General features: G+C 33.9%; 16 protein-coding genes and 2 long non-coding RNA genes across 24 annotated transcripts in view; 8 read left to right on the forward strand and 10 right to left on the reverse strand.

Moving 5' to 3' along the window:
• LOC109181116 (F-box protein At3g08750-like) overlaps window positions 1–248 on the reverse strand; it is a 3,373-nt gene extending 3,125 nt beyond the window's left edge. Inside the window, exon 1 of the mRNA XM_019330870.1 lies at window positions 1–248. This exon is cut by the window's left edge and continues 559 nt beyond it. Coding sequence (XP_019186415.1) covers window positions 1–248 — 248 coding nt within the window.
• A 976-nt stretch (window positions 249–1,224) lies between these two features.
• Window positions 1,225–6,013, reverse strand: LOC109181483. The gene is made up of 3 exons (XR_002054206.1): window positions 5,946–6,013; window positions 4,557–4,559; window positions 1,225–1,263 (listed from the first exon to the last, which is right to left on the reverse strand). It is a non-coding gene; the product is annotated as an uncharacterized LOC109181483 (long non-coding RNA).
• Window positions 6,014–8,037: 2,024 nt separating this feature from the next.
• Window positions 8,038–11,937, reverse strand: LOC109181480 (ribonuclease S-4-like). The gene is made up of 3 exons (XM_019331268.1): window positions 11,647–11,937; window positions 11,483–11,557; window positions 8,038–8,381 (listed from the first exon to the last, which is right to left on the reverse strand). The coding sequence occupies exons 1-3, from the start codon at window positions 11,926–11,928 to the stop codon at window positions 8,070–8,072; spliced, it is 669 nt and encodes a 222-aa protein (XP_019186813.1). The 5' UTR covers window positions 11,929–11,937; the 3' UTR covers window positions 8,038–8,069.
• LOC109181482 lies at window positions 8,751–10,369 on the forward strand. The gene is made up of 3 exons (XR_002054205.1): window positions 8,751–9,074; window positions 9,726–9,881; window positions 10,267–10,369. It is a non-coding gene; the product is annotated as an uncharacterized LOC109181482 (long non-coding RNA).
• Window positions 11,938–26,043: 14,106 nt separating the features above from the next.
• On the reverse strand, window positions 26,044–34,265 carry LOC109181475. The gene is made up of 8 exons (XM_019331259.1): window positions 33,788–34,265; window positions 32,965–33,303; window positions 32,624–32,883; window positions 30,201–30,342; window positions 29,584–29,955; window positions 29,383–29,514; window positions 28,707–28,835; window positions 26,044–28,609 (listed from the first exon to the last, which is right to left on the reverse strand). Exons 1-8 carry the CDS (start codon window positions 33,917–33,919, stop codon window positions 26,351–26,353), a joined length of 3,765 nt encoding a protein of 1,254 aa, XP_019186804.1. The 5' UTR covers window positions 33,920–34,265; the 3' UTR covers window positions 26,044–26,350.
• A 1,440-nt stretch (window positions 34,266–35,705) lies between these two features.
• LOC109181476 (kinesin-like protein KIN-7K, chloroplastic) lies at window positions 35,706–46,940 on the reverse strand. 3 transcript variants are annotated; one of them, XM_019331262.1, is made up of 24 exons: window positions 46,474–46,940; window positions 45,885–46,128; window positions 45,698–45,795; window positions 45,147–45,236; window positions 43,722–43,774; window positions 43,121–43,186; window positions 42,978–43,031; window positions 42,619–42,678; window positions 41,978–42,056; window positions 41,052–41,119; window positions 40,868–40,927; window positions 40,582–40,686; window positions 40,053–40,157; window positions 39,795–39,902; window positions 39,565–39,711; window positions 39,073–39,240; window positions 38,753–38,911; window positions 38,353–38,568; window positions 37,646–37,786; window positions 37,437–37,562; window positions 37,307–37,357; window positions 37,154–37,201; window positions 36,857–37,060; window positions 35,706–36,575 (listed from the first exon to the last, which is right to left on the reverse strand). In XM_019331262.1, exons 2-24 carry the CDS (start codon window positions 46,121–46,123, stop codon window positions 35,985–35,987), a joined length of 3,036 nt encoding a protein of 1,011 aa, XP_019186807.1. In that variant the 5' UTR covers window positions 46,124–46,128; window positions 46,474–46,940; the 3' UTR covers window positions 35,706–35,984. The 3 variants fall into 3 exon arrangements, with proteins under 3 accessions (XP_019186807.1, XP_019186808.1, XP_019186806.1); XM_019331261.1 differs by having other exon boundaries at window positions 35,737–36,575; window positions 39,073–39,255; XM_019331263.1 differs by lacking the exon at window positions 42,978–43,031 and having other exon boundaries at window positions 39,073–39,255.
• Window positions 46,941–61,130: 14,190 nt separating this feature from the next.
• LOC109182208 (uncharacterized protein C18orf8) lies at window positions 61,131–68,216 on the reverse strand. 2 transcript variants are annotated; one of them, XM_019332313.1, is made up of 15 exons: window positions 68,128–68,216; window positions 67,898–67,979; window positions 67,496–67,597; window positions 67,245–67,337; window positions 66,907–67,148; window positions 66,504–66,763; window positions 65,540–65,693; window positions 64,826–64,935; window positions 64,640–64,727; window positions 63,599–63,934; window positions 63,454–63,528; window positions 62,555–63,102; window positions 62,084–62,192; window positions 61,817–61,996; window positions 61,131–61,610 (listed from the first exon to the last, which is right to left on the reverse strand). In XM_019332313.1, the coding sequence occupies exons 5-15, from the start codon at window positions 67,069–67,071 to the stop codon at window positions 61,413–61,415; spliced, it is 2,223 nt and encodes a 740-aa protein (XP_019187858.1). In that variant the 5' UTR covers window positions 67,072–67,148; window positions 67,245–67,337; window positions 67,496–67,597; window positions 67,898–67,979; window positions 68,128–68,216; the 3' UTR covers window positions 61,131–61,412. The 2 variants fall into 2 exon arrangements, with proteins under 2 accessions (XP_019187858.1, XP_019187857.1); XM_019332312.1 differs by having other exon boundaries at window positions 67,898–68,000.
• Window positions 68,217–72,525: 4,309 nt separating this feature from the next.
• Window positions 72,526–73,577, forward strand: LOC109181348 (zinc finger protein GIS-like). 2 transcript variants are annotated; one of them, XM_019331098.1, is made up of 2 exons: window positions 72,526–72,942; window positions 72,976–73,577. In XM_019331098.1, exons 1-2 carry the CDS (start codon window positions 72,817–72,819, stop codon window positions 73,510–73,512), a joined length of 663 nt encoding a protein of 220 aa, XP_019186643.1. In that variant the 5' UTR covers window positions 72,526–72,816; the 3' UTR covers window positions 73,513–73,577. The 2 variants fall into 2 exon arrangements, with proteins under 2 accessions (XP_019186643.1, XP_019186642.1); XM_019331097.1 differs by having other exon boundaries at window positions 72,527–73,577.
• A 2,761-nt stretch (window positions 73,578–76,338) lies between these two features.
• Window positions 76,339–78,140, forward strand: LOC109182365 (60S ribosomal protein L21-2-like). The gene is made up of 2 exons (XM_019332528.1): window positions 76,339–76,660; window positions 77,726–78,140. The coding sequence occupies exons 1-2, from the start codon at window positions 76,424–76,426 to the stop codon at window positions 77,981–77,983; spliced, it is 495 nt and encodes a 164-aa protein (XP_019188073.1). The 5' UTR covers window positions 76,339–76,423; the 3' UTR covers window positions 77,984–78,140.
• Window positions 78,141–78,997: 857 nt separating this feature from the next.
• LOC109181033 (protein YLS3-like) lies at window positions 78,998–80,501 on the forward strand. The gene is made up of 3 exons (XM_019330785.1): window positions 78,998–79,360; window positions 80,110–80,202; window positions 80,304–80,501. The coding sequence occupies exons 1-3, from the start codon at window positions 79,039–79,041 to the stop codon at window positions 80,417–80,419; spliced, it is 531 nt and encodes a 176-aa protein (XP_019186330.1). The 5' UTR covers window positions 78,998–79,038; the 3' UTR covers window positions 80,420–80,501.
• Window positions 80,502–80,619: 118 nt separating this feature from the next.
• Window positions 80,620–83,468, reverse strand: LOC109181032 (probable protein kinase At2g41970). Its single transcript, XM_019330784.1, has 8 exons — window positions 83,195–83,468; window positions 82,913–83,115; window positions 82,143–82,399; window positions 81,934–82,060; window positions 81,542–81,815; window positions 81,300–81,432; window positions 81,108–81,194; window positions 80,620–80,970 (listed from the first exon to the last, which is right to left on the reverse strand). Exons 2-8 carry the CDS (start codon window positions 83,016–83,018, stop codon window positions 80,839–80,841), a joined length of 1,116 nt encoding a protein of 371 aa, XP_019186329.1. The 5' UTR covers window positions 83,019–83,115; window positions 83,195–83,468; the 3' UTR covers window positions 80,620–80,838.
• A 1,953-nt stretch (window positions 83,469–85,421) lies between these two features.
• LOC109181972 lies at window positions 85,422–88,243 on the forward strand. Of its 3 annotated transcripts, none has more exons than XM_019331962.1 (3): window positions 85,422–85,702; window positions 86,463–86,549; window positions 86,636–88,243. In XM_019331962.1, the coding sequence occupies exon 3, from the start codon at window positions 86,807–86,809 to the stop codon at window positions 87,953–87,955; it is 1,149 nt and encodes a 382-aa protein (XP_019187507.1). In that variant the 5' UTR covers window positions 85,422–85,702; window positions 86,463–86,549; window positions 86,636–86,806; the 3' UTR covers window positions 87,956–88,243. The 3 variants fall into 3 exon arrangements, with proteins under 3 accessions (XP_019187507.1, XP_019187505.1, XP_019187508.1); XM_019331960.1 differs by having other exon boundaries at window positions 86,479–86,549; XM_019331963.1 differs by lacking the exon at window positions 86,463–86,549.
• Window positions 88,244–88,751: 508 nt separating this feature from the next.
• On the forward strand, window positions 88,752–91,305 carry LOC109181973 (activator of 90 kDa heat shock protein ATPase homolog). The gene is made up of 3 exons (XM_019331964.1): window positions 88,752–89,819; window positions 90,780–90,859; window positions 90,960–91,305. The coding sequence occupies exons 1-3, from the start codon at window positions 88,929–88,931 to the stop codon at window positions 91,051–91,053; spliced, it is 1,065 nt and encodes a 354-aa protein (XP_019187509.1). The 5' UTR covers window positions 88,752–88,928; the 3' UTR covers window positions 91,054–91,305.
• A 729-nt stretch (window positions 91,306–92,034) lies between these two features.
• Window positions 92,035–93,978, forward strand: LOC109181975. The gene is made up of 5 exons (XM_019331966.1): window positions 92,035–92,148; window positions 92,365–92,437; window positions 92,538–92,582; window positions 93,301–93,398; window positions 93,692–93,978. Exons 2-5 carry the CDS (start codon window positions 92,384–92,386, stop codon window positions 93,768–93,770), a joined length of 276 nt encoding a protein of 91 aa, XP_019187511.1. The 5' UTR covers window positions 92,035–92,148; window positions 92,365–92,383; the 3' UTR covers window positions 93,771–93,978.
• A 4,342-nt stretch (window positions 93,979–98,320) lies between these two features.
• On the reverse strand, window positions 98,321–99,478 carry LOC109181974 (thioredoxin-like 3-1, chloroplastic). The gene is made up of 5 exons (XM_019331965.1): window positions 99,075–99,478; window positions 98,887–98,961; window positions 98,744–98,810; window positions 98,637–98,654; window positions 98,321–98,495 (listed from the first exon to the last, which is right to left on the reverse strand). Exons 1-5 carry the CDS (start codon window positions 99,374–99,376, stop codon window positions 98,397–98,399), a joined length of 561 nt encoding a protein of 186 aa, XP_019187510.1. The 5' UTR covers window positions 99,377–99,478; the 3' UTR covers window positions 98,321–98,396.
• Window positions 99,479–102,139: 2,661 nt separating this feature from the next.
• Window positions 102,140–102,894, reverse strand: LOC109181430 (ribonuclease-like storage protein). Its single transcript, XM_019331195.1, has 2 exons — window positions 102,655–102,894; window positions 102,140–102,553 (listed from the first exon to the last, which is right to left on the reverse strand). Exons 1-2 carry the CDS (start codon window positions 102,889–102,891, stop codon window positions 102,149–102,151), a joined length of 642 nt encoding a protein of 213 aa, XP_019186740.1. The 5' UTR covers window positions 102,892–102,894; the 3' UTR covers window positions 102,140–102,148.
• Window positions 102,895–114,089: 11,195 nt separating this feature from the next.
• On the forward strand, window positions 114,090–117,039 carry LOC109182312 (protein trichome birefringence-like). The gene is made up of 5 exons (XM_019332451.1): window positions 114,090–115,105; window positions 115,282–115,474; window positions 115,770–115,963; window positions 116,056–116,214; window positions 116,467–117,039. Exons 1-5 carry the CDS (start codon window positions 114,321–114,323, stop codon window positions 116,816–116,818), a joined length of 1,683 nt encoding a protein of 560 aa, XP_019187996.1. The 5' UTR covers window positions 114,090–114,320; the 3' UTR covers window positions 116,819–117,039.
• Window positions 117,040–126,901: 9,862 nt separating this feature from the next.
• LOC109180998 (homeobox-leucine zipper protein HOX11) lies at window positions 126,902–128,471 on the reverse strand. The gene is made up of 4 exons (XM_019330740.1): window positions 128,096–128,471; window positions 127,687–128,009; window positions 127,503–127,582; window positions 126,902–127,288 (listed from the first exon to the last, which is right to left on the reverse strand). Exons 1-4 carry the CDS (start codon window positions 128,340–128,342, stop codon window positions 126,988–126,990), a joined length of 951 nt encoding a protein of 316 aa, XP_019186285.1. The 5' UTR covers window positions 128,343–128,471; the 3' UTR covers window positions 126,902–126,987.
• Window positions 128,472–136,484: the final 8,013 nt, after the last annotated feature.

The following is a 136,484-nucleotide window of genomic DNA, read 5'->3' on the forward strand; positions in this document are numbered from 1 at the left end:
TCAGAGTCTGATTCTTTGTAAACTAAACCAAATCCTCGATCCTCGTAAAAAGTCGGCTTATTATGCTGGAAAACCACATAATCTCTTTTGGCTCGACTAATTTCAAAGTGCTTGTGCTTAAAATGATTATCACTCTTTATCAAAGAATAAAAGAATTTACAGACGCACTTAAATCGAATGAGTGACTTTACCGGTAACCGCGCCAGAATTTCGATCACAACATCCCTCAAAATTATGCAGTTTTCCATTGGTGATTGATAGATATTTCAAATTGTGGAAGTGGAGCTTTTATTTGGGCGGCTTCGTATGGAATGGCTAAACAACAATACGTATTAGGGTTTCTGGCGTGGTTATGAATGGTGGGGATAGGTATATATACAAGACAATTGGCAGATTGTAGTCTCCTATAGTAGGTGGGTTTTGTTTTTATTTACTCCGTATATCGATATCTTTTTACGGCACATTTGGTTCACATAATGAATTTAAAGGGAATAGGAATACTATTCTTTAGGGAATAGGAATATTATTCCTCAGGGAATGGAATAGGTAAGAAATAGAATATGAATTGTATTATGTTGTTTGGTTGACTGAAGGAATAGACTTTAGTAATTGTATTCCAGTGTTTTGTTGGTTAAAAAAAATAGAAATGAAATAGGTTTTAAAGACATAAATACCTTTATACAAAATAATAATAATAATAATAATAATAATAATAATAATAATAATAATAATAATCTTAACTATAATAAAGCTATATGGTTTGGGAAATAATTAATGTTACAATTAATGTCACAACATCGTTTATTAAAAAAAAATCACAACATTTGAAAAATAAAATAGCTATATATATTATATAATCATATAAAAATGTACTTTTAAAAAATAAAATAGCTATATATTATATAATCATATAAAAAAATATGTTCAATTAGAGTTTAAATTTACTCATACAAAATTTGAAATTTGCTTTCCAAATGTAATTATCTTAGTTATTATTCGTATTGTGAAAATTATAATATAGAACGAAATACAATTAAGAATAAATCAATGTTATTATGTAAAATCTCTCTATAAGTTTATTTAAATATGCACATAATTAGAGATTATATTAACCATACAAAACAACATAATCTCTTTTGGCTCGACTAATTTCAAAATGGTTTTGTTTGAAGCCATGATCACTCTTTATTAAAGAATAAAAAATTTACAAATGCACTTAAATCACATAAGTGACCTTACTGATAACCTCGCTAGAATCTCAATCTGCACATCCCTTGAATTTATGCAGTTTTCCATTGTTGACTGATAGATGTTTGAAATGGTGGAAGTGGAGCTTTTATTTGGGTGGTTTCGTATGGAATGGCTAAACAACAGTAGGGTTTCTGGCCTGGCGTGGTTATCGAATCGTGGGGATAGGTATACTCCATATATTTATATTGCTTATATGATTTTATTTTGATGATTTAGACTATCCTTATCGGGACTTAAGATTCCTGCGTTTTTGCCTACAAGATTGTAAAAGAGTAAATAATGGTGATTCAACAGCTTACTAGGTGATCGAAATGAAAGAATTTGTGCTTAGTCAAGTTCTTACAAAGAGCTACTTCACAAGAGGGTGAAATTCTTGCGCTATAATAATCATGTCTGATAAAGAAGTGTATTTAGCGTGGTAGAGTTTGAAGTTGTCTTTCAGCATCCACGAACCTTTAATTTCCTACGTAGATGTTTTGAAGATTAATTAAGTTGGTGTATTTGGCTGCGGCCTTTTTGTGTATGTAATTATGTCATACCAATCCCTGTAATCTTGGTGAACATTTAGTGGCTGAATTGAACTGACGTGAGTTGCTCTGCAGACGTAGCAGTTTATGTTCTGAATTGCGGGCGTTACCAATTGCTGTCCCTGGTTCCTTTATATACATGCATGTCTTTTATTTTGTCCGTTCATTGTATTAAAATCAAACCTAATTTAAGATAAGTAATTGATTTTTTTTTAAAAATTAAATAGAAACTATTTAGAAGCCACTTACATTCAAGATCCACGATTCTTTTACAAACCTCAAAGTTAGCCTAATCACCTTCAAACTATCTTGCAAAAAGTGTGTTGGTAACAATTTACAATTTTCCCATGCATTTACTTAACAATATGAAATCGCTTTAAGACTAGTTAGTTCAAATTTTTATCTATCACTAAAATATACCATTGAGAGAATTACTTACTAAGTACAGTCTTTATTCTAATTGTTATAAAAAAAAATCTTTAAAAATCTATTCATTAAAAAAACAAAACAAAAATTGAGGGTATTAATTGAATTAACACTGAAAATAATTAGTGAATAACGAATGTAAAGACAATAATGAAGAATTTTATGAAAATGTAATTGCATAGAACAAATATTGTATTGAGTAATTGAAATCAATACAAGTGAAATTAAAATTAATTAACATGCCTACATGTTCATTACATTACTCTAGTTATTTATACAATCTCTATAACGGACACAATCGCTGCTCTATGTGTTCCAATTGCTTCCTCATTAAGTAGGTTGAATATCTCTGGTCTAGTGTTGTATAAATCGCGCCTAGACGTCAGTCGGCTTTCTAGCGTATCACCATAATCGGTGGTCTAGGCGATTGATTAGGCCGCCAAGGCACTGACTGCCTAAGCCAACTAGGCTACCTAGTCAGCCAATTAGTTATTGTTCCATTTTGTTGATTTTTGTAATTTTGAGTGAAATAATGTTAAATCATTTTTTTTTAAAGTCAACCATTGAGTTGTATTTATAGATGAATCAAAATAGAGTCAGGAGGGACATTGTCCCAGTACATCGGTAATGTATAATTAAAAGCAGTTGCTGCTAAAGTATGAGCTAAAGTATTATGCGATCTAGAAATAAAATTAACCGAACAATAATCAAACATATTTAAATAGGTTCTGCAGTCTTCCAGGACGTAACCAAGATAGGATCGTGTCTTAATAGTAGCTGACGACAAATAAGAGAGTAGTGTCTGACAATCTGTAAAGAGGTTAACTAATTGTTCCCCCCGGGGTCCTTGAGCCACGATAATACCTATTTGCATGCCATAGCCTCCGCCATAAGCGGTGAAAAGCAACTTTGCGGAGGTGCACAAAAAGCTGATATATAGTTGCCAGTGTGGGTGAACAATACTGCTCCAGCGGTGGCCGTCATGGACGACGGGTGATATCCGGCATCGATGTGACACCGTCTTGGTTAGGGTAGATGATCTTCGGCATGTTGAGGTGGCGGCTGTTGTTGCATCAATACGGCAGCGCTGGCTGGTAACGTAACTTGTGGCGGTACCGTGGGATGTTGGTGGACGACATTCAGCTGCTCCCTCTCGGCAGTAGCATGTAGGCGCTGCCACGCCTTCATAACAGCTAAAGTCGTGGTTAACACTTTCTTGGGCATTGGTAGATAAGCATTCCACACCGCTTCGTTCCGGGCCCTCCAAATATTGTATAGTATCGCAGCTGCAAACAATATTGCATCAGAATCTAGAACATCTAACAATGTTCCAAACCATTCATAAAAAAACATTTGTCACAATTTGGGGGATTGGAAGGCTAGATTGGCTCCATATGGCTTTTGCATAGTCACACAACACTAATGAGTGCATTATATCCTCATGCATTAAACCACACATTGTGCATGTTGGATCAAATTCCACCCTCTTTATAAGCAAGTTAGTAGTAGTGGGTAAGATATTACTCATAGCTCTCCATATGAACATTTTTCCATTTTGGTGGTATCTTGAGGTGCCATAGGGTGTTCCATTTATCAAAACCCATGTTAGTATTATAGGTGTCCACTATAAGCCTGTATCCATTCTTAACCGAGTAGCATCCATTTGGATCTCCATACCAATACCAAGTGTCCTCATAATCCGGGGAGATGGGGATCTTTAAGATTCTAGGTATATCATTTGGGTGAAAAATATTTGCTAAAATGTGGGGATCCCATGTTCCAGTTGTTTGGTCAATCAACCCTGCAACCTTACTATCTACTAACTGTAATGGCATCTCAGTTTGGACCATAGGATCCAACTCATCCTGGAGCCAAAGATCCTTCCATATTAAAGTCGATTCACCATTCCCAATACGTCGTCGCACCCCACTGGTAATTAATTTTTTAGCAGCCATAATACTCCTCCAGCAGTAGCTAGGATTATTCCCTATACTTGCCTCAGAGAAAGTTAGTTTAGGGTAATACCTAGCTTTATACACACGGGACACCAATGAGTCAGTATTTGTTAGGAAACGCCAAGCCTGCTTCCCCAACATAGCCAAATTAAATGCCTTCACATCCTTGAAACCTAGGCCTCCATATTTCTTGGGTACACACAATTTATCCCTTGGCCTCCAATGTTAAATCGTTTAAACCCTAGATTTTTTAAGTTAATATTTAATATTTTAGTATTAAATATTAAATTAAATTATTAAATAATTTATAATTATTATTATTATTTTAACAATAAAAAAATATTTAAACAATTTTTTTAAAAATAAAAAATATTAGGCGCCTAGGAATTTTTTCAACCATCTAGTTCGGGGGAGGAATGCCATCTTTTACTGCTTTGCCCAGTGTCGCTTTCATTGTCCCACCAAGCTAACGTTACAAGCCTTAGCATTTTCATTTGAACATTTTGGCAGCTGATTGTAACACATTCATAGTTTGCTCATCAATTTAAATTTATGTGTATGCAGTGCATATATGGTGTAGAGAGGGGTATATGCAACTTACTATCCAATTTTATTATCAACATTCACGGATACATGCGGTAGGGAAAAATAACAAATAAAACATAGTGAATTTAACTGATTGAGTGTACATATACATGTAATATTGTTTTTAAAATGATTTGAGACTTTCACTATAAATAAAAACAGGATAAAAATAATTCCAACTAGCGTTATAAATGATCTTCTTTTCTTGAGTTACCAAATCAAACGAGGTGAAGTGTTTCAAATTACGAACCTCATCGGTACCAGGAAGTTGAATCGTCTGATGATATACCAACAAATGTGCACCCAAGTTCCAAATTGTCATTGGGTGGGAATACGCAATGCTCTCCATGCTTGCATATTTAATCCACCTAATAATATTATTATGTTCATTCATTGTCCAAATTCTAATCATGTTTTGATTCCCCTCAATATAATAACTTATCAAAGCAATTGTATCTTTCATAGCCGAAATGGCTGCCAATGAATGTTTTTCTGGTAACTCAATCTTTTTGAAAGTCTCATCATCAAAGTCAAAACAAAGCAATTTATTTTGGTCTTCGATCATGCAACTCCAATAATGCTTTTCTTTTAAATACAAATCACCACAACTATTATCAACATAAGAAATGTCCAAACTATGATTAAATTTTTTCCAACCACGTGAATTATTACCGTCTTAACTACAACAAACCGTTACGATTGGATTGGGAGTAGTCCAAATCATGACAACCTTTCCTGTCATGTTGGAAGAAAGTCCAAATCCAATTGCTGTATAGCCTTGATCGGATCCGTCTAGTTCCTTGGGTGCGTTGACATTTGGCAATTTATAAATTTCTCTAGTGGATGGATTCCATATAGAAATATCCAAAACATAATTGTCAAGACTAATTTTAAGGTCGGTAACCAAACAAAACATACCATCAGCATACCTTACATCACATATGGGTGAAGTTGGGAAGGTCAGGTCTGTACATCCAATCTCATCACAATCTGATTCTTTGTAAACTAAACCAAATCCTCGATGTTGGCCCCAACGTGGCATACGACGCTTGAAAACCACATAATCTCTTTTGACTCGACTAATTTCAAAGTGCTTGTGTTTGAAATGATTATCACTTTTTATCAAAGAATAAAAGAATTTACAAAAACATTTAAATCGCATGAGTGACCTTACTGGTAGCCGCACCAAAATCTCGATCACAACATCCCTCGAAATTATGCAGTTTTCCATTGTTGATTGATAGATGTTTGAAATGGTTGAAGTGGAGCTTTTATTTGGGCAGTTTCGTATGGAATGGTTACAACAGTATGGTTTCTGGCGTGGTTATCGAATGGAGAGGATAGGTATATATACCACACAATGGGCTGATTGTAGTCTCCTATAGTAGGTGTATTTTTTTTTTTTTACTCCGTATATTTATATCTTTTTTTATATTTTAAATAACTATGATAAAAGATTTTTGAACAAATATCAATTTTGGTACTCCGTATATTTATATTTTGAACAAAAACGTTTTTAAAATTAAATTGACTTAAAATATTAGCGGCGGAAATAAGCAACCGCCACGAATTAATCGTCCTTATATGTCATTAATTAAGTGCAAGCTAAGGCTTTTGCATCATATCATATGGCTGGTTTGTCAAACAAACCTAATGAAATGAATGCATAATAATCCAAAGGTGGTTGGTTAGAGTGTTTCTCTCTCTAGAAAGAATTCTCTCTAGAGTGCCAACGTTCCTCTGATTTGTTTGTCCGGTGACCTTCGAAATTAATTTTTGTTTGTTCACTGGAAATCGTCTTTTGGTTTCAATGATTTTGATATAATATGGATTTTCAGATTTTTTTATTTGCTTTGCGAATTTCTATACTGCTTTGTCGTTAGTCCTTGGAGTCTTCGAACAAGACAACTTTGGTTTTTTTATTTTTTGTTTCTTCTTGGATTTTATGCTATAGACGAACGGCCAAGTCAGAATCTCTTTTGTGCATGGGCGTTGACTTTTCAAACGACGTGGATTTATGGATTTTCCGGTGATGTATGCGACGGCGATGACTACCCGGAACCCGATGGCGACTGCTTCCAGCGGTGGTCTCATTCCGGTCGTCCTGCTTCGATTTACGGTGGTTCATGGGATGTGGTCGCCGATGGTTTATGTTCCGGTGGTAGCCTCCTCCGGCTGTTCAGAAGCATGGTGAAGGCCGCAAGATTCATTCGTTGGGTATCCATCTTGGTGTTTCCGGCCATGGTGGGGTGGTCTATGTCCGTTTTGGTAGTGTTCTTGGTCTATATCTCCGGTGAGTTCATGAGATTTCCGGTGAACGTCATGGTGGACGGCGGAGCTCCGATGGTTGATCGTCGCTGGCTTGGTATGGTAGGTTAATAAGGAATAACCGATGATTGGACTTGTTTGGCTGTTTTTAGTTTTAATGGATTGTGTAATCAGGGGTATGCCCATATTTACATCTCCTATTTGATGAATGCATAATACTCATAATTAAAATCTAAACAAAAAATGTGACAATCACAATAAGTTTCATTTAAAAGGAATAGTCATTAACGAAAGAGAGGTAAGTTTTGAGGCATTAATACCGATATCCATCTTCTATTACCTCAACTCCCAATCTTCAATAATTGCACCGTACCCATCAAACATTTTACACATATTTCAATTATTACAACTCAAGAATTATCTTCTATTACTTCAACTCGATCACAATCTTCAATAATTGCACCCATCAAACATTTTACACATATTTCAATTATTACAGCTCAAGAATTTTCTTATCTATGTAGAAGCTAAGAGAGTGTTATCAAGTTATAATTTTGACTAGTATTAGTTCGATCAGTTTGTTTAAAAAAAAAAAAAATATTCACTATATATAGAGTCTGCACAAAGTAAATTCCGTCTTATGTAAACCAACCTAATTTAAGTTACCCATGTCATAATAGATTGATTCAAATCAAGAAGCTAAGAATGGTAATTAAGATTCGAACTCATGATCTTAATTATAATGCATGACACGTTTGGAAGGTGATGATGTGTTAATTGTTGATAACCCAAATGACCATCTAAACACTGCGTGCCAATAATATTTGTGAACCTTTTGGAAATGTGCATCCACTCCGATCCGATGGATACAAGTAGCCATATTGAATATCCGTGTGGGCAGATTTCTAAGTCTCCGATCGCCGATTGAAAATGCTTCATTTGATTATATTATTAGTATTCACCGTCCATATTATATTAAAAAAATATTCTTTAAAATAAATATAAGAAAATGAGAATGCAAACCATAAATAATACTTTTATTTATTTATTTGACTTATCACAAATAAATAATATTACCGATACACTTGTCTTCAGAAGTATTACAACGCACTATATTCATCCCTAATTGGTCATAACAAATTCTTATCTCAATAAGATAAGTATTAAGGCATATGAGTATGATATCTTTATTACCTAATGCTGTTTTAAGTGCATTCCGGATGGTTGCAGCAGGTTGAGGCTTTGCGCCAGGAACTACCTTGGCAGTTGCTAAAATAGTTTTCAGGTTATGTGCACCGTGTAGGGCGAGTCCCTTTCGCAGGTAAGCGTTTTGATCCAAGAATCCTCCATGTTTTGTCCGCTCATGAGCACTACTGGAAATCTCGCTATTTCCGTCCAACATTTCCGTCCAACCGTAAGTTGGTCGGTATTTTAATAAAAAATTCAACTTTCTATCGCAAAAGAAGGGTGGACGGAAAGTTGGTCGGAAGTTCCGTCCAACATTCACGCGTTGGACGGAAAATCCGTTCAACATCCGGTGTTGGAAGGAAATTCTGTCCAACCTGTAGTGTTGGTTGGTAAACTCAAATTGATTAATAGGTAGAAATTAAAAATGGTAAGAATTTTAATTTCCGTCCAACATATTATTGAACGGAAATTTAGGAAATAAATAAAAATAAAACCCTAGACGTATAGTACCCTCCAAACATAGATCTAAGCTCTTCTCTATCTCTATAAGCTCTGGCGATTGACGACTATTATTAGGGTTTCAAATTACCCTTCGTCTTCAGCAGTTCATATCGTTGCGAATTCACCACTCCAAAACCCTCGCTCCACCTTCTCCAGCCCACGCGAAAACAACCCCAGCACCCCACTACCGCAGCTCTCCATTCTCCCTCGCTGTCATTCCCACAGCGCCGCCGTCGGTCGTTGTCCCCACAGTAGTCGTCGTCGCTCGTCGTCATCCTCTTCTCGTCGCACAACCGGTCCAGACGGAGGACCGAAGCTCACGCTCTATCCAAACCTTCCTTTGTCTGTTTCATTGGCGGCCTCTACTGCTAAGGTGAGACTTTTTCTCTTTTTTTTTTTTTTTTTTTTTTTTTTTTTTTTTTTGTTCTGCTTTTCTAGGGTTTCTGTTTCAGTTTTATTTATCTTTTTATTTTTGAGTTTTGTTATTACTGTTTTATTTTATTTTATTTTTGCTCTTTAGTTTAATTCGATGTTGCCGATATATTTGATTTTGGTGTCGCTTATTGATATCAAATTTGATGTTGCTGATTTATATTAGTTTTGGTGTTGCTGATCGATTTTATTGTTGATGTTGCTGATCTATTTTGTGTTTTTTTTTTCTGATGTTCAGATCTAATCGTTAAAGTCTGCTATCACCATTCTGATTGAATATAAACCAACCTAGAGTTTACCTTAGATAAACCAGCTTGATTCCTGAATTGGGGATTTAGAATTTTACAAATAATTTTCCATGCTTCCTTTATGAAATCTGTTCTAATGCGTCGAATCCGTATCCTCCACTCTTTCTCTGTTGTATTTCTTTACTGGTTCTATGTGTTTTCATGAATTGCCTCCTCATTAGTGTTCCTGCCTTCCATTCTGCTATCTGCAAAATCCTAATTCCCATTCTTAAACTTATTGGTTAGACTTCTGAGCCAGGCTTCATAATTTTTCTCAAACCTTTAATTAATGGGGTTGGGTGCAGTTGTGACAGTGAAAGACCCCAGGGAAGCACAGATTATTCTTGGTGGGGTGGAAGAAGGTGGGTTTGATGTTGTTATTGCAGATGTGCACATGCCTGAGATGAATGGATTTCAATTGCAGCAGCAAATCACCACTCACTTTCAACTGCCTGTTATTTGTGAGCTAGTTTTTAATAACTCTCTTTTATTTATATATATATATATATATATATATATATATATATATACTTTAAGATTTGGACTAGCTATTGCTATTTGAACACTGTTAAACCAAAATATGTTTCATTGATCAATACTTTATGCTCAAAACAAATATGTTGAATTTGTAATTCTTTAAAGATGAAATTTCTACTCGTATCCAGCTTCTGTCCTCTTAACTTTTTATATAATTTTGCATGCTACATACTGTGAAAAGGAGGCCAAATTATTACATGACTACTATTCTTTCTTTCTTTTTTTTGGTGAGAACATGACTACTATTCTATTTCTATGCATTTTGAGATGGAGGTCTTTTAACACTTCATATTTGCTCATCACCCACAGACTCTAGCTTTGCTATTAAGTGTGGTGGTCAAGAAATAACATCGTTTAACCAGATAGTGTATGAGAGGGATAATGAGACTCTTGGTTCGGCAACATATTACATGACAAGCACTGGCAGGTGGGCTGTTAGTAATGTTGGACTGCCCTTTGATAGCAGTTGGGCTGTTAGTAATGTTGGACTCACCTTTATTTATCTCTATTTTTAACAACCCTTTTGTTTTACTGAGAAATGGGAATTAAGCAGATAAAAAGAAAGAATGTTGTTGCAGTAATTTGTTTAGGTCCTTATTCAAGTTTAAAATTTCTCCCATTTTCATGGCGGTGTGCTTGTGTAAGTTAGTTCTCTTATGCTGATGTTGTGTCCATTAGTTCTCTTATCATTGCAAATAATACTTGATGAAATGTTTATCTCAGGTTGCTTATGATGATTTTGTTGATGTTGGATCATTTGCAGTTGCAAGAGAGAAAATACTTCTAAGTTTGTTTTTCCAAGTGTTGTTTATGTTTTCTGTATGATTTTTGCATTTTGAAATCTATCACGGTCTAATTTTGGTGAAGGTCTACATTTGATCAAAGTCATTGAAGAAGAAGGTTGTGGATGCTGCATTGATCAAAGCCATTGAAGTAGTGTCGGATTTGAAGGCTTATTTAGGTGCAGCATACTTAAGTAGTATCAATTAAGTAGTATATATTTTCATGACTTTTTTTTTATGAACATGACAATAATTTTTGTTGTAAAGAATTTTGATGTTTAAATATATTTTCAATTTGAAATTTAGTGTGTTCAATAATTTGTTGATGACATATAATTTATTTACAATAGATATAAATAAAATTTTGGTAATATAAAAATAATAAAAACATTACATATGATTTAAGATTTTCCTACCAACCGTTGGAAGGAAAATTACAAAATATAATAAGATTTCTGACCAACGCACATAATTGGACGGAATTTCCGACCAACGCACAAGGTTGGACGGAAATTCCCACGTTTTAAAAATGGTGGGGTACTTGCCGGAATTTCCGTCCAATTGTTGTTCGTTGGACGCTATTTCCGACCAAAAGTCGTAGTTGGACGGAATTTCCCACGGAGGTTTTTCCGAACGTTCATTTTGGTCGGTATATTGGACAGAAACATCGTTTCCGACCAATATATCGCGTTTTCCGTCCAATATTTGTTGGACGGAAAACGCGAGATTTCCAGCAGTGGAGCCCAGAAGAGGCTATCATCTTGCTGCTCCAAACCCGGCCAATCCTTCACCAATTGGCTCCGCAATTTTGCATCAATCTATACAAACAAAGCAAGCTAAGCAATTACTAAAATAAAATAAAATAAAAAAAGTTTAATTATTTCATATATTATATATATAAACTCACAATTTTATCATTCAACGGCGGGAGCCCTTTAACCGGTGGTAGGCTGGTCCATGATTGATCGTGCGGCCAAAGGCCGTGAATGGTGAAGTGTTGAACAATTTTATTAGGTATACAGGCCTTCGTTTGACAGTAGCCATTAGGCCAGGTCAATGCGAATTTGAGGCCTGTCAAAGTGGGTGTGGGTGGCGGTGGCGGTGGAGCTTGTGGATTGGCATCTATGGCAGTTTGAAATGCATAGACGGGAGTGCCTAGGAGGCACAATGTCATCAATGCTTGTAACATTATATTATATTGCTTCTACGTTACAATCCTCTTGGAACTGATGAGCGGGCCTTTATATAGTGTGAGAGTGTTTGTTTTGAGTCGATTTCCAACCAATAGTGCTGGTTTGTTTTGAGTCGATTTCCAACCAATAGTGCTTTTTTGTTTTGAGTCCATTTCAACAACAGTGCTACTCGTTTGTTTTGAGCCGCTCTCCCAAAAACAGTGTTTAATTTGTTGCTTCCTATTCGCACACCTCAAATTTCTTCGTTTCTTTTCTACTACTTTTGTCACATTGTCTACCCTCAAAACTCAAAACACAACATGCTCATAGATTCACGTCTTATTATGAATTAACGATGAGGTACAAACTTTAATTTATACACCTACTAAGGTATTATAAAATTTCATAACACAAACACATACAAATTTTTATATACTTAATTACTTATTTTTCAAACGTACAAAATTTATCACAAGAGTATTTCTATCATTTTTTTTTTTTTTTTTTTTTTTTTTTTTTTTTTTGTTCAAGTTGAAGGGGTTAATGGAATTGGTACGTTTTACTTCATTTTCAAATTACTTCAAAGTGTTAGTGGTTAACGATTTAAAATTTTGTAGAGCCTCCTAAAATGTCCATGTATCTGGACGTTATTATATTCTTTTTAGTGCATAAGTTGTTGTGTAACACCTTACCTTCAATTCAAATGCACATACAACAATTATATTATTAGTGCTTTTTAATTTGTAATTTGGCTAGCTATTAATTGATTATAAATTATTGGAATTGGTTTGGCGTTGTTTTCATAAGGTAATTTGGCTATTATAAATTATTGGAATTGGTTTGGCGTTGTTTTCATAAGGTAACTGTTTATTGTTTATGTAGAGGAAATAATTTAAGGTTGACTTGTGTACGTAATACAAAGGAGTGAGTCGGGGTTTATTTAGTGCACACCATCGGGTAATGATTATTGATTTTTCTTATCATCCAAAAATGGTACATCCCTACAACCCAAAGTCATCCCAAGAGCACGTATATAATTTTTTGTTACAAATAAAAATTAAAATAAAATAGAAAAACAAAACCCTTAAAAATTTTAGTTAAGTAGTTTTTCTTTAATTTAATGTGATGGACAATGCTATGTTTAATTCTCATCTAGTGCGTGCCTATTCCCACCAAAGGATTTGATCTGAATTTGTTACCTGTCATTGTTTTACTTCGGTAGTGCCAATAGGTTGAAAACTCAAATTTTTCCCAAAGAGGTGTGTGGACTTTATTTTAACATAGTATGGAGTGTAAAATGGAAGTTGTTATTATATTAAAATTGGTTTTACATTTTTTTTTTTATAAAATAACTATTTATTGTTCATATAGAAAAAATATATTTTAAGGTTTGAATTGTGTAATACATACTAGTCTTTGGATTTGCCTTGTGCATCGACTTAGATATTGATTACGTTATACGTGGACCTATCAACAAGCTCGCATAAATTAAATAAGAAAAATAGTAATAATATTGAGTGGCCTAATGTAAGAGTCCCAAAATGTTAGGAATATATTGTAATAGATTTTGATATGCCAAATTGTATTTTAGAATCCCCAATTTTATTTGTTAAGTCTAGGCGTGTCATAGACCATGAAAGGAAAATTAACAAATATGAAGAAAGAGAAAAATACGAAGATGAAGATGTATGCGTATGATATGTATACTAAATAAGCCCACACGGCCAAGTCAAAGAAGAAGTCATACTGATGAATCTCATACGAAGGAACGAGAAGCAAACCAAAATTCATGAAGTTATCTTGAAGATCAAGCATCTATTGAAAGAAAGAAGTAGATCAAGGAGAATGCTATAATGACTAATAATATATATAGTCGAGATGGATGAAAGCTTGATGTATAAACCGCAAGGTCTCAGGTTCGAAACGCACTCCCAAGACTGAAGAAAATTTCATTGTCAAATGTGACTACTTTGGAAAATTCTTTAATCTCGATCATGGAGGTCAATTATACATTTATACTGAAGCCTTTTTCAGGTGGTCTTTCTAGTATAAAACTTGTTATGCAACTTATACAACTATACAGCACAAGGCAGGTTGGAAGTAGCTAGGATCAATAGGTGTAATCAACAGGTTGGAAAAACAATAATGATCATTGAATTTTATATACTTTATTTCTAATAGCAGAGATTTATGATCTTTACCAAAGCTTTTTTTTATGTTGTAATTATAAAATGGCCAAAATTTCTGCACTACACATTAATTATGAAAACTAGCAATGCTTTCTTGTTACTAGTTACATCAGGTTCAAAATTTTTTAGAACTTTTCGTTGAAGTTTGTCCTCATTGAAGATATTTCTTGTTAGATATATTATGCATGTGGTGATTGAATTGTCCATGTATCTATTGATTTATAACTTTTGTGGGGTTACAATAATTATTGTAGCACTTCCTAGCCTTGTATCTATTGATTTATAGCTTGTTGAACAGCTTGCAATTCCTATCCTTCAAAATCATTTAGCACACTATTGGGACATGCTTAGCACTCGAGAAACAAAATATATATGCTGTCTCTGCCATTAACTTGGTGTTTAGATATGTCCCCTTGTCTAGATGCTGTGGCTAAGATCCTAATTTGAGCATAAATAGAGGGTTAAGCTTTAAGATCGATCTCAATTCGCAATTATCCTCCTCAAATTAAGTTAGGATGAGGAGGAGAATTTGCAAATTGGGAACGATCTTAGGGCTTAAATCCATTTATTCATGCTCAAATTGGGATCTTAAGTTGAAAATGACGAAAATACGCTTAAAAAGTTTTAGGAGTGACTGACGTGATGAATTTTGACACTAAAACAATAGTCGTGGATGAAAATTGGTAGTAAAACAACAGTCGTGGATGTAAATGGGAGGAATTAAACATGTGGATCAAAATTGTCATTTTGCTAATACTCATGGGACTAAAATTGGTATTTGCTCATTTGTTAGCATTACAGTTAAGAATTTTTTTTTTTTTTAAAAGAATACTATTGACTCTATTACAATGTAGATAGTACTTTCTCAACCTATATATTGAAGCACAGATTAAAGAGTCAATATCGTCTTCACTAAGGCTCGAATCCACAACCTCTCATATGAGAGAGGAACTTGGTGTCATTGGACCATAAAGTCCTTGGTCAACTAAAGAATATAATAGTTAAATTATCTAAAATGCATGGTAAGTTTTAAATTTTATTATTATTTATAATTTAATATAAAGTAAATTGTTATGTCTTATTATTACAATCAAAATCTATTTCAATTATCAAGTATCTAATTTCTATTCCGATTTCCATGTTTAAATGTTATATAAAAGAAAGGAATACAAGATGACATTACATCTTGTATGACATTATGCACCTCTAATATTAATGGCAAATATAAAACACTCAGAGTATCAGGTAATTAATGTGCTACCTGGCTCGTCTCTATTAAAATTTGGTTTCTTTCTTAAACAAAAAACTGCAAAAGCAAAACAATAGCACCATACTGAGTTATAATAGCTGTACAATGAAGGAAAGTACAATACAGTTTGATTTGGTGATGCACAGACATATTTTGGCTCAGCAATATAATGCCATCTTATACTGCTTTCATTGTCCCACTAACCTAAGGTTACAACCCTTACCATTTTCATTTGAACTAATTAACAGTACACCTTATGATTTAATTTGGGCAGCTGATTGTAACACTACATGCACACATTCAAAGTTTGCTCAATTTCGACTTATATATGTGTATGCAGTAGAAAAAAAAAATAAATAAAACATAGTGAATTTAACTCATCTGAGTGTACATATACATGTAATATTGTTTTTAAAATGATTTGAGACTTTCACTATAAACAAAAACAGGATGAAGACAACCATCCCAACTAGCGTTACAAATGATGATCTTCTTTTCTTGAGTTATCAAATCATACGAGCTGAAGTAATCACGATCAACATCGATAACAGCCCCATGACGATCATATACCAACAAATGTGCACCCAAATTCCAAATTCTCAATGGGCAGGAGTACTCATTGCACTGCACGCTAGCATATTTATTCCAACTAATAATATTATTATGTTCATTTATTGTCCAAATTTCGATTTGATTCCAGTTATTACGATAACTTATCAAAGTAATAGTATCTTTAATAGCCGAAACGATTGGCGGAGCCGAAATGATGGGCGGCCATTGAAGAGGAGAATGTATTTCTGGTAACTCAATCTTCCCCAAAGTCTCATCATCAAAGTCGAACCAAAGCAAATTTTTTTGACCGTTGATCTCGCAACTCCAATAATACTTTCCTTTTAAATACAAATTACAACCCTCATTATCCACACTAGAAATGTCCAAACTATGACTAAATCTTTTCCAACCACATGAGTTATTACCGTCTTGGCTACAAACCATTACGATTGGACCAGGAGTAGTACAAATCATGACAACCTTTCCCATCATGTTAGAAGAAAACCCAAATCCAATTGTTTTATAGCTTAAATCAAATCCGATTAGTGCCTTGATATTTTGTAATTTCTTAATTTCTCTAGTGGACGGATTCCATAACAAAATATCAAAAACATCATAGTTTTTAACCAAACAAAACATACCATCAGCATACCTTATATCACTTATGTTTGAAATTGGGAAGGTTAGATCTGCACATCCAATCTCATCAGAGTCTGATTCTTTGTAAAGTAAACCAAATCCTCGATCATCGTAATAAGTCGGCATCCTATGCAGGAAAACTACATAATCTCTTTTCGCTCGACTAATTTCAAAGTGCTTGTGTTTGAAATGATTCTCACTTTTTATCAAAGAATAAAAGAATTTACAAACACACTTAAATCGCATGAGTGACCTTACCGGTAACCGCGCCAGAATCTCGATCACAACATCCCTCGAAATTATGCAGTTTTCCATTGTTGATTGACAGACGTTTGAAATGGTGGAAGTGGAGCTTTTATTTGGGCGATTTCGTATGGAATGGCTAAACAACAGTATTAGGGTTTCTGGCGTGTTTATCGAATGGTGGGGGTATATATACAAGTAGGTGGTTTGTAGTCTCCTATAGTAGGTGGTTTTGTTTTTTATTTACTCCGTATATTTATATCTTTTCATATTTTAAAATAACTATGAAAAATGATTTTTGAATAAATATCAATTTAGGTATCGTATGAGTATTAATTTCAATCAATTTTTATCCACGATTATTGTTTAGTACCAATTAGTATATTCATTCGTGCGTTGTACGGGAATGATTTGTTATAATATTTTAAGAATATTTAGATTAATATATAAATAAATTATAACGAATATTATATAGTGTAATTGATGAAATGGGTTTGAGCATTTATGTTTTTTGATGTTATCATTTCTTGAATTAGAGCAAATAATTGTCCAATTACATATTATTATAGAAAAGAAAACGAAGACGGATTCCTAATTGACTGAAAATAGAAAAAAAGAAAATATTATTTATTATTAATTATTATTTCTTAATATGTATTACTGATTATTATTATTCGTTTTGTATTGAATGATTATTGTTATTCCTTAATAAATTAAGTGTTATTATTCCTTAATTGACTATTTATTATTATTTCTTAATAAGGATTACTAATTATTATATAAAAGGAAACAAAAATTACTTAATAAGTATTACTTATTATTATTATTTTTCTATTGTTTGGGTGGGAATGCAATAAAGGGGGATTTTATTTTACTAGTATAGATAGTAGATTATTATTTCTTAATTGACTGATTATTATTATTTCTTAATAAGTATTACTGATTATTATAGAAAGGAAAAGGATCATAATTGACTGAAAATGGAAAAATAAAATATTTCTGATTATTATTCCTTAATAAATATTACGGATTATTATTTATTTTTTAATGACTAATTATTATTATTTCTTAATAAGTATTATTATTCCCAAATTAACTAATTATTATTATTTATTAATAAGTTTAGATAATAAAACTAAAGATAAATTTATAAACAAATCAAATATATTAATTGGAGATTCTGTAATATAATAAGTAAAATTGTATTATGGATAAGAAAGTATTTGTACTGTAATTTTAATTTAAATTATTAATAACCGATTAATTTAGAATTGTATTAAATGTTTGAGCGGAAAGTTAAAAAGAAAGATTTTATTTTTAATAAGTATTATTATTCTTTAATTGACTGATTATTATTTTTTCCTTAATAAGTATTTTTTTTTTTTTGAATACACTTAATAAGTATTAGGTCAAAGTACCTATGAGACCCTTGTACTATAGCGTTTTGTTCAATTTATTCCTTCTATCTTAATTTTGTTCAATTTAGTCCCTATACTTTAAAAAGTGAAACAATTAAGGACAGCAATTGATATTTATGTGTTTATTTTGGACATATTATGTAATATATTGGTGGTAAAAATAAATAATTTTAAATATTTATAAAATAATATATGAGTTGACATGTAAGTATGATGACGCGATAGATAAGATGTCAACGCCACATCAGTTATTGTCCTTAATTGTTTCACTTTTTAAAGTACAGGGACTAAATTAAACAAAATTAAGGTACAAGGACTAAAATGAACAAAACGCTTCAGTACAGAGACCTAGCAGGTACTTTGACCTAAGTATTACTTATTATTATTTCTTTTCTATTGTTTGGACGAGAATGCAATAAAGAATGATTATGCTTTTAATAATAGTATAGAATCTCATCAACGACTATTGTTTTGCCAAAATTCATCACATTGGTCACTCATTCGTTTAAGACATGTGGAAATACAAAATTATTAAGAATATTTTCATCATTTTCAAGTTAAGATCCCAATTTGAGCATTAATAAAAAGATTTAAGCCTTCTATCTCAATTCACAGTTCTCCTCTTCAAATTAATGTAGGATTAAGAGGAGAAATGCGAATTGAGAAAGATATTATGACTTAAATTCCTTTATTCATGTTCAAATTGGGACATTAAGTTGAAAAGGACAAAAATACCATTAAAATTTTTAAATTTCGGCATGTCTTAAAGTGAGGCTGGGGTGACTAGCGTGATGAATTTTGACACTAAAATAATAATCGTGGATGAAAATTGGTACTAAAACAATAGTCATAAATAAAAATTTATACGAATTAAACATTTGAACCAAAATTGTCATTTTACTAATACTCATCAGACCAGAAATAGTATTTTAAAGTGTCAAATTGACCCTCTAAGTCGAGTGGATAGTGCAATTGGGTATCCTAAGTGAAAAAAACTACATTCAAGTCCCCTAAGTCCCTAACCCTGTAAAATTGTTCAATTAAGTCCAGGTTGACTTGTTTTTTTTTTTTTTTTTTTTTAATTACATTTTAAATTATTATTATAGTTAATTATTATTATTATTATTTTAATTAATTTATAATAAATAATATTTTTAATAAAAAAATAAAATAAGAACACGTGTCAACACCGTATGCATTTAACTTAATAAACAAGTCAAATATTATTTAATTGAACAATTTTACCGATTTAGGGGACCTGAATGAAACTTTTTTCACTTAGGACACCCAATTGTACTATTCACTCGACTTCGGAGGGCCAATTTGACACTTTTTCTTTTATTCAATGATTTTTTTAAATTGGGATTTAGGGTGTAGTATAGGCTTTTTTTCTTTTTTCTTTTTTCTTTTTAATTATTGTCAAGCACTAGTTAATTATTAGAGTGTTGCTTATATGATTTTATTTTAATGATTTAGACTGCCTTCACTTCAACATTCTCGCCTTCACTTCATCGGGAATTGTACATTCTGATTGTGAACTGGCGGTGGAAACACAGCTTGGGGTTGAATTCCCAGGGTAACATTCAATCTCGCACTATTAGAATTTGGAGCTAACATTGGAGGAAGGTTTACCAAAGATTCAGTTCCTAGGGCCCGGATTTTTACATCCTGCACTCTTTCAACACACTCAATTTTTTGTGGTCTAACTTCGTCCTGACATTCATTGAAGCCATTATGAAGACACAGATTCGTTTCCCTTCCTTCTGGATTTAGAAGATTTGAAGAGGATGTATTGCTGTCACCTTCACTGAGGCAGGATGAGCAATTAGAAGAGCTGCTTGTTGATAAATTTGAAGTCCCTCGTATAGAAGATAAGTTTCTCTGACACAAATCATTTCCCTCATTTCTCTCTGAAACAGCAAACTGCCGCCTATCTGACCATTTCAAGCCTGAATCTAGTTCAAATTCTTTTGGATACTTCAGCTTCTGACAAGAATGTTTCAAATGATCAAGTTCAGAAGACTCGCTTTCATCTTTCATGTTGGCAACATCCCCATCATTACAGCCATCAGTGCAAACTAGCATATCTGAAGGACTATACTCGTTTTGAACTGTGTTATCTTGGATGTCTAGACAATAAGGGCTAGATTGATTTGGCTCCTCCATCTCACTCACACGGTGCCCGCTATCAATAACATTAGACTCTTCATTAGTGCAATGTGTCAATTCCTCCTTCGATACTTCATGATTTTGGTTTGTTACATGACTCTTTTTCTCCCTATCCTTCTCCTTTTCTCTTAACCTCTCCTTCCTTCGAAGCTTTTTCTCCTTTTCTTTTAATCTCCTTCTCTCTTTGCGCTCTTCTTCTTCAAGAAGTTTCTTCTGTAGAAAAAGATCAAAGGCAACTCAGAATCCTTTCCTACAGTTGCCTGACCAGGCCAAGAATGAGATACAGTTCTTTTTCAAAATTAACAGTCTTTATACCTGTTTTTCCTAAGGTGATAATCTCCTTGCATGCCACGTGGACCTGTTCTTCCAGTAGTTTTAATGCAAGACTGACAAATATACTATATGCATTTTGGCCAGCTGTTCCTTCTCTGAAAGCTTTTTCAACCTGAAGAAAATGTGATAATGGTAAATAATAAGCTGGCAAAGGGTGTGGTTTATCTTGAGAAATGGAAACGGTTCAAATCTTTCAACACATGCTTGGCTTTTCCATTCACTATTTTTAGTTTTTTTTTCTCACTATTATTATTGTTTACACACCGTTTCTTTATGATTTTTTTATAAGAATTTTTTTATGATTTTTAAATATTAATTAATTGTGAGATTTTTTATACACACATATAACCTTTTCTTCTTTTTTTTTTTTAATTGATAATGAGATGTGCGATTTATAATGTATTTTTTATTCAAATTATTTTATCAAATTAATTATGTTTCATATTTTGTTATTAATATTTTTATAAAGTTTTGATGTGTTTTATTTTTCATTCATATCTAACAATATTTATAAATATACTTTTAAGTGTTTCATTTTTTTTTCTTCAAACTATCTGTTTTATTTTACAGGGTGTTTGGTTGGAGGGATTTTAAATTCCTCTCCCACTTAATTCCCACCTAATTCCAAAGACTATTAAATTCCGTAGTTTGGTTGGAGGGAATTGTAATTCCATGGAATTGCAATTCCCCAATTTTCATGGAATTAAAATCTCATGCCCCTCTACTATTTTAATTCCTGGGATTTTAGGAAGAAAAAAAGATAGTGATGGGTCAAAATTACCCCTCCCTTTTTTAATCTAAAATTAATGTTTGACAACAACAATGGACATTTTGGACTTTATACTACTTATTCCCTTTCAATTCCCATGTATATCAAACATTGGAATTGAAATTTCCAGTAATTATATTCCTGTCAACCAAACATTGGAATTTAAATTCCACTTTATTCCCAGTAATTCATCTCCCATGAAATTGCAAATCATTTCCCACGTAATTACCCATCTCCAACCAAACGCCCTGTTAACGCTATTGCGAGGATCATCATTGCCGCCTTCCTTGCATTTCAGAACAAACTCAACCACAAAGCAACCATCAAGCACCAACATTTCTATCAACTCTTCATCATGATGGGGGTACGTAATTCCAATTTCCTAAGATGCAAGGTAAGTTTTAAATTTTATTATTATTTATAATTTAATATAAAGTAAATTGTTATGTCTTATTATTTGCTTGATTACAATCAAAATCTATTTCAATTATCAAGTATTTAATTTCTATTCCAATTTCCATGTTCAAATGTTATATAAAAGAAAGGAATACAAGATGGCATTACATCTTTTTTGACATTATGCACCTCTAATATTAATGCCAAATATAAAACACTCAGACTATCAGGTAATGTGCTACTTGGCTCGTCTCTAGTAAAATTTGGTTTCTTTCTTGAACAAAAAACTGCAAAAGCAAAACAATAGCACCATACTGAGTTATAATAGCTGTACAATGAAGGAAAGTACAATACAGTTTGATTTGGTGATGCACAGACATATTTTGGCTCAGCAATATAATGCCATCTTATACTGCTTTCATTGTCCCACCAACCTAAGGTTACAACCCTTACCATTTTCATTTGAACTAATTAACAGTACACCTTATGATTTAATTTGGGCAGCTGATTGTAACACTACATGCACATATACATGTAATATTATTTTTAAAATGATTTGAGACTTTCACTATAAACAAAAACAGGATGAATAAAACTATCCCAACTATCATTACAAATGATCTTCTTTTCTTGAGTTATCAAATCATACGAGCTGAAGTAATCACGATCAACATGCCCATGACGAACATATACCAACAAATGTGCACCCAAATTCCAAATTCTCATTGGGCTGGAATACTCATTGCCCGGCACGCTTGCATATTTATTCCAACTAATAATATTATTACGTTCATTCATTGTCCAAATCTCGATTTGATTCCAGTTATTACAATAACTTATCAAAGCAATAGTATCTTTCATAGCCGAAACGATTGGCGGCGATTGAAGAGGAGGATGTATTTCTGGTAACTCAATCTTCCCCAAAGTCTCATCATCAAAGTCGAACCAAAGCAAATTTTTTTGGCCGTTGATCTCACAACTCCAATAATACTTTCCTTTTAAATACAAATTACCATCCTGAGTATACAAATTAGAAATGTCCAAACTATGACTAAATCTTTTCCAACCACATGAATTATTACCGTCTTGGCTACAAACCATTACGAGAGTAGTACAAATCATGACAACCTTTCCCATCATGTTAGAAGAAAACCCAAATCCAATTGTTTTATAGCTTAAATCAAATCCGTCTAGTGCCTTGATATTTTGTAATTTCTTAATTTCTCTAGTGGACGGATTCCATAACAAAATATCAAAAACAGCATAGTGTTTAACCAAACAAAACATACCATCAGCATACCTTATATCACTTATGTTTGAAATTGGGAAGGTTAGATCTGCACATCCAATCTCATCAGAGTCTGATTCTTTGTAAACCAAATCCTCGATCCTCGTAATAAGTCGGCTTCCTATGCTGGAAAACTACATAATCTCTTTTGGCTCGACTAATTTCAAAGTGCTTGTGTTTGAAATGATTCTCACTTTTTATCAAAGAATAAAAGAATTTACAAACACACTTAAATCGCATGAGTGACCTTACCGGTAACCGCGCCAGAATCTCGATCACAACATCCCTCGAAATTATGCAGTTTTCCATTGTTGATTGATAGACGTTTGAAATGGTGGAAGTGGAGCTTTTATTTGGGCGGTTTCGTATGGAATGGCTAAACAACAGTATTAGGGTTTCTGGCGTGTTTATCGAATGGTGGGGGTATATATATATATATATATATACAAGACAACTGGCGGATTGTAGTCTCCTATAGTAGGTGGTTTTGTTTTTTATTTACTCAGTATATTTATATCTTTTCATATTTTAAAATAACTATGAAAAATGATTTTTGAACAAATATCAATTTTGGTCGTAAGAGTATTAATTTCAATCAATTTTCATCCACGATTATTGTTTAGTAACAATTAGTATATTCATTCATGCGTTGTACGTAAATGATTTGTTATAATATTTTAAGAATATTTGGATTAATATATAAATAAATTATAACGAATATTATATAGTGTAATTGATGAAATGGGTTTGAGCATTTATGTTTTTTGATGTTATCATTTCTTGAATTAGAGCAAATAATTGTCCAATTACATATTTTATTATAGAAAAGAAAACGAAGACGGATTCCTAGTTGACTGAAAATGGAAAAAAAAAATTATATTATTGATTATTATTTCTTAATACGTATTATTGATTATTATTATTCGATTATTGTTATTCCTTAGTAAGCTAAGTATTATTATTCCTTAATTGACTATATATTATTATTTCTTAATAAGGATTATTAATTATTATATAAAAGGAAATAGAAATTACTTAATAAGTATTAATTACTTATTATTATTTATTTTCTATTGTTTGGGAGGGAATGCAATAAAGGAGGATTTTGTTTTTTTACTAGTATAGATAGTAGATTATTATTTCTTAATTGACTAATTATTATTATTCCTTAAAAAGTATTACTGATTATTATAGAAAGGAAAAGGATCCTAATTGACTGAAAATGAAAAAATAAAATATTTCTGATTATTATTCCTTAATAAGTATTACGGATTATTATTTATTTTTTAATGACTGATTATTATTATTTCTTAATAAGTATTATTATTCTCAAATTAACTAATTATTATTATTCCTTAAATAAGTTTAGATAATAAATTTAAAGATAAAATTATAAACAAATCTAATATATTAATTAGAGATTCTACAAGGACTATGTGGTCTAATGGTATTTGGGTTGGACTTTTATTTGGAAGGTTTTGAGTTCAAGCCTTAGTGGAGGTGTTATTGGCTCTAGTAAAAATTATGGAGATTTTGTAATATAATAAGTAGAATTGTATTATAGATAGGAAAGTATTTGTACTGTAATTTTAATTTAAATTATTAGTAACCGATTAATTTAGAATTGTATTAAATGTTTGAGCGGAAAGTTTTTAATACACTTAATAAGTATTACTTATTATTATTTCTTTTCTATTGTTTGGGCGAGAATGCAATAAAGAATGATTATGTTTTTAATAATAGTATAGAATCTCATCAACGACTATTGTTTTGCCAAAATTCATCACACCTTCGTTTAAGACATGCGAAAATATAAAATTATTAAGGATATTTTTTGTCCTTTTGAAGTTAAGATCCCAACTTGAGCATTAATAAAAAGATTTAAGCCTTCTATCTCAATTCACAGTTCTATGCCTTCTATCTCAATTCACAGTTCTCCTCTTCAAATTTAGGATTAAGAGGAGAAATGCAAATTGAGAAAGATATTAGGACTTAAATCCCTTTATTCATGTTCAAATTGGGACATTAAAGTGAAAAGGACAAAAATACCATTACAATTTTTAAATTTTGGAAAGTCTTAAAGTGAGGCCGGGGTGACTAGCGTGATAAACTTTGACACTAAAATAATAATCGTGGATGAAAATTGGTACTAAAACAATAGTCATAAATAAAAATTGATACGAATTAAACATTGAAACCAAAACTGTCATTTACTAATACTCATCAGACCAGAAGTAGTATTTATTCAATAATTTTTTAATTGGGATTTAGGGTGTAGTATAGGCTTTTTTTTTCTTTTTCTTTTTTCTTTTTACTTTTTAAATATTGTCAAGCACTATAATTAGAGTGTTGCTTATATGATTTTATTTTAATGATTTAGACTGCCTTCACTTCAACATTCTCGCACTCTAATCTGAGAAGATTGATTGATTTAACAGCGTACTAGATGAGATGGAAGAACATGTGCCTAATCTAGGTGTCTAGAAAGAACTACCTCACAACTTCACAAGAGGATAAAATTCTTGACTTGCCTATAATCAATTACGTATCCTTGTCCTAGGTGGTTGACCGCCTAGTGTCTAGGCGCCGATTAATCGACACCTAGTCTCGATTTTTGCATCACTGAATTCTGTCATAGAAAACATAATCAGTTATTGAGTCCAAATGCATTAAAATGACAAGTTAGAAGTGTTAATTGCAACTTTTAACAGTCAATGAATGTAATTGCTTCTTCGTGTAAAGTTCAATGACGTATTTGACCATTTCCTCTTTATAATTTAAAGAGTAAATTATTTGATCGACAAAGAATAGACTTTTACAAAATTTATACCAAGTATTATTAAAAAATTAAAATTTAATAGCTAAAAGGTATTGAAATTTAGAAAAATAAAACAAGATGAAAGTTTTTCATTACTAAAACCTGAGAAATCAAGCCAATCAAATGCTCCATTAACCTATATAATATATATAAGAAAGAAAACCTTAAAAAGCTTTTATGAAACCTCTATCTATCTTTAGCTCACTATATCAGGAAAAAAAATACAATGAAAAGGCCAAAACAAAATATACCAATCATGGAGAGAGCCCTTTTCAGAGGTGGATTATTGGGTACTGAATTACAAGTACTCGAGCTTCCATCACTCACTGGAGAATGGAAAATGAAAACTTTAGATAGCATAGCCACCTCACTTTCCCTACATAACTATATCTGCAAATGAGAACTTAATGCCATTCGCGAATGGGTTGTATTCTTCAACAGGAGGAGCCACCTTCTTGTTGCAGTCATGATCACCCTTTGTGTGGTGCATCGACAAATTTTGACTGAAATTTCCAGCAATGCCCTCTTTTACAGCGGCGGGATCAGAGAAGGCGAAAAGAGAGAAGCCCGGGTTTCCCACATCAGCTCTGTCAAACTTACTGCTTTGCCCAGTGGTTCCGCTAGTAGGTGCTTCTGTTGCCTGCAGCCCAGTAGGAGTCGTCCTCTCAACACTGTCTTCATGATGGTTTTCTTTTGTCCCACCAAGGTTACAAACCTTGGCATGTTCACTTGAATTAATGCCTTTGGTTTGGGCAGTTGATTGAAACACAGGCAAACACCCAGAATTATACAGCGGTTGAGACGTATGTTGTAAGGCACCAAAATGCATGAATGGCGTGCTCCCATTTAGGCCAAATCCATAAGGATTCCCGAATAGATATTGACCAGAATGGGGAAACGACATTAAACCATTTGCAGGAGCTGCAGCCAAGGAAACTGGACTCTGATAATAGTAACCCATTGTAGGATGTTGAAACATCGGGAATTGTACATTCTGATTGTGAACTGGCGGTGGAAGCACAGCTTGGGGTTGAATTCCCAGGGTAACATTCAATCTCGCACTATTAGAACTTGGAGCTAACATTGGAGGCAGGTTTACCAAAGATTCAGTTCCTACAGACACTGGGGCCAGGATTTTTACATCCTGCACTCTTTCAACACACTCAATTTTTTGTGATCTAACTTCGTCCTGACATTCGTTGAAGCCATTATGAAGACACAGATTCGTTTCCCTTCCTTCTGAATTTTGACTCGACTCTTCTGAATCCGATGTGGATGAAGATTCTGGATTTAGAAGATTTGAAGAGGATGTATTGCTGTCACCTTCACTGAGGCAGGATGAGCAATTATCAGAATTAGAAGAGCTGCTTGTTGATAAATTCGAAGTCCCTCGTATAGAAGATAAGTTTCTCTGACACAAATCATTTCCCTCATCAGCTACTTCCTTCATGCATAGCAGGGATTTTGCTTCCAAATCGAAACTGGTATGGCATTTATTGTCAGTTTCAGAGCTAGACTTAATCAACTCTTGTGCAACCTTCTCTTCAGCAATCAATTGAACAGAAATCTCATATACTTCATCAGAGCTATTGGTAGCAGAAGATTCCAGATGCTTATAAGTGTCACTAGCGCCAGTCTGAAGTGTAGATCTTAATGTCAAATTGGAATCCGAGTTGCTTCGTGGATACTTCTGTGAGTCCGTTGGTTCCCATACTTTCTTGGTAACAGGTGAATCCCTGTTAGAAGCGTTACTCCATATAGTAATTTTGTTTTTAGGTCTTGCAAAATTCTCACGCACGTACTCAGGTCGAGTACACTTGCTAACACGGTAATAAGGCTTGGATATATCAGATGCAGATTCTGACTTATTCACTGCTTTAGTCTCCCGGGTCCATCTGGGAATGCAAGGATCTGCCTTCACTCTGTATTCAGTGTGTGTATTACAATTGCAAGCATGGGAGTCATATCTGCCATTCAATCGATTGACGGGACAATAAAATTTCTCAGCAAACTTGGGACTACCAACTCTGACATTGGACTTTGCTGAGTTATTTCTTAACTGCTTATTTAATCGATTGTTACTCCTTGACATTTCAGAACCATCACCCTGATGTCTTCCTTCATATTTGCCAACCATACCCTCATTCTCTGAAACAGCATACTGCCGCCTATCTGACCATTTCAAGCCTGAATCTAGTTCAAATTCTTTTGGATACTTCAGCTTCTGACAAGAATGTTTCAAATGATCAAGTTCAGAAGACTCGCTTTCATCTTTCATGTTGGCAACATCCCCATCAGTGCAAACTAGCATATCTGAAGGACTATACCCGTTTTGAACTGTGTTATCTTGGATGTCTAGACAAGAAGGGCTAGATGGATTTGGCTCCTCCATCTCACTCAGACGGTGCCCGCTATCAATAACATTAGACTCTTCATTAGTGCAATGTGTCAATTCCTCCTTCGATACTTCTTCATGATTTTGGTTTGTTACATGACTCTTTTTCTCCCTATCCTTCTCCTTTTCTCTTAACCTCTCCTTCCTTCGAAGCTTTTTCTCCTTTTCTTTTAATCTCCTTCTCTCTTTGCGCTCTTCTTCTTCACGTTTTTCCTTCTCTTCTTCTTCAAGAAGTTTCTTCTGTAGAAAAAGATCAAAGGCAACTCAGAATCCTTTCCTACAGTTGCCTGACCAAGAATGAGATACAGTTCTTTTTCAAAATTAACAGTCTTTATACCTGTTTTTCTAAGGTGATAATCTCCTTGCATGCCACGTGGACCTGTTCTTCCAGTAGTTTTAATGCAAGACTGACAAATATACTATGTGCATTTTGGCGAGCTGTTCCTTCTCTGAAAGCTTTTTCAACCTGAAGAAAATGTGATAGGAGTTAGAATAATTGAAGCATGTTCTCCATCTCAACTAAAAGCCTAAGCTGATAGTTGGATTGCACATTAATGGCTCAACAAGAATGACAAATTTATACGCATTTATGCAACATCACTACACCAGGACAAAATGAATGACTCATCCTGTTCTCTAATTTACTTGATCAATTGTAAGAGCGAACAATCATCATATCATCATATCATAAAATATATAATGAAGTAGAGTCCATTGATAAAACCTAAAAGGCAGTCAAAGTCTTAATAACAATGCCCTTTTTGTGACAACTCTTCAATTACAAGGAATCCTCTTAGAGAATCAATAAGAATCCTTATCCAAAACAGTCGACTTTACTGATGAGTGCATATGTATTCGACAATTGTACACTTATATCCCACTTCATATTTTCTATGAAGGGTTTCTTTATAGAGAAGAAGAAAAACATAAGCCTTTAATTATCTAATAAATACGTGATGGTGTGTAGTACAAAATATACAAAAACAATTGATGGTAAACAAGAAGAGACTTGCCTGTTCCTTGAACATTACAGTTGCGGCATCAAGAAGAAACTCTCGAGCAAGTTCAGGACTCTTAGCATGTTTTTGAGGACGGGTGCATTCACCATCAAGATCATTTCCATCCTTGTCCATACCATCATCATCCTGAAAATAAGATATGTAAGAATCAATTTTTTTTTAATTAGTATAAACTAGTGTTACAAACATGATTACCTCTTCTTCCTCAGCCTCTTCAGCATGCTCAAAAAACCTTCGGATGTTTTCCCCTCGCGTAATTGTAACAAAACCATCACCAACCACAAGCCTGCAATGTACACATTGTTGCCCCTTCAGTGCATGAGCTTTAACAGAAAGTTCGGAACATCGGCCATCCATTTTCCATGCCCGAAGAGTGATATAGCATGCACTCAAACTGCTGAGGTCTAAACCATTCACTTGAACTCTTTCATTCAAACCAACATTTTCAAACTCCAATATATCAGATTTTCCCTCTCCAGTTCCAACAGCCCATTCAAAATGATGATATGTTCCTGAGGTGTCAATGAAGGTATGATGCCAATCTGCTTGGATTGAATTTTGAGAGACCTGAAAGTAGAAAATATGGTGGCATCATGTGGGGTGCAAAAGTAACAGAATACGAAATAAGGCACAGTATCTCCATCAGGTAATCAGGCAACTTCGACAACTTTCCTTTTTCAACTTTCATTACGCACAAAAAATTAAAACTAAGGTTAACATATAGCTGTTTACCGTTAAGAATGTGTAAAACATTAACCCTACCCCAAGAAGAAATTTAAAATAAAATTAAAAAAAATAAAAATGATGAATACCTCATATTGAATTGTTGTATCTGCCACACAAAACCAATTGGTGCAGTGAGTTTCTCTTTTCATTCGCTTCAGTTCCTTTAGCTCCTTGAACTCGCGGATAACATTCCTTCTGCAGTCTCTACAAAACCTCTTGCTATCAAACCTGCAATGCACAAGAAATTTCTCAAAATGAGCAAAAATATCTGGCACAGTTTTTAAAACTCAAAGTTGGAGAATCCAAAGGTAACCTGCAAAAGCACAGATATAAGATGCCTTCCCTTCCAGAGTGAGAATAACAAATGCTTCACATTTTTAGTGTTTATTTGAATAATAACAATGACATCTGGACTTTGGGCTCACTATCACCAATAAAAGTACTAGCCATGGGAGAAATAGTGATGATGTCCATTTGGTTCCTAGATGCCAAGGGCAAAACCCACTTATCCACAGATTTTAGAACACACAGAAGGGAAACTGAAGAGAGGAGAAAAGGGGTTTTCATTTTATTCATTTCAGTCTGGTTTTAAAATAAAAAAATAATAATAATAATAAACAAAAAAGTGTCGAATAGGCCAATTTGTACAGTTCGTGCAATTGAATCATTTAACTCTATAAATTTGTGCAATTAACATTTATAGCAGGTTGCTTCAAGGTAGAACCGGTCAACAGTACAATCATCAGTTTTTATTTTATTTTAAAATACTTTAATGCTTACTGAGGACTCCTCCGTCTGCGACGGACAGAGGAGGCGGCAGCTTTGCCTCCAGTGTTGTAAAAATCCTAGAGGCCGATTAGACATTAGGCACCACTAGACCGAAGGGATTTCACTCATAGGCGCTATTTAGGTGGCCTACCAAATAGTAGGCCAATTGGCCAAGGTTTTTTTTTTTTTTTTTTTTTTTTGGGGGGGGGAGGGGGGGGGGGGGGTGCGTTTATTTTGCTCAAAACGACATCGTTTGAGCAAAATAAACCAAATTAAAAAAATCCCAATGTGCTAAAATCCCTAAACCCCCAAAAAAGGTAAACAAATTGCAAAAAATCGTGCACAGCCAGCCTCGCCGTCCCTTCTCGCTTCCCTTTTGAGTTCCGTCGCCTCACACACAGCCTCGCCGTCGCAAAGCCACCCCACACTCCACAGTGTCATCGGCTTGTCGCACAGCCAGCTTCACCGTCTCAGCACTGCAGCACAGCGCCACAGCCAAGCTCCTCGTTCATCGCAGACAGCCTCGCCGGAGTGTTTTTAGCAAAGGTACACTGCCTGCCTTTTTTTTTATTAGTCGCCTGCCTAGGCGCTAGGGCGCCCGACCAGCGCCTAGCGCCTTCTACAACATTGTTTGCCTCCTCCTCCACCCCGATCTACGGAGGAGGCAACCATGCCTCCTCCTTTGAGGAAGGAGGAGGTGGCTGCCGCCTGTGATTTGAGGAGGAGGCAGCATCCTCTTTTTTCTTTTCTTTTCTTTTTTTTTTTTTTAATATTTTTAATATGATATATTTGTTAATAAATTAAAGAAAAATGTTATAATTTTTTCCAAGTGGCAGTTATAACAAAAGGTTACCGGAGACTTGTTGTTTACCTGCAAAAAACGCCAATTGCAAAATTTTTGTATTGTTAAACGGTCTAATTGCACACTTCTTTTATTCAGTGGTCCAATTGTACAAATAGAAAAAGTTTGATGGCCTATTTGATGCTTTTTCCTAAACAAAATTCTGCTTAGGTCTATATTCAAAATAAGCATGTTGATTGTTGCATGTGATAACAACTTAGTAATAGGCATGACACTTTGATCAAATTTAAAGAAACCCTAAACTAAAGCCCAATGAGTGTTCAGTTAATATAACTAAATAAGTCAAAGTAACAACTGACAATTCCTTTCCTAAAGTATTTTAGGCAGCAAAAAAATCCTAATTAATAAAAGGGTGATAATTCCTTTTACTTGTATCAACCACTTTCTTGGAGGAATATGCTTTTCATTAGTAGATCTTCTTTTGAGGTCAATATTCCTTTATTTTTTAGTTAATACTAAGCATTGCAATGTTCTCTACATGCTTTGTTTGTGTGCCTCCATATTGCATTGCACTTAAAGCCCTAGAGCACCATTGCATTATATTCCACCTTACACTTCAAACTACAATTCTATAATCATGATATCAACGCATTCACGCCAAGAAGTGGGTATACTAGTAGTTAAACTACAGCCCCTCAGTTGAAGTGAATCTCGAGACTAAACATCAGAAGTGAACTGTTAAGCCAAATTTGCAATCTATCTTATCTGATGGGGCAAAGGGTCACTATCCTCAAGGAGCATCAAGTAAATAGTTTAATACATACAATATCTATATCACTCTTGTACAACAAATTAAATAACTGGGCAAGAAGAAAAGATCTTTTATTTGGAAAATAAGTGACAATTTTTACTTCAAACAAAATGATGCATGAGACACACCTGTACATCAGCCTTTCAATAAAATCCTCTTCTTTCATTCTTAAAAGTGACTGCCGAGTCTCTTCTCCAAGGGCTGACCAGAAATCCACCAATGTGTCAACAGAGAGTCTGGCAGTGTGGAGAGCACATGTTTCTCTCGTTCCATGCCCTCTTCCATAACCTGACATAGCTTGACTTATCCACCCTCTGCCACCTCCACCACAGGCATCAGGATAAAGCAATTCTCTTTCCCGCTCCCTTGCACGTGCGCTGTCGAAAACCTACAAAAGGAATGGATAGAAAACTAAAACGATTATTTATGTTTTTTAAAGACGTTGATAGCAGACTAAAATAATATTTACATTTTGCAGCCCCTTCATAGATTTTGTGTATATATAACAGTCTAGCAAGGTAAGAGCCCCGTCTCGAGTTGTGATTAGACCTCCCCAAGGATGTACAGACGGAGCTTGTACATCATCTTCACCTTGATTTTTCAAAGTCCCTAGGCTATTGCATGGATGGGGTATGCCCACTCCCTCCTCTTGCAACGACTTTCCATACATGACAATTTGATAAAAACCTTCCAGCAGTAACCCGTTGCATCTAGAACAATACATGTTCTTACGAGCTTGCTCAAAAAGGGTTTGCTTATCAATCCTCAAAAGTTCATGACGAGCTTGCGATGACAGCTCACTCCAAAACTAAACACAAACCAAAAAGAAAATCCCCATTACTGAAACGCTAATAAACTAGTAATCACAAAGCATATATCCGTTACTACCAACAGCCAATTTGAATTCCTTGAGTACCGATTTATGTCTATTCAGTATTTTAGATACCAAGTAAGCATGTAAGTTATAAGTTCACCAATACTCATTAATCACTGCCCTCCTCTTCAGTCATCCACAGTTCAAAATTTAAAAACAGAAAAAACTTATTACTTTACATCCTATTTCTTCTTTATAGCAAAGGGCATAAATTACTGTCAGAGTAGCAGATATGCATCAAATCTTCATAGTTCAACCCAATAACCAACCAGCTCTAGTACACTAAGACCCAAATTAACACACTCTGCCAATAAAAAACTCACCACAAATACAAATCCATCGAGTGCCCCAAACATGAATTCAATAAAATTAACAACACAAAAACTAGCAAATCCATTCATCCCTCGAAACCCACTACCTTCTGGAGCTGATTGTAGCTGACATCGTCACAATGTTTTGACCAGAACCCAGTGCTGGAAACGGATCCATTAAACAACACCGCCGCGCCGTCGGCGTATTCATGATCATTTCTCTGCGCTATTCCAGGCATTTTTTATTCTATTCTATTGGTGCACAAATCATGTCATCTCCTCCACCAATACTCAATCAAATTCAAATTATCAATCCCTTAACACAAATCCAATTAAAACAAAAACGATTGCCCCCTAACAAGAGTATATCTATAACAAATTCCTAGATCCAGAAGTGAAATTAACAGAAACAAATTAAAATAAAAAAAACATAAATATGCATCAATCCATTTTTATCAGCGAAGCGCATAGCAAAAGCGGTGAATTGGAAATAAGATGTGTTGTGTGAGTAGCGCCGTGGCGGGGGAAAGAAAAGATGGATAGGGGTTTGCGCTGATGAGATTTCTGCATCTATTTATTATGTGTGAGAAAATTATGACAATAAATTTATATATTTAAATATTAAAAAAATAAAAAATAAATAATGCGTCGCATACTGGCATCGCACGGGTTAACTGTTTCTCCACTGTTACTACACTATTTGCCCATAGTGACGCCATTTATGAGCTTTCTATTTTTCTTCGTTATACATATATAAATATAAATTATTTATATATTATTTCCAAAAAGTCAAATCATTATAACTCAGTGTTGCTCTTATATTGACATATGTGACCAACTGAGCTATCTATACACGTCATAAATTGTCTATACATGATTATATGTGAGGGTGCGAATTTTTCCTTGGTTATGAAATAGGAAAATTATAATTTGCATGACTAAATATATGTATTTTTATTAGTTTTAGATAATTGTTAAATTACATCATTGAAATTCACAAACACCACTTTTAGAATAGTAGTGATATGCTCCTACCAAGCCAATGAAACTAAATACATTCGTTGAGACACGTTTATTGTTTCTTAGATGTTAATTCACCATAATTTCTTTTCCATATCTATTTTGGTATTTGTTAGGCCTTGTTATTTTTTGATTTGTTGATTGGATCCTTTTTATCCAAAAATTAAATCACCATTACAAAAAACATTGTAGGGAATTTTGTTTTTAAAGGCTTAATGTCATTCGTGATCCTCTAAATATTTTGACGATAAAACATATGGTCTTCAACTTTAAAATCAATCAATTTTGGTATTTCAAATTGATTTGTTGCCTTTTTGGTACTTTTGTTGCATTTTCTGTCTCAACGCCAATTTACAACCTTGCACATATTGGCATTACTCATTTAATTAATTCTTGATGGAATTTATCAACTAATAAGTAGTTAAAAAAGATTACGAATGGTAAAATTACTTCTTTTTTGAATGCTACAAGCTCTATTACATTGAGATAATCTGTTCTGTTCATATACTTTCTCAACCTATTGAGGAATTTATCAACTAATAAGTAGTTAAAAAAGATTACGAATGGTAAAATTACTTCTTTTTTGAATGCTACTAGCTCTATTACATTGAGATAATCTGTTCTGTTCATATACTTTCTCAACTTACTGAAACACAACTGAGGCTCGAAGTCACAACCTTTCAAATGAAAGTCCAACCCGGGTACCATTGGACTACATAGTCCTAGTGAATGGTAAAATTACTTCAGTTTATGTAACTTTACATATAAAACTTGGTGTAAATTACATTTTCTTTTCTATTTAAAGATTCATTTATAAAATTTTGTGCGCATATAACATTATCAATTTATCTATTATAGTCCCCTTAATAAGAAGCAAACTTAATTATGCAATCGTCCGTTTCAGCGGTGAAGGATAACGTGAAAATTTCAAGGCTATGATTTGCACTAAAAAAAATGCAAAATCCTGAAAGTATGAAACCCACTCAAATTACTCCATCCAAGCAGTTAAAAATTCATGTAAAAATTATTCCAACAGTTGGAGCTACTTCGTGGTGTCAATTATACCGAAAAAACTTTGTACAGAGCAATCCATTTATCCATTCGATACATACAACTTGAAAGGCCCCTTACATCAATATTATGGTTATCTTCCCTACATCACAAAACTGAAATAAGAAAACGCAAGGCCAAAAAAAAAAAAAAGAAGAAAAACCTGGCAATACACAACCAACCCCAATAGTGGAATAGACTGAAGCAATATTCTTACTTCCAAGGAGAAACTTGCTAAAATCCCATTTTCTGTGCAGGATTGTTCCAAATATCAAACCCATCAATTATCTGACTGTCTCTTGTTGCTTCAGAAGCATCAGTTTCAGCGCTTTGAGATTTCTTTAATTTTGCAACAGTAATGTACATATTTGCTAGTTCATTCTCAAGATAAGCTTCTCTTTCCTTGGATTCCTCAATCTTTCGCTGTAATTCAGCCTCTTTTTGTTCCTTTTCGGTTAGTGCAGCTTCATATGAAAGCTCCCTTTCACGGCTCAAAGCCAGTTCTCTCTTCATATCTGTTGTTAACACACTTTGATCGTTTCGCCTAATATGGCCATCTCTCCGTCCATTGCGCGAGGGGATACTGGTTCTTCGCTGTGCAGGGGAGCTTTTTTGTGGTGCTGCTAGTTCAGCAGCTAGTCTTTCATTTTGGTTCATGAGCTTTGCCACTTCTTCTGACAGTGCCTTTAACTCGACAGCAGCAGCCGATGCTAACCCCTTGGCGTATGAACTCTCCTCTGCCAGTTTCTGGTTCCGAAGCTCCAGTTGCTCTTTTGATTCAGTTAGCTCAACTACTTTTCGTTGGAGTTCTTCAAGCTGACTTGCCTATTGAAATAAAGAACAGGAAATCAATTGTGGGTACAGGAAATCAATTGTGGGTGGCCCACTTCAATATCACTTGCCTAAATTGTATTTGGCATATATTTGGGGTGAATGAAAGGATGCACTTCTATAGTAATAATTTCCTACCCTAGTTTTCCCGACAAGAAATTACAGGATTGTATAAGATGACAACCCGGGACTGAAGAAGTAAGGAGAGTCATAGGCAGGTTGAGGAAATATGCATCATTTCATCAAAATCTACTACAAATAACAAAGATGAAAACCTGTGATCGAAGAAGTATGGCTTCCTTAGTGGCCTTGGATGATGCGTTTTCCTTCTCATTTCGAAGTTCTCCCAGCCAACGTTTTGTATCTGACAACTGCTGTGAATTACCAAGTGACGGACTAGAATTTCTCCGCTCCAGGGCATCCGAAAGCTGTTGTTTCAAGGAGGCAATTGTTTCTTGCAGTTGTTCACATTCATGGGTCTGTTTGAAAGAGATTATTTTTCTCTTAACTTGAGTCATGTGAACTTATCAAAAAGGTTGTATGGGGAAAATTAGCTAGAAAATATCTTTTACCTTTTCATTCAACTGCTCCTGAATTATTCGATTGTCTGCAGCTTTAACCTGCAAACAGTAGCAAACATGTAACCTTAAGAGTTCAAGTTCAGCTAAAATTAAAAATATGCCCTTGTTTCCCTAATGTGGTTGGGGGAAATAATTTCTCATTACCTCAAGTTCAAAAGATTTCTCATTCAATTGTGCCATAAGTTCCGAAACAGACTGCAGGCATGAAACAACAATTAGTACAACATGTCAACACATACTAGTCCTCAACAAGAAGCTTCCAAACTAAGCTTACTTGTGAATCCTCCAAGTTGCTGATTTTTTCATGAGAACCCATGAAGGAATCAGTAATTTGCTTTTCCAATGAAGATATTTGGTCATTCTTCCTTCTGATATCATCTTTCAATTTTCTTATCTCCACCTTAAATGTTAGAAATGTCAGTTTTCAAAAGATGCACTGCTGAAGGAATTAAATAAAATATTGGGCAGTATTAAGGTATATACTTGTATCTGTTCCTTCTCAGGGCTCCGAGATGCCTCTTCAGATAACCTCTTTAAGGCACTAGTATGGAGTGCCACTTCATCAGACAAAATCTTTTGCTGCTCCCTCAGCAGGTCAAGTTGATCAATTGTCTTTATGCTAGTCTATATCACATGATACAATTAAAATAACTACATTGAGCATGAAGAAAAACATTGGACAAACAGCACATATAAGATGTATTTATGCTTGGAGTCTTTATCCTGAACCTAAATGGAAATAGTAAAAGATTCATTCTTGAATATTCCATGAAATATTTCCAGCATTTCCATACTTTTAAAAGTGAATTGTATCATAAATGTCACTCAACAAAACTAATCCGTAATAAACACATGCATCTTGAATTCCTTGTTTTTCAGGAAATAGAATTCCAAATTCCAAATTCCTTCCATTTCTGTGGAAGGGTGAGGGTTAGTAACCATTGACAATTTGATATAACAATTCTATATAAATTTTATATCCTTGATGCCCAAAACATTGCATGAGACGCATTAGAGTCAAGACAAGAATTTTTTCAAGTTAACCCAGAAGATATTTTTCGTACCTCTTTTAGAGGATGGTTTATAACAATGAAAGGAGATTGTCTTTCACATTCATTTTTTATATAGTTTCTTTTATTTACTTTTCCATGTGTATTAACCATCTCATAAAGGAAATTAAATTGCCCTACCAGGGGAGTCTCTTGTCCCAAAAAGTTATCCCCAGGAAGTTCTCTATCTGGTCTGGCCTCTGATAAATGGTCTGCAGAATTAGTGCTTTCTGTAGGTAAGGATTCCATGTGAGCATTAACACTTTCTGCTTGTGGAGTGGAGGGAGTACTATTTGACTTGAGACCACTAGATTTGTCACTAGTGCTTGCCAATGTCCCACTGCCACCTTCCCGTTTCTGCTAGATACAAATATTATATATTAGCATATAAAAATGTAGTTCTTTAAGATCACTACCGTTACAAGAGTAAACTTCAATAACAGATATGCTGCCAAAATATCATTTTGAAGCCAGGAAATATCTACATTTTACAACAATAGTAATTGGCAAGGCTAAATATGTCCCAACATATTCTACATACCCGCAGCTTTAACCAGTTGAGCAATCCATTTTTCCTCGCCTTTTTCTCTTCCTTTACTGTGTCATCCACAGATTCAACATTGCAATCAGGGGAAACATACATATCATTGTTTTCCTCATCCAAGATTAGATCTCGTCTTCGATGTGGCAGATATGCAAGCTACAAATATGTTAAAGAAATCAGACTAATCATCACATTACAGGAAAAAGTTTTTACTTTAGGTTGATATCATGAGAATTTTAGAACAGTGTAATGTCACATGTGACATGCCCCATCACTGCAAAAGAATGCAAAATAAAAGGTGGCAAATAAACACAGACCTCTTCTTCTCCAAAGGAATGCCTTCTTCTAGGACCTGGGCGATGAGGCAATCTTGATGACTGCGAAGCTTTAGATGATACTAGAATTAGTTTCGTCAAACGCTGAATTCTGCCAAGTAAAGCAGCTTTGGCTTCCTCTTCCTGTTCCAATCTTGACTGCAGTCTGACCTGACCATCTTCTAGCTTTATAAGCAAGAAAAAGTACAAGATTTCCACAAGTCAATGCAAGAACTATAGACAGGAAAATAAAACAATTGTATTTGGGGCAAACAAAAGAATTTTTGACTGCCACCATAAACAATACTTTAAAAAGATGACAAAAGGCAAGCTTTTAATGTAGCAGGGAAAGTATAATCAAAAGACCCTTGCAAAGTTGCAGTTCAGGACTTGATTTTAATCTGACCATCAAATTATACAAAATGTACCTGATTTTCCTAAAAGAGAGAAAAAGAGTCAAATAAACAAGAATGCTAAAACCAACTCCTGATGTACCTTTTGTTTTAGAAGCGTAATATCTTCTCCCCCATTATCTTTCACTTGTGGGATTGTAACAATGCCTTTCTTTAGTTGCTCTAATTCCTCTTTCAGACGGCGAATTTCATTTTGGTATTTCTTGATAAGTGATTTCTCATCAATTATCTGCACATTTCACCAGTTTACTTTAAGTACTAGATTGGTCGAAGAATTACACTGCATATTATGGATATCTGGGGTGCAAAGACCTTGTTTTGTGATGCCTGAATCTCAATGTGTTTTGCACGGTGCGCAAACTTTAATGTATTATGGGTTTCTTCTGAGTTGCTAGATGAGGGAGTGACTGTGCAGATAAGCTGTTAAACACGAACAATAAAATTAAATACAGTTATTTCAAGCACACAACTCCACCTTTTAGAGTCAATCCCAGTAATATATATAACTGCTGCAATGGAAGGTTCAGACAGTTTCTGAGAAAGATGCAGTTAAGAGTAAGAAACCCTTACAGATACACGTCCATGACCACTTAGTGAGGATTGAAGAAGCCTGGTCAATTTTGAATCCCTGTATGGTATATGAGTAGCCTTTTCATCTGTTAACTTTGATATAACCTGTAAAACTGGAGTTAGCACACTATATAAATTTTTTTAAGAAAAATTAAATGAAGAAAATAAAAAGGAACTTGATCAGGTTCACATGGCTTACTACTTTGTCAACTGAACCAGCAGTGTATTTTCCATTGCTTTTAATAATAGCAGTCATAAAATTTAAATACACATCTTTACAGCTTACTACAGTAGTACAGTTAAGTTCTCATGTTTTAACCTTATTATCAAATTTGTCTAAATGTGGAAATTATCAGATTTTTTATCAGATCCCATCTGTATGATTGAGGTATGTAATACTATTTACCCTTTACCAAAACCTATTACAATCAACAATGACAGTAATTTGCTTATATTGATTTACTTTTCAGGACAAAATTGAGAGTAATTTGTAACGGGAAAGGCCTATTTAAGATGATTGAGGCCTCACAGTTCCAAGAGTTAGCAGACTTTTGTTGATATAGGATCCCTCTTTCCGGCGGACACCAGTAGTTTCAGCTCTAGAGCTTTCAGAACCCGCCAAGTCAATGAGATGCTGCAAGAATAAGTTCATTTGCAAGAGCTAAAGTCAGTCAAAAATCAATTTCACTATAAGTATTAAATGTCAATATCCATATGGCCATGGACACATTTAAATAGAAGAGGACAAATTAGGCACTAAAATAAATGACATAAAAATGACACAATATATACAAGTCTACGGTGAGTTTATTTACCAGTTGTGATAAGCTAACAGCCTCGCCTTCAGTATTTTCACAAGGGCTACTCTCTATTGTCTGTTATGAGGAAAATAAGTACAAGTTACTTTGGAAGACATTTCAGGGCGATATGAATGTATCAGTAAGTACTGTGAAAAAGAATAAAGGTTGTATTGAAATCCATCAATAAGATGTAAGATACCAGCGTAAATATTGTGTGACTTCTGCTGCTCAGTAGATTGAAGTTTGTAGAACCAACATGCCTATGCTCTGAAAAAAGAAACCAAATTTTATCAAAGCAGCTCAAAAGAAAGTGAAATGAAATTACAAAGGAATATCGATTGTATTCAGATTGCAAGTAAAAAATAAAAAGACAATCAATTCTCAAGCAAATATGTTGCAAACCAGTAACTCTAACAACCTCTTACTTGAAAAGGTTGTAAACTATTTTGCCACTATTCTAATTGCAAACCAGAGCTAAAAGTTAATTCTAGTTCGGCTTAGTTTCTTGAATCAAGATTCTGTTGTCGGCAAGTTAAGGAATATTTATAAACATTCAGGTGAACTAAACAAAACCAATAGGGAAAATCACATTCTATACTTCATTCAGCCAATAACAATATTTACCAATTTAGTTATCTTTACATTGAATCCTATACAGAAGAACAACGAGGTCAGTCTTGGCACAACACTGAGATTGCTCCATTTTTAATAGGAGATCAGAGGTGCACTGAAGCAACCTCTGAGTGATTGGCAGCCAGTATGCAATACATTCCACATTCCCTGAAATAGACATGATTGCCCTCTGATAGGATTTTGTATTCAAATTCTATAATATAAACAGCACTCTTCAGCATCCAATACTATGAAATGGCTTTAGGATTCAACACTCAGATGTCAACTTCTCAAAATTTGAAAATCTTGAATGAATAACAGTTCAAAACATCTGATCAAAATATTTGCTTCAAGTGCAGATTGCTATTGCTAAATAAGACTTAAAACTTGTCTCTGGACAAGAATGTATGAAATAAATTAAGTAAATGTTTAAATGAAAAACACACACAATTTTTATTTCTCAACACACTATTGACTAGAGAGTATAAGAAAAGATCAGGCAGAAGTACTTACCTTCCCCTGCTGCAATAAGGGATAAGGCATGAGCAGGGGATAGAACAACTTCTTCCTTGACTCCTTCCACAAAGGTCCCCTGTAAAACATTACAGTCTAATACTTCTGTAAAAGCGGCTAGATCTAAATCATCAGACATTTAATAAATAAATAAAGAGTAAAAAACCCACTTACATGTGTTTTGTTATAACAAATTCTGATAAAACGATGTGGCAAAATCAACATGAATAAAATGGTGAAGAAAATTAACATACATCCAAAGGGGTCAATCTATGAGAACTAGACACATGGAAGCGAGAAATTATGAAATTTAATGTTTAACAAAGATTTAAGGATAAACTTCATAAAAATGACCAAACAATAACTAGGTGGCATTCCAATAGCTGAATGATATAGGTGCTTTGACAGGATAACATTCACTATTTGCTGTAAAGTAAAGAATTAATTTGAATATTTCGAAGTAGTTATTACCAGTTGATTTATATTCATTAACTTATTGTGCCAAGAAGCAAAGCAGGCATTGGTGATTTGGTGTGTCAATCAAAGTTGTAAAACAGCACAGAGCCAACAAAATTGCTAAAAATATTTGTTTTGGTGGTGGGAAGAGACAAAAATGAGTTATAAGCACTCAAGTCAAGTACCTGAGCATCCTCTCTTATTCTTAGATTTTGTCCAGCTGGATTCAGCAAGTCATTAACAACCTGTTACAAAAGCAGAACCTAAATAAAGACTTTGTCCAGATCAACGTGACATGAAATTGTATTTTTCAAAAAAAAAAAAAAAAGTTCAGTAATTAATGCCTAATAATAAACAGAACTTCGTATGCTGAAAAAAATCACATAATTAGAACTGGCAGTAGCAGATGGATATGAAAATAAAGTATTGAATAATTGAACAAAGTTTCTTCTAGCATTAGGCATGAGGGAAGTTTCCAGATATGAGTATATGACACACGAGGAAAAGTAAACCAGGACTAATCTGATTAACCATAAAAGCGTACCTCATTATAGATTTCCAGATAGGACACGCGAAGCAGAAATTCTCGGCTAGGAGTCTAAAACATCAAGAAACTACAGTTTAGCATCTATCTCAGAGTATAATACTTGACATAGTATAAGCAGTATGGCAAGTGCAGTGAAGTACCTCTTGAATAATACTGAAGGCATCCTTCACAGCCAATGGTATAATACCAGGGGACCTTTGATCTCCCTATACACAATTAAAGCATAAAAGCTTGTCAGATGTTTCATTGATCTGACAGATAATGTAGTTATTATTTACCTTAAACACCTAGCATATCAGTAGTCATGTGTGGCATCAAGGCAAAAAGGATCTCTTTTCAAGTCTTTGAAGTTAAAAAGTGATCAAATCTGTCCTAACTCCTAAGTCCTAACCAAGTAAACAAGACAAAAGAAAGCCTAATATGAAATATTTCATTGGAGAAACCTTATGAACACTCTAAGTTCACATTTGCATGGCCTCCTTAGAGGGGTAGTGGGCCCCCACTCTATCCCTGCAAACTAAAAAAAAAAAAAATCTTCTAACTCCTTAAAGTTTAGTAAAATTTGAATGAAATTAGTCAAATGTAGTAAGGTCCATCTATAGACAAATTTGGTTCCCCATCTCATAATTCTGGCTCCATTACTAGTAGGCACTCATGATTGACACAAGAATGTTACCATGGTCTTGTAGCACTCATGATACTGAATTTGAAGAATTAGATTCAGAGATGGCATTCTCTTACATGCATGGTGTGAGTTTTCCCACTGCTTGTAACCCCATATGCAAAGATTGTACCTGTGGTTGAATGAAAACAAAAAAGAATTACTCAGTAACTCAGCTTTAGCAATAATACTCAAAAAGGAAATTTTTTCATAATGATTGAAAGAAAAATCAACTGTGCAAAAATTATGCAACATAATGAGAGGACAGCTAGTGAGCTAGGTAATATGAATTAAATGGTTTCATAGGAAATTCTTGGTCGAGGATCCAATACTTTACAGAACTCTAAGAATTTCAAAGCAAAAACACATGTCGGTGTAATGGAGAATTGGAGAGTATAACCATATATGGTTTTCAAAGCAAATGACTCCGCATATCACTATTTATAATGTCTTGCATAATTTAGAATCATTTTGACTGCTGATAACACAGATTAGTCAGATCCTAGCCATTAAATTTTCTTATCCCCAAATTACTTAAGTGTAAACCAATCCATACAAGATAGTATCGCTATCATTGCAAACTGCATCAGAGTATCAAATTTGTGGACTAAAGATAAGTTTGCAGTTCAATACTTCATCCGGGATGTGCATTTGCACAATTTCACGAATTTCCAGCATCTGTCTCGTATTTGTATAGTCGCACCATATCACACAAGGATACAGCAAAATTCACCATCCCAGTAAGATTGCACCAGAAGATAGAAACCACTTAAAATCCTAATTACAAAAGCAATTCTGAAATTCAACTCAACCAGCTTCTTGCGTTGACAGGCTACCTAGGCCAAATTTTGTTTACCCTAACTATTTCTGACTAACAAGACCATTCAATCTTTGCTTCCAGTTTCCAAGCTCGCTAGGTATGGACTTCAACTCTCTGATTTTTCACTAACACACTGCACTTCAGCTTAGTCAAACTCCACAAATCGTTATTCATGAAACTGCATTTGATCCCAGAAAAGCATCTTCTATGAGGAAACTCCACAGAATTTCTAAAACAAAAACGTGGTATTTCCAATTCGCTGTAGATAAACCAATTATATACTCCGTATTTTATACTATAATCCAACTCCAATTTCATTCCATTTGACCTTAAAATGTGACTGCTATAGAAAATGAGTTTCAAAAACAACCCAGGACAAATTTAGGTACTCAAGAGAACCAACCTACAGCCTTTTTAACCCAGTTAGTATCAATACCACTTTTCAGCAAAGGATCTCAAGAAACCACATATCTCTTGCATAATATGGAACTAGCAATCTTGTGATTCATTATTATCTCTCCTTTGTTTGAGGCATTTTGGACTTAGTACAGCAACAGTGCATCAGCTCACTGATTAGAGGTATAGTATTCTCTAGCCAATCATCTTCAGCATGCCAGAACTCGTACATATTTGCTAATTTGCTTGAAGAATCAACAGAATAGTTTGAATTTACTGAATTATTTACCATTGATCCCTTCCATGGAACCACTAACAACATGCTGAGCAGCAACATCATAGACATGGCGCGTTGTTGTTGTAGGGCCAAAAACTCTATCTGAAAAACAACCAAACATATTTACAGGTAAGATTTAGATAGAAATTGAGCAATAGCTCAACAAGAAAATTGTATAGTTATATAACCAAAGAAATGAGCAAAAAGGTTTATTTAAGGGATTTTATTTTTTGTTTTCTATCCCAAGTCATAATTTCAAACTATTGACACAAACCGCCTTATGCAAATTCTTTTCTTTACCTGACCATTTAACAGGTTCACCAGCTCAACTAACAACTGATTTTTATTTTGCAGCTGATGACATCAGCCCATACATATTTTGGCAAAGTCATCAGAAATACATTACTAACTGCACAGTTTTTTTTTAGTTTTTTTTTTTACAAATAAGCTAAAAATAATTCAAAAACAATAAGACAATGTTTTTTATTTTCTTATTAAGTTGGCAAAATAAAGGAAATATATGGAATACATGAATAACAATAAATCAACATAATAGAAAATACCATATGGATAAGCTATTGATGGATTATGCTCATTCCTCACAATAGTATCACCATCTGCATACCATGCAATTTCCTCCCCTTGTCGAATCTCTCTTGGGCTGCTCCAACAATCAACCAGATTAAATACTCATAAGTAGACAGGCAACAGCTAAGCATTACAGAGTAACTTCAGAAATTATAGCTGTACCTTAGAGGCCTAAACCGCACTGTCACCGTAACATTTTCCTTGGACCTTTCCGCATTCAGAGGTAAATTTTCAGTGTAATAGTACTGAGGCTTACTCCTGGCGGATGATGACGCCGGCGAACTCACGCCGTCAATAAAATTTTCCGGGAACTGTTTTGATGATGAAGTAGTTGATGACGTTGGGGAATTCGCCACTCTTGAGCTCGATTTTTGAGATTTTGTTCCTTGTCTTGTAGTCATTTTAGCTACCGAAAAATTCAATGGAGTATGTTTATCAACATTAGCAGAAATTGACAAAATCGTTCCTAAACATTCAATTATTATTACATCAGTCTTCCAGCTTATTTTTAAAAATAAAAATCCACGCGGTCAACTGCATTCTAAAATGTAAATTATCGGTCCTATAAAAAAGCAATAAATAAAACTAGCCGCAAAATAAAAATAAAAATTACTGCTGTATTCGACAATTTCTAGCTCAAAAAAGTTTAACTAGCAATCGCTCCGGAAGTCCAAATTACTGGAGTAAAATAAAATATACAACTCTCCGGAAAAAGTAAAAACACACAGGAAATAGAATGGAATTTCAGTACCTTCAATCAGTCAGATTAGCATCAAATCATCCACGCGAGCCGAGAAATCTATGTGCTTTGCGTATGAATTGAACAACAACAAAAATAAAAATAAAAAAATACAGATACAGGGAGAAGCAAACGAATCTTCGGAATGAGGGAGGGATGAAGATCTAACAAGTGACGAAAAACATCATCATTCCCCCATCATAATTAGCTGCGCCAATCTCTCACGCACATTCACACTCACTGCGTGTTTTCGTGTGGTATGGATAGAGCGGAAGAAGAATAAGAGAGTGTTTGGATATTATTTTCCTAAGCTTTTCCCCTTTAAGCTTGCCTTGGAAGCGATGCCTGATGCCTTTTCTCTCTCTCTTGTTCTCTCTCTAAAGCATTCATGGAGCCCAACTGAACCGCACACAACGTCAATACATACAGACTTTTCAGAGAGAGAAATGGAGAAAGATAGAGAGAGATAGAATGTGGAGGAAAAAAAGAAAAAAAAAAAAAAAAAGGACACACAGTCCCCTACTAGTGTGTGTGTGTACGTACAGAGAGTAGACAAGGAAAAGGTAGAGAGAGAAACGGGGCGTCTTAGCGTGGACCCGAGAGCGAGAGAGACGGTGAAATCTGTAATACTGTAGTGTGTATATTGTGTATATATACCAATGGAGTTTTATTCCAATGGAGTTTTATTATACTCGGTTAGAGCTGTTAACGAACCGAACATAAACAAATAAGGTTGTTCATGTTCATTTGTTAAGGATTTTGGAGTGTTTGTGTTCATTTGTTAAAGATTTTTAAAAATTTTGTTTGTGTTCATTTGTTAACGTTCGCGAACATATTCGTTAATATTAACAAAAACGTTCACGAACATATTCGTTCACGTTCATAAACCTTAATAACCAAACATATGAACATGTTCATGACCACAATTCGTTTGTGAACAAGAAATACTATATATTCATGAAAAATAACTAAACAAGTAACACAACTACAAAGAGAATACAAACAAATATTAAACGAACACAAACGAGCTTGTTCACGAACATTATAAACGAACACTAAACGAGCTTGTTCACAAACATTATTAAACGAACACAAACGAGTTTGTTCACGATCTCTTAGCAAACGAGCTTACAACTGTTTAGACTCTGTTCGTTTATAAACCGAGCTCTAATTTTGATTATCAATGTTCATTTACCTTAATAAACGAACATAAACGAACGCTCACCGAACACGAACACGAGTAGTTTACCGAAAGCTCTGTTCGCTAACATCCTTATATAGTACTTTAAAAAAATTATACTCAGTATATGTAATACTCCGTATCTAATCTGTGTCAACTGCTAATCCTGGTATTTAGTGTGATAACACTTTTATAGCATTTCAGTGGTCATAGTATTGAACTGCGGTTATGAGACATTGAATCTTTGGGTTGAAATATTAGAGAAAGTATAAAACAGACATTCCGATAATACAAAAGTGCAAAAAGGGATAATATTCTACTCATTGCCCCATTTTTTGTTTAAACCAATTCTTTCTTAACCTGAAGCATAAAAAGTCAATAACGCCACATATGAGGCTTAAACTCACAACCACCCCTCCCATATGGAAGTTCAACACAGATGCCATCTGAGCACAAGGTATTAATATTAAATGTATAAATTTTGGATACTAATACTAAACTTAATATTATGAAAAATTGGATTAAAAATAATTTCAGTCAAGCTTCGCTAATCAAATTAAACCAGACACATAAAATGAGACGGAGGTAGTATGTTCAGTTCGTTAACAACTTGTCAGACCAGGATATGGAGGCACTTGAGGTTAGAGATTCAACATTTTGAGAGAAGAGATTATACCCTACTCAATCAAAAAAGATAAATAAATGTCCGCATAGACAACTCAATTGGTTATAGGGGTGAAATTGGAAAGAATGACCATGGGTCGAGTTTTACCAGCGATAGTGTGCGAGCAACCTCTCAAAGTGGGAGAGATTTCTTGTGCGCAGTAAGTAAAGATTTAGGGTTCAGTTAGTGTAGGAGCAACCTCTCAAAGTGGTGGGAATTCTAGCATCTAGGAGCAACCTCTCAAAGTTAGGGGATCCAGATGTTTTGTCGGGTGAGCTGTGGAGAGTCCAGGGTTGGAGATTCAACCTTTTTAGAAGAAAAAAAGATAAATAAATGAGTAGGGTGTAAACATGATTGACCTAGTTAAGTAGTTAACTTTGGCATATTACCCCACTAATTATGCCACTATTTATCTATAATATATAAATTATTATTATGATAAATATTACTATTACCACCAATTATACCATAATTATCCACCATAAATAGGCATTACCTAACAATGAATAACCATTAACGTAACATACCATCAATATCCATGAATGTCTTACTATGAACGTTACATATTCTCTCCTGCAATTAAAAGGTCCACAACCAAGAAAAAAAAAAAAAAAGAGAGACCAAACTCTTGAGAATTATATTGCTACAAGTTCCCTAAATTCTATTATAAACTCTACAAAATATTATTATCATGAGCACTATAATGTACTAATTAACACACTCTAAAACATGGTGAAGTTTGGCATGACTCAGCTCAAAGCAGGGTATTTTTTTTTATTTTTTTTTTGTGGTTCCCTTTTTTATAAATAAATGAGGCTCTATCAAAAGTATAAGTGCAATTTTTAAAATCACCGTAAAATATATTACTCTTCTTTTCAGTTACAGCATGATTTGACATTCTCAATTAATTAGGTCCTAATTACTAGGAGAGAAACGTAATTTGGGAAAAACTGATGAATTTTAAGATTAATTGTAGATTTTTTTTTAATTTCTTAAGTAGTTAGGTCAACAATAAATATTATTGGCCATCTAAAAATTGAGGTAATGTGTTGTTATAAAATCCGGCCATGGCTCAAAGAGTAATGTGATTTTCACCACTTTAGTCTTCATGTTAACACTTTTATATCTTGTTTACTTTAATTTATATGCATGTAGAACCATAAAAATCCCCTTCCTCGGTAATTGATCGAGTTAGTTCCATAATTTTTTTTTTTTTAATTAAAAAGCTAATTCATTAATCATACTATCATAGGCTGAAATGTTTATAATAAAGACCGATGAAATGGTTAAACATTTATCACAGTCAGACATAGAAACAACATCCCTAGCAATGCTAGAGAAAACTTGATTCGCAGGCTGTTTTACAAATTTGTAATACAAAAAGTCAATACCATCCTACCGGAGATTGAACCTACCCATTACTTCCCATTTGGAAGAGCAACTTCGTGTCACTAGACTATGGTCATTGGCGAAAACTCATAATATTTCTAGTTAGACGGGTTACTACTATGAAAATATTTATTTTTATTGTATCAAATTTATACCAAATAACATAAAAATGTGCATCTAATACAAATCAATACAGTGGTGATTGATAGTTTAAAAATTCCTTACAAATTTGATTTATTTTAGGGAGTTGTTGTTACTAGTTTTGACTTTTTGAGTGATGAAAGTTATGTTTAGGGAGGGAGGTTTACGTGAAGTAAGAGAAGTGGATATGGGTCGGTTTGTTAGACGATGAGAATTGCATGAAGCGTATAGTAGACAGTCTACTATAGAGTATAGACATCCTTTTACACGTAAGGAGACAAAACTATTCTGAAAATGATGCATTCCCACCCATGAATTTTGGTGTAAATCAGACTTGCTGATGGATAAAGTTGAGCTGAAATGGATTTTCACCAAATCAATTACAAAATTAATAATGTAAATTATTCTACCACTTTCTAGTTTGGTGTGACGCTTTTATGCACAATGGTGTAAAATTTTGTATATGATACTTATATAGATTTGTTTTGAAAGAAAAGAGATTTGTTTATATAGATTTGATCGATAGCGTAAAAAATATTGCGATTTTACAGTTTAATCGAAAAATAGAGATAAGAAAATAAAATTGTATTAAAGAGTTTATATGAATATGTGTGGCTGATCCAATATATGTAGATCAAAAATATCAAAGTGACTACTAAAAGTACATGAGAAGGTACATGTGAATGAATATATAGATGATATTAATGGTACATCAATCGGCATATGGTGATATGGGGCTTATTTATACTAAGGATGTTTTGGCCGCGTGACATGATAGCCAGTGACAAGCTAAGTAGGGTGGTTGACATGGCCCACTCTCATTAGAGAAGGAATGTGATCTGTTAGTCAACTTAGTTGTCGTGTAGACATGTTTTTCAAATGTCAATCCTAGCCTCTAATTGCTTCGTGTATCTATAGACTTAGGTTATCCCAACTTGCTAGTCATCAAGAAGCTATCCTAGGTGGATCAATCATGCTCTGCAAGATTGGTTGGGTTATTACTCGATCTTGTGTTTGCATGGTCCTGCCACTCAAGTTATTGAACCACTTGGATTACCCTATAACTCAATGAAGGTTATAGTCACATTCATGTATATTGAAACAAAATGCACAGAAACGTAATTGATCTTAAAGGCGAACATTTGTTGCATTTTAGAAACGTTTCTTATAATAAACTTACAAAACATCGATAAAATGTTTGGATCGGATAATGTATTGATTATTGTTCTGATGGGATGACATCGAGAATTAGTAGCATTTTGTAGGGCTTACGGATGTATAGTATAAGGAGTGAGGACCCTCCAGATGAAGTGAAGCTTTGAAGCCGCTATTGGCGCTAATTATATATATTGGAGTGACTTGACCACGATTCTTATAGTAAAAGGTTAAAAATACCACATTAGTTATTTTTAGTTTCCACGCTTGATACCAATTGAACATGTGAAGTCAATTTTTTTAATAGAAATATTTGGTGAATTTTGTGAAAGTTGAGAGCTAGATTTGTTATTATGGTGAATAGACAAATGATATAGAAGATGAGTTGAAGAAGAAAAAGCAGCTATGGTGAGAAACAAAGGTGTTGATTTGGAAGGTTTTGTTGTTCAATCCAAACTAAACTTCATTTTCCATGCATGGATGATATCGTGGGCAGAGTGGACAAGCAAAGACAGGTTCACAAGATATCTTGTGCCCAAGCTGGAATGATAAGCATAAGACAGAAGGTCACAAGACCTCACGCACACTTATTTATTAATTTCTTTTCCAATAATCCAATATACATTAAAAAAAAAAAAAGGACTTTCTTACCTATCTTTGAAAGGAAATAAAATTTAACAATGTTTAAGTCTTTTCTCGCAGTTAAAGTTAATTTAATATATGGACATTATTTTTATATATATACCACACACATTTTAGGATTAGGTGAGAATCAGTAATATATAGCATATCCGCTACACTTGTACAAGGTAATCCGCTACGGTATCCTTTCACTAAGTAGATGAAAGGAGAAAAGAAAATGATAGAGGATTTTGCTCGACACACTATCATACTTTTTTTTTATGGGTAAACATGTTCTCACATTAACTAGTCCATTTACATAATATTTGTTTATCTTTTCTGCTGTAGTCTAAAGAGCAATGTTGAAAAAATCGCTAGATACCCTCTAGGCGCCTGGGGACCGCCTAGGATGCCTAGGAGGCCGACTGCCTAGTGCCTAATCGGCGCTAAGCGCGATTTTTGCAACACTGCTAAAGAGCTAATACCCCACCACCAGGATTCAATCATTGCTGGAAATTATTGAATTTCCGACCACTTGAAAGTGATCTTAAATCAAGTCGAAAGCAAAAAGTGATCGGACATAGCAACAAAGATTTTTTCGGATACCAAAAGTGGTCGGAACAAGGCTTTCGACTTGATTTAAGATCACTTTCAGGTGGTCGGAAATTCCATAATTTCCAATAGTAAATCCCGTAACCTTCCCTCGAGGAAAGTCACAGAGGTGCATGTCACTTGAGCAGAAGGTGTTTAACTTAATTATTAAGTTGAAAGAATTAAGAATTTTAAGTAGTGCCTCTCTACCTACAATTTTCTACATACTGTTTGAGTTCAACGGCCTATTTAAGGAATTCAAAATTTATATACGATTTGAAGATATTAGTACAAATTAACACCAAATAAAGCAGGAAATGAATGAATAAAATACGAGAATATAACTATAGGGAGCAAAGGTTTTGGTCCTTGTATATAAGTTCATACTTAGTAACAACACAACTACTAGTCAGGCAAATAGCTAGGTAGCTAGCCAACCACCCATAATCACAAAAATGACTTATAATGTGGCAATCCCAACCAATTCAAGTTGGTCCGGAGTTGACGTAGTAACCACAAAGTTTCAAGTTTTAATTTACTTCAGGTGGGAACGGTTGACTTTTTTAGTTTGAGTGGGTCAGTTATAGACAACCTAGGCTAGTTATCTCCTCGCGGTCCTTTGTCGGCTAAGGTTATAAGGTGGATTCACCTAAACACACATACATTTGAGTAGCAGATGTGGACTTTTCTGTAAATAAAAGAAATGACTTTTAAAGATGGTTATTTTTTACTTTAAATGTCAATTTTAGGCATAGTATGTATATGTAGTTAGAAGTAATATCTCTCCAGTGTAATACACCCCATCAACAACTCTCGTGAACTAAGTTTTCAAGAGGAACTTAACCAAATCTAATATAACTGTCACACACCTAATTATTACTATGTTACGATTATACTTAAAAAAAAAAAAAAAAAAAAAAAAAAAAAAAAAAAAAAAAACCTTAATTCTTAAGAGTGACAAATATCTCAAAATCTATCATATTTAACTTGTAGCATAAAATTACACTAAACGTAATAGGCATTGAATAGAAGGGAGGGGGGAGCTTTGGTGAGTGAAAGCCACATTGTACCCATCAAGTGTTTGACTAATGTACCCAAAAACGATGTTGTTTTGTACAATTATTTTCACGCAACTCGCTGCAATAATATATATTATTCTAACACATAAAGTACATTATATTATTACACACACACACACACACACACACACACACACACACACACACACACACACACACACACATATATATATATATATATATATATATATATATATATATATATATATATATATAGAGAGAGAGAGAGAGAGAGAGAGAAATATAAGTATGTTGGATATATACATACCACTTACGCCAACCAAACTGGTTAACACAGTTATAAATATTGTACACTTTCTCCAAATTTGGAGAACTAAAGATTTGGTTTGTTCTATCAACACATTCACAAATACATAAATAGTTGGATCATATCAACCGATTGCTATCGAGCAATATTGCTCCTGTTACATTTAATTTGCATCCTAATATTAAAACACGATGCTGACTGCTACACAAGTATAAAAAAATAAAATTACACTTTCTTATATAAGTTATAATGTCACTAGTACAAATTCCATTTACGTACATCTATTGTAGAAATCGTTATACTTAGATTTCTTTAATCTTATTTTCTTGGGGTTTCTTTTTTGTATGTTTTAGTATCATGCATGCAAACATAGTTTGAATGAATCTTTAATAAAAATAGTTTTATATATACTTTCCATAAAGGAAAAAATATTCACTTTTCTTTAGTAGTTGTCAGGATGGAAGCAAGGAAATGGGTGTCCATAATCATCATATTATATGCTACTATACGCTCTTTTGTAAAGTGAAAAGTGACATATTCTAATTATTTGGATTGAGTGCATTTATATATACATATACATGTAGATTTTTGCTTAAGGGAAAAGGTGTCAACTTCGTCAGCGGTCAATCTTTTTTATGGTCAACTTTATAATTATATATTATATGTTTTAATTAATTAAATTATTTGGAAACGTGAATATATAAATGCTAAAGCACATCAATCAGATATTATGTTGCTTTGATTCTAATCCACTCGATACGTCCAATTCCTATTAGTTATTGAATAGACAATTCAAGTACAGTGCTGTCTTATTAATTAGAGATTACTTTTGACTACTAATTGACACGTACAGTTATAATCAATCAAAAAATGAACTAAAATGACATTTTAGAGAGAAAAATGTTATGTGTACTCTTATTTTTTACTCATAATTTTTTACTCTTACATATAAAATCTTGAGGTTGACACTTGTATTGGGACCCACATGAAAAAATTAGCTTATCAGAGTCCGCCACATTAAGGAGTAAAATTGACGGAATAAGAGTATCTACATCAGATGATAAATAGGGAAGAATTCACTATTTTTGAGGCCAAAAAACCATGGTGGCAGGGAGAGAACCAAGAGAGAGAAGGGGTGGGGAGCATCTGCAAAGGTTGGGATATTACTCTACCTAAGAAAAAGAAATTAATGATGGAAGAGAGAGAACCAATAAAGAAAAATAATTACTCTGACATGCTTATTATATATATATATATATATATATATAATCAGTTTTGATTTTTTTCCTCCCCTCCCACATTAATCTCTTTTCTACTCACTCTTACATTCTCTCCCTAATATTTCCAACTGATAAGGATGCTCTAAGATTTGAGAGTACATGTAGTAGAACTCTTGTTTAGAGATGATGATTTTTCCTTGCTTGTTTTTTTGGTATATATGGTCTTCTCAAGATATTACCTAGTAATGTTCACCTTGTGATGTGAATTAATCTCACCCATCCATTTAAATTAATCAACGATAAATAATAAGGGAAAAATGGAAAAAGAATGTGGATACAATTTCAAAGTTTGTAATATTTATAAAATTAATCCCAACCTAAACTAGATAGAAGAATAAGATTAATATGCAATTTTTGCAGAAAGTATTATTATTACTTGAAGTCTTGGACCCGCCTATATACCTATGCCATTTTTTACTTTTATATACCTACTAGTTTTTTTACGCGCTTTGCGCGAATGAGATAATGCTCAATAATTAATTTTAAATAAGTATTTCAAAGTATATCAATGCAATATTATATAGGAAATGTTCATGCATAGGTAAATAAATGTTGAATTTGTTTATTTAAATCGGTAATTTAAAGTATATAAATGCAAGATAATATATGAGAGATTTATTATAATTGTCACTAAAATAAATGTTTGCAACTTTGTAATAACGCTAGTTTAAATACTTAGTCTTAAAACGATAGTCTAAATAAATACTACTTTTGGTTTAAATTTCTCTAATTCTTCTTAATTCTCTTTTGGGTAGCATTATTATTGTTTTCATCTTCAGTACATGTCCTCTTCTTTTTTTTTTCTTTTTTTTTTATTGGTAGTGTGTCATGTGCAATTAGGTTACTGGTAGCAGCATAGAGGGATTTATCATGCAATGGGATTGTGGTGTAGAAAGTTTTAGATTTGTCGTGCTGTATATATGACTGAGATTTTAGTTGTAATATGAACTCTTTAAAAAAAACCATAATGGCCTAAATCATTCCAATAATGCAAAAGCATAATTGAAATATTAAGTTTTGTTCTAAATAATCAGAAGAAGATTAATTAAAAAAAAAAACTTAACCTAAATTTCTTTTTTTTTTTTAATAAAATATTTAAGAAAATCAAATAATTTTAAAGTAGTTTCTGTTTTTTTTTTTTAAATAAAAAATTTAAGAAAATCAAATGATTTTAAAGTAGTTTCTGATTTATAATCTTTGATGCTCAACTTTGAATGCTATGTATTTAGTCGAGCTAATTATTTGGCCAAAGTTTATGTTAAATTTTATATTATATATATATATATATATATATATATATATATATATATATATATATATATATATATATTTAATACATTTTAACATATTCATAATATATGTTCAACAATTATGCCACAACTTCGAATGCTATGTATTTAGTCGAGCTAATTATTTGGCCAAAGTTTATGTTAAATTTTATATTATATATATATTTTTAGTACATTTTATTAACATATTCATACTGTATGTTCAACAATTATCCCAACTATACTTGGGATGAGGTTCGAACCTAAAACCTTATATAAATTAAGAGTAGGTTAAGAATAATAAATAGTTAACGGAATATTCCGTTACTAAAGTTTAAACTAACGGAATTTAGAGTTATTTAAGGGAATAAAATAATATAATGGAGGGTAAATAAGGAAAATCATTAAAAGATACTAAAATCAAAATAATATAAACCATTCATTTTAAGAAACAATTAGTACCGACATTTTTTTTGTTCCAGTTAAGGGCCTAACATTATTCGCTCTTATTAGATTTGTAGATGTAGATGTAGATTTGTAGATGTCATTTAATCTTTTTATCATCAACTTTTTTTAATATAATTAAATGTGACAAAATATTAATTAAAAAGATTAAAATCACATTTGAGAATAATTGAGGGAAGAAATATAGATACAACAATAATGATGAATGAACCTAGCTATGCATATAATATAACTCATGAACTAATTAATAATGTCATTCTCTAATAATAATATTAATAATAATAATAATAATAATAATAACAATAATAACAATAATAACAACAATAACAACAATAATAACAATAACAACAATAACAATAATAACAACAATAATAACAACAACAACAACAGCAACAATAATAATAATAATAATAATAATAATAACAATAATAACAATAATAACAACAACAACAACAACAACAATAATAATAATAATAATAATAATAATAATAATAATAATGTATCTACCAAATGATGAATGAATATTATAAGGTGTATAAGCGTTAATTGAAATATCTTTATCAAATGATCTAATAAGCCAAAAAAATGATATTAGGTTGCAAGAATCATTAGTGTGATCTACTCACTTCTCCCATTTGCAGCAAGCATACAGGTGAGCTTTTGGCTCCACCATCCCATCTAGACAACTCACCCTAGCTCACCCTTTCCTTTTTTTTTTTTTTTTTTTTTTTTTTTTTGGGTTTATTTTTGAAAATGACATCTTAATTACCCAACAATTAAAAAAAAAAAGTGTTCTTTATTATCTAAATCAAAATTAATAATAATTCATACCATCCAATGATGTGTATGTATAATGTATGCACAAATTATATATAAGATAGTTGGACTCTTAAGTTCTTAATTATTAGCCCTCTTAGACCATATCTATAGATGGATTGTCATTACGAATGGTAATTCAATCTAGATCTGATGGAAAAATTCGATTCCCGTCTTGACAAGGTGGGAGCGAAGGATTTTTTTTTTTTCTCTACGAATGGGAAGAGTTTTTCCATTTTCACATGGGATAGGAACATAGACATAGTTGAGTTGAAAAGTCCTCGTCCCGAAAGAATCCATGCGGGACGAGGACAAGAATGGGGTAATTCTCCATCCCACCGAAGAACGGGGTATGAAATCGGGGTGGGCCTACTCCCCACTCCGTTGCCAAGCCTAATTGTCACACCATTTTTTTTAAAGGAATAAGGGTCAAATAGGCCATCGAACTGCACATGATAATACAATTAGGCCACTGAACTCAAAAAACCAACAATTGAGTCCCTAAACTTATCAATTCCTAACAATTTTTCCAATTTGAAGATTTCCAACAAGTCAACAGGTCATCCTCCAAATTAATTATTTTTTAAAAAATAAAATTTAAAAATTAATTATTAAAATTTAAAAAAAAAAAAAAAAAAAAAAAAAACAGATCGGCTGAATTCTGTTTTTTTTTTAATTATTTAAATAATTAATTTTAAAATTTTATTTTTTTAAAAAAATTAATTTGGGAGGATGACCTGTTAACTTGTTGGAAACATATAAATTGGAAGAATTGTTTGAAATTGGTTAGTTTTAGGGACCTAATTGTTGATTTTTTAGGTTCAGTGGCTTAATTGCATTATCGTGTGCAGTTCGATGGCCTATTTGACCCTTATTCCTTTTTTAAATAATGGTAAATAAAATAGTGTTTGTAAGCTTTCAAATTTTGCAAGTTTTCAAATTAAACATGGTTTTGCATCAATGTGTTGAAAAAAAAAATATTATTCCGTAATAAATTGCAAATTAAATAAGTTGATATACTAGAAGGATCTACATCTGAAAGTGAAAGAAATGAGATATAAATAGTTTTACACTTGTCAAATACAATGTGAATATTTAGTATACTTAATGTATGTGTCACATTTCAAATAATAATGAACATTTAAGTTAGTGAGATTGAATTTTTTAATACTTGTAAATATCTAAATTTACGTGATGTATCGTACAATGTTGTATTAATGTATGTGTCACATTTCAAATAATAATGAACATTTAAGTTAGTGAAATTGAATTTTTTTAATACTTGTAAATATCTAAATTTACGTGATGTATCGTACAATGTTGTTATGCACTTACGTGGATATAAAATGTTAGCCTCTTAGCCACACACTCACAGACATACCTAACTAGTATGTGTATGTATATATGTGTACCATGCATGTATAAATAATAGTCTTGAGGGTAATGAGATAATGAGTGCATATACATACATACATACATACATAACTTCCAATTTGATATATACATACAGAATACAGCACACTAAGATTTTATTTAATTAATTTAGTAAATAAAAGTATATTAAAGAAATGGGATAAAGAAAAGGAGTGGGTGAGATTCTAGTTACATGGGGAAGAGTACAAAATTAGGTTATAGTAATGAAATGCAGTGTCGGAACAAGACTAATAAAAAAATCAAAGAACCAGAAAGAATAACAACAAAAGTTGCATCACAAGAATACAACAAAAGTACAAATAATATGTCTACCTTCATCATATGATGTTTCTGTGAAACAAAAGAATAAATGGAATAAGATAAAAGCTTTGATTTTAGGGGGTAGAGTGCTACTATATTGATGGACTTAATAGTACTGTTGATAAGTTTTAGGGGTAGAGCCCTTGTCATATTTAGAAGAATATTTTGGCTAGCTAGATGGCTAATGTAATTATGAAATTTTATGGTAACCCCCCATGGTCCAAAAATAAGATAAAAATAGAGGTACCATTTTTTTTTTTTTTCTCCAATTAAAGGACAAATTGTTAGGCATATTGATTTATCTATATAAAAGGGAGTCTTGAACTCGAGAGGTTGAGAGTGCACGATCACTCATACCAACCAAACTAGTTTGAGATACCATTTTTTAGAATCTTGAAAATTTATTCTCATGAGTTTTAAAATAGCTATATGAAACTCGAGACCTCTAGTTAAGTTGGAAGAAATTCAACCCGCACCATCTATCTAAGACCCATGAGTTCAATTTGTACCAATGTGAGTTTATGTTTCACTAACAAGGGTGGAAAGTTCTCTTCTTTAAAAGCAACTACAGTAGTCATTTTGTTGAGTTTTTGTCAGGTTCTTTAGTGTATAGTGAAGAGAGAAGAGAAAAGATGTTCATGTAGATATGTTTTTTGTAGATTTCACATGAAAAAATAAATAAATAAATACTGCGCTTACTGGGCGTATTGATCATTCTTTCTTTTTTTCTTTTTTTTTTTTTTCTTTTTTTTTTTTTCATTTCTCCTCTAATTTGAACAACATGATTTCGAACCTACTTTTTAAAGGTTACAACAAACGAAGGACTACATCAAGGTCAGGAGTACCAATCTTTATACTGGACCAAGGTTCACAGCATTGTGGATTTTGGTGCATGTGTATATATCTTATGTTGGTTTTTGTGTATTGTATTATGAAATTATGTGTCTAAGAGTATGAATTTTATACTTGAAATAAATTAGTAATTGTGTTTTATGTTATGAATTTTTGTGTCTTGTGTTGTGAAATTCTGTGCATGAACTCAAATTATATACCTAAATCAGATTTGAAAAATAAATAAATATATAACATGTGTATGTATTTTGTGTTGTGATTTTTTATTTCTTGTGTTATGAAATTTTGTATCTTACGAGTATGAATTATATACCTCGTCGTTTCGATCCATGGTCCATAATGCTATATAAATCCTAATCTAGGATATAAATTAGCCAAGAGTACCACACTCTCCAATTTGGAATGAAAAGTGAGCAGCCTGTCCATATCATTTACTTTGAGATGAATAATTTTTATTAATCTTCAAATCTGAAGATGAGATTGTTGTTATTCTAATATTCAATTCTCATGCTAAAAATAAAAGTGAGGCTGCTAACTTGATATATTCCTGTTTCAGCTTCCAATCCCTCAGATTTGGGATTCGAACCAAACGTGTTAAAAAGACATTCCATATATCAGTGGAAGAAGAGTACGTTTTGGACAGCATAACCATGGGTCCTAAAGGCTGAAAAGAATATGAAAATTGTCAGCTTCCAATGCCCCACAACTCCACTCAACACACTAGTAATAATGCTTAATCGCGAGAAAATCCAACAATTCTTTCTTTTTATTTTTTTTGGTGAGGCGGAAAACCTAACGTTACTACCCAAGAATGTGCACTGGATAAACTCTGCCTTGTGACCCAAACCAACAAAGGATCACAAGGAAGTAAACCAGTCTAGATTACCCATAATTGACCGGCTCAAATTAATAAGGTCAATAGACCGTCTCACTGGGAGTTGAACTTGTAACTTGGGGGTTACCAATAGTCAGACCAACTTGATTAGGGTTGTTGTCGCATCTAACAATTCTTAGAATAGAGGGAATCTGTGTTTCTATCACAAAACACAGTTTTATGATGACAAAAAGCTCACAGAAAAAACAAGTCAATCTATTCATGTTAAAGATAGGTCTACTAGTGATGGGACTAATTCTGAGGTTCTGCTAGCAGTGATGGGACCAATGTATAGCAAAACTAAACGAACAAAGAAAAACACTGAAACAAATACAGGAAGTAACCACAGAATGTGATGGCTTTATTCAGGGAGTACCTCCAAAATTGTACAAGTCTAATTATTAACCCTTCTACCAAAACCCTCTAAAAGACAAAAATACTAGAATCAGACTGTGCACATGCAACGATGCATGAATACATGATCACATCATAGTAACAGAAAAGTTGGCACACTTCTTACATGTTCATACTTACTCTGGTGAAATGCAGTGTGAGGAAGATGAGATGGGGGTATTTATGCCAAAAGCCGACTCCCATGATTAGTGATTGATGCATTCATATTAGCGAGAACATGAGTGTATGTTTGGTGGTCAGGTGTGCTCTTGAAGTTTGGAATGAAGTCAGAGAAAAATCTCAGCACAGCAGCTAGGTGTTGTGAATTATTAGAAGCACAGGCAGCTTCTAGAAATAATGAAGGGCGCACAGTACTCACCTGAAAATCAACCATAAAGTTAGCCAACTTTTAACCAATTATCGGTAGCATCAAAACATGGCTACCACAAGCAATATGTATACCATCAGAAGCTCGTGTGGCGTTATTATTGAAAGCCACTTTGATGGGCTTTCAAGTTCATGCAATTTGCAACAATATAAAATGTAAGGTTTTTGAATCTCTAATTGCTCATGGGGAACTATTACCTTCTTTTTCCGTGCATACTGCAAGGCATCAAGATAGTTTCCATCTTGCACACGTTGCAAGACATAATCCTCGTGTAGTTGGAGCTCCCTAAGCATATCTAGGCCCAATTTCCTTGTTTGGAAATTCTGTCGACCTGATTCTAATAATTGCCTTGCAACTTCCTTTGAGGGCTCAATGATCTGCAATAAATTAAATCAGCTTTGCAACTAGATACAAGATGAATTTAACACTTTGAACATGTATTGGGTTTAGGGAGGTACGGTTACCTTATTCATGATGAATAATCCAATTTCTGCATAGCGTTCATTCCGTGCCAGCAATTGTATCATCAAACAATATATATTTAGAGGTACTTTTAGCTTTTCAGAATTAGCACTGGAACAATGAAAATGAAGAAAACACTATTAGCCAAAAATATATATATACAACTTCAACTGACAAAATTGAGAAACAGACAAATGTTTAACATGCCCTAGAATTTGAGAAAAGAGAAAACCAGTTTGTTTCCACTTATGATATTTAAATAACCAGAAGGCAATACTTTCTATCAGAGACAATTAGAAGATTAAATGGTTAACATTCTCTTATTTTGGTTGCATAAGAAACTGGGTCACAAACATTACTACCTCAAAGATATTTCAGCTTAACCATGGATGTGTTAATTCTTTAACAGAAGAAGGGCAGCCACTTTATTAGAGAATAGTGCATTTGGAGATTCCTGAACAAGAGCAAAATACCTGCGAAGGACTTCAATGATGATTGCAACCAAGTACGAAGCATCTCCTGCCATCTCTTCCTCAACAGGGGCAAACACAAAATTATATAGATCATCTAATGAAATTGCGGCTGAAGTCAATCGAGATTCTTGTTGCTCAGGGACATTAGCATTTAATGGGGTGCTACATGTTCCAACAATTTGAGACTGTGCAGCTGATGAATGCACTTCAGGCCCCACCAAAGTTGAAGAATCAAAATCTTGAAATTCACTTCTTTGTGTTCCATAGCTAACATTATCCTCAGAGCCAGAAGGTGAAGCTTTCATCTTTTGCTGCATGGAACTTGTGCTTTCATCTTTTGCTGTTTTCATTTTATCCTCAACAGCTGTCTTTGTGTTAGAACCACCAGAAGTTGAAGCTTTCTCTGCTTTAGTTCCCTTGTGATAATTACCAGTTTTTAGTGAGGACATGTAAGAGGTAACTAAAACATCTATTGCTCTAGCAACCACTGGTACAGGTCGTCGTTCAAGAATAATGGTGCGTGCAATTGATAGACACAGCTGTTTAGCCTGAAATTACACATGGCAAATGAAAGACAGTAATATTAGGGGAATAAAAAGTTTTATATAGCTGTAGGAAATTAGGAATAATTCTTGCCCATACAAGAGGATTAAAGCCATGCATATGCACAGGTCACTCCCATAAAAGTGAGATTTCATATGCCACATTTATACTTGAAAAACCTAGTTAGGCTGGCCATAGGACAACTGGTTGATGGGGATAACAGACCAGTAGAAAATGCTTGGTTATCAATCAGACCAGAATAACTTGGCTGGTTTAAAAGAGTGAATGTAAAGATTCTATCAGTCTACCTTATTGGCAGGTTTAAAAGAGTGAATGTAAACATTCTATCAGTCTACCTTATTTGCTTCCAATTTCCTTCTCTGTAAAAATTCAAGGACTAGTTGCACTTCAGAGCTGCTGGCAGAAATGGCCTGGCAATATCAACATTGTAAGATAGCAATAGTAGGTCACAACACAATGTGTAAGGCAATGAAAACTTACCTCTAGATCTAAGTAGACTTTCCATGACAACCCATTACCAGTATCACATATAAAATCAGGAACAAGAAAAGTCCAGTCATCTCCATACATGATTTTTTCAGCATTGCTCAACTCTTTTTCCTCTGACGCTTCACTCTTTTGGCACATGGACTGAGAGGTTGCATCATTACTTTTTGACAAACCTCTCATCAATAGAGGAAGAGGTGAAGAAACCGGTGCATGAGAATCCACAAATAAATCATATATGATGACTACTTTTGCATCCATTTGATGAACAAGCAATACATTGTCAACCACATTCACAGCAATTCTGTTGGAATAAATGGGGAAAGAACCCTGATAGTACAAAGTATAATTACCAAAGACTATTTAAGATTTGAGAGTATTGTCAAGTTATGACTAACAATAAAGATAAGCCAACAACTTCTTAAAGCATTTTACTGCTACATCTAGAGAACTTTTAGTACTATAATTTCTGTAGCTTAGCACAAAGCTACCTGAATAAAATAAGAAAAGCAAAATGACAGTGATGAACTGCGAGGGTTCTTTTGAAGAAATTGCCTACGCTTTTGCTGGAATGGCTCAACAATAGAAATAAAGGTCTGGGTAACGTGCCAATCACTAATTCTAGGAGTTTGCAAAGAGTATGGACAAAGGATAGGAAGCACAATCATCCATGGGAATCTGCTTTACTACAATTTTGTTTCTTCCCAAAGTATATTGCAAAAGTGTTTTAAGAAAAGTAGATTTGTGCCTTCTCGTTTAGATGGAGAGGTGTTCTTCACTTCTCAAGGAATTAAGCTATGGCCCTTCATTAATACTGCAGCATGTTTTTGGCTATGGTTCTATTTATTCTTTCTGTACAACTGGGCTTTTTTTTCCCAATCTTTAAAAACATTGTAACAAAAGTCAAGCTGGTACTCTTTTATTAATTTACTGAGAGGAAAATAGACACAATTACCATTATAAGGGAATAACTAGCAAAGTCAAAAATGCCATAACTGGAACCAATGCTACTTTGAAGCTTTGGCAAGAACTCACCTGTGGTATCACAGCATCCCGATAAAACCTGTATGAGTGGAGCAGCATTGCTACTCTATCCACTTGCAGGCAGTAAATCCTACCATAACTGTGATTGCAAAGGAAATCATAATTTCCTTATTTAGTTTAGTAAAAAAATAAAAGAAAAAAAAAAACTCAAAAGCCATTAAAAAATTCACAACTTACACAGTGATAACACGCACATCTTCAGCAGCAAGGATGGGCACATTATTTGCCTCAGATTTTGCCATCGCCATCTCAAATCTTGGCAAGCGGATTATTCCCATGGAAGAAAACTGTAAGAAATAGAATCCAAACTAAATATACAGAAGAGAAGGTACCATGTGATCAAGCCATCAAAGGCAATTACCTATCACCGAGGGTGAAAACACATTAATATAATAATATTAGTAACACAATATGTAATTACCTATCCGTGAGCACTGAACAGTTCTGAAAATGTTCTTATCTAAAAAAAATGGTTCAGCTTTGAAGTAGTATTTATAGTTATGGAAGCTCAAAGATACATCTCTCATGTTGAAAAAATATAAGGTGTGTTCTAACTTCACGTTTTACTCACCCATTAAAGCCCCAAAGTTGGAATTGCATGATGCCAAATCTCAAAAAGACTTTATAATGTAGAATATCAAGATGAAAATGACAAGGTTCAATGAAACTTAGACTTTAGACCATCCTAAAGAAAGGCTGAAAATGCTAAAACAGAAACGTGCACATTCACTATCCTGATTAATTTCCATTTGCTAGCATCATTCACTACATTTTCACAAAAATTCTGATATTGATTTTACAAGAGATATAGTATCTCATCCATGGTATCCAACAGAGAGAGAGAACAAAACAAAAGTTGGAAAGGCAAATAGAGAAGACTAGAAACAACACCTGATATCCCTTAAAAGTCTTGCATTGCATTCCTGAAGCAAGAAGCACTAATCTGCTCTCATGTGTGTAGACATACCAGCTCACGGTCTGTTTCTTTGTCTCCACCAAAGTAAGTGACTTTGATTCAAAATTATACAAGAATAATTCCAATCCACTGCAGTCAAATTTTATTTCAGACACTAAATACAGCCACAATATTGAAACGCACACAAACACACAAACAAGCTCATGCGCAATGAAGGGATAGACAATGCCATATTGTTAATGCCAGCTACATCAATGCATTTTCTTCATAGTCTCATGAGATTTTGTTTGCAAAGGATATAACTGAAGAACCTAAATTAGCATTTAGTAATCAGGCTCCTTTTAACTAATAAAGAAGCAGACTTATAAAAGACAATGTTCTTCTTAGTTCTTATAAGAGTTCATGTTCACATTTCATGGATAAAGATTCATTCCATGCAGAGAGTAAATTTTAAAGATTCATAACCTGTATCATCCTATGGCAAAGCATTCAACAAATTAATTGCAGAGTATGGACTGTTGTGGTTAGACTTTAGAGTACACCATAACAATGTTTTACATTCCCATCACTTGCTGCCACAAGTTAATATGTGCAATAGCTCAATCAGTGAAGTTATTTTGAAAAGGTTCAATAATTAGCTACTGCTGGAGTTTTCTCGTCCATGAGAGTTGGGAAGTCCAGAATTAACCTTCGATATACATGAAATTAGAATCTGAGAAAGAATAGAAAGGGTAATTTAGAGGATAAGAAGAGAAACTTTTGTCCCATGTTTTCCTAATAACCTATAAATCATTTTATTTTACTTAGCATTGGCAAGTCCACAATCATCTTCTTCCTGAAGTATACCAACTTGACTTCAATGATTAAACATCTTCCTTTGCAATTTAAAACATAAAAGTAGAAAAAAGAAAGTCGAAGAAGAGAATTTTGGATGCATACCTTGTTTTAACAAAGACAATATCACATGTTGGACAATCTGTCCAAAAGAATCCCAAAATACTTTCTGATTCGGGTTTACACTTCTGACTAAAAATATCCCCAGTTTCTCTGTGCAATATTTGAACCTCATGTGCAGATCTTTGGATAGCCAAAAGCTTCGAATCTAAAGAATATCGAATTGACAGCACAGGGCCTACTCCTATTGCTTCAGAAGAGGGAGCAACATGAGGATTAAAAGGAGACATTTTCCATGAGAAGACCTACAATAAAATTCACATTCAGTCCAATGAAGAGAGATAGTATCAAATGTTCACATAGAAAATCATGTGCACGTATGTCAAATGCCAATAAATTTACATGTATATGCAAATGAAATTCCATCATCACTATGCAAGCAAATTACCCGGCCAGATGTAGGAGCAATTAAATGTTTGGTCCCATCATCGTAAAATAATTCTCTAGATCCAGGTACTTTGCATCTTAAAGGAGGATAGTTAATATACACATGTGAGAGAGCACCAGAACCACCAAAACTAGGAGGGTGAGGACAAGATGTTTTTGCAGCCATATTCCTGCTCCTGATCTCTAAGCTTTGTGGAAACTTTGGCTAAATGAAGAAGTACAGAACTCAGAACACCTAAACTACTGGATCCACAGAGACAAAAGTAAAAATGAATATTACACATATAACTATGAGATCAAAATTTGGTTTAACTCTAACAAAAGCACAGTAGATCAAACCTTTTACACTTGACTCAATCAACAACACGGGGGGCCAGCTGCACTCGATGCACAATACAACATTGATATACATGTTTATGACTTTCTTCTTAGCTGTACATCAACAGGAAATATGTAAGTACAACTTCCCGCAGGAATTGTGAAATAACTGGGTGGGTCAAAACTGTATGTGTCAATATCCAATTAAAAACAAAAAAAACAAAAAAAAACATGCACTTTCCCTTGAGATTACCAATATTGGGAAATCATACCGTATTCTGCATGCAGTGCCTTAATGCAAGGAATTCTTTTGAGCACATGTCACGCTCAACTTCTGGAACCTTTGCTGCAACACAACTGCCGTACTCTTTTGCCTGGGAGAAAGATCAAAGATGAAGTAAAATTAAAACTATGAGATGCTGCTATACTTTTTTCACATCTACGAATCCACTACAAAATGCTGTCATAAATCAAAAGTGACAAAAATAATCAAAAGAAAACTAGCAAGTAGAATATTTTTTATCCCACATCATACTATTCATTAAAACAACTTTTGGTTATAGATTGTACTGAAATTGTATAGAATCAGAGCGGCATTTCTGCACAATTACATAAACCACAAATTCCTCTTCTCCAGTTAACTATAAAATCAGAACGTTAGCTGCAAAACAAACCTGAGCTGCACAGTTCGTCAATATTCTCTTGAAAACTGAGACGGTATTAGCACTATGATTCTTGTCTTTCATTATCGCATAACTGCAAGTAAAATTACTGATCCTAAAAGACGAACATAAATTACGGAGTGCTGAAATCAACTAAATGCAAGTATTTGATCAAATTAACTGCAACTTTAACATAATAAATCAAAATTTTAGGAAAATCAAGAGTTAATGTGTGAAAGTACCATCGATTTGAAGAGAATTTTCATCGACGAAGAAGCTCCCAGTCCTCAGAGACTACCTAACTCTCTTCGGTCCTTCAGGTTGTTGATCACGCTAGATGAACTGTTTGGGCCATTCATAATACAATTGGGCCGGACTACAAAATGCTAACTCGCCCTGCCTTAGAGCATGGGCCAGCCTATCAAAAAATTTCAATATTTATTTAATTAAAAGGTTATTCAAAAACTAAAATAATTGGATAATAAATAGGGCAATTTATATCCTACACCACGGCACGCGTTGTATTGTGCGCCCAGATGCAAAACGACGTCGTTTCAATTTTTTTTTTTTTTTTTAATTTCGCTACCCAGTGTTTGACAGTTAATTTCTCTTAAAAAAAAATTCTCATGTTCAAAAATGTACATAATGTTATACATGAATGTACATAATTGTATAACAAAATATACATACTATTTTTTAAAAGATAATACACATAATCTAACATAATACATAATAAACATAAACTTTTAACATAATACACAAAAATTTCCTGATTCGGATGTACATATTTGTATAAAAAATGTACATAATAAAAAATATACATAATTGTATGAACAAATATACATAATTACAGCAACTTCCTACTGCGTCTCACAAAACGACGTCGTTTTGGGAGGCACGCGATGCACAGTGGTACGCGCGCCGTGGTGTAGGGTATAAGGATTGAAAATAGTTTGTATAGTTTAAACAATATAATGCACAGTTTTAAAGTCAATAATGAGCCTAAATAATCCAAAACAATATCAGTACAAAGTTTAAAAACTCAAAATACTAAAATTTAAATATTTTTATATATATATACCAGGACTATGTGGTCTAATGGTATCCGGGTTGGACTTCCATTTGGAAGATTATGAGTTCGAGCCTCAGTGGAGGCGTTATTGGTTCTTTGTGTTTCAGTAGGTTGAGAAAGTATATGAGCAGATATTACAATGTAATAGAGCCAGTAGCATTCAAAAAAAAAATATTTTTATATATGTTTTTATTAATATCGATGGATCAGCATACCAAGCTTACCCTAGGCGCGTTTAAGGTAATAGTAGCATACCAAGCTCACCCTAGGCGCGTTTAAGGTAAAACTATTACATTTGCTTGGAGGGATTTTAAATTCCCTTCTCACCTAATTCCAAAGGTCATTAAATTCCGTAGTTTGGTTGGAGGGAATTGTAATTCCATAGAATTGCAATTCCTCCATTTTCATGGAATTAAAATTCTTTAATTCCTGGAAAAAAAAAGATAGTGATGAGTCAAAATTACCCCTTTTTTTTTTAACTTAAAATTAATGTCTAGCAACAATAATGAACATTTTTGACTTTATACTACTTATTCCCATGTATATCAAATATTGAAATTGAAATTCCCAATAATTCTATTCCTGTCAACCAAACACTGGAAATTCCCACTTTATTCCCAATAATTCAACTCTCATCATTTCCCACATAATTCCCCCCTCCAACCAAACGTCCTATTAGTTCTAAATATACAATCTACACCTACACCAAAGCTCGAACCCTAAATCTCCCACATTAGAGAACAACTGGATACCAATGGATCACAAGCCACTTGGTAACTATTAGCATATATAATGGTGAGGAATCTAGCATACACGTTGATTAATTTCTCTATAGATCACTTTAACCATACAATTTGAGGTTCGACTAATTAAGAAGCTCACACAAAAAAAGGACCAAATTACCCTCCAAGTGGTTGGGGTATTTTTGGGCAGGACCACATATATGTGATAATAATGGGAGTTGAGGCAATGTTGCTGTCTTACTACTGAAGGCAACAAGTACCGCAAGTCCCACCGCCAAATGTGCGTCATCGACTCCATCCATCCATATAACATTTGGGATATTAGTATTTTGTGCATCTATTGAAGGGGAAAGTTCATATTGTTTGAGGATATCCTTGAGGTGGGTTTTTACGGTTTATACAATTTAATTTGGATTGTTCTTCTGATATATTCAAAAAAGATTTAATATTATGACTGATCAAGATATCATAAAATTATGTAATTGTGTCTCCTCATATATAATAATATAACTTGTAATAAATAGAAGAACAGTATATGATGTGATGACTGATTGCAATTTCTTGTGTCGTCCATACATTTACAAACTAAGCAATAGGACCTACCGATCCAAGGGGAGAGTACTATTAGCTAGTGTGAATTTCCAATTTGCATAGCGAAAAAACACCTTACTCAAGATTTTGTTTGTAGTTGTACTGAAAAGGATGACTGAGGGGATGAAACATGATTTTCATATTAAAAACTCAGGAGTTTGATTTTTGTTAAGATCTTTCTGGTTGAGTTCGTGGTCTTCCTAGCAGCATATGCATGAACCCTCTTGTGTAATTTGTAAACTATTATATATGAGCGAAATTTATTTAGTGCACACATCTGAATAATGATTGCGAGTTTCCTTCCTCACACAATATAATAAAATATGTGCAAGGTAGTCAAATGTTCTTATTACTATTTAATTGTCATCACTAAAAGGTCATATCGAGTAAGATAATGTTAGGTAATATTGTAATAAGTGTATATATAAGAATGAAATGATGGAGGTGTCATATGCGGTGACAAGCATGCATGGCAGGAGAAACAAACATATATGCATGTACGATGATGGAACATCAAAATCCTCTCTAAATCTAAGGAAAGTGATATGTCACCGACGCTTCCGCTTTGGAATTCAATGAATTGAATCGTTCATATATATATATATGCTTCCTTCTTGTTAGTTCATATATATTGGAGCAACTATATATTAGCAATTCAAGATGTTTAATTTATGTAGGAACCCCAGAGGTTATTTCCACACTGTTGCTGATGAGACTCAATCTTTGATCATTCTTTCAAATTTCACTCTTATGGCCAGTTGAGCTGCTCGTGCAAGCTGCATATACATATACACATATATAGAGAGAGATCTGAGAGATTAGGCATTTAAGCAATTAGAAAATTAAAGCCAAAAGCATAAAACCATGTCCTTAAAATTTGTTTGTTTTTCCACACAAATAATTAGGTTTGTTAGTAAGGTGACATCTTTGATTAACTCCACCTGGGACATATGTCACATCATCGTCAGATCATCTTCTTCATGCTGCAGCCACTTGAAACTTTGAACGTGGGCCGGGGCAAAACCAGATTAGTCAGCTTTCCCTCACCTCATTGCTGCACTACACATGCATACATATATTTTCTTTCAGAATTAGGGTTTTGATTATGATATATGCAGCAGCTTTTCTTGACCGCTCGTATCTATACGAGTAATATTACATATACTCTCATTTTTTACTTTATTGTATACTCTATACTAACGCAATATATTTTGATTTCTGATCACAATTTTAATTCTTTTGTTTTCTATTTCTCCAATAAAATTTAGACAAGTGGATCCCAGAGAGTTTTACTCTCTTAGAGTATTTATTATCATTTTCCTATCCATATAAATATAACAATAAATAATCAAATGATACAACATCTTTATGTGAAACTGTGAGACACAACATGAATGTACACAGTCTACTACAGGAATGCCCGCACAAAGACTAAAGTGTGTAATTTGCCCAACATGAACGCATATAATCTAGTGTGTGCGCATTTCTATAGTAAATTTTGTGCATTCATGTTGTGTCTCATAATCTCACGGAAAGATGTTGTCTCACTGGATCATTAGTCTATATTGAGAGTATAGTGGAATATAATTGAACTAACACCTTTCATGCATATATCTCCATTAGCTAGTTTGAAAATGATTTAATGGTCCCCTCCATACCTCTTAGCTATGGTTTTAATGGGAAAGAGTTGAAGGGTTTGTGTGAAATGATTGCTTTAATTTTCATATTCTTTCAACATTATATAGTTTATGAGTAATTAAATAATCAAAATATTAAAGACAAGCGACTATACCACGTAGTATTCACATCCACATCTATAAATGGGTCATCCAAAAAGGATGCCTTCTTGAAAATCCAAAAACAATGTAACATTATCCATTCTCTCATTGGTGCATACTATAATATTCCTTTTATGAAGAAATAGTGACTTTCCATACATTTTAAACTATCAATCAATATCAAGAGTAGTGAAATTCTGCACGTATTTTGTAGTTGTAAGATTCTCATGGCTTTGAAGGCAGCTAAGAAATACAGTAAATTAAAACTATAACGATTACTATTATTACTATTGTCAAGGTCGTTTAGTCTCCATGCGCGCGACGCGCCCTAAACTTAAATATTTAGATTTAAAATCTGATATTGTAATAACCCTAAATTTTAAGTCACTTTCTGTGAAAACTCTTACCGTTCCAGCAATGCTCGGTAGTCATATCAATTATAATTATCCGGCATGCATCCCCATTGTACCCATAAGACCATTATTCAATTCTATAAGGTAACTCTAGCTTCGGTCCCCCACCCCCCACCCCCCATGATAGCCCATTATATTGGCTACAATATAGATACATACATGTGTTTGTACATTCACATTCTTGCTCACCCCCTCCTTCATCCCTTTTCCTCTCTATATTTCAACTTCCAAACTTCACACACTAAATTAAGATTAACTTATTTAATTATTGTTTTAGTGATTAACAAGCTAGATAAGACCGCTGGTACGAGGTATATTACTTACATACGACGACATGGATACGGCTACTCGCGACTTCATGAACGTCGACTCCTTCTCTCAGCTGCCCTTTATGCGTCCGCCGCCGCCGCTGAAGGAGAAGCCCATTAGGCTCTTCGGGCGAGAATTCGGCGGCGCTGACCCGGCGGCAGTGACCGACGCGGTAGGGCATAATAATGAGTATAACGGCGGGGGAATAATAATGAGCCATCGGAGATTTGAGTGCCAGTACTGTTGCCGGAACTTCCCCACTTCTCAGGCCCTCGGCGGCCACCAGAACGCCCACAAGCGCGAACGCCAGCACGCCAAACGGGCCCACTTCCACTCCCCGGCAATGATCATCGCCGCCGGCGCCGGCGTCTCGAATTACCGCCTCCTCCACTCCGCTCCCGCGCCGGCGACTCCTCCTTTCTTCCCGACTGCCGCTAGGGTTTACGGCAGCCGTATCGCCGCCGCCCACGGTGCTGCTAGTCCTTACTCTCAAACTCCGATCGATGGGAGTCCACTGCCCCTATGGCGGCTCCCGACGGTTCAACATAATTCTTCTTCATCTCATAACCACCGTTTAATGCATCCGCCGCCGTTGTTAGCTAACGCGCCGCCGTCTGTGATGGCGATGAGTAGCCCTAATGCGCGACAAATCGGGCGGTACGGGTTTGAGCCAAAACCAAGCGTGAAAGATCACAACGTGAGTTTAGATCTACGCTTGTAAATTCATCTTTTTGTTAAGAGATAATTTTAAGTTTTAACTTTCTTTCTTATCTTAATCTAAGTGGTTATTTTCTCATAAATCAAAGAGTTATTAGTTAATATATACATATTTAATGTAGCCAAAATGTGTCCATCTTATGAAAACAATATATGACATTTCGTGTTATCGTTCACAATAATTCTTTAATTTAAAATTGAATTATTATATGTTATAGAATATTATTTATTTGGAGAAACTCTTTCCACGTATGTTGCTCCGATATGATCCAATGCATTCACAAGGCTCAAATTTTAAACATTATTTTCACTTGTATTACAAGCTATGATGGAGCTAAGACATACAATGAGCCCTAATGTATTGTGTGGTTAAGTGATTGACTAATCTAAAAAAGAGTTAATAATAACTTTGCCTAAATTACGGGAAAACAAGGAACAAGGAAAGGGCCGGGAAAATGGGAAACTCATGATACGAAATAATGCGTGAGAAAAGTATAAATATAAATAAATATTAGTGTATATTTTTAAATATTTTTCTTTAAATATGTATAAATATTAGCATCCCGCCATTGAACACATAGTGCAGGCGGCTATGCAAGTATTTAATTAAAAAATTAAAATTGCGCATTCACTACTCCCTATAGCTTTTTGGTATAGTGACGAGCGTTAGTTCGAGGCTAGCTAGTAGTTGTCATTGGATTGTTGCATATTTAATTTACTACCAGTTGTAACTTTTGGCCTAATGCACTAACCAGTAACCACCATATATAAAGTGCGGGCCGGGTTCAATTCTTAGCCAAGGAGGGTAATTGTGGACGTACACTTATGTGTGTATGAACAAGTACTTCTAAACTTATAGGCAGTTGAGCCAATTTCAAAACTTACCGTTTTCACTTTTTATCAAGACTTTCAGATAAGTAGAAATTATCGAGATTGAAGTTGAAGTGCAACATTTTTTGACATGATTACTTACATGGGATTGTGCTAGAGATTTGTTGTGTCTGCAGCACAACTAATTAGGATAGCTAAATTAAGTATAAATGGGCAGTTATAATTACTACCTGCGGCAGGTTGATTAGATCAGATTTGTGTCGTCCAACGTGTGTATATAGTTTGGGTCCAGACAAACAGACCAAACCTCTGCACCAGGCTAGTACTATATATAAATACGCCACGGTTCAGCTCTCTCTACCTGTGCGATGCATGTGCTGTGTTTTACTATAATTGTATGCTTCCATCATATAAAAGTTAAAACTATTTCTATCATTTTGTTTCTGATGACGACTATGCTGTTTTTTTTTTTTTTTTTTTACTTGGTTGATATTTATCCGATCCGTTTGTAAACAATTATAAGCAATAACTACATAAATCTTAGTAAAGACTCACACATTTATACTAATCATGTTCGTGTCAGATAGAATCTCAAAGGGTGGCAAAACAATCACTTCTTATGAGTTTTGAAGTAGTTGCATTCTTAAGGCTCAAATCCAAGACCCGTGTTTAAGTTAAAAGAGACACACATTAGATATGATGAGCTAATTAGTTGTATATATGATTCATCAAAGAAATTGGGATAGATAGATCTGGATCCACATGCATACCTGAGAGTGGTGGACAAGTAGTGTAATAAGTATGATGTGGTGAAGTGATAAGGACAGGAGTTAACCTACGGCAAGTGGTGTTTGTACGATCACCATCTTATAATTGACCTCTTTCCCACCGTGTCTCATATCATCATGTAACACTACCATCACTTTGAAGGACGACACCAAATTAACACATATAAAAGAAATAAAAGAAAACTACCCACCACGTAAGTACGCTACTACTTGTGATGAGAAATTCTGCATGCCCTACTTGAAGAGTTGAAGGTGTGCTACATATATATGAAGTTCGATTATCTTATTATGATCGACTTTAGTCGGCAAAAGATCATAATGAGATAAATTAATCAGTCTAAGATGTAGGTATGCTACTCCGTATAGTATTTGTGTATAGCATTTGAACTTCTCATTTCATCCACAATGTGCCTAATATGATATGATGAGTTAGTTATAATCTGATCCATTGGTTAAAAGTAGGTATTTATAAGCTAGTATAGAATCATATGTTCAAGTTTTAACAAAAACAATGTCAATATTAAAAGTATTAACGGAATATTAGTGATAGGTTATACACCTGGTCGGGCTTTGACCACTGACCTGTTCCTGATTTGTTCCGAGCGAAGCTGACCGGTCTGAGTGTCACCTTTGCCTCCCAACCGATATCTTTCCCGACCTCTGTTCCGCCCGTCTTCTACCGAGCTGCGTGAGGCCTTGGCTTCACGTAGCCATACGTGTCAGGGTTTGATGCTCATGGAGATACGTATACGCCACGTGGTCGCCATGCCAGTGGCCCGGACTGTGTTCTCCGTCTATAAATACCCGCATTTATTATGGCAAGGGGGACTTTTGACGATTCTGGAACAGCTCCTTATTAGGAGGGCCCGACCATAACCTTGCAGGTGTTGAGCCATGGCGATCGGTCTAACTACTAGTCTATGCGAATTAGTACTATCAATTAGCCCAAATTATTTTGTGGACCAAGTCCACCTTGCAAGGTGGACCCGAGTCCACATAATAATTTGGGGTCAATAAGTGGACCATAAGTTAATTGGGCTCATCCGATGATATGGGCCAGCATGTTAAGCTCTTGGAAATCATCTGCAAAAATCTGTTTTTGGGCCATCAGAAATTTGACATGAAAATGGGCCATAGCCCATTTAAACCCAAAGTTCGAAGTCCATAAGCTATCCGGTCCATTGGCAATCGAAAACCCTAATCCTCTTATAAACTCCAGCTAGGGTTTTCAGAGGCGTTTTATCAATCTACACACCAGGAGCTGAGCAGCCGGAGAGCAGAGACGAAGGAGCTAAAATGCCGGCCGGTCACGGTGTAAGGGCGCGGACGAGGGATCTCTTCTCCCGTGGATTCAGGAAGCGCGGAACTATCCCGCTGTCCACCTACCTCCGGATCTACCACGTCGGAGACTATGTCGATATCAAGGTCAACGGCGCCGTGCACAAGGGCATGCCGCACAAGTTCTACCACGGCCGCACCGGTCGTATCTGGAATATCACCAAGCGCGCCGTTGGCGTTGAAGTCAACAAACAGGTATTTCCCTTGCTTGATTAGCTCTGCGTCTTAAGAAATGATGTCTGTATACTCCATTTTAAAGATATATTTTAGCTAAGCCGTACGATTCTATATATATATGATGCTTGTATCTACATCTTTGATGATAGTTATACCAGGTTCAGTTGTTTTGCGGTTTTGCCTAATCGAAATAAAGGTGATTGAAGTTGAAAAACAATAGGACTTCATGAACCAGCAGAATTTCACTTGATAGCAGAAAATACATTGCCTCCAGAGGGCCAACTTTGTGCTTTTTATAAAAAAAATTTGAACTTTGAATGTTTTAGTGTTTTAGTTGAAAGATGCAGTATCTCAATTAAGTAATGAAGATCAAAATCATTTTATTATATTTATGTACTTCATGAGCTTTAAAAGGTGATGAGTGTATCAGAATTAGTTATTGGAAGTCTGACAAAGAAATGCCAAGCAATAGCAATATTTTGTTGGTAATATTCTAGGAATTATTTATTTCTTGTGCAATGGTAGTTTTGTTTTAACTAGGGAAGTAATTGCATTATGTTATGTAAATATTCCTAAGAAATTGTGGTTTGCATGACCAAAATCTTAATGTGAGCAATCCTTGCATTTCCTTTCTGATTGATTTGACCAACTTTCTCTTGATTTGAAAGTTAAAAGAGCAATCTTTGTAGCTAATGTAAGACTGAGTGGGCTATTCCTTGTGTCCTATTTAGTTGCTATTTCTATTTTTACTTCATGCATAAGCTGATTGTATCTTTTTTGCCTTACTAGTTTGTTTTCTTTACTAGGAAGTTTAAAGAGCCTTCTTTGCTGCTAATCTACATTAAGTGTGCTCTTCCCTGTATCCTATATAGTTGCTATATCTATTTTTATTTCATGCATAAGCTGATTGTATCTTTTTTGCTGTACTGGTTTGTTCTCTTTATTTGGAAGTTTAAAGAGCCTTCTTTGCTGCTAATCTACATTAAGTTGTGCTATTCATTGTATCCTATGTAGTTGCTATTCCTCTTTTTATTCCACACCTGTTCTGATTGTATGTTTTTTGCCATACTGGTGTGACCACAGGTTGGGAATAGGATCATCAGGAAGAGGATCCATGTCCGCATTGAGCATGTTCAAGCTTCCAGGTGCACCGAGGAGGTCAAGGAAAGGATCAAGAACAATGATCGGCTCAAGGCCGAGGCGAAAGCCAGAGGTGAGGTGATTAGCACAAAGCGGCAGCCACAGGGTCCCAAACCCGGTTTTATGGTGGAAGGTGCCACTTTAGAGACGGTTACACCCATCCCATACGATGTGGTTAACGATCTCAAGGGTGGATACTAAGATGTATCTTTTATGAGAATAGTTAATCAGCGTTTGATGCCTTCTTGGAATTTTGTTTTCAACTCGCCTTCTTTTTGTACTACTTATTTATTGAACAATATAGCCTTTGCACTGAATGAATGGCATGATATTCTCAATGAAGTGTTGATTGTGGTTGTCCGGATCATAGTTTGATACTTTGATCTGATCAAAATTGTAGTTTTATTGTTATTATTATTTGTTTAGTAAGGTTTAGAAGTAACAATGAGTGAAAGATGAGACTTGCAATAAACAATGAGTGAGTTAGATTGCGTTGGAATAGGTTGTTGAATAATGAATTTCATAATGTGGTTAGGTAGTGAGAGTTGAAAATAGGTTCAATAATGAATTTCATAATGGTTGCTAGCTCACTACCACTGAAGTACTGAAACAAACAATCACCAAATTGGCAATAATATAATCTAAACTAGATGTTTCTATTTAAAGGCATTTCAGGTGCCGAATGCAATAGATTTGTAGAGACGTTAATGTAGATTAGCAAGTAATAATGTGATTTGTCAAAATGGGGATTGAAGAGAGCTATCAATTGGATCAATGCCAAATAGAAAACAAGTAGACCAATGGGACCTGTGGACAACTTGGCTGGAGCACGATTGGGTGGTTCGGATACCAATGGTTAAACTGAAAGAGACTCGCGTCATCTCATCCATACATCAAATATATATGTTACTGATATATATTGGTGAAGAGATATTATTAATAAAAAAAAATGGTGGAAGAAAATGAATGTAATTGATGATGTTGAGGTGGATAAAGTGAATAATATAGTTGAATGCGTCATTAGCGTGATATGAACCAAAAACGCCGCCACACGAAACCTTAATTTACATTATACATCACGATGAATCATCATCATGCAAACTTGTTTCAATAACACGATTCTAATCTGCCAATACAATCAAGTTTCCTCCTGCCCGCAATGTGTTCATTATAAATTAAATTCGCAGATAAGACATGCATTATATTATATTAATCAACACATATGAACTAATCAAGTAAACTAAACATCCTGCCCGATGGGTAGTCTCAAAATCTTGTGTTTTCTGTTGTGTTTGATGGTTGGGGGTGTAAGTTCAGACTTTGCGCAAGACAAAAAGCGATGCCAGGACCAGTTGATTGGTCTGTCGCCTTGTCTCACTTTTGTGAGTGGTGATGCTAAGTTTCCGACCACGGCTTGCTGCGACGAGATCAGGAAGGACCTGAAGAAAACGAGGTTGTGCCTGTGCGTACTGGTGAAGGACCGAAATGAACCGGGGCTTGGGTTAAAGATCAATGGCACACTGGCCCTCAGTCTCCCTTCCCTTTGCCGTGCTCCTACTAATGTCTCCGAATGCCTTAGTAAGTCTTTTAAAGAGTATTCTTATTGGAAAAAAAAATGGCACTTTTAGTTTTTGTCAGAATAAAATGCTTATAGTGAATGTGTAATTGTATTTTCGAGGGTAGGGTGTTAGACTTGACCCTTTTCGACTTCTGCACAACAATCCTTCTAGTCACATATTGCTGGATTTTGTCCTTTACCAACATCTGTCCAACAGTTTTGCTCGACTGTTATGTCACTTATGGTTAATTTTAAAAAAATTTAGTCATGATTTATTGTTTGAAGAGTTGGTAGGGAGTCATTTGAAATTAGAATTTTTGGAAGGTTTGTTTTGGAATTTTACCCACAATCTATCGTCAAGAAAGCTTTAGCCACTCCCTTTAACTTTTAAAAATCTTAGTTTTGAATGTTTTTTGTTAGCAGAGACCAAATTTGCAACTGTTTAACTAATTGAGGGACTATATTTCTTAAAATTCACAATAAGAAACTAAATTGTATAATTTACTGAAGGATCAAAAGTGTAATTTTCTTGATTTAGCTGAGTACCAAGTACTCCTTTTGAAGAATCTAATTTAGGGTAAAATCTCACCTCCTTGTGTTCTAAAATGTTAAAAACAGTCATTTATCGGTGGCAAGTTACCCAGTGTATATCTTCGATAGTGACTATAGATTTTCTTGTCATCCAAAAAAATTTAAATAAAAAAGACGCTAAAAACATAGTGAAATTTAGCTCTTGAAGCTTAATTAATTCCTCTCGTGTATGTCTCAGCGCTTCTGCACTTGCCTCCAAACTCCCCAGATGCTAAGATTTTTGAAGAATTCTCCAGCAGCTCAGTAAGTGGCAATAACACAAGCACAGGAGGTAACTTATTGCCTTTCTTAGTTACCTTTTTTTAGTAACAAATTCTACTATAAACTCTAACTCTCAACTGTTGTGTGTTTTCAATTTATTGGTGGCTATAGATCTCAATGCAAGTTCAAGCACAGCATTGTTCAGAAAGAGATGGATTGATCTGTTGCAGGCTCATGCCGGGTTTTCCCTTTTGCTTCTGATAGTCACCTTCATCGGTGTTCTCTAAGAAAAATAAAAAACTTGTACGACTTGTATAATAAGTTACAGGGATGTCTGTGTTTACTTGAATTCTCCAGTTTTTCATTTCTCTATATATAAATACATAAATACTTTCTTGTTCAAGAAAGAAGGATTAAATCCAAGAATCCTCTAAACTAATGATTTCTAATGGCATATAAAAGATAGAGAAGACAATAAAGCTAATATAAGTCTGGTGATTAAACCTTTATATAAGGTATAAAAAATGTACAAAATTACCAAAAGATCAGAAAGGCATTCATGCTCAGCAGATTTTCCATTGGCCTGATGAATTTGCTTACAACCAAAATGCCCAATTCACCTTCCGAGTTTAGAGCATGATCCAGCAGTAATGCCCGTTTTCTGAAACCTGAACAGCTGATTCAAACCATTGTTCTGTTCAGATGTTCAGACAGGTCTCGCGTGGGACTCGTTGGCTGGCTTTGAGTTCACAAGTGGTTGTAATGCCTTGACAACAATTGTCATATTTGGCCGAAAATCTGCCTCGTATTGAACACAGAGTGCTGCAACAGCTGCCAACTGAGAGGGGGGGGAGACAAAACCGATGAAAAGTAGAGAAAAACATCAGGCAGATCTTTAGAAAACAATTGTTTTTTTTTTTTACACAGAAATGTGGTATGGTCTTACTCTAAGATTGCCAGAGAATCAGAGATTACCTTAGCCACTGCCTTTGGGGGATATTCATTATTTAGCTTGGGATCCACACATTGTTTCACTTTATCTTCACTCAATCTTGGAGTGGCCTGCAGAAAATCAAACAGAAATTAGACTCATTTGAAATGTGGATATTATGTTTTGTATCAACAATCGACAATTGAAGGATGTGTTCTGTCTCAACATGGATGTACCCATGTAACAAGACTCTGTTGACCCTTAGGCATTGTATGATCTACTGGCTTCCTCCCTGTCAAAAGTTCTAAAAGAACGACTCCAAAACTGTAAACATCACTTTTTTGAGTAATCTGACCCGTCATTGCATACCTGAAAAAGAACACAAAATCCTTGACTGCAAGCTTAGGTTTGTTTAGGCTCCTACTGTAATGTAATGCTCTTTCTATGATACTGGAAAGGAGAGGGAAACGAGGATTACTCAGGCGCATGATAACCGAATGTTCCCAAGACTCGGGTTGAATGCAACCGAGCTGCTGTGTCAGATGACTGGTTTGTCAAGTTAAAATCTGCAATCTTAGCATTAAAATCATCAAAGAGTAACACATTGCTGGACCTAACATCGCGATGAACAATAGGTGGCTGATTTTTTTCGTGTAGAAATTCGAGCCCTTTCGCTGCTCCAAATGCTATCTTCACCCTCTGACCCCAGGTAAGAGCTGGACCTGGCGACGCACCTTGTACACCTTTCCTGCCTGCAACCAGACATCCCAAGAACCAACAATGATGTCACAAGACAACAAATTTGTGCTTTTGCAACTATCTAGAACTAATAAAAACAAGGATATATTTATAGAATAATCATTAGCACACCGTGTAACACATCGTGCAAAGAGCCCAATGTTGCAAACTCATAGACAAGAATACGATTGTCCTCCTCCAGGCAATAACCGAGAAGCGTTGCAAAATGATCACACTTAAGTCTTGAAACCATTGATAACTGCATAATAAGAAAAAAAGGAGCAATGTAAGGATTTGGCATTGATCAAATAACAAATAAAAAATGGGCATATTTAATTTACCTGTGCTGCAAAGTCAGAATCTGGCTCGGATGTAGAACTGGTATCCAACTTCTTAATGGCCACTAGCTCCCCAGTGCTCAAAGTCGCAGAAAAAACACGGCCATATGATCCTTCTCCTACCAAAGCTTCTTGCCCAAAGTTATTGGTCAAACTATTCAGCTCATCCAATTCCATAGCAGGTATCTCTATTGGTAGAACTTTCTGGGGAGCTTCACCTCTCCCACCCCCAGCTCCCTTTGGCTCTCCTCCCCTATCACCTGCAACAATATCCCAAGGAACAAAACATCTCAACCAACAACAAAAATGAAGAACTTTTTGCATGCTGCATCTCAATCCCTTATTTTTTTTTTAGTTTGGAGGAAAACCTGCAACCATTATCCGAGGCCTAAGAGTAAACCTACCTATGCGGCAAAGGACCACAAAGAGGTAAACTAGCCTAGGTTGACGGCCAATAGGCTGCTCTGATAGAGAGTCAAACTTGTAATCTTGTGGTTACCTAATGACCAACTTAATAGAGGTTGCCCCATTCCAATCCAGAAAGAGGTAAACCAGCTTATACCCAAATCAATAAAGTTAATAGGCTGTTCTTACTATGAGTCGAACTTGTAACCTCGTGATTACCTAATCAACAGCTTGACCAACTTGATTGGGTTGCCCAATTTCAATCCCTTTCCACTTTATCCAACAACTTTTGATTATATTATCCTATTTCATTTCCCAAGCAAATTAAAATTAAAAAAAAAAAAAAGTGTTGGTAGGCGGATACATACCACCGCCAGCGCCACCGTAGGGGTTGCCGCCTCTAGGAGGGGCAGTGCTTTGGTTAGCCGGTGGACCGCTATGGCTATCCTCCTCAGAACCCCCACAGCAGAACATTGTTCAGACCGCAACCTTAGGATAGAGTATGGCAATCTTAATTAACCGATCCACATGAAATTCAGAATTTAGCACACCGCCAATCCAAATCCAACTCCTACAACGCCAAATTTCCAGAAATCAATCAAAAACAAAATCAATGAATCGAATGGAATCGAATGAAATCGAATCCTTACCGAAAACTGGAAGGAACGACGAGCGGAAGCCGAAACGGAGTTGTTTGGGAGAGAGAAGAAAGAGAAGAAGAAAGAGGATGATTTTCCTGTTTTCTTCTCCCCTTCTCTCTCTGTCGTCTCTTTCTCTCTCTTTCTTTCTTTCTTTCTCTCTTTCTCCCTCTGTCCGTTCGAAGGAAGGGAAGAGGCAGAGAAGTTTTTTTTTAGATTATAGCGGGAAACTCGCTTCCTCCCCTTTTAACCGATATAACTAACTCTCTCGCACGTTTATCTTCAATTCTACGTGCCTCCCTTCACCTCAATTACAATCGTGCAAATTGCTTTTGAGGTTGTAACTTGTAACCTCAAGTTTACATTCACAAATTAAAGTATACAAATGATTTATAAATATTGAGGATAGTAATTGATGTATTGATATTTGATAGAATAAATTTTTGTTTTTTGAAAGGAATCAAATCGGTATATATCAAAAGCTGAAATAGAGTTTGGAGAAATAACATTTTAATACATAATAGTAAATTGACCAAAAGCTGTAGAAGCTAAAGTATGAACTAGTAAATTAAACACAATTTTAATTAATTCTTTTATAATTGGATCTGATAGTGTTAATTGCCACGTAGTGCGGTAATTAAGTAAATATGAGACCAATTAAAACAAGTAAATAACTCTTATTGATCACAGTAAAGGCCCTAAGTACAATCTAAATGGTTGCTCTGAGTATCGACTGACTGCGGTCGGGATTCTCTAATAACAACCTATCGATCGTCCAAAAGTCCCCCACACTGTCGCTATCGCGGGTATTTATAGCCGCGGAGCCGGAGACACAAATCCGGCCGTCCGGCATGCTTCCCACGTAGCAACCACGTGTCGCCTCCCCGGGTGCCCTGCCTGTCGATGCGTGGAGCCGCCACGTGTTCCTCGTCAGCTCTTTCGCTAAAGGGCTACCGCTCGGTGATCGACACTGCCACTCGGGTAACACCCGGTCGGATCCCGACCGGATTCTTCACAAGAAACCCGACCTGTTACCTGCAAAGACAAGAAGAAAAGGACGAAGGCACACCGGTCGGGGTAACGCTATGTCGGTCAGGATATTCCCTACCAGGATCGATAATTAATTAAAATATGTAACGTCACTTTGGTAAATGTTAGAGACCGTTTGTTTTATATTGTATTTATTGTACATGAGCTTGATAACAGTAATATATTCATAGATAATCAATTTTTTGTGCAAATTAGTTGACAATATAAGTTGATGTTGGATTCTTATCAACTATTATGAGGTTGTTTGGCATGTCCTGATAGTTGAATATGTTGAAGTGACTTGACAAGGTGCATTATTTATAGTTTATTTACACTTTATTTTTTCACCTAAGGAAAAAAAAAACATGTCAAAGTGACATGTGATAGTTGTATTTCTTAACGTTTAATATATTGATTATTCATACATTGCTCATTCTGTGTGTTATGGGATGACAATTGAGGTATTTCTTATCCTAAAGGGGTTTCTAAATGCAAGAGCGAAGTCATAAAATTTCTTCAGTGGGTGCAAATATTAAAATATAAAAACGACATATTCAAAGACCTTTCATATATATGGAGGAGGGGGGCAACTGTCCCCACTGTAGCTCCGTCCCTATCTAAAGTGATGGGTTAATTTTGTTCATTTTAGTGTCTTTATAAGGTGGAATGGTGCAAAGAGTGGCTTGAGAAAGAGTGGACTGTAGACATCTCCCACACAAGGCGCGAGAATAACACTGTTGCGGACGAGCTTGCCAAAATGGCGCCAAGATCTCAGTGTGACTGGATTGAATTCAATGGCCCGCCTGAGTGCATTAAAGAGTTCTTAAGTATGGACCGGGTGCGTTATGTAACTACAGACATCCGGGATTAGCCTTGTTGGGTTTTTCCCCACCCCCTTTACCCCAAAAAAAAAATAAATTAAAATGTAGTATCTATTTATAACTATTTTTTTTAATTAAATAAAACACAAAAGGTAATATCTCATCCACTAGGTTCAATCCCACAACTTCTCAGAAGAAGTAATTTTTTTTTTGAATGCCTCAGAAGAAGTAATTTAGTGTCATTAAATCACAAAATCCTTGACATGGTTCATCTATCTAAAACAATCAATCACTCAAAAATAATGAATAATAAAAGGGCCAATTTCATATATATTATATACTTAATTTTAATAGTTTACCCTGAAATTTACGAGATGGGCTGTGCAAGCAATAAACAAACAATTTGGGTCTCTCTTCAGTCTTCAACAAGCTTTTAACTAATCAAGCCATCTTCGACGGCGAGGGAAATCTCTACATCCGCACCAAAAAGCTCGATCAGCTCGACGGCGAGGCCTGCATTAATGTTCGCAAGGTGAAAATCATCTCCAGCTACGAGCTAAGTGTTGTTTTGCCTTGGAGGGGCGAAGCCAAGGATTCTAAAGGGAAATCGTTGGCTAAGACGTAGAGTACTATCGAAATCCCATATATTTCAGACGAGAATTCTTACACGGTATAAATTCATATGCTTTAGGCTTATATACTTACATGAATTCTTACATTCTACGTTTTGATTTGGTTTGTATGCACATTTTATTAGGTTGAGGTAAAACAAAAAGGTTAATCTGTACACATTCTAAAGGGAAATTTCAAAAGAACAGAAAGCTAGAACACAGCACTGCTGTGAGTAAAGCAATACAAATTCATCCAGATACGAATATTCATAATATGGTGCAATGTGGGGAAATAATCATATTTGCTTGTTACTATTTAACAGGAACACAAATTTGGTCACTATGCACTTAGAACTGAGGATTAAGAGCACTTGATTTGAGAATTGAGGATGTATAGGAGTTTGGAATTGATTGGGGAAAGAGATTTTATATTTGTAGAGTGACAAAGAGGATGGCCTGACAAGTTGTTCTTCAAGAGTTGGCTTGGTGGGCCAGAGGAGGGAGCTCTATATTATATATTGGCTAAATCTGAAGCCACCTTATCCATGCTTATGATGGAAAGTGTAATTGTAATCCCCGTCCCGCACAAGTGGGAGCTATAGTTGCCATTAACTACTCTTCATTTAGGGAAAAAAAGTATTGTCTTTTACGTGACTGAATAGTTGGCCAGTGGAGGCGTGAGCAAACCTGTGAATATGTAATTATCTGAACACAAGTAGGTGAGACTGCATGCTGTATGCTTAATTCAGTGCATTATATGGACAATTTTAGGATAAGAGAGGTTTCAGAGTGTCAAATTGATTAATTGATGCAATCCAGTTGGTGTTTGTTGCAGGTCTGACTCACTTTTGATGAGCCGAACCTGGAGTTACATTTTTTAAGTTGAGCCACACTGACGTGCCACAGGTGAATGATTCTATTGCTTAAGCTAATTGCTCTTTTAACTTTAACAACACGATCATTTATCATTGTGTGATATGATGATAATGCAGATATGGGAATGAAGCTGTCATGGAGAACACCGAGAGAGGTTGGCAAGATCTCATTGTTTGCAAGATTTGAGCTGTATTAGGTTTTGGTCTCTTTGACGTGATCCGAGTATCATTGTAAACCTGAGTGGAGCCAACCCAAAAACCCTAGCTCTGCCCTCCCACCTCCACTTGATGGCTGAAGTTGTGGGTTTGGAGATTGAAACTGTTGAGCAAAGGTTGAAATCGTTTCTCAGTCAGCTTCAATCGGAGTTTGGCATTCTCGATCGAATTGTGTACAAAAACAAGAATCAACACAGAAGATGCTCTTACTTTCAGTACCTGATGAAGGTGAGAAGAGACTTGAGACTTCTCAAATCAGCAAATCCAGAGGAAATTTTCAGTGCCTCATTTGATGTCATCAATGGAAAGAGGCCTAGGCAAAAGGTGCAGCTTCTGGAAAGCCTGAAGAGGAGAAGAACAGACAGTAACAAGCACAACTTTTTGGATCGGCTCCTGGGAGTTGCTCACCTGTTGTCACAGATGACTGAGCCGATGTTGAAGGCAGCAACACAGGTATCGACTCTTCTTGCTCGATCATTTTTCTTGGGGTTTTCATTGACGGTGTTGGCTTTGTTGGCACGAATCAGAGTTTTGGTTCAGCAAATGCTTCTAGATGTTGTTTTTGTATTCAACCGTGTATCCTCTCTTTCTCAAAAGGAACAAGCAGTTAGGTTAACTCAAGAACGATTTGAGGTTTTTAGAGAATATTATCCCGCAAAGCAACAGCCTACTTTCCTAGAATGCATTTGGGAGACAGATAAGTATAGATTAATTGAGAAGAAAGGTGCAAGTGAGGTTGAAAACCAGGAAAAGAAAATCAAAGAAGATGCTTGTATTGAAACATCAAAGATTAAGTACCAAAGTGTAGAGATTTTCCTAGGAGAAGACGAATGTGATAAGACTGTCCCTGATGAAGTTAATGTAGAAAGATCATCTTCCTTGAATAAAAAGGATAAGAGTTCCCTTTTGAGTCCAATCCCTGAGATTAATGATGATGAGACGCAAGTTCCACCAGGTTCTGATATTGCGGTTTCTCCTGACAAGAGTATTTTTTCTACTGGAAGCGGAATGCTTAAGAGTGATGCTGAAGTGAAAATCAAGCCTAAAGCAAAGCGTAATGTTGCATTTGTCTCGGTAAAAAGACCTGCTCCTTCACCGTCATCTGTGAATGAACCAGGACATTGCCTTCAAGGAAAGGAAAAGGGTGGTTCTTCAACTACAGAAGAAGACCCATTTTTCAGTTTACTTACCGGAGGCAACAAGAAGAGTACTTTGTTTTAATTATTTTTTACTGGGAATCAATCCTAAACCCTAAACTGTTAAAACCTTGTCTTAGGAAGTTTTTCTGAGATTGTGTGCTACTTCCTAGGGCTACAACATTTGCAGTTATAAAGTTTTCTGAGATGGGATGGCTGTTTAGGGAAGTTTTGTGGTAGATTCTGGGGAGTGTTGCTTTGTTCCCAGTTGAGGATTTAGACACACTAGTGGACTAACATTTTGTCATTTTTGTGTTGTTTTGCTTATTGAGCTTCTAGAGTAATTATAAATAGCTGGTACTTCTTGAAGCAATGCAAGACTAAATTAACAATTAAAGATTGATAAAATTTTATTTTTTTAATACAAGAGACACTAAAAACTATCTGAGAGTGTGTACGTAGTCAATTTCGCTCATTATTCTTGTGTAATAACGCACAAACCATAGAGAAGAGCAACATGCTTGATCATAAACCCATGACTTCAAGTGTGTAGGAAGGGCCGCTTTCACAAATTATGACGAAAGCTGTAGGTTTTAATTTAGCTAGAAGTTTCACTATGAAATAGTATTATCATTATCGCAACTCGCTCTTATGTAATAACACACAATTCGTAACCTAAGTGTACAATTGGGAATAGTTTTCACAAATTATGACGTAAGCTCTATTGTGATTTGCCTAGATTTAACTTTTCATTATGAGACCAAAAAAATTCCATAATTCTAAAAAAATAAAATAAAATAAAAAAATCACTAGTCACTAGTCTCTGGTTTAGGTCTTCTAGATTGTTCTTAAGTCTTAACCATGCTGAACTTTCCGAGTTTGTTGGGCCTATCCGACTTGAAAATTCTGGACACTTCTTTCAGAACCCTCCAGACTCCAAAACCCTTCAATTTTATCTCTACATCTCAACTACTTTTTCTAACTCAATTCGCCGAATCTAAGCTCTTTGGGACTCTATTTTTCTTCGCAATCGCCCGCCGCCGTCGCCGGAGTATTGTATGGCTAAGATCGGAGAAGGAGACAAGCGGTGGATCGTTGAGGACCGCCCGGACGGCACCAACGTCCACAACTGGCACTGGGCCGAGACCAACTGCCTTGAATGGTCCCGCAGCTTCTTCAACAAGCTTTTAGCTGATCAAACCATCCTCGGCGGCGAGGGAAATCTCTTCATCCGCACCAAAAAGCTCGATAAGTTCGACGGCGAGGCCTACGTTAATGTCCGCAAGGGGAAAATCATCCCCGGGTACGAGCTAAACGTTGTTCTGTCTTGGGAGGGCGAGGCCAAGGATTCTGACGGGAAATCGTTGGCTAAGACGGAAGGTACGGTCGAAATCCCGTATATTTCGGACGAGAACGCCGATGAAGACCCGGAAATTAGGGTTACAATTCGCGAAGATGGGCCGATCGAGAAGAGATTGAAGGACGCTTTTATTGCTAAAGGAAAGCCCTTCGTTTTGGAGCAAGTAAGAAGTTGGGTAACCGCAATGGCCAGGGGCGGGCCCGCCAAGGATGAGCTTGAGTCGAAAACGCCAGTTAAGAAGACCACCGGTGGTGGCGCAGCGGCGGCGGCTCCGGTCGCCGGTGAGAATGCGAAAGCAGTGACGAAGGATGCGGTGAAAGAGAAGAAGCCAAAGCCGAAGGAAGGCTTTAAGACGATCACAATGTCGGAGAAGTTTCATTGTAGGTCAAGGGATTTGTTCGAGATACTGATGGATGAGAATAGGTGGAAGGGGTTCACGCAGAGCAATGCCAGGATCAGTAAGGAGGTTGGAGGTGAGTTTAGCATATTCGATGGATCGGTGACTGGGACCAACTTAGAGCTGCAGGAAGGCAAGTTGATTGTGCAGAAATGGCGATTCGGGAGCTGGCCGGATGGTATCCTCTCCACGGTATATATTCATATCCTTTACCTGTCCCTCTCCGATGATTACTTGAATTCTTGGATTCTACATTTTGATTTGGTTTTAAAAAGTTAATCTTTACACATTATAAAGGGAAAGTTTCTAAAGGGTGTCATGAATTTGGATGGCAAGGAACTAAGGATATTGATTAAAAAAAGTCAGATTGAATTATTAAATATGAATGGTTAGAAAATATCTGAAAATGTTACTGATATGAACACTATTCTCTACTGGACTATGTATAATAATTTCAGAGAATAGGGACAATGCGGTATGGAAGTTGCTTTGTTAGTGAAATCGACAATAGTTGTAGTTTATTGGAGACATCTGCTATCTTGGTCACTTTTAGTTAAACGTTTTAATTACTCACACAATACAAATTCATCTTGACACAATTATATTCGTAATATAGTGCAATGTGGATAGTTTTGCCTTGCACAAATATATGTATCAGCAACACATATTTGGCTACTGCACCTAGAACTGAGGATTAAGAGCACTTGATTCGAGAATTGAGGATGTATAGGAGTTTGGAATTGATTGGGGGAAGAGATGTTAGATTTATATAGTGGCAAAGAGCCAAAGAGGATGGCCTGAGGAGATGACAAGCTGCTCTTCAAGAGTCGGTTTGGTGGCCAGGCCGTGAGGTGGTTGCTCTATATTATAGTTTGGGTTAAAAACCTGAAATCACCTTTTCCACCCATATGATGGGATGGTGCAATTGCAATCCCAATCTCTCGCAAGTGGAAGCTATAGTTGGAATTAATTCTTCATGTAAGGAAAAAAAGTAATGTTTTTTTACGTCACTAACCTGTGAATATGTAATTATCTGAACTCAAGTAGATGATACTGCTTGCTGTATGCTTAATGGACATTTTAGGACAAGAGAGCTTTCAGTTTTTCAGAATTGATAAATTGATGCAATAATCCAATTGGTGTTTGTTGTAGGTCCGACTCACTTTTGATGAGCCCGAACCTGGAGTTACAGTCGTTAAGCTGACCCACACCGACGTACCAGAGGAAGATAGGTGAATGATTCTACTACTGCTTAAGCTAATTGCCCTTTTAACTTCAAAACAACACGAACATATTCTTCCTGACATTTATCATTGTAAAATTGTAATGCAGATATGGGAATGAAACTGTGGTGGAGAACACGGAGAGAGGATGGCGGGATCTCATTTTTCACAAGATTCGAGCTGTGTTTGGTTTTGGGATTTGAAGATTGAAGCTCAGTCTCAGATTCTCTCAGTCAATGCCCTCTTCTAGTGTAGAATTTCATATCTTCTCTTCTCTTGTCTGGACTTTCTAGTGTTGATTGAGTGTGAACTGTTGGTAACCAGTTGAGTATTGGCTCAGTAGTTCATTCAGTTGGGTTTTATTTTAGTCATATTTTTTTCTTCTTCATGCTTAAGATTCAAGAACCAGTGAACTACAACATTTTTATTAAAATGAAAAAGATTGTTCTATATATGATTCTTCTATTTTGGCAGTCCTCTCCTACTACTAACTATAATAATATTTCATACATCAAATGTACTGTTGTTATCTTCAGTGCACAGTTATCATATATTCATATGAATTCATGTCGGGTGATTGAAAATTATTGTGGATGCACAAATTTTAAAATGTTTATTGCATCAAATACAATTAATATAAATCTTCCAATGTTAATTGCACATTTGCACCGAATACAACTTTTAGGAGACCAATATCTATCCTGTACATTGTAGATTCCGTACTAATATTGTGCTATATGTACCTAACTTGTTAATTATAACAAGTACACAATTTCAATTGTATTTAATTACAGTAATAATTAGATAATTGCTAACATAGTGTTAATAACTCAAATAAGCCGTAAAACTGTACACATAATGTAAATAAGCCATCAAACAGCACATATAATGCAAATAAGTCATCAAACTACACACATAATGCAATTAGATCACTGAATTTTAAAAAAACTACAATTGAATTTTTAAACTAACTTATTGTAATTAGGTCATTAAACTTAAAAAAAAACTATAATTGAATCCCTAAATTAACTTATTTAATGCAATTGTATAAAATGAATTAGTATAGAAATATAATTATATTTTTTTTTTTAATTCAATGATCTAATTACATTGCAGTTTAATAGTCAATTTGACACTTAATTCTGTAATAATTGATACAAGAATCACAATATGCATGGTGGGCTATTGCTTGGTACATATTTTTGCGTAAAGCCCATTTTCCCAAAGAAAGAAAAGAGCTGCGATAGAAGAAAAACCCTCTTCTTCTCCTTCTTCCTTTTCCTTGAGCTTTGATTGATGTAAGTGCTTACTGCATTTCTGCTACTTAATTTCTCATTTCTGCTGCTAATCTCTTCTTCCCTTCATCTCAATTTAATTACTTCCTTTTCTAATTTGTTTTTCTATTCTGTTACCCCTCCAATCCAATCTTGTTCTGAAATCATCCAATGGAATCCATCACCCTTTCTTTCGATTTCCCAATGTCTCGTAGTCTTCTGATGATTGCCTTTTTGCAGCGAAGAAAGGATTCCCATTATGCCGTCTCTTCAAACAGCGCTGCCTCCTGAACTTGCCAATAACACCATTCGAGTGTGTTCCCTTTTCATTGCTTTCTATTTTTTTTCTCGATTTTCAGCTTTAACATCTTATTTTTGCTTTCCATTTGATTTGTTTATTTTCTGGTCTGTAGCTCTATCGCGAATGTCTTCGTCGAGCTAAGTATATTGGTAGCAAGGTATGCTATTTTATTTTATTTTATGTTTTTGCTATTTTCAGGCCTGACCTATTTGTTTCCTCCTCCCATTGTTTGAAAATCCATTCTTGCTGATATTCTCTAGGATTGATTATATTGTTGAAGTGTTTATTGTTGTAAGTTCATCTGTATAAGTTTTGGTTATTCTTGATTATGTTACTTTGATGAGTGAGTATCAGTATTTGTACTAGTAATTGCATTTCTGATGTTGTTCTGAATCCCAAATGCAAAACACTCAATATATTCGGCTCATGATTTTGAGTAACGAGGGAGATCCGTAATCACTATCCGTGTGTATGCATTAGGTAAACCCTAGCCGGCAAAGGACTAACCAGCCTAAGTTGCCCATAGCTGACCGACTCAAACTAAGAAGGCCAATAGGTCCTGTTGGGAGTCGAACGTTTAACCTTGTGGTTATCAAGTCAACAGCTTGTGATATTTGTTCGTATGTGGTTGGCCTATGCTGTTGCCAAAAGCTCTAATCTTTGTCATTCAACTTTCTTTTATGATTTATTCCTGCATATTCATGGTGCATATGAACTTTTAGAGCAGTGGTTTCTACTTATTAGAACTACGTTTGTGCCTTTGTTGAGAGTGATTCACCTTGTCTTCAATGGGTACGAGAATGGTTTTACGTTCTAATGTATTCTTGGAGAGAACTTACAATTTTAGCGGTTGCTATTATGATGTTACCATGCAGCAATACAACACAAAGCTGCTCGTTGATATGGTAAGGCAGCAGTTCAGAAGGAACATGCATGAGGAAGATCCAGAGAAGATTCAAAAGCTCAAGGATGAGTGAGTTAACCCGCTATTGCCCTTTTTCTTTATATTGTGATACATGTCAAAATTGGCAGAGTTTGTTGACTCTATTGAACTTCATTGCTTCATTAATGTTCATTAGTGTAGCCATATGATATGATTGGAATAGAAATTGTATACATAGATGTTAAGAATTGTAAATGAAACAACCTTGGACCAGCTCGTTTTAAGCTTAAGCTTACCTTTGAGCTGTTGTTGTCAATGAACGTATTAATGAGCTTAGAAATCTCGTGTTCTGGGAGTGATAATGTTGTCGTTTGGTTCTGCAGTGCTGCAAGAGGTCTCATAAATCACATGTTATACGAGTCTGAGCAGTTGAGTGGCCGGAAATTCAGCCAGAGCTCATAGAGGAAGCGTTTAAGCCCTCGCAATGGGCAGTTTCAAAGCACCCTCTCATTGTTCGAAAGTTTCATTGTATTACTACTATTCTACATAAATGAAACTATGAAACTCCATAGCTAATTCTTGAAGTAGAGCTGCAGGATGGACACTTATTCTCATGTTTTTATTTGAAATTTGAACTGATCATAACATGAATATTTTCGATATTTCAATATATATGACACCATTCTTGTCCTTGTAAAAGAAATTCATTATAAACCATTTGCATGATTGTATTTACTGTTCATATGTATTCTTTGATGGATATACAAGAAAAAAATGGCAAAAAGTATCTAAACAAATAGAGTAGAATATAAACAAGATGAAGGTGGTCGTAGAGTGTAAGACTGTAAGTGCAAAGTCATATGAACTTTTGGATGACTTCTTCAATTACCAGACAAGCTTTGTACTTTGTACTTTGTTTTTCTTGTTTACCCGCCATTGCTACTGGTAGAATTGTCTGGTTAGAGTCATATCCTGCAATAGTGTAATGAATTAGCTTTTATAAATGAAAAAAAAAAACACATAGTTTTTCACTTGTTAAATAAGTGTAATTTAACTACAAAGATAGCTTATAAGAATCAACCACAATAAAATTGAGCCACCTTTGGCCAACAGCTTACTCTTTAATGGTTTTGAATTATGTTTGCAAGCTTGGTCAAGATCTGGTGCACTTGGAAAATAGTTCATAAAAACTAGTGACCTTGTTTGTTCAAAGGAGATGATTCTACACATTCGATACATGATCCATTTATCATCACATAATCTCCATCTACAAATTCAGAAAAATTGAACACTTAGGGAAAGAACTTACATTTGTTTTTTACGAATCATTTCCCACTTATATGCAATACCTCCAAGATTTTTTGGCAGGCTTAGAACTAATCACTAGTAGCCGTCTATTTGTGTCAATCATTTCATGAACAGTAAGCCATTCCGTACCATCTTCAGGCATAAAAAATACTACCAGAAGGGCCCAGGCCAACCGCGCTAAAAACATTGGTTATACTCAACAACCTGTAATAAGTGGCTTGACAAAGATTCAAGTGTTTCTTGAAGCAAACCCTTTAGAAATTGTCACTATCATGATTGAAGATTACGTTCCAACACCAAATGGTATAATCAATATTTTTAGCACGGCTGGCCTGGTACGAAATGACTTACATGAAATGATTGACACAAATAGATGACTACTGGTGTTCAGCTCTAAGTCTACCAAAGAATATACCGAAGGTATCCCATACAAGTGGAAATATCTTGTAGAAAACAAATCTAAGTTTTTCCTCTTAATTTTTCATGTGTTCAATTTTTCTGGAGATGATGGGATGATATTAAGAAATAGATGACACTTATGTTACTAAGTATCAAGAAATAAAATCTGATCTGTTAACTATTTAAAATGTCAAAACTTTGAAAAGATAAATACATATGAGGCGATGGTAAAACATTAAGTTCAATTTGCACTAATGTTACCCTAAATATTAAAGTAAAAGTACCTGAAGGTAATAGCCATAGAAGACAGCTGACATCTGATATGTCAACAATGTTCATAGATTAGTTTAAATCAGATTATGTGGATGCAGAAAATAAATTTATAATTGATCGACAGCTATCATGATTTTACCATTGAAAACATACTAACAAAATGTGAGTTGCATTTTCCACAAGATGAATGGCATAGCCAAATGTCATTGTTGAAGTCATACATATCAAGCATGAACATTCTGAAACAGTTGCATTTCAAAAGCTCAACAATGTAGAAAAATGAAACTGAAAGATATGCATGTATATGGAGAAAAAATTAAACACAGACAAATTCAAAGACGAGAATAAGAAAAACTACATACTTAGTTTTGCATTGCCCAGCAAAACACTAAGACATAACAGCATCTTAGAAGTAAATATCTTTTAAGTAGAGACAATATGAAACAACATAATCCCACACACAATTCAGCTAGACCCATAAACAAAGTGTACCCAGTATAAAGCACAAATAAACATGAATATGAAAAATAAGAAATCAAGGATACATAAAGTAAAGTAATAATGCACCAGGGAGAATGCAATATAACAACCAATCCGAACTGGTAAACCAGAAGTTCATTGGGACATTTTATTATTTTACTTTATACTCTGTAGTACTCAAGAAAGAAGTAGTGGCATTACCTGATAAACAACCTATATATATATATATATATATATATATATATATATATATATATATATATATACAAACATATATACGGACTGCATTATATTCTTCACGCCATCTGCCCCATCAATTAGTCGTGCTGTCCAGCTGGGAAAATCCTCACCCTCCAGCTGGGAAAAGGACCAAACACAAGGAATGCCTGTTGTCCTCTTCTCCAAGACCACATATAGGACTTTCCGGTGTAACCTCAATTCTGTTGGGAGTTTTTTATTTTCTTTTGAGTACTATTGACTCTATTATAATGCGATAAGAGTCAATACTGCATCAATTAATGCTTGAACCCACATCCTCTCATATGGGAGAGTAACTTGGTGTCACTAGACCACAAAGTCATTGACATTCGGTTCGAAATTTATATAATAATAAGGGAAAATAGTCAAATAGACTCTTGAACTATATGCATTCAAAAAAAAAAGACTCTTGAACTATATGTAAAAGAGCAATTAGGCCCTTCAACTTAAAAAAAGGTGTAATTAGGCCCTTCAACTTGTTATTTTGAGTCAAATAAGTCCAATAACAGGATTTTCACTTGGAATAACCAATCAAAAATTCCGGCAACAAAAAAAAAAAAAAAAAAAAAAAAAAAAAAAAAAAAACTACCGGAGAAGCGCCTTCTCCACCGGAGAGGGCTGCCAGATCTGGTCGCCTTCTCCACTGGAGAGGACAACCAGTCCGGTCGTCCTCTTCGGTTTTTTTTTTTTTTTTTTTTTTTTTTTTTTTTTTTTTTTTTTGTAATTCCAAGTGAAAAACTTGTTATTGGACTTATTTGACTCAAAATAATAAGTTGAAGGGTCTAATTGCACATTTATAAAGTTGAAGGACCTAATTACCCTTTTACCTATAGTTCAAGGATCTATTTGACCATTTTCCCTAGTAATAATGAAGATTAATGTTTCAGATGAGGAGTTATAAATATTATTTTAATTTAGTAAAACGTTAATAGCAATAAACTCACTAGAGTATTATCGTATTTGTGACCGTTTAAGGGTATTGGTGGACTTCCGCCAGTGAAATTATAAGGCCAGAGCCCTTGAATAGTAAACCTCTCCTTGACTAAGTGATATAAGCAATTTTGAGCAGTGTAACAGTGACCTGGAGGCCAAAATAGTGAAAGATAATATCCCGTCCATTGTTGCTCGTAGCTATTTTGGATGCATCCAAAAAATATAAATAAAATTGTAAATATCTTCATTTTTTTTTTCTTTTTAAAAGTGTTGTCTATTTGTGTCCTTAATTAGCTTGAGGAGACTATTGTGTGCTATTTATAATGGAAGTGGGCATGAGTTTGGTGTGAAGAGGAGTCGGTGAATCACGGACCATTCAGAAGTTTGTTGTGAAGGACAAATTATTGTGTGCACATAATATTGAGTGAAATTAAATCTCCAAGCCAGTTGTCTCATCCAAAAGAGGTGCATATAACTCAGTGAGGAGATTAGTCACTGTATTCAACGATAGAAATTCTTGGTATACTTAAAAAATAATAATACTAAGTAGGTAGATCATAACAAAAAATATATTTGTAAAATTATAATATACTAACATTATTCGTGATTTACTTTGTGTTGAGCATATAACCATTAATATGCAATCCAACTATCAGCTTATGCTTTTAGTTGAGATGAAGCACATGCTTCAATTTGGTATCAACCAAAAGTCATGGGTTTGAATCTCTACGTCACCCCATGATGTTTACCACTAAATTCTTTAGAATATCTGGTTGTCATATCTTACTTGAAATAAGCACGTAGATATTAACCATTTAATTAACCACAGGCAAAACTTGTGAGACCGTCTCACGGGTCTCAATTCGTGAGATGAGTCGGATCTTTGATTAATGATGTCAACGATCCAACCCATTAATCATTATCCGACCGCCTTGAATTGAAACTCATGACGCCCGACCCATTAATCAAATATCCGATCCGTCTCGGATTAAGACTCACGAAACGGTCTCACATTATTCAAACTATGTGACTAGTACGATTAATATATTATGTGTCTTTAGTTAATAAATTAAGCACTTATAAATAAATTGAGAATAATACTTGTGATAGGGCGAGACAAGTCAAATTTAGGATATAAATGAAACTATGAACCTCCATAGCTCATTCTTGAAGTAGGGCTGCAGGACACATGTTCTCATGTTTTTATTTGAACTGATCATACAATGAGGATTTTCGATGTTTCAATATATATGACACTATTGTTGTCCGATCCTTGTAAAAGCCATAATGCATTATAAACCACTTGCATGATTGTATTAACTGTACATATGTAGTCTTTGATGGATATACAAGAAAAAAAATGGCAAAAAGTATGTAAACATATATTGCAGAATATGAACAAGATGAAGGTGGTCCTAGATTGTAAGGGCAGCAGAGTCATATGAACTTTTGGATCATTTCTCTGACTTCTTCCATTACAAGCCAAGCTTTGTGACCTCCAATCACCTCTGCCTGCATTTCTCCATCTTTCCAAAGCTGCAAAAAAGCAACACCCAACTTGTAAAATGATCACACCATCAATATTCGATTCACTATTTTGTGCTCGGGAGACAATCCCAGCCAAATTGGTCGGATTATCTAAAGAAAAAAAAAAAAAAAAAAAGATTTTGGGCTCACCTGAATTGTGGGCATTTTCTGATAAAACAAGGGCAAATTGTCAGTACAGAATTAAAAGTCATGAAAAATCATAGCATTTTTTTTTTGCCCAATGAAATATAACTCACAGAGATGTTTCCACGCTTCACTAGAGTCTGGGGAACCTTGTTTACATCCACACAGTAGAACTTGATTCTATAAGCACAGAAAACAGAGTCCAATTATACACTTATGCTCTATAAATTTATGAAAATTGTAGAAAGGAGCTTACTTTGTATCATATTCAGCAGCCATTTTCTCCAGTTTTGGCTTTAAATATATGCATTTTCGACACCAAGCAGCCATCCTAAATTATAAACTTTAGCTAAAATCAAACAACAGTACTAAAAAAATTTCAAGAATGCTAGATAGAGAACCCAATATTAAAACTGGATAAGCATAAACAATCAAAATACTAGCCAATCAATGATGATGGGTTGTGAGAGATCTTTAGCCTCTGCCAAAATCTGGTCTAACTGCTCACAATCCTCGATGGGTTTCATCTCCACAGATGATGGCCTGAACAAATCTGGCCAAGAAGCGCAGATTCTCCATTCTTTCTTTCCCACTTTCTTCCATTCGCCTCTTCTCTTATAGGCAAAACCATGCCCATTTGATCTCTGCAAATTCAAGCTTCTCCCACTGCTCCAAGATGGGTGGTCTCTGTAGGGGAAATCTCTGTATGGGATATGGGGATTTGGAGCTAATATGGACATGCCCATTGCTTCTTGATGAAGAACAGGAACCCAGAAATGAAGATAAGATTTTTCTTTTCCTTCTTCTTTAGCGTAGTGAATTGAAAGAAGGGTGGGGTCGAATTCTCAGATATTTTTTTGGACTGTTCCATTTGTGAGAAAATAGTTTCTTATTTTTACTTTTTGGCCTAAAATATGTAGAAATGATCAATTATAGGAGTTTTTTTTTTGGATGCTACTTGCTCTAGAAGTCCAACTCGGGTACTATTAGACCATGTAGTCTTGGTTATAGGGTGGGTTATTTTCACTCTAATTAGTAATTACACAATAAGATACTAACTCTCCTACAGGAAGATTATGAATTTAATGTTTATCAACACCTTTTTAATGAAGTTTGTCGCATACAATCTTTTTAGTGCAATTTACTTATGATTTGTAAATTAATACACGCGGAATTTATTGGTATACATGTTTGGATAGTGATCACAGATTTCTATTGTCATCCAAAAAAAAAAAGAGTGATTTGAAGATTTCGTGTAACATATTTCATTAAACAACATGAGTGTTTGTCATATTTTAAGTTTTGATGTCACTTTTTTTTTTTTTTAAAAGAAAAATTCGCAATCATTATCTGATGATGTGCATTAGAGAGGTAAATTGTACTAAGAATATCATATATATAATAACAAGTTGAATAAAAGTTTTGAAAAATTATATTCCTCTCACTTAAAATTGATCACTCTATTCAAGATTATAACGAGACAAAAAATATTAATGGCCATAAAGATAAAATCAATGACGGCTAATCCCAATGGAAATAAAAGAAACTTATCCATATAGGTTGAATGGATTCTTGAAACTAGGAAAGTTGTCTTTGGGGCCATCTTTATGGAAAAGTGTGCATTTTCACAAACCAAGTTGGTATTCATTGTTTATTATAAGATAAATGTTTTTATCTTGTTCAGCGAATCAAATCGCTCATGTAATTGCACAAGTTACTATGCTAGTTCATTCGAGTTTTTTACACTTTTAGTCCCACGATTATAGTGACACTGGCAAAATTGATCCACGACTTTTGAACCTTGCCATTTTAGTCCACGACTATTGATTTTTTTGTAAAAATGGTCCTTCCGGCCACTTTTCCGTCAAAATTTCACCGGAAAAAAAAAAATTCTCTATTTTTAGCCGGGTTAAAATTGACATTTTACTTATCTCAAAAAATTAAAAGAAAAAAATTGATATTTAACTACATACAATATTACTGGGCTACATACTGCTGCCCCAGGCGGCGGAATACATGTACCACTCCAATGCTGCTGTCGGATAACCCAACTAGCCCGGGGAACGCCACGGCCGCTCCGCCGCTTATTGACAGCCCTGCCTGCTCCAGGAACTCCGCCGCCTGGGGCAGTAGTATGTAGCCCAGTAATATTGTATGTAGTCAAATATCAATTTTTTTAGATAAATAAAATGTCAATTTTAACCCGGCTAAAAATGGAGAATTTTTTTTTTCCGGTGAAATTTTGACGAAAAAGTGGCCGGAAGGACCATTTTTGCAAAAAAATCAATAGTCGTGGACTAAAATTGCAAGGTTCAAAAGTCGTGGATCAATTCTGCTAGTGCCACTATAGTTGTGGGACTAAAAGTGCAAAAAACTCCAGTTCATTCTCTATTCTTGGTTCTATTCCACTAGATTATATTTTGAGCTTAATATAGAGATTGCATTTGTTAGTTTTCAGAAAAATATTTTTATCTTATATGCAAATTATATTATATATAACATAATATATCTTTCTTTTCAGCATGTTAATTAGAATGTTAACAAATCAAATAACTCATATCCTTGGTAGAACTATCAATTAACTCATATCCTTGGTAGAGCTGTAGATTCTCAGCATGGTCTAGGATCGTAGATTTCATCTCCCATATATTTGTGATTGTTTCATTCACGTTTAATAAATTGATTTTGCCTTAACAAGAAAATAAAGCTTGTTTTGTCTCCATTTTGTATGTTATAGAGAATGTGAAATTTTTTTTTTTTTTTGATTTTCTTCTATTTTTTTAACGGTTATATTTATTTTTCTTGAGACAACTTATTAACCAAATGAATGCATAATTGAGATGCTTTATTTATTATATTTATTTTTAAAAATGTTATTAACCTTACATTTATTACTACATTTTCACTACTCAATGTTACAATGATTAAAAAAAAAATAGTTTCATGAACTACTGAATTTTACTATGAGTTAATAAAGAATTTACGTATTTAATAAAATTATGATGTGTGAGGGGGTATATAGTTCAAGAGAATGATTATTTATTCAATTCATATATAAGGTTTCTTCTGTTATATCAGTATCTCTCTCATTGTTCTATGTAAGGTCTTTGTGCACAATCACTTTAATTTAGCAATCCTTAATTCTTTATTCTTAACCTTAATTAACATCATCAATCATCATTAATGGAGGTTCAATTTTTTTTTTCCTTACCTCTTTATTCTTAACCTTATTTAACATCATCACTGATTACAAGAAAATGGTTCAAGCTTAAGTGGAAACAACATTGACTCTTAATAGGTTGAGAAGGTAGTTTATGAACAAATACTACATTGTAATAGAGTCAGTAGCATTTTTTTTTTACAAAAAAACATCCATCATTAATAACCAAAAATTTAAATAAATAAAGTCCATTATATTATATTGAATGTACGTTGGATTAAATTTCATTATTCTTATTTTCTCATTCATTCACTACATTCTTTCATGGACAATTATAGTCTATCTGATTACAATTAAGCTAAGCATTTTTAAAAATAAAATATTCTGGACAATTATAATCAATCTGATTACAATCTACTAAAGTTTCAGCTGCTTGATCATAACAAAACCTTACTTCTGTCAAATAGGATTCTTTGCATTTAAGCAAGGGTTTAACTTTTAATCTTTTCACGAGCGCCATAAAAAATGGGATGGAATTTTGTAGACGAGGACTAGGAAAGATATTGGACTGTGTAAGTATGTCATGTATGTGTAAACTCGAGTACATTTCTTTGACAGTCTTGAAATATTTAATCTGATTTAATAGACTTTCTGAGATGATGCCATGATTGTTCCATTCATCTGCCCAACAAGCTTCAACAAACTTATTTGCCTCATAATTTCGCCACATTGTAAACAATTCAATTTTCAAGTGATCATGCATCTACAAATTTAAAAGAAAAAAATTCAAATAAAATTTTGCTTGTTATAACAATAATCATATATTTCTTTACCATAACAATAAGAAGAATAAAATAAACTTACCAGACTATGATTGTATTTGGTACCATTCGGTGGTATTGATGGACTTTGATCGATCATATTAATAGGCCAAAGCCCGTGAATGGTAAAGTTCTCTATAACACGATGGTACAAGCAATTCTGGGAAGTGTAACAATGGCCTGGAGGCCAATATAGTACTAAGTAAAACTTAACCCATGGTTGCTCATAACTTTTCTGAATGCATCCCAAAAATATGAATAAAATTGCAAAGATCTTCATTTTTTCTTTTTACTTAGTGGGTGTAGATTTGTAAGGCACTGGGAATTGCAGTAAAAGAAGAAGAAGAGAGGAGTGGCATAAAGAGAAGAAGAGATTGAGAGAGAAGGGATAACGAAATGGTTAAGAATAAATCTCCCATACTACCTATTAGCGTAAATATAGTAATGGATCGGAGCTAACAATTATCCAACTGAATTACCGAATAAAAGCAAGCAAATCTAATTTATTCCTATTGAAATAACAGATACGCTACTAGCATGGGCAAATTATTCCGTCTGAATATTTTTTTTTTTTAAATGCTTCCTTCCTTGCTCTTTGTCTTTAGAATTCTTTCCTCTATATTCACAGATTTAGAACTGAATATTCACAATTTTAGATCTCAATATACAAAATTACAGAACTCAATATTTACAATTGCAGAATTCTATATTCACAATTTCATAACTCTATATTCACAATTATAGAACTGAATATTAACTCGTTGATTTGTTTTCAATAATTTTTTTTTAAAAAATCATTGGCTGAAGAAACGGTGTCACTAAGAACTCCATTATTTTCACACGCGCAAATTATGTCATTTTAGATCTGGATTCACCTTGCAAAGTAGACCCGCGTCCATGACATTACAATTGACTAGAAGTTGTTATGCCGTGGAACCGTGTCCACCTTGCGGTTCTATGTTCATAATAACTGAACTCTATGTTCATATTCACAATTATTGAACTCTATATTCACAATTACAGAACTCTATGTTCATAATTATAAAACTCTATGTTCATAATTTTTGAACTTCATATTCACAATTATTGAACTCTATATTCACAATTACAGAACTTTATGTTCATAACTTTATGTTCATAATTATAGAATTCTACGTGCATAATTTTTGAATTTTATATTCACAATTATAACAGTTTTAGAACCGTGTCCACCTTGCAAAGTGGACACGGTTCCACAACATAATTTGTCGGGCCATCATACCTCCTTCTCGCAAATTATGCTGTGCAACCGAATGCACCTTGCAAGGTGCATACGGTTGCAAAACGGCGCCGTTTTGATTAAAAAAACGCGCGTCCCACTTAAAGAAGAAATCAGGTTCGATTCCCGGCAATAGCATTTTTATATATCCAGAAATTCATAACTATATATCCAGAAATTCATAACTATATATCCACAAATTCATAACTATATATCCACAGTGAATGAATGAAGTAAAAATCCACAATGAATGAATGAATGAAGTAAAAATCCACAATGAATGAATGAATGAAGTAAAATTCCACAATGAATAAACTAAATATCCACAATGAATGAACTATAAATATCCACAATGATTGAACTAAATATCCACAATGAATGAACTAAATATCCATAAATTCATAACTATATATCCAGAAATTCATAACTATATATCCATAAATTCATAACTATATATCCACAGTGAATGAATGAAGTAAATATCTACAATGAATGAACTAAATATCCACAATGAATGAACTAAATATCCATAAATTCATAACTATATATCCACAAATTTATAACTATATATCCAGAAATTCATAACTATATATCTATAATAATGCTATTGCCGAGAATCGAACCTGAATTTTTTTTTAAAAAAGTGGGACGCGCGTTTTTAGTCAAAACGACATCGTTTTGCACCGTATGCACCATGCGCATGGTACATTTGGTTGCACGGCATAACTATTGCCTCCTTCTCCCCTCACTATTGGGCCGACATACCTCCTCCTTCACTTCATAAACGCTATCTATGTACATTTTAAGGGACACAGTCTTGTTGTCATATAGTACTAAGTGCAACCTTGGTGTCATTAGACCACAAGGTTTTAGCATAAATTTTTTATTTTAACATTACATATTTACATTTAACTATCCAAATAAAAAAATAACAAAGAGAGAGAAAATTGTCATCTTTAGACCAATTGAAGGGGACAATATGCATACAAAAATAATTTAAATACTAAATTCACTTTTAACACACAATTCATGAAAGAAAAAAAAAACGTCATTTTCCCTTATTTATTTGCAATGTTTTAACTTTCATGTCAATATCAAATATTATGATGTATTTTTTTGGAAAAATATTTCATAAACTCTTAAAAATTTACTCATAATTTTTATTCCAACGGACTTGTTACAAATAGTATGAATTGTATGTATATATCTCTTGAATCAATTACAAAGGATGAACTCCTATATATACAAATTGTAAGATAAAGAAAAGGAAAGAAAATCAAAGACAATTAATGAGGATAATAATCAACCAAAAATACAAAGCTAAATATATGTTAGAATATATTCGTTAGAATATATACGTTAACACCTCCCTCAAAATATAACTACTTAATGAATACTACTTAAGTATCCTCATTACACCTAAATAAGTCTTCAAATCCAGCAGTGCTCCAATGACTTTGATCGATGCAGATCCATAGCCTTCTACTTCAATTCCTTCAAACACAATCAACATTCAATAGTTTCCAAAATTTAATTTTGTGACCAGTAATCCAAAATCTCAAAAGAGAAACTACAGAAACATAAATTAAATAAATTTCCCAATCCTGTATAAGCCAAAGTAACTGCAATGTTCTCGTAACCCAGATAAATTCATACAGAACATAAGCTTATAGCACATAATGCAATTCACTACAATACACGAACAGAAATTCCGACCAACTAACTTTTTGTTCAATCATCTTTAGCAATAGAAAGTTGAGATTTTTAATAAATTACCGACCAAATTATGATTGGACAAAAATGTTGATCAGATATAGTGACAATTCCAGCAGTGATTTTGGAAGTCTCTAGCTTCATAATAACATACAAATACACAACCTACCCCCATTTAAGTAAAAAATAAAAATGAAGATACTTGTAATTTTGCTCATATTTTATGGATGTATTCAAAAAACTTATTAGCAACTATGGGATGGGTTTAACCTATCATTATTTTGGCCTCCTTGCCAGAATGCTAAAAATTGCTTGTACCATAAGATTACAGAAACATTTACCATTAATGGCTCTGGCCTATTGATTTTGCTGGCCAAAGTCCACCAATACTACCAAATGGTGACAAATACAACCATACTGATGAATTTATTGTTGGTGTTGTGGTAAATAAATATAATATTATTATTATAACTTGCTAAACTTTATTTAAACTTTTTCTTTTAAATTTATAGATGTATGTTCAATTGAAATTACAATTGAGTATATCATGGCCAAATTATGAGGCAAATAAGTTGGAAGAAGCTTTTTGAGCTGATGAACAGAACAAACACAGCATCATCTCAGAAAGTTTATTAAATCAAATTAAATATTTCGAGACTATCATAAAAATGTACGACCATTTAGACATAGCTAACATACTTTTATTTATTGATGTTTTTCCTAGTCCTCTTCCACAAGATTATACTCCGTTTTATATAGAGCTCATGAGAAGATTAAAAGTTAGTCTCTTGTTTATATGCAAGGACTCCTATTTGATAGAAGTTATAATTTGTTACGATCAAGCAGCTGCAATTTTTGTAAATTGTAAACTAATCTGATTACAATTTACTAAAGTTGCAGACTTGCAGCTGCTTGATCATAACAAATTCTAACTTCTATCAAATAGGTTTCCTCGCATATAAACAAGAGACTAACTTTTAACTTGCTCACGAGTGCTATATAAAACCGAGTAGAATTTTGTAGGAGATGGCTAGGAAAGACATTGATAAATAAAAATATGTTAGCTATGTCTAGATTGTAGTACATTATGATAGAAATATTTAATCTGATTTAACAAACTTTATGAGCTGATGCTGTGATTATTCCATTCATCAGCCCAAAAAGCTTCTTCCAACTTATTTGTGTCATAAACGGTCCATCATATACTCAATTCTAATTTCAATTCATCATATATTTATAAATTTAAAGAAAAAATTTAAATAAAGTTTACCAAATTATAACAATAATATTATATTTATTTAAATAACAACAACAAGAATAAACTCACTAGACTATCGTTATTTGTCACCATTAGTGATATTGGTGGACTTTGGCCAGCAAAATCAATCGGCCAGAGCCCATGAATGACAAATTTTTCTATAACCCTATGGTACCAACAATTTTTAGCAGTCTGGCAGTAGCCAGGAGGCCAAAATAATAATAAGTAAAACCTATCCCATAATTGGTCATAAATTTTTCGAATACATCCTAAAAATATGAATAAAATTACAAATATCTTCATTTTCATTTTTATTGAGTGGGCATAGGCTGTGTGTATTTGTATGCTATTATGAAGTTAGAAACTTACCGAACGATGCTCTTTTTTGTGAAGGCCGCGGTGAGGGAAATTCTCCTAACTTCTTCGCATGCTGGCAGGCGGTTTCGGGGTGGAGATAGCGACCAATAATTATGTAATAAACCCGGATCAAAATGCACAATTTATATAGTTAATATATGTTACAATTTTGTGGAGAGCTCTTTCCTCTATCCTACCTAAGGCTGCTAATCTAATTAGAAGAAGGGTGGAGATGCCTAGCTTGTGCCTTGGGTGTGGTTTATATATGATGCACAAATCGTCCGATTCCTCTTGTTGATGGCACATATTTCATGAAGTGGACAAAAGGGTGGTTGGATAATCAAATCTGCATGAGGTGAAGGGGATCATCTGCGGTGTGCTTCATGCCATTTGGAGGCCCTACCTAATGTTAACATATATTTCATACTTAAAATTTAAATTACATAAAAGGAAAAAATATATATATGATTTTAAAATAGTTAAGATTGTTTGGATAAAATAATTTAAATAGAAAGCATATTAAAATCACAGATCTTATTTATTTATATGTTTTTTTATAAATAATTTTTCTATTAACTAGATATTCATATAAAAAAAAATTTACTTTTCAACATTTTTATATTATTTTCAAAAAACATTTATGTTATCTAGTCTCACAAATCAAGGGGATTTTGTTGACTAAAAAAACTTGAATAAACAATATATGATTTTAGAATAGTTACGATTGTTTGAATAAAATAATTTAAATAAAAAACATATTATAAATCACAAATGTTATTTATTTATATTAATATGTCTTTAGGAATACTTTTCCATTAACAAGAAGAAAAAAAGTCATTTACTTTTTAGTTTTCAACATTCTATATCTACTGTGACAAATTTGGGGGGTTTTGTTGACCCTTATTCTTTTTGGAGTAAATACTTAAAATGGTCCCTCGACTATAGCTAAATTCATAAATTAGTCCTTGACTTTCAATTTCAACCAATTAAGTCCTTAACTTTGCAATTTTGACACGATTTGGTCTTCCATATATTTGACCATTTGTTGACCGTGATCGACGATCTCTAGAAGAACCTTCAGCTCTCGTCGGAGCACGTGGAGGCCTCCAGGATGACGTTGCACCAGTTCGGAAACACGTCGTCTTCTTCGCTCTGGTACGAACTCAACTACATTGAATCCAAAAGGAGGATGAAGAAAGGCGACCGCATTTGGTAGATTGCTTTCGACAGTGGATTTAAATGTAACAGTGCGGTCGGAAAATGCAACCGGAACCTTAAAAACCCGACGATAGACCATGAAATTACATATATATCCTAAAAAATCACAGTCAACAAATGGTCAAATAGACAGAGGACCAAATTGTGTTAAAATTGCAAAGTTAAGGACTTAATTGGTTGAAATTGAAAGTCGAGGACCAATTTGTGAATTTAGCTATAGTCGAGAGACCATTTTGGGTATTTACTCTTCTTTTTGGTTATAGTTTAGGTATTTACAAACCAAACAACTTCATATTTGTATAAAATGAATGTAAATTATTTATAAATGGGCTAGCTCTGGCCCCTCCAAATGTTTAATATCTAAATTGTGAACATTTTGTATGTAAAATATGAACATTTAGTATCTAAATTGTGAACATCCAGTATATAAATTGTATGTTTTTTTAATTCAGATTCACCTTACAAAGTAAACCCTAGTCTACAGAATAATTTGCTACTAGCATGCAAATAGGCTAATTAAGGTGGTTAGGTGGCCATCATACCTTGGCAAATTAAATTATATCGTGCACCAGAGTGCACAATATATTGTGTGCCATAGCCCAAAACGACGTCGTTTTTTAGTTTTTTTTATTTTTTTTTTCTAAAAATTCTATTTCCTATTTCTTCTGTTAACTTCTAAAATAAAATTTTAATGTTTTGAACGTACATAATTATATAGTAAAATATATATAAACTCCTAACATAATACACATAATCTAACATAATACATAATACACATAAACACAAGTGTTAAAAAGGGTGTTTGTCACGTCAACCACCAACAAAACTTATAAAAAACGACGTCGTTTTGAATAGGGCGCATTATGCAGATACACTATATAACGATTAATCATACCTCCTCCCCTCACTATTGGGCCGACATACCTCCTCCTTCACTTCTTAAAACCCAACAACACCCCTCATTTACTTTTATTGGGCCAAGGCCTTATAAATACTATGGGTCCTGAACCCCATGGCTTCATTAAATTTTTATTAATATTATATATATTTTTTTGAAAGGTTTTTAATATTATATTAATATTCTTAAAATAAGAATAATTAATTAACTCGAGTTTTAATCAAATTTCATTTTAAAAAATAGCTTTCCATGAGTATTCTTCAATTATTGTGGATTGATAATGGAAGTTTTAATATTCTGTCATTTTGCTTCTTAATACGTACAGTACCAATGGAGAGTGGATATGTTGGATGGTTGCAACGACGGCGTTTAATGGCGTCACGAAATTTCCATAACAGGTACGTGTTAAACGTACGGAATAAAATTAGTCAATTGTGGGGTCCACGCGTCTAAATATATATCATTTCTGTTAAAAGTAAATTAAAATTATTAAAAATTGCATGGTCCAGTCAGCATCATGTATTAATAATACATAATATTGGAGCAACCATCAATAATGCAATTGGAGGTGGTGGAGCGTTGCATCGCTTTTTCAAAGTTACATTCCTAGTGTTCAACTGCTACGGTCCACCACGGGGTCCAACATTAATTACGGGAAAGTCCATAAATACTAGAGTTCTACTATATGTACTTTATAATCTAACTCTCTGATATAGCAGATTTGATAAGTTTTTTTTTTTTTTTTTTTTTTTTTTTATGCGAGTTCCTACAAGTGCCTACATCAAGATTTAATGTATGGGAGTACAAGTTGAAAGTATAATATGAGATCCGAGTACATGTCGCGTTTTCCTAAATACTATGAGTGTACATTTTAAGGGATTCGGTCTTGTTGATAAGACGAAATATTTTCGCTCTTAGTGCTCTTATAATTTGACACAATAGATTTTTATGTAGTGATAAACTACGGTGATTCAACAATGTATTAAGTTGGAGGACTAGCACTTGGTTTTCACAAAGAATCCACTACACACTGTAAATGTCAAAGGCTCAATCATATGTCATTGTCCATAATTTACTACTCAAGAATCAATTGAGTAATCTGTGTGAGCTAGGTGAAACCACTCTTATGATTGTAATTAGAGCAAGGTTGTCAAAACATGCAGTCCATATAAAAGTTATTTTGATCGAGATTATCTTATAATTTTTAAAAAATTTACTCCATAATACAATTAATGAAATTAGTTATTGATTTTTAAATTATTGATTGGGAAAATAACATTTTCCCCCTAAATTATATACTAATAATTAACTTAGTATTTAAAATAATTCTTGTACGCAAATTACCTTTTAATTGTTTTAAATGTGACGATTTCTCCCATTTTCGTTTTTGCCTCTATTTGAATTGTTAAATCCAATGTTAAAATAGAAATTTCATATACAAGATCTTTTTCTATTTTCATGAACTATATCACAATACATCAATGAAAAATAGCAATAAGATGTAAAACATTCAAAAGAGCAACATATAAAAATGTTCAAGTTATAGATTCATTATCAATACACATTAAAAGCAATAGTTTAAAGTATAATAATCGATGCTATAGATTCCAAATTAATAATGTTGCTCCCAACCACAATCCAACGTAGATGAACCCAAAAATTAAATTGTATAGTGTTAAAAAAGGGATTGCGGGAGATATTACATTATTATCATTGGAGAAGATTCGAGAAAGAATAATTGATATAAATTTTTTATTCTAACATTATATTTAACTATCCAAACGAAGATAATAACAAAGAGGGAGAAAATCGTTATATTTACACCAATTGAGGATTTGAGGGGAAGACAATATGCATACAAAAATAATTCAAAATACTAAATTGACTATTAACATACCATTCATGAAAGGGAAAAAAAAAAAGTCATTTTCCCTTATTTATTTGTAATGTTTTAATTTTGATGTCAATATCAAATGAATTAATATCCAAAATGTCATTCTTCTCAATTTCGTCCTAAACAATTTTGGTGATCTAATGTAGTCACATTTTTGTATTTTTGGTCAATTTAGTCATCAATTTGTTATTTTGTCCATTTGGTGTTAAATAAAGGGACAATTCAATAATTTTAATATTGGTATCTCTTTACTCCTATATTTGCGAAGTGAGAAATTCTTCTTTTTTTTTATTTTTTTATTTTTATGAATTACTCCCAAACTTCTGAATATGAAATTTGATTCACAGATATGAGAGTAATTCGCAAAAGAAATAAAGATTTCGTACTTTGCAGGGCTGTGAGTAAAGAAAGACCAATATTGAGATTACTGAATTGTTCATTTATTTAACACCAATTTGACGGAATTACAAAACGAAGGATTAAATTGAAAAAAAAAAAACAAAAACAAAAAAAAAAAACAAAAAACAAAAAACAAAAAACTGCGACTACATTAGGTCACCGAAATCGTTTAAGACGAAATTGAAAAAAATTACTATAGTCGATAATCATTTTGGGTATTAACTCAATATTAAATATTATGATTTTTTATTTTTTATTTTTGCATTAAAATTGTGAATGGGATGATGTAATAAAAGAAAGTAAAGGAATAAAATAGAAGAAAAGCAAATGCTTTAGGGTCCCATTTGGGCATTTCTCTCTTTGCCCCTTATCACAAAACTCTTGACTTTAGCTCACCCTATATATTATGTAGGACTCATGTTCTAATGCCCCTTCTTAGTAGAAAATAGCTGGCAATTAAGTGGCAAGTCGGCACCTGCCATCAAGTCATCAGCGGTCCACCAATATATTTAATTTACATTTATTTCAATGTATTAAATGCAACAAAATTTCCAAATTTATTAAAGAGAAAAACAAGAAACTTGATTAATAATAAAACCTTATTCCACGGCCTAGCTAACATAAGCCTGCATTCAGCTACTGCTCGCATTTGTTGCTATTCCAACAACCATTGAGAAAAACAGATCTAACGTTGCTATTTTCAACATTCGATCGGTGTGGTCGGATTTCTTGTTCTTTCGGCACCTCGTAGGGTCGGATTCGTTGCTGACTTCACTGTACCAAGCTACATGCCAGGGAGGAGGAGTTCGGTATGAATTATTGGGAATAACATGATAATATTGATCATGTGGAGCGTTATGAAAGAACAGAAAGTAACGATGTTTGTAACGATAAGATAAGACTATAGTAACATTATTTAAATAATTCATTCTCAAAAGGTAAAAGTTTTTTGTCCTCAGGGCGCTTACACTCTGGGTGACCCTATTTCGACAAGATTATGAAATACTAATTAAATCATGATAATTCAATGATCTCTTAAGTAGAAGGATCAACACTGCGAGTGTCAAGGTTTAATTGTAAGTTATCACTCTAATCTACCACCCAAATATTAATTGAAATGTCTATGTGAACATAACTACTTTTAAATAGCTAGCTAGTAGGGCCGGGCACTTCGGGTTTCGGTTTTTCGGTTTTAAAAAAATTAAATCATTCGGTTTAAAATAGAGTTCGGTTTCTGTTTCGGTTTCGGTTTGAAAAGTTCGGTTTGGTATTCGGTTCGGTTTTGGTGGAAGTCCACTATTTGAACGTTTCCTTTTTTGCCTGACCGATTGTTCAGTTGGCTCACTTGGAGCGCCACTTGAAGTGTTTTGTTGATAGACAAGATGAAGAATCATCCATCTATAGTTAATATTTGAAAAATAAGAATTATTAAAACACCAAATGTTAGGACTTACAACTTAGAGTTGAGATTGAGGAGTTAAAATTATTAATTATTATAATATTTATATATAATATTAGCATTTTGTACGTGTGATGCGCAAAAATTTATGCCCAACATTAAAAAATTGATAAATGTAAATAATTACAAATTATAGTTCAAATTATATTTCGCAATTCCTTAAAGTAGTAAATTTTAATCATTGTATTTGAAAACTATAGAGATGAACAAAATTTATATTTTTTTTTATTAATAATGTAAACAATTTTGATATAATTTATACTTTGTTTTTACAATAAATAAATAATATATCTATAGTACTAATCTAGAACCCGGTCACATATATTGGTGTGTGTGTGTGCGCCTTTATATATATGACCTTGATAAACAGCACATTATATACGGAAGTGGCATTTCTACTATGTTACTCCGTATTGGTCTCGAACTTTCAATATATTATTGTTTTCCAACCACCTAAAAAGTAAAAACTTTCTTCTTTTATTTGTATGGTTAGATATGTACGGAAAAACGACGGCGTTTGTACTTACTATATATATATATATATATATATATATATATATATATATATATATATATATATATATATACATTTGGGTAATAAGGAAATTTTATAGTTATTATTTGAAAGTGTTTAGTGGGTAAATCCTACATTTTGATCTTATTAGGCAAAAATAGTAACCAATTCAAGTTCTTTATATAGTTAACGATTCAAACTAAGAAGATATAATTTTATTATGATCAGTGAGCTGATTGTGGATTTATCTCTACAATAACTAAGTGTGAGATTCTTTGGGATTAAAATTAGTCTAATAAAAGTCTGTATAGACAGCTCAATTAGTCATATGAGTGAAGTTTAAAAAGAATGACCAGTGATTGAGACTCATTAGCAGAATTAAGTGGTCCGGATCTTTCTTTGTCTGTTGTCTATGTAATTTTATGATTACGAAATCAAAGACCAACTCCACAGTTCAAATTTCATATACGGAGTAATTGTCTTCCTCCAACCCGGAAAAAAACACAGCATAGTCACGCTACTTCTGTAGTTGTCTACTTGTCTGTGTCGTTCTGAAACAGCACTAAACTCTCTCTCTCTCTCTCTCGCTTTTACTCTCCACCATCTTCACTATCTTCTTCGCCCCTCCACTACTCTCTCTCTTTCTCTCCCCCATCAAACCCTTTCTCTCCCACCTAAAACTGGCTGGGTTTACATTCACCTTCTCTTCACTGTTTCTTGTGTGCACTCCATCCGACCCAGATGGCTGACTCTGCAAAATACTCACCCATCAATGGCGGAACTATCATTTCAGACCTCAACACCCACTTCTCCCTCTTCAGAACCAAGAGAACCAAGGCGTGTGCTTTTGCCTTCGTGTCTGTTTTCGTTGCCTTCACTGTTTTCCTGGCTTTTACCCCTTCCGCTAACAACTCCTCTTCTCCCTGGTTCACAAATATTTTTTCTTTGAGCCCTGCCACAAATGGATCTCACTTCTCTTCAATCGTCTCTTACTTTTCCCCAAACTCTTCTGCACCCCCTAATGGCGTAACTGGATCTCAGAATAGTAGTTCTAAACCGCCCAGTTTGAGTAAAGGGCAGACAAATCAGACTCAGAATAATGGTAAAGTTGAGCCCTTGAAGAAGCCTTTAACTATAAGCTCAACTGTGAATACAACAACTCAACACTCTTCTTCTTCTGAAAAGAATCAGACCCAGAGCCATGGCTCTGATCCTAAAGTTGGAGCTTTGAAGGCAAATCAGACTGGGAATGGAGAGAAGATAATTGCAGAGAAGGGTGGGTTGAAGAACCTTACTTCTTCCTTAGCAAAGAAGAAGCAGAGTAATGGTGATGAGGATTTGGTTAAGTCTTTATTGAAGTGTGATTTCTTTGATGGGAATTGGGTGAAAGATGATGAGTCTTACCCTCTCTACAAACCTGGTTCTTGTTCCCTCATTGATGAGCAATTCAACTGTTTTACCAATGGTAGACCAGATAATGATTACTTCAAATATAGATGGAAGCCCAAGGCTTGCACCCTCCCAAGGTATCATCTCTTTATAATAATAATAATAATAATAATAATAATAATAATTTATAGTTCCTGGTTTCTGGGTAACTGATCCAAGAACTTCAAGCTTTGATTTTTCTCCCTTTTTCATGGATTGAGGCTTTAATTTTGATTCTTCATTCATTCTGCTTATTATGTAAACTTGTGTTCAGACTGAATGGAGCTCATATGCTGGAAATGTTGAGAGGGAAGAGATTAGTATTTGTGGGTGATTCTCTAAACAGGAATATGTGGGAATCTCTTGTTTGCATTCTGAGAAATTCTGTCAAGGATCAGAAGAAAGTGTATGAAGAGTTTGGCAGACACCATTTCAGAGGAGAAGCTTCATACTCCTTTGTATTTGAAGTATGCACTTTCCTTCAATCACTCTCTCTTTTGCTTATTAATATCATTACGAATGTCCACAACACGTGGACAGTAGTCGCTTATGACCTGATACCAAATTGAAGCATATCCCTCCATCTCAGCTAAAGCCTGATAGTTGGATTGCACATTAATGGTTATATGCTCAACAATTTTACATGTAATCCGCTATGAGTAAACTTCTAATTTACTTATTTACTAAACAACCCGAATCATAATGTTGTATATATAGCTTGTATGAACTTGCTGTGAGTTACAATGGGTTATGGCTGTGCAGGATTACGGCTCGAAAGTTGAATTCTTTGTGTCTCCGTTCTTGGTTCAAGAATGGCAGGTCCCGGATAAGAATGGGACGACGAAGGAGACCCTCCGACTCGATTTGGTTGGGCAGTCTGCTGAGAAATATAAGAATGCAGATGTTCTAGTTTTCAACACGGGCCACTGGTGGACTCACGAGAAGACTTCGAAAGGGTAAATGCCACTCCATCTGGGCTTTAATTAGGCTGTTTTTGGTGTTGATATATCGAGATTGAATAATAAACGATGTTGAATAATGTTTCCAGGAAAGACTACTACCAAGAAGGCAGTCATGTGTATAGTGACCTTAATGTTCTCGAGGCTTTTCGAAAAGCTTTAACTACATGGGGGAGATGGGTTGATGCCCATATAAATCCCGCAAAAACATTCGTTCTCTTCAGAGGCTATTCTGCTTCTCATTTCAGGTATAACAACTGAACTCGTGATTTAGAAACGTTTTTAGCCTCTCTGCAATGTGTTGTTTTTATGTGTTGAGCATGTTGTGCAATCCAACTATCAGTTTAGGCTTTTAGTTGAGATGGAGCACATGCTTCAATTTGGTATCAGAGCCGGACCAAAGGTTACGGTTAATGTGCAATCCAACCATCAGCTTAGCCTTTTAGTTGAGATGGAGCACATGCTTCAATTTTATGGTCATTTTTTTACTTGTTTAACAGTGGAGGGCAGTGGAATTCTGGCGGGGCGTGTGACCATGAAACCGGGCCAATCAAGAACGAGACATACCTCACCGAATACCCTCCAAAGATGAAGGTTTTGGAGAGGGTACTAAGGGGAATGAAAACCAAAGTCTCGTATCTAAATGTCACGAGAATGAGTGATTTCCGAAAGGATGGCCATCCATCAATATATCGAAAACAAAAGCTATCCGCCGAGGAGAAGGAGAAGCCATTGATGTATCAAGACTGCAGCCATTGGTGCCTTCCTGGTGTGCCTGATGCTTGGAATGAGATCTTGTATGCCAAGCTTTTGGTACAACAACATCAAAAGCAACAAGATAACAAGTCCTAGGTGACACACACACACACACAAACAGTGGTTGTGTTTTATGTGTTCAATGTAGAGATATATAATATACATAGAATATAGATACACAAAAACAAATAGCTGGAGAAGATCCAAGAAATAGTACTTAAATGTATAATTTTTTTTTGAGTGACGAGGAAAATCTGCAGTCACTATCTAAGGGTGTGCAGTGGGTAAATCCCGTTAAATGCATATAAATTTGATAAGTGAGGAACATGGATGGAGTCTCTCCCTAGGAAAGGAGACATCACATTAATAATGTTCACATGTATTGATAAGAGAAAAATGAAGAGGGAATATAACTTCCCATCTGATTATTCTAAACTTTTTGCAGATCTCAGCTTGCCGTGCTCTCCTACTCTAAATCTTACCTATTTGGTGTGGACTATAAATAAAAAGTACATCATTTATATACATAAAATACATTATTTAAACATTGAAAGCACATTATTTTGTATACTATTAAATAATTAAATAATATATATTCAATATACAAATAATATATTTTTAATATATTAAAAATATACCTTGTATTGGTAACATCATAGTCAGTAGTACTCAAAAAATATACATTATATTGAAGAAAAATACCTTATTTGAGTACTTAAATACATTAATTGTCTACTAAATAATGTACTTGTAGTATATTAAAAATTTATTGTTTTAATAGTCTATATAATAATTTGCCTTCCGAACTCCTCACTTATAATGGATAAAATAATGAATCACAACTCATCTTAATAGATTTTATATAATAGGCGGATTTGTGAGACGGGTTAGATTTTTAATAAGTATTATATTTTCTTATATAAATATTATAATTTTCATCATAAATAACTCTTCAACTCTTAATATTATAAAGTACATTTAAATTTAAAAATATTACATTTTCATCAAAAATATCATATTTGTATCATAATATCATACTTTCTCTCGTAAGTAATACGAAATAATAAACAATCTATCCATTATTAATATAGACTATTATATTTTTTCTCCTAAATAATTAATCAACTCTAAATATAACATTTTAATTTTAAAATACTCTGTATTATATATATATATATATTAAGAGTATTATATTTTTTTTATAAATAACAAACAATTTATTTCATATTAATATTATATTTTTAACATAAATATTATATTCCTATCATAATTTGATCCGTGAAATGATCTTAGATAACATACTTTATATAATAATGTTTATCAGATCAACAACAATGTTTATGAGATCACAAGTTTTTAAGTATTACGAGTCTCGAGATTTAATATTAATTAATTGTTTAGGTCAATTATTCCATCTAAAAGTGTCTTTGCCTATAATCGCGACGCTTTTGGTGAATCTGTGCACTATATTTTATGAAGTAGTTTGTCAGTTTGTCCATTTCCTACTCTTCACATGACACGTCTTGACGGTCTGGATCTCTTCGATCTTTTTTGCTTTTTTATTTTTTATTTTTTATTTTTTTTTTCTTCTTCTCTGTTTTCGTCGGTGTATGTTAAGCGTGTTGTGTTCATTTGAGTCACGAGCATTTAAATAATGTTTTTTTTTTTAATGAGAGAAATTCATAAATCACCATTTGATGTATGCATAGAATAAATTTTCATTTGATTTAATAGTTCACAAACTATATATGAATAGTAATAAATCACACTAAATTTTTTTTGTCTCAATTAAATAAGTGTTAATAAACATCGAACACGTTATATGACTTTTCTGATACAAAAATCATATTTTATCTATTCAATCACTTCTTTCAGAATGAATAAAGGGATTGAAAATGCAACCCGAGGACTTAAAAGCAAAGCAAAATATGAAACTGATGTTCATAATGTGTTTAGAGCAGGTGAATAATATAATGATAGTATGGGAACATAACATGAAACTTATTCAGTATTTTATATCCCACTGAAAATCTCAGTTAAAGGCTTTTAGATTATGCTGCCTGATTTTTTGTATCTTTACTCTTAAGTAATACTTTTCATGAAAAGAATTGATACTTAATGTAATGCACATGTAGTTTTGTGTTTGTATACATGGGAAAATAAACAAATGTATCAAGGAATTACATAATACGAAATCACGACACTCCAATAATATTTGAGTAATAAGTAGTGGTAAAAAATTGTTAGATCGATTGTTCAAAAAATGAACTCCATCCAAGCTGCATATTTTATTAAATGATTTGTCATTAATGTGTAAAGCAGTACGTAAATGGTTTAAGTTGTTTAAGTATTAGTTCTGGAGTTCAAATTATATATGCACAATAACGCTTTTGAAAAATTTGCTACAAATGAAGTTTGACAAAGTTCTAATTGAATTACTCACAGTTGACGACGAGATGCGAACACTGTTATAAAACGTCATTGAATCTCAACTATAATTCAACTTTTTGACATGTTTGATAGAAGACTTCTCAATTCTCCCATACCTATTCAAAAATCTCTTATTTGTCTCAAGTAAGTGAAAACGAAGGCTCTAATTTTTGTTTCCATTATATTCTAAATCTTCTCTTCTCAATAGTCACCTTTGAGTCCCTTTCTAATTTCAAAAAACTAACATCTTATTCACCGTTTTCATGTTTTATTGATCCGAATGCTGCCATTTGTGCATAAAGAGTCCAAAGTAATACATGTGACATTTGTAATACTATGTTGTCCACATTTGTCCAACAGATTTCAAGTCAAACAACAATATAATTAAGCCATGTGTACCGACATGGTTGAATGTAGAGGGGATCACCGACTCTTGGGCGTGTTTGAATTGAAGAATTTTATTTTTTTCCCATTTTTATAATGTCATTTTTTGCAGGTTTTAATTGTTTAATACACTTTTTTATAATTAATGGACACACTTACAAATTAAAAATACTTTTGAGTTTTTAACACAATTTTTTTTGAAAAAGAAAATAAAAGTCGATGAACAGTATCCCCGACTCGGCATGAAAAGTTTCATTTGAGATTTTTAACATCCTTTACAAAGTTGAAAATTTTGAAAATATATTTTTATGCATTATTCCTACACTTATTTATAATTAATTAATGAACACACTTACACACATCATTTAGATTAAGTTTGATATAGAGAAAAAGGTCAAGTAGATCCTTAAACTTTACTCAAAATGGCAATTAGGCCATTGAACTTTAAAAAAAAATACTATTAAACACTTAAACTTATCATTTTGAGTCAAATAAGCCTAATTTACCGATAACCAACAGGTTACCGGTAAATTACTGCCGTTGACCGGGCTAAAAACCTTTTAAAAAAAAAAAAAAAAAAATCGCCGGAGCAATTTCCGGTCGTCTTCTCCATTGGAGAAGACGACCGACCGGACTGGTTATCCTCTCCATTGGAGAAGGCGACCAGCGCTGGTCGCCTTCTCCACCGGAGAAGACGACCGGCCTGACGTCTTCTCCGGTGGAAGGCTTTAAAAAAAAAAAAAAAAAATCGTCGTCGGGAATTTTATTTTTTCGCCAGAATCTCACTGGAATTTTAAATGACCTGTTATTTTACGTAAATAACCGGCTACTGGGCTTAGATGCTCTAAAATGACAAGTTCAAGTGTTTAATTGCTCTTTTATAAAGTTGAGGGGCCTAATTGTCACTGCTGGAAATTATAGAATTTCCGACCACCTGAAAGTTATCTTAAATCAAGTCGAAAGCCTTATCCGACCACTTTTGGTATCCGGAAAAACCTTTATTGCTATTTCCGACCACTTTTTACTTTCAATTTGATTTAAGATCACTTTCAGATGGCGCAAATTCCAAAATTTCCAGTAGTGTGCCCTTTTGAATAAAGTTTAAGGGTCTATTTGACCATTTTCTCTTTGATATATAGGGAACTAAAAGTAATATATTTAATTTCCTGCCAAACATCTTATTAGATATTTTTATTAATTGTGAAATTGTTTCCTAATTTTAAAATGTAAATACCCAAAAAATAAAAAAAGGCTAACAGGCCCTCGTCCTTTGGGGTAGTCCCCGCCCAACGTTAAAAAAAAAAAAAAAAAAAAAAAAAAAAAAAAAAAAAAAAAAAAAAAAACAGTCACACACAATAATCGAAAGAATAAAAAAAATGGCAAATTATGCCGTGGAATAGTGTTCACCTTGCAAGGTGGATACGGTTCTAAAACTATTTATAATTGTGAATATAGAGTTCAAAAATTATAAACATAGAGTTCTGTAATTGTGAATATAGAGTTCAATAATTATGAATATAAAGTTCAAAATTATGAACATAGAATTTTATAATTATGAACATAGAGATCTGTAATTATGAATATAGAGTTCAATAATTGTGAATATGAAGTTAAAAAATTATGAATATAGAGTTCAGTAATTATGAACAAAGAACTGTGTCCACCTTCCACCTTGAAAGGTAGACATGGTTCCACGGCATAACAATTGACCCAATGGGGTTCTTAATGGGCCTAAGTCAAACAGTCAAAAGAACGTGAAGATATTTATGGGCCACTAATAACAGGCTTTTGTCAATTATAGGGCCGAATGGGCTTCCAAACAAAGGCAAGAAATCAAGTAGAAAGCCGCAAATTAATTATATCATTGAGTTGTTATACCATGGACCAGGGTCCACTTTGCAAGGTGGACCTTGATTTTAAACGACCTATAAATTGTGTATTTTTAAAGTTAGAATTGGGAACTTCAAAAATATAAATTGTCTTTTTATGTTAAAAAATATAACAGTTGTAGAAGGGAATTTGTGAATATATTACAAAGTGATCAAATTATTGTTAATATTGTGTGACTGCAATATTTGAAAAAAACTTGTGAATACAAAACATGTTATCAATTACATATATGTTATACCAAAATTGAAAAAATTTAAAGTTGTGCACTAAAAGTAATAAGACATCAAAATTCGTGCGACCAAAAGTGAAATTAATTCTTTTCAATTTTTTTTTTTTTTCAAACAGATCATGAAAGTAAAAGTGACTTACTAATCATAGAGACAAAATTGAAAATAATTTTACAAAAAGATCATGAGTTTTATTTTTAATAACACATCCTCTGTCAAGCTAATTGCCAGACTATTACATATGAGTGGGTTTACTCCGTGCACACTTTTGGGTAATAGTAAGGGTTTCCTTCATCACCCAAAAAAGAAAAAAAAAATCACCTCAAACACAATTCAATTGGTTAATCAACTCAAAATAAATTGAAAGGCTTTACTTTGCTAGTAATCGTAAAGTTCCTGGTTCAAATCCTCCTTCACTAATCTTAACACTTAAGTACACGAGTTATGTGGGATGTGGTTATCTCAAATTTCGAGTAAAAACGTTTTGATTTTTTTCTCTTTTTTCTTTTAAAAAAAAGTTGTTTTCCCTTTTAATTTCTTTCTACTACTTAACATTGTAAACCTGATAAAATACTTAACTTTGAGTTTCTCTATTGTGTTTGCTCTAACTCTAGTAAATAAATTAAACCTAATATCAAAAAATTGAGTGGAAAGATTAATTATTTTCTTCACAAGTCAAATCTTTGATGTTTCAAACTCAATGAGTGAACACATAGCCTGACTAGTTCTAAACTTGCAATATTTTCAAACCCATGTGCCTCTTGGATAAACAGTAAACAGATTAGGAAATAATATATATGCAGAAGTAATGAACAAGGAATGTCAATTTTTGTGGTTTATATATTATGAGAGGGAGGAATATATAATTATTAATATTATTTCTTCCAAAAAAAAAAACATCATTATCACAAAAAACTTGGTCAGTGTTCAGCATCATTGGTTTTCCACAATGATTTTGACAAATGTTTTCAATGATTCAAGAAATGTAACATGGTCAGATAAGCTGACCTGTGTGAAACATAATTTTGTAGTCCAACGTATTGACTCAGTATCATGTATCAGTTAAAGAAGAAATCAAACTACTATTTTACCAAACCATGTCATGATTCACTCCATCATATTATGATGAGTTGAAACATTTACTGTCAAGTAATTCATTATTTTTGACAACTTTTAAATTGGAAATCTGAGAAGTGCAGATTTTAGTATTCAAGTTTGTATAGTAAAACTGGTGATAATTATGAAAATGTCACATTTTTAAAAAATCTGATTTGGTTCATCCAACTTTTCCAGATATAAGGCTCAGATTTGTTCTTAGTTTTCTCTTATGGACTTGTTTTCGTATGATCCAATACCCATATATATATATATATATATATATATATATATATATATAGAGAGAGAGAGAGAGAGAGAGAGAGAATTCAGCTCCCATGTGGTTGAGTGTGTCCGGTGCGGTTGCTTGGTTAAATCTGAACAATTGATCTGGCTTAAATCAACGACCAAGATTAACTAAATTAAAAAAAATAAAAAGATTAGTGCGGAAAATTACAAAAAAATATCACCGCATTTTTCTTTTTTTGCTTTTTTCATTGATTTCCCGTCGTTGATCTGATCTTATCCAATGGTCTAGATCTGTCCGCACGGTCACACCAGGGAGGCTGTCACATTTGATCCCATAAAGAATAAAGATATAGAAACTGTATGGCATATATGCATTTTCTTCTATACATGAAACACTTAATTGTATATTTGCAGATAACTAATACCGCGCACTTGAGTGCTCTATTGTAGATCCTAAGTGTCCTGTCAGTATCACCTAATGCACTATCAAACTTTTTCTAGTTCATCACAATAATTAATTATTAAAATATCATTATAATTTTTTTTTACTTAATTTCTTAATTATTTTTTTTTTTTGGAAGAAACTTAATTTCTTAACCATTAATCATCTTAGATTGACAGATAATATTAGTTGCAATTCTCACCGAAAGTCTAGTTCTAACCTTTGAACACATGCAATATTGTACTCGATTTATTACCTCTTTATCAAACATATAGCTATCACATTGAATTCAATACAGATGAAATGCATGGTATATTTCAAAATGAACACATGGATGTCATTCATTAACCTTACATACATTAATGTTTCCCTGTCGTCCACAAAAAACACACACATCCTGAGAATGAATTAATGGCATATATATTGGGGCATATAATGCAGGTATAGTAAATGAAAATGTATGCCACACAGTATATTCTCAGACTGAGAAACACTACATACTACATTTAATTAACTCTGGTTCCAAACTACTATTCAATCTACTTTTATTACTGATGGACTGAACATGTGAACCAGTAAATACATACATTGGTAGGTTGTTTGCATTAATGATGTTAACGAAACTCTCCTGCATTGTTTTTTTTTTTTTTTTTTTTTTTTTTTTTTTTTTTTTTTTTTTTTTCTGGTGTTTTTAAATATCTTCCTTGTACTTAGTTCATCTGATCTTTAAATTCTTCTTGCAACCATATATTAATTATTAATTTTAATCTTTTTTAGACATTATATAATTTTTTATTGTATTTTTTAATAGGTTTAATTTTCAGCAACAATATTCTTTTTAATGGTTCCCCTGAACCGTTGTTGCATTGCACGGTTGAAAAATCACAAATTTTCAACCATTAAGGCTCTGTTTGGCAACACTAAGCTAGGAGCTTATAGCTTATTTTAAGTTACTAATAAGCTATAAGCTTTGTTTGGTAATGTTCCCAAAATAAGCTCCTAGCTTAAAATTAGAGCTTATTTTGAAACGCTACTTTAGGTAGCGTTTCAAAATAAGCTACTAGCTTCCTAACTTTTTTTTCATCTTTGCCCTTATTATTTTAAAGTAATGACATATTTTAACCTTATGAATTAAAACCCTTTCTTTTCCCCTATCCCAACTTTTACGTCAATCTCTTCCTTAGTCTTGTTTCCAGCTAAACAATTATGTTGAAACTTTAGCTTATTATTATTATTATTATTATTATTATTATTAAATTAGCAATATGGCTTCAATCTCAAATTGAACAAGAGCCGCCAACTAATGCTCAAGATGCATTCAATCGTACATATTCTTCTCTTCGAATTTGTATTGAGAAATCGTTTGGAGTATTGAATAAGAGATGGAAGATATTTGCTAAAATGCCGCAGTTTAGTGAGGAGACCCAAATTGATGTTATTATGGCCACATTTGCACTACATAATTATATTCGGAAGAATTCACAAGATGACATGATGTTTAATGTGCTTGAGCAGCATCCAGATTACATACCGCCCGATGAACTTCAAAATTCAAGTAGTAATATCTCCATCAACGAAAATTTAAGTCACACCTCTATGGAGATGAAGGAGATTCGCAACAATATTGCTACTTCATTATGGGATGCTAGATCATGAACATGCTAATAGTTTTTTTTTAAAAAGTGTTTACTTTTTTTGGAAGACGAAATATTAAATTTTAATACGTAAACAAACTAATTTAAATTTTATGAAGATGTCCTTTTTAGTCTTTTTACATTTATCAGCTTATCAAAAAGCTAATTTTACCGAACACTTTCAATCATAACAGCTAGCTTAACAGCTCTTCAATTTTCAGCTCCGAGCTTATAACTTTTCAACTTTCAGCTTCTAGCTTATAGCTTTTCAGCTAGGTTTACCAAACAAAGCTTAAATAAGTGTATATCGAGAGTTATTCATAAATTTTTTCACAGATATCCAATTATGAGGTTTTGCTTCCAACTAGAACCAATTGGATTTTGAAATGTTTCTACCAAAATGGATAAGCATTGGCCAACATGACAATTTAATTTTTCAAATCTTAAAATGGTCAGAAAGTTTTTTGAGACCCCGCAAACCCTAAATTTTCTTGTTGTGTGGGTCTTTTCTTCCGGCAAAAACTTATTGGATTTTGAAATGGTTGTATCATAAGACAAAAATATTAGCCGACGGGCAATTTTAATTTCCATATCTCAAAATAGTTGGCAAGTTTTTTGAAACCCTGCAAACCCTAGATTTTCCAACACTATTAACCCAGAGTTATAACAAAATGATGAGCACACAATTGCATTATGTTATATAATTCAATATAAATTTAAAGCAATCCTAGTCAAGTTGATCGAATAAGTTGATTTGTTAACTATAAAGTTTCAAGTTTAAAACTGTCAACAAGTGAATTATATATATGGACATTGTGGTTTTTGCCCGACTAGAATTACAATGAAAGATTTATATAATACATACTATTTAAACAACTTGAATTCTCTTTATAATTTGCCCAAGTCAAGGCCTCTATTCCAGTAAAGCTTGATAAAAACTCTTAAGCATAAACCATACTAATCAAAGACTTTGTAAGATAGTTGAAGAGCATTAAGTAAGTTTGTATTAAAAAAAAAAAATTGTATTAAAAAATTAAAAAAAAATTAAAAAAAAAAAAGTCTTAAAATCCATAATGGTTCAACAATAACTACATGCCGATAACAATCCGTTTCCATGATACAGTGCAAAGAAAAAGATTTTCCAACTAAACACAGTTATATTGTCATGTAGTAAAAAATAATTAATATAATATTTATTATAATTAATCATTATGTATCATATAGGTGGGCTACTGCAACTTGGTGGTACATTTGACAAGATAAGAATGCCTTAACTATATCATCATTAGCATTTTGGAGCCATTCAGAATATGTTTTTTTTTTGTTCCTTAAATTGGGTTCAACCCTTTGGAAAAATGAACTTAACTTTTTACTTAAAACAAAATACATCATTCAACTAATTTAAGTCAAATAATTTAAATATACTTACAATCTTTTAACAATAATAATTTTTTGAATGATAAAAAAATCGCTATATCTCATCTTATAATTTTGCTAATCGCCAAATGTTCACTAGTATGTAATTAAATCAGCAAAATTAAGTACAATACATTGATTCAAATCATTCTTAAAATTGTAACTTTATTAATTACAATTAAGTCAACTGTCCAACCAATTAGAATAGAGTTATTTAAACTTTTTAAGATATTTTATACTTAAATTAATTATATTATATGATATTTCTAATCCAAAAAAATGTACAATATTATGAACAAAAATTTGAATGTATGCTCGGAAAGTTCAATTTGTTCTTAAGTGATAGATTCTGAAGATAATATGGTAAAAGTTCCCGAAAACTATGGTCTGGGATTAAGACAAGTAAAATGGAGAATCAAAATGTTGATATGTACATATAGAAGCAGAAGACTACACCGTATACTAACAGTCATTAGCCTAATTAACACAAAAAAGTAATCACGAAGCAGCCTGGGGAGCATGCACTTGCGGGGGCGGAAACGGGAAGAGTTTGGGCTTAGCGCCGCCGTGGGCGGCGGCGGCAGTAGTCGGGGTAGCGGCGGCGGTGGAAGAGGCAACGCGCTCGCACGACGGACACATGGTGAGAGTGGTGGCCGGAAGCTGCATGTAGAAGGGCTGAGACGCCTTCAAAGCCCTCAATTCTTGAAGCTCTTTCTGTAATCTTCGGTTCTCTTCTGTCAGCGTCTCGCAACACCGCTTTAAATACTCGCAATCCACTTCTGTCTGCTTCAACTTCGTCCTATAAATACACATAATTATTTTATTTATTTCAACCCAAAAAAAATGCTATTTTGTAACTATTTATTAACTTTTCTTTTAATTTGAGCTGATCAGCTATGAACAGATCGAACTGATTAAGAGATAAATCAAATTAAATTGTCAATAACGAATCAACAATCGTCAGATAGTGACTATGAACTTTTCTTATCAGTATTAATGTAATATATGTATACCTTGCTCTTCTGTTCTGGAACCAAACTTCGACTTGGCGAGGACGAAGATTGAGTTGTTTTGCTAAAGCGAGTTTTTGTTTCTGCATTTTTTGGATTGGAAAATATGTTAGGGAATTGAAAGAGAAGATTTTCCGACAACATAGGACGAGGAACAAAATCTGATGATTAGGTGGAGAAGGCGTACGGGGTTGAGAGTGTTGTGTTCTTTGAAGCTTTCCTCGAGAAAAGCTGACTGATCTTTGGTGAGGCGGAGCTTTTTCCGGCCGAGGCCGTTCTCGTCGTCGTCGGAGGCTCGGGAATTGGAAGAGCCGCCTCTCTCTCTATCGCCGTCGCCGGTGCTATCTCTCTTCCCCAACAGCCCGTTTCTGAAGATCGAGAAGTCCATCTTGAAGGACGACGCCGCGCTGTTCGGAGACGACAGCGCCGCCGCGTCCTCGGCCTCCTCCGCCACCGCGCCCGCCGGACGCCGGTTCATATCCAGCGCCTTCACGCCCGCCTCGGCGCCCACTGTGAAACCAACCCAAATCAAATAAGAAAAAAAAGAACCCAAAAGCAAATCAGAAATGAAAACCCTATCACGAGAATCAACTTACAGTTATCGGGCAGCCATGGAAGGAGAAGCTGCGAACCGGATTGGCGGCGGTGAACCGGCGACAAGGGAAGAAGATCAAGCTGGACCGGAGGCGGCGGTTCTTCTCTTCCGCCGCTGTTATTCATATTTTCCATGCAAAACCCCAAATCGCCGCCGATTCCCACCGCGGAACTCTTGCTTTCAAGAAGGGCAAACGGCTTTCGAGTCGGGTTTCCATTACTCCCTCCTAAGCTCAAAGCCAACTCCATTAACAATCAATCCAAAGAAGAAGAAGAAGAAAGAAGTGTCGGAATGGGAATGGGAATGAGAATTTGGTAAGGAATGGAGTAAACGAAAGGGGGCTTAAAAAGAGGCCTTTTTCCAATCCAATCTTTAATACTGGTACCAGTGGAGTTGTAATAAATACATATAAATGTAATAAGTAAATAAATAAAAATAAAGTTTTCTCGTTTTTTATTACTTTTTTGCTTTTTGATTTGTTTTACAGAAATTTGACCGACAAACCCTGGTCGAAGAGCGCACGTGAATTCGTATTTATAATTACATCGATCATACACGATAGATTGTGTAATAAGATAACCTTTTTTTTTATTTTTTTTTACGAGATACGATAAATATATAATGTATTATTATATTGCACAATTCAATAGTAAATGAATATCTATAGGAATGGTAACGGAGCGAGGGTGAGCCTCTTAACTAATCGAACCTTACAAACAAATTGGACAGAGGAAGTAGAGTATTCCCTCTTAACTATAATTGATAGGGAAATAACCCATCGTACGAGCCCAACCCGTACCAACATGCACTCACCTGCGTAAATCAAAATCGATCGAAATTCTGGAGACCACCGAGAAAGCACGCAACTATTCAAGTTCACCCCGCCTGGGTGACCTCCCAGTAACTTTGTTGATCCAACTGGCAATTTGGGTCTCTATCATAGGTCAAATCCATTGCATCTGAAATCTTTGTAGACTTAATACTATCGACTTGACAACCCAACGTTTGGATACCACGTGGGTAATTTTATAACGTTGGTTACAGTAATGTAATATTAAAAAAACAATGTACAATATTAATTATTATGTTGACAATTTCACATCTTAAATTTACCTAAATTGAGATTTTAAATTCAAATGATGTCATATACATACAATATGCTAACGTAGAAAGATCTCACACGAATTAGAGTAGAGTTAGGTAAGAAAACAACTCCTTGTGTTTCTTTTTTGTACTATGTTTAAAAAAAATGAGAAATTACATTTTTCATCCATAAATTATAAGATAACTGTAGAAATTATCTATAAGTATTGGTCATGCTCATTTTTCATCTTTAAACTATCATTGACATTACACTTTTCGTCCTTATATTAACCTTTTGTCCCTAAGCTATACTAAAGTTGCAAATTTTGTCCCTAATGTTTTGTTAGTAAAAGGCCGAAAAATGCAACGTCATTCATAACTTAGGGACGAAAAGAGAGCATGATCACCATAATACAATTATAATATAACTTATGGACACAAATATAATTTTCTCTTAAAAAATTAATAATATTACTATATCTCATCGTAGTATATCACTATATTGGTTGTAAGTTATTTTATTGTTTATTGAACATTCAACAATCATTTAAAAATTAATTAAATATTTGTTTTTATATGTCCAATATGTTCCACGCTGTAACATCTACTATGTTTGGGCAAACAAAATTAAATACCTTATTAATAATATAACATGTAAATCACACCAGCGGTATTTACATAGTCAAATTCTTTGAAGTGTAGTCAAGGCTTGCATTGAAAAGAAATTGAAAAAATATAATATAAAAAAAAATAAAATTAGGATTACATTATTAACAAAACCACACTTTGCTTGACATTTGACTTTTTCCATTCGTATCACTGTATAATGTTACATTTATCAATTACGGGTAAACTTTTGCAAGACTCACCAGTTGACAAGTGGAATTATAATCTTTACTTAATAATGATGGGTCGCAGCATCATGTCATTAAAAAATAGGTTAGCTGCTAGGCAAGTATAAATATGTGAAGTTGTGCATTCGTTACTAGCTATGTCACACGTTTTGGTGAAGTAATAAACATTTAATCTTAACAATTGGTATCAAATTAAAGCAGGCCAGGGATCCAAGCCGTATTAAAAGCATATTGTATAGTTAAGTCTAACAGATGATGCTAGAAGAGAATTGATATTGTGTACAACTAATATAATTATAAGGTCGAAAGTTTGAGGTAATCTGAATTAGCCTCACAATAAAGACACCAAACAGAAATTTCTCGGTTGTAATCACTCATCGTAATTTTGGAGTCAAACTTTACCCATTGTTTTTGGTGGGTTTAGTGCAAACTTTAGGGCATAATAGGCCCTAAACCCTTGATCGAAGGGCAAGTACTCCACTTATAAGGTCGAAAGTTTGAGCTAATCCGAATGAGAACAACAAATGAAAATTTCTCAATTTTAATCTGATTTATTTACCATAAGTAATAAGTAATGAGTCAAACTTTGTCTCATTGTTATTGGTGGATTAAGTAAAAACTTCAAGGCATAAAAATCACATAAACCTTGTTAATATCGCCAACAACATTAATGCTAGCGGTGTAGCAATTACGTTGAAAATATCAAAGCAAAATTGGGGCCAAGCTATAATGAAGGATGATTAAACTATCAATCATTAAAGTCCTCGCATCATTGTATGTTGTTATTACTTATGGGGTTAACACTATATTCCCATATATGAAAACACATCTAATTATCATCAATTATTTCCCCCCTTCAATCATTCCTCGTTTAATTTATTTTTTTGATTATCTTAATCAAGAGCTAATGAAGAAGCTAATCCGATCCACATCAACAAAACATGTTTGGCCAAGCTGCCAAGCAAAAGGCATTGTTTTATTTCGCAATTAGTCTACACATTATTGTGCTTTGTTACAATTATTATTTTTTAATTAATTGCAATCATAATTGTTGTAGTTGGAATTTTTGAAATATTGTGACATAATTAAGTACTTCTATCCATTTGATTAAAGAAATCCTAATAATTACCATGTTATGATTTTGTGATGAAAATCATGACATATCATATGTGGATCACAGTAAAAAATCAAATTTTATTAATAATTTTGTTCCAAAAGATGCATATCCTCCACCAAAAATTGATAATGTCATAATATTTGTTTTGTATTTTGATATCACAGCGTGTGCCTATGTATGTGCTTATTCGATTACTAGGTAAATTTTTTTCATTTTTTTTTAAAAAAAAAAAATTAAATGTGAAACATAACTAAAAAAATATAATTTTTTTTACGCTGGTATAAGTAGGATGATGGAAATCAAAGATGCAAAATAACATATATTCAACATTCATTACAATTTTTGACATCCTAAAATTTACGTTATAAATGATATGATGTACATAATGTAAATTTGGAAACTCATCTTGCGCTTCCCTCCGAGCACTTCTATAACGACGAGGGTGCGACGCGCTACTCTCGTTGGTCCCTTCATTCCGACTTCCAATCGGGCAGTCGATTGACATCCTCCCTTCGGCTCGTACTCTTAGTCGCTCTCGTATCAGCGGCTGAATTCGATCAAAGGCACTTCTCCATGGGCTAGACTCTGCCTCCGATCCTTCGATCGAGCCAAAACGGGTCCGCCCCGACCGACGAGATTGGGGGAAGGCTCGTGATGGCTCGCAAGTGCCCTTCGTTCAAATTGTGCCTGGCGGAGCTCGATTCCATTCCCCCAAACTCCGCTGTGGGTGCGACCTCTGGGGCGGTGGGGGCCGTCATGTACACCGGTTGTGGGTACATGACTGGCACTAGCTGGAACAGATACGGCGGAGCGTAAAATCATAGTGAATTTTGCCATCATTGAAAATTTGGGTCCGACATTATCACCGGATTGACGGGATATTGATAAGGCATTGGACCGTTGAAAGTTTTATTTATTTATTACTTTTTAAATGTAAATCAAACTTTGTATTGCTTTTGAGGAATGCATTAATTGCTGCTTACAAGTTGATAAAATCGATAAAACTGATTTTAATTTAGTCAAATAAAGATTAAATTACAAAATCCACGAAATGTTTGAAAATTGAAGGCCATTACTCATTACACCTAGTTTAATAGCATGAAAAATGCTGCGGCGCGTTTGAAGAAGTTAAGGCAACAATTTGGGCGTAAAATTCGAAGAAATTAAGGAGACTTTTAACACCAACAGTCGTGCTATACCAACAAACTCTCATGATCATCAATATTAACTAAATTTCGAATTTCAATTTCCAAAATATAATGATAGAGATTACAATTTTTTATATAATTGGTTTTTATCGCAAACCACAACCATCTTATTAGAATAATTAAAGAATTGTTGATTTTGGTCAATTGTGTGATCATTGGCTTTAGTATGGAACAATATTAAATCTCCAGACTCCAGGTCAGCGGTTTTATCCAATATAGGTGCTTACAATTCAGCAAGGGATCAGTCACTGTGTTCGATGGTGGAAACCTGAGCTACATCTATAAAAAAAAAGGTTTAATTTTGTTAAATATTGATTTTTTTTAAAAGTATTACATCAATATTCACATATTTCATGATAAGACTAATCTAGGTGAATTTTGATCGAACTCCACTAGCTATCTTAAATGCGTTACTACATACACATGAGTTTGAACTCCTAACCACATCTTAAAATGATTTTATCAAAACAAAAGTTTTGATATTGCATTAATACTCACATCTTACTATTTAAATTTTGGTCAAACCCTAATAAAAAGTTAGTATTTTAAAAACGTTATCATTTACATAGAAGTTTAAAGATCAGCACTTTGCCCCTTAATTGAGTCGGCCTGATGCGAATGGAGATTAACCTGAGTATGGTACGGCCTTAAAGGTGCCTCCTACAGTTAAACAAGAACTATTACCTAATGCATACTCTAAAATACTTAAGGCCCCGTTTGGTTCGCAAAAAATATTTGATGGGAAGTGGAATAGAAATTCCATAGAAACGAAATTACCGAGAAGATTAATTACATTATTTGGTTGGTGAAAAATAAATTACTGGGAATATCGATTTCATTGTTTGGTTGAGTTTGAAATTGTAAGGAATAATGAACATAAAGACAATTATACTCTTTTATAATAACCAAGCATGTTGTGCTCAGATGGCATGTAGTGACCTTTTCCATGTGGGAGGTTATGAGATCAAGCCTCAGTGGAGGATGTTAGAACAGAATTACTATAATGTAATAGAGAAAAGTTGGTGGTGAGAGCATAATTGTCCTATTTGTTTTCCAATAAAAAATATTTTTCCATAAACCAAACAAAGAAAAATTTAATTTCCCTCAAATTAAAAGAAAACATTTTTCTTTGAAAAACATTTTCCATAAACCAAACATGCCCAACAGCGTGTTTTACTCGTCGCAAAAAAATAATAAAATAAAATCTGAACTCCAACTCTCGTGTTGAAACAATTCAAAAGAAAAAGGTGTAGATGTCAATCTCACCAAACAATGATATGAAAAACCCAAACACTCCGTAGTATGAGAAACGTTGTCAAAACATTGTCTAAATTCCAACAAAAGCCCCCAACTTTTAGGTGAGTAAATAAAAGGGGAGAGAGATCAGAGGGTGTGAACGTGTAAAAAGGGCAATAGAAAGTTTGGTCGGATTAACGCAACATTTGACCATAACTTCCCCCAACCACATGTTTTACTTGACCCAGACAAACAGACCATAGTTTAGTATTCCAATAAAAAATAAAAAAAGCTAAATCCGCTCGCTCATTATGAGCACCTTCTCCCATTTCTTAATTTCTACAAGTACTAATTCTGCTATTAAGTAGTACTATAACCTCATCAAATCAATTGGGGCGTGTTTGGAAATAATCAACCCAATAATCCAATCACATAAATTAAAGTAAATGTGTACAAGTACAACTCTATGTTGGTATCCTATGTGCATGTCTTAGGTTGGGTCACCATTCGTTACACTAACCTTTCATTTCAAAAACATTTGGATAATCAAGAGTGAAGTATAATATAATTATCGTATCAAAAAGTTATAAATTCGATTATTATCAGTATTTTTTCGGTTGAATTCATTAAATAGTATCTTCCTAATACGTAGAGCTATTACACATGAGCGACACAGGGGTTTACATATTCACTGCAAATTCTCATGTAATGGGCAAATAGGAGCAGTGTTTACCTAGTGCACACCTGAATAGTGGCAAATTTTAATATCATATACAATCTACTATACGCGCGCTATGCTAAAGACACTTGGTCAAATATTTTATTGAATAATAGTCAAACTTTTATAGTCGTGATGTATTTGAATCCAAATTAGTCTTATAGTTGTTGAACACACCAAATGTTATACGCAACCAAAAAACAAAATCAAAGATTTTTTTTTTAAAAAAACATGTTTTAGCTCTCTAATATAATTAAATCGTAGTTGTTCATATAAGGTGTTGTCTTTCCCTCTATTTCATTTTACATGTAGTTATTGTGAATGTTCTTATATATACTGTAATTCGTAAAAATATCATATTGAATAAGCAAATATAATAAATAAATTATAAATAATATATTCTTAAAAAATGAATCTATATATATATTGTTAAATGAAAAGGAATATAATATAAAGTGGTGGTCCCACAGGCGTGGGAAGCGTTTTGAAGAACAAGGCAAGGGAAGGGTGAAACGAAGAAGTATAGGACGAGAACAGGTAGGAGATGTCATGCTTTTTGCGATCATTGCAATAATTGAACTCATGCAGGCTTTAATGATAAGAATCATAAGTTTCAACTTTCAGACACAATTCAAGAACATCCATAATATACATATATACATACATACATACAACAACAACACATCAACACTTGCTTCAATTATTGGATTCACACTAATATTTCCCATACACCCCCCAACATCCAATCAAATTATTTCATTTTTGGGTGTTTAGTAAATAGTTGTCTGCACATAGTGGGTTTGACTAGTTGATTGTAGAAAATTGTTTGGAAAAATAATTTTTAACTAATAGCTGATTACATACAAAATGACTCTTAAAAAACTGCTTTGAGCAACATTCTGAATTTTACCATTTTGAAGTAATAAGTTGTTGTAAAAAAGCTAATTAATCAAACACTCATACTGATTGTTTAATTAAGTCAAACAGCTAATAACGGTCAAATAAGCAAAAATTGACTGATAAACTAATTATGTTACCAAACAGGGTCATTATCATTTTTTCTAGTGATTTTCCCCAACTTTAAAACTCTAAATACATATAAATTGAAAAACTCAACATATTCTTAAATTACTTGTGAAAAAAAAAAACCCCCACATTTACAACAAATTTAAAAAAAAAAAAAAAAAAAAAAACTTTTTGATAAGTTTTGAAATGTAAGCAAGTCATCTACAACTCTATTAGACTATCACTTTGTCCCACCACCGATATTAAACAACTATATATCTTATAAGTAATTAAAGAATCCATCTCATCGTTTCGACTCCAACTAACTATATATCTTATTCGTTTCAACATAAACTGTAAAATGATAATTCAAGTATACAATTTTTTATATATATTATATATTATATGCTCAACACATGTTATTTCTTTTTTTTTTTTTTTTTTTTGGTACTCTACCTAAGAGTGGTTATTGGTTGAGCCTATAGTAAAAAAAGATATATGTTGGACCACTAGTTTTGTGTGCATGTGTATATAATGGCAAAACCCCATATATTATATATAATACAAAATAATATGCACATGATATGTTACAAGTTTCATTATGTATTAAAATTAAAATTCTATTATAAAAACAACAACATTTATCTCATTGTTTGCTTAGGTTGGTAACAATAAGGTTTTAAGTTTAACCTCCATTAAGAGCGGTCTATTGACATTCTCGATTTGAGTCAATTAGCTATGACAACTTAAACTAATTTATCTCATTATGGTCATTTGTACGTCGGTCAGGGTCACAAGGTGGGATATACGTACCTAGTGCACACTCTCAAATAAGAGATTGATGTGGGTTTTTTTTATTAATCTCACAAAAAAATTATTTAAATAGTGAATAATAATAATAATAATAATAATAATAATAATAATAATAATAATAATAATAATAATGATGGATTTAATCCGGGGGTGTGCCCGAATCATAAATCCGGATAAGAACGTAATATAATAAGAATAATAAGTGAATAATATAGAACGATGTCGTAAAGGTCGCTGGAGACCATATATTATATTAATTGCCGTAGTATTTGACTATTACAAAGATCCGATAGGACAAAGTGTGTAATAAGTGTAGAATATGTCATGAATCGCCCTTTGTTAGGACAAGGAGGGGG

The sequence above is a fragment of the Ipomoea nil genome, unplaced genomic scaffold (genome assembly GCF_001879475.1).
Source record: "Ipomoea nil cultivar Tokyo-kokei standard unplaced genomic scaffold, Asagao_1.1 scaffold1043, whole genome shotgun sequence".
NCBI classification, from domain to species: Eukaryota; Viridiplantae; Streptophyta; class Magnoliopsida; order Solanales; family Convolvulaceae; genus Ipomoea; species Ipomoea nil.

Excerpts from the sequence above, each read along its gene's own strand:
- LOC109181975 (XM_019331966.1), top strand. The coding sequence starts at position 92,384 with ATGCCGTCTCTTCAAACAGCGCTGCCTCCTGAACTTGCCAATAACACC. Across the intron at positions 92,438-92,537 it reads TTGCCAATAACACCATTCGA|CTCTATCGCGAATGTCTTCG; the intron begins GTGTGTTCCCTT and ends TCTGGTCTGTAG. Across the intron at positions 93,399-93,691 it reads ATTCAAAAGCTCAAGGATGA|TGCTGCAAGAGGTCTCATAA; the intron begins GTGAGTTAACCC and ends TTGGTTCTGCAG.
- LOC109182365 (XM_019332528.1), top strand. The coding sequence starts at position 76,424 with ATGCCGGCCGGTCACGGTGTAAGGGCGCGGACGAGGGATCTCTTCTCC. Across the intron at positions 76,661-77,725 it reads GCGTTGAAGTCAACAAACAG|GTTGGGAATAGGATCATCAG; the intron begins GTATTTCCCTTG and ends GTGTGACCACAG.
- LOC109181033 (XM_019330785.1), top strand. The coding sequence starts at position 79,039 with ATGGGTAGTCTCAAAATCTTGTGTTTTCTGTTGTGTTTGATGGTTGGG. Across the intron at positions 79,361-80,109 it reads TAATGTCTCCGAATGCCTTA|CGCTTCTGCACTTGCCTCCA; the intron begins GTAAGTCTTTTA and ends TGTATGTCTCAG. Across the intron at positions 80,203-80,303 it reads CAATAACACAAGCACAGGAG|ATCTCAATGCAAGTTCAAGC; the intron begins GTAACTTATTGC and ends TGGTGGCTATAG.
- LOC109180998 (XM_019330740.1), bottom strand. The coding sequence starts at position 128,342 with ATGGAGTTGGCTTTGAGCTTAGGAGGGAGTAATGGAAACCCGACTCGA. Across the intron at positions 128,010-128,095 it reads TCCATGGCTGCCCGATAACT|TGGGCGCCGAGGCGGGCGTG; the intron begins GTAAGTTGATTC and ends TTGGTTTCACAG. Across the intron at positions 127,289-127,502 it reads TTCCAGAACAGAAGAGCAAG|GACGAAGTTGAAGCAGACAG; the intron begins GTATACATATAT and ends GTGTATTTATAG.
- LOC109181475 (XM_019331259.1), bottom strand. The coding sequence starts at position 33,919 with ATGCCTGGAATAGCGCAGAGAAATGATCATGAATACGCCGACGGCGCG. Across the intron at positions 29,956-30,200 it reads ATACAACAATTCAATATGAG|GTCTCTCAAAATTCAATCCA; the intron begins GTATTCATCATT and ends TTCTACTTTCAG. Across the intron at positions 29,515-29,583 it reads AAGAGGCTGAGGAAGAAGAG|GATGATGATGGTATGGACAA; the intron begins GTAATCATGTTT and ends TCTTATTTTCAG.
- LOC109181974 (XM_019331965.1), bottom strand. The coding sequence starts at position 99,376 with ATGGGCATGTCCATATTAGCTCCAAATCCCCATATCCCATACAGAGAT. Across the intron at positions 98,962-99,074 it reads CAACCCATCATCATTGATTG|GATGGCTGCTTGGTGTCGAA; the intron begins GCTAGTATTTTG and ends TTTATAATTTAG. Across the intron at positions 98,811-98,886 it reads GCTGCTGAATATGATACAAA|AATCAAGTTCTACTGTGTGG; the intron begins GTAAGCTCCTTT and ends CTGTGCTTATAG.
- LOC109181476 (XM_019331261.1), bottom strand. The coding sequence starts at position 46,123 with ATGACTACAAGACAAGGAACAAAATCTCAAAAATCGAGCTCAAGAGTG. Across the intron at positions 45,796-45,884 it reads GTGCGGTTTAGGCCTCTAAG|CCCAAGAGAGATTCGACAAG; the intron begins GTACAGCTATAA and ends TTGTTGGAGCAG. Across the intron at positions 40,928-41,051 it reads GTCACACAATATTTACGCTG|ACAATAGAGAGTAGCCCTTG; the intron begins GTATCTTACATC and ends TCCTCATAACAG.
- LOC109182312 (XM_019332451.1), top strand. The coding sequence starts at position 114,321 with ATGGCTGACTCTGCAAAATACTCACCCATCAATGGCGGAACTATCATT. Across the intron at positions 115,106-115,281 it reads AAGGCTTGCACCCTCCCAAG|ACTGAATGGAGCTCATATGC; the intron begins GTATCATCTCTT and ends ACTTGTGTTCAG. Across the intron at positions 115,964-116,055 it reads CACGAGAAGACTTCGAAAGG|GAAAGACTACTACCAAGAAG; the intron begins GTAAATGCCACT and ends TAATGTTTCCAG.
- LOC109182208 (XM_019332313.1), bottom strand. The coding sequence starts at position 67,071 with ATGGCTGCAAAAACATCTTGTCCTCACCCTCCTAGTTTTGGTGGTTCT. Across the intron at positions 66,764-66,906 it reads TTGCTCCTACATCTGGCCGG|GTCTTCTCATGGAAAATGTC; the intron begins GTAATTTGCTTG and ends ATTTTATTGTAG. Across the intron at positions 61,997-62,083 it reads GATTATTCATCATGAATAAG|ATCATTGAGCCCTCAAAGGA; the intron begins GTAACCGTACCT and ends AATTTATTGCAG.
- LOC109181430 (XM_019331195.1), bottom strand. The coding sequence starts at position 102,891 with ATGAAGATCTTTGCAATTTTATTCATATTTTTGGGATGCATTCAGAAA. Across the intron at positions 102,554-102,654 it reads CCAAATACAATCATAGTCTG|ATGCATGATCACTTGAAAAT; the intron begins GTAAGTTTATTT and ends TTAAATTTGTAG.
- LOC109181480 (XM_019331268.1), bottom strand. The coding sequence starts at position 11,928 with ATGTTACAAGCATTGATGACATTGTGCCTCCTAGGCACTCCCGTCTAT. Across the intron at positions 11,558-11,646 it reads CGCCGTTGAATGATAAAATT|ATTGATGCAAAATTGCGGAG; the intron begins GTGAGTTTATAT and ends TTGTTTGTATAG. Across the intron at positions 8,382-11,482 it reads AAGATGATAGCCTCTTCTGG|GCTCATGAGCGGACAAAACA; the intron begins GCTCCACTGCTG and ends ATTTCCAGTAGT.
- LOC109181348 (XM_019331097.1), top strand. The coding sequence starts at position 72,817 with ATGGATACGGCTACTCGCGACTTCATGAACGTCGACTCCTTCTCTCAG.
- LOC109181032 (XM_019330784.1), bottom strand. The coding sequence starts at position 83,018 with ATGTTCTGCTGTGGGGGTTCTGAGGAGGATAGCCATAGCGGTCCACCG. Across the intron at positions 82,061-82,142 it reads ATTCTGACTTTGCAGCACAG|TTATCAATGGTTTCAAGACT; the intron begins GTAAATTAAATA and ends CTTATTATGCAG. Across the intron at positions 81,433-81,541 it reads TTCGGTTATCATGCGCCTGA|GTATGCAATGACGGGTCAGA; the intron begins GTAATCCTCGTT and ends GTTCTTTTTCAG.
- LOC109181972 (XM_019331962.1), top strand. The coding sequence starts at position 86,807 with ATGGCTGAAGTTGTGGGTTTGGAGATTGAAACTGTTGAGCAAAGGTTG.
- LOC109181973 (XM_019331964.1), top strand. The coding sequence starts at position 88,929 with ATGGCTAAGATCGGAGAAGGAGACAAGCGGTGGATCGTTGAGGACCGC. Across the intron at positions 89,820-90,779 it reads CGGATGGTATCCTCTCCACG|GTCCGACTCACTTTTGATGA; the intron begins GTATATATTCAT and ends TGTTTGTTGTAG. Across the intron at positions 90,860-90,959 it reads GACGTACCAGAGGAAGATAG|ATATGGGAATGAAACTGTGG; the intron begins GTGAATGATTCT and ends ATTGTAATGCAG.